We start from the raw sequence: 123,814 nt of genomic DNA, 5'->3' as shown, positions 1-123,814 counted from the left end.
ACGTCCACCTGCGGGGAGGGCAGAGCCGGCGGTAATTAGCGTTAGTTCATTAGTGCGAACGAGCGTTAATGATAGCAACGCGTTGGGGAGCGGGTAATTGGGGGTGAGAGCGGTTCTGACAGTGTGGGGTGGGGACGTGGAGATGATGGATAAATGGGGGGGGGGGGGATAGAGATGTGGGGGGGATAGAGATGTGGGGGGGGATAGAGATATGGGGAGATAAGAGATATGGGGGGGAGATAAAGATATGGGGGGGAGATAAAGATATGGGGGGAGATAAAGATGTGGGGGGATAGAGATGTGGGGGGGAGATAAAGATATGGGGGGGATAGAGATGTGGGGGGGATAGAGATATGGGGAGATAGAGATATGGGGAGATAGAGATATGGGGGGGATAAAGATGTGGGGGGGATAGAGATGTGGGGAGATAAAGATATGGGGGATAGAGATATGGGGGGGATAGAGATATGGGGGGGATAGAGATGTGGGGAGATAGAGATGTGGGGGGGATGGAGATGTGGGGGGATAGAGATATAGGGGAGAGAGATATGGGGGGATAGAGATATGGGGAGATAGAGATATGGGGGGGGATAGAGATATGGGGGGGATAGAGATATGGGGGAGATAGAGATATGGGGGGGATAGAGATGTGGGGAGATAGAGATATGGGGGAGATAAGATATGGGGGGGATAAAGATATGGGGGGGATAAAGATATGGGGGGGATAGAGATGTGGGGGGGATAGAGATATGGGGGGATAGAGATATGGGGGGATAGAGATGTGGGGGGATAGAGATATGGGGGGGATAGAGATGTGGGGGGGATAGAGATATGGGGGGGATAGAGATGTGGGGGGGATAGAGATATGGGGGAGATAGAGATATGGGGGGGATAGAAATGTGGGGGAGATAGAGATATGGGGGGGATAGAGATGTGGGGGGGATAGAGATATGGGGGGGATAGAGATGTGGGGGGATAGAGATATGGGGGGGATAGAGATGTGGGGGGGATAGAGATATGGGGGGATAGAGATGTGGGGGGAGATAGAGATATGGGGGGGATAGAGATATGGGGGGGATAGAGATGTGGGGAGATAAGATGTGGGGGGGATAGAGATATGGGGGGGATAGAGATGTGGGGGGGATAGAGATATGGGGGGATAGAGATGTGGGGGGATAGAGATATGGGGGGGAGAGATGTGGGGGAGATTGAGATATGGGGGGATAGAGATTTGGGGGGATAGAGATATGGGGGGGATAAGATTTGGGGGGGTAGATATGGGGGATAGAGATGTGGGGGGATAGAGATGTGGGGGGGATAGAGATGTGGGGGGGATTGGAGTGTGTGTGGGGGATAGGATGTGGGGGGGATAGAGATATGGGGGGATAGAGTTTAGGGGGAGAGAGTATGGGGGGATAGAGATATGGGGGGATAGAGATGTGGGGGGGATAGAGATATGTGGGGGGGGATTGTGATTGGGGTTTGGTGGGGTGATTGGAGATATGGGGGGATAGAGATGTGGGGGGGATAGTGATGTGGGGGTGATAGGTGTGGGTGTGTGTGTTGGGGAGTTGTTGGGGGTGAGTGTGGGGGGGATAGTGATTTGGGGGGGATAGTGATTGTGGGGGGATAGAGTTGTGGGGGGTTGGGTGTGTGGGGATGAGTTATGGGGGGGATTGAGATGTGGGGGGGATTGAGTTTGGGGGAGTATTGATATGGGGGGGATAGAGATTTGGGGGGGATAGATATGGGGGGGATAGTGTTTGGGGGGGATAGGTGTTGGGGGGTTGTGTGTATGGGGGGGATAGAGTTGTGGGGGGATAGATGTGGGGGGGGATTGTGATGTGGGGGGATAGTGATGTGGGGGGGGATTGTGTTATGGGGGGTGTAGTGATGTGGGGGGGATAGTGTTGGGGGGTGGTTGTGTGGGGGGTAGTGTTTGGGGGGTTTGTGTTTGGGGGGTGTTTGGGGTGTGTGTGGGGTGTGTGTGGGGTTGGTGTGGGGGTGTTTGTGTGTGTGTTGTGGGGGGATTGAGATGTGGGGGGTGTAGAGATGTGGGGGGGATGTGATGTGGGGGTGTGTTTGGGGAGTTATGGGGGTGGTGTGGTGGGGTGAGTTGGGTGTGTTGGGGGGTGTTGTGGGGGTGTGTGTGGGGTGTTGTGGGTTGTTGTGGGGGTGATGTGTTGTGGGGGGTGTGAGTTTGTGGGGGTGTGTGTGTGGGGTTGTGTGTTGGGGGGTGTGTGTGGGGGGTGTTGTGGGGTGTGTGTGGGGGGGTGTTGTTTGGGGGGGATTGTGATGTGGGGGGTTGTGTGTTGTGGTGTGGTTGTTTGTGGGGGTGTTGTGTGGTGTGTTGGGGGGTGTTGGGGTGTGGTTGTGGGTTGTTTGTGTGGTTGTTTTGTGGGGGGTTTGGTGGTGTTTGGGTGGGTGTTGTGTGTGTGGGGGTGTGTTTGTGGGGGGTGTTTGTGTGTTTGGGGGTGTTATGTGTTTTGGGGGTGGATTGTGTTTTGGGGGGGTGTGTTGGGGGGTGTTGGGTGTGGGGTTGTGTTTGTGTGGGGGGGTTGTGTGTGGGGGTGGTTTGGTGTGTGGTTTGTGTGTTGTGGGTGGTTGGGGTGTTTGGGGGGTGTGGGGGTGTTTGTGGTGTGGGTTGTGGTGTGTTTGGGGGGTGGTTGTGGGGGGTTGTGTGTTGGGTGTGGGTTGTGTTTGTGGGGGTGTGTTTGTGGGGGGTTGTTTGTGGGGGGTGTGTTGTGGGGTGTGTTGTGGGTGTGTGTGGGGTGTTTTGGGGTGTTGTGGTGTTGTTTGGGGTGGTGTTGTGTGTGTGTGTGTGTGGGGTTGTTTTGTGTTGGGTTTAAGAGATGGGGTATTTGAATGAAGGGGTTGTTAAGATAGGTGGGTGAGAGTGATTTGAAGAAGGTGAGGGAGAATGGTTGGTGGGGGGGAGAAAGATGTGGGTGGTAGGATGTGATGGGGTGATAGAGATTGGTGGTGGATAGATGTGGGGGGAGAAAGGATGTTGGGGGGTGGTGTTGGGTGAGAAAGTATGGTTGGTGGGGTAGTGGTGGGGAAGATAGGGTGATAGTGTGTGGGAGATAATGTGGTTGTAGGATATGGGGGTGATAAAGATGGTTGTGGGATAGATGTGGGTGAGATAAGATATGGTTGTGGATAGATATGGGGAGATAAAGTATAGTGGTGGGATTGTTACTGAGCTACATTAATTATTTTATTAATTCTGTTATCTTGCTATTATTATGTATTATTGACCTCGCCACTATTAATATTAGTGCATCATGATGTTATCTCCCTGCATTAATTATTGCATCACGATGTTATCTCCCTACATTAATTATTTTATGATTGTTATCTCGCTACATTAATTATTTTATTATTCTGTTATCTCGCTTTATTATTATTATTACCTCGCCACATTAATTAGTGCATCATGATGTTATCTCCCTGCATTAATTAGTGCATCATGTTATCTCCCTACATTAATTATTTTATGATTATGTTATCTCGCTACATTAATTATTTTATTATTCTGTTATCTCGCTTTATTATTATTATTACCTCACCATATTAATTAGTGCATCATGATGTTATCTCCCTGCATTAATTATTGCATCACGATGTTATCTCCCTACATTAATTATTTTATGATTGTTATCTCGCTACATTAATTATTTTATTATTCTGTTATCTCGCTCTATTATTATTATTATTATTATCTCCGCATATTAATTAGTGCATTATCATGTTATCTCGCTTGATTAACTAGTGCATCATGATGTTATCTCCCTGCATTAATTAGTGCATCATGATGTTATCTCCCTGCATTAATTATTGCATCATGGTGTTATCTCCCTACATTAATTATTTTATGACTATGTTATCTCGCTACATTAATTATTTTATGATTATGTTATCTCACTTTATTATTATTATTTCGCCATATTAATTATTGCATCATGGTGTTATCTCCCTGCATTAATTATTGCATCATTAAATTATCTCCCTGCATTAATTAGTGCATCATGATGTTATCTCCCTACATTCATTATTTTATGATTACGTTATCTCTACATTAATTATTTTATGATTATGTTATCTCACTTTATTATTATTATTTCGCCATATTAATTATTGCATCATGGTATTATCTCCCTGCATTAATTATTGCATCACGATGTTATCTCCCTACATTAATTATTTTATTATTCTGTTATCTTGCTTTATTATTATTATTATCTCCCCATATTAATTATTGCATTATTATGTTATCTCGCTTGATTAACTATTGCATCAAGATGTTATCTCCCTGCATTAATTCCAGCCCCTTTTTCCCGCCAATTCCATTCCCTTTTCCCGCCAATTCCAGCCCCTTTTTCCAGCCAATTCCATTCCCCCTTTTCCGGCCAATTCCATTCCCTTTTCCCACCAATTCCAGCCCTTTTTCCCGTTTCCTGCCAATTCCATTCCCTTTTCCCGCCAATTCCATTCCCCCTTTTTCCCGCCAATTCCATTCCCTTTTCCCGGGATTTCCAGCCCTTTTTCCCGCCAATTCCATTATCTTTTCCCACCAATTCCAGCCCCTTTTCCCACCCATTCCCCCCCTTTTCCCGCCCATCCCACACCCGCTTTTCCCGCTGATTCCAGCCCCTTCTCTCGCCAATTCCAGCCCCTTTTCCAGCTGATTCCACCCCCTTTTCCTGTCCATCCCACCCCCTTCTCCCACCCATCCCCCCCTTTTCCCACCCCTTTCCCCCCTTCTCCCACCCATCCCACCCCCTTCTCCCACCCATTCCCCCCCTTTCCCCACCCATTCCATCCCTTTTTCCTGCCCACTCCATCCCTTTTTCCTGCCCCTTCCATCCCCTTTTCCCACTGATTCCATCCCTTTTTCCTGCCCATCCCACCCCCTTCTCCCACCCATCCCCCCCTTTTCCCACCAATTCCACCCCCTTTTCCTGCCCATTCCATCCCCTTCTCCCACCCATCCCACCCCCTTTTCCCACCCCTTTCCCCCCTTCTCCCGCCCATCCCACCCCCTTTTCCCACCCCTTTCCCCCCTTCTCCCGCCCATTCCATCCCCTTTTCCCACCCCTTCCCCCCCTTCTCCCACCCATCCCACCCCCTTTTCCCACCCCTTCCCCCCCCTTCTCCCACCCATCCCACCCCCTTTTCCCACCCCTTCCCCCCCTTCTCCCACCCATCCCACCCCCTTCTCCCACCCATTCCCCCCCTTTCCCCACCCATTCCATCCCTTTTTCCTGCCCACTCCACCCCTTTTTCCTGCCCCTTCCATCCCCTTTTCCCACCGATTCCATCCCTTTTTCCTGTCCATCCCACCCCCTTCTCCCACCCATCCCCCCCTTTTCCCATCAATTCCATCCCCTTTTTCCCACCCATTCCCCCCCTTTTCCCACCAATTCCACCCCCTTTTCCTGCCCATTCCATCCCCTTCTCCCACCCATCCCACCCCCTTTTCCCACCCCTTTCCCCCCTTCTCCCGCCCATTCCATCCCCTTTTCCCACTGATTCCATCCCCTTCTCCCACCCATCCCACCCCCTTCTCCCACCCCTTTCCCCCCCTTCTCCCACCCATCCCACCCCCTTTTCCCACCCCTTTCCCCCACTCACCCTCACCACCTCCCTGCCGCCGCCGCTCCACGCGTAGCCCTTCACCGTCAGCTCCCCCTCGGGCACGGCCGCCCCGGGCCGCGGCTCGGTGATCGCCGACTGCACCGGCAGCTCCTGGATGGCGGGGGCGGCTCGGAAATCCACCGAGTCCCAGTCCACGGACGGGCAGAACCCTTTGTAGTCGTTCTGCTGCCAATGGCTCGGGCTCTCGGCCGGCGACACGGCCACGCGGCGCAGCCACTTGACGCTCCGCGCTCCCACCACGCCGGGCACCAGGACGCGCACCGGGAAGCCGTGATCCCGCGGCAGCTCCTGCCCGTTCATCTCGTAGGCCAGCAGCACCTCGGCCTCGGCGCTGACGGCTCGGTGGAACGGGATGGACGCTCCGTAAGGCGTCCCCGAAGCGTCCACGTCCAGCCCCTCGAAGCACACGTGCCACTCGCCCTCAGAGGGGGGCTGGTCGCCGAAACCGGCGTGCAGCAGCACATCCCGGAGCCGCGCCCCGCCCCAGCGCGCCGTGCTGATGGCCCCGATGTCCCACGCCAGCCCCTTGACCGGCCGGACGCGGCTCATCTCGGACCTCCGGTTGCCGGCGCATTGCAGCGTGGCCGTCACCTCGTGCTTGGGGAAGCGGCCGCGCAGCTCCTCCAGCGACAGCGACAACGAGCGGCCACCGGGACCCTCCACGCGCAGCCGGTACGAGCCCGGCTCCACGGCGGGCACCGGGAGGTGGTTACGGGTGAAGAAGAGCTCGTTGGGCGTCAGGAAACTCTGCGTCAGCAGCTCCGGCGGCGGCTCGGCGTTGAAAGGCTTCAGGCTGTTCACCCGCAGCGCCGGGTGCCGCGGGGGGTCACCGGCGAACGGGTCCTGGGTGTCCGCCGGGGGCGGCGAGGCCTCCTCGGGGCTCAGCTCGCCCACTTTGTAGTCGCGCAGCAGCTCCAGCACGTGCGGCTGGCTGTGCACGGCGTAGAGAGCCCAAAAGGGCTCCAGGGGTCCCCCGGCCGCCAGCAGCAGCTTGTCCGGTCCCCCCGGGTGCAGCTCCACGAAATCGGTGACGTCGAAGACCTCGGTGCCGTGCGTGACCCACACGCGCTCCGCCGGCGTGCGGTGCCGGGCCACCTCGGCCCGGGTGTACCGTGGGTACTGCGGGGCTGGAGTGGCCTGGGCGGCCTGGGCGCTCTGCCGACACCGGACGGGTCAGAGGGAACCCGCCCGGGATCCCCCCACCTCCCCCCGGGTCTGGCAGGACCCCCCCGAAAGCGGCTGGGGGGTGACACAGGCTCAGGGGTGGTGGCACCTCTGTCCCCGGCCTGGGCAAGGAGGGGGGTGTGGGGGGTTCTGGAGGGTCCGGGCGTGGCCTCCCCTCCTCTCCCGGTGCTGCATCTCCGGGTCCCCCTGTCCCGGTGCCATCCCCTCCCTGGCATCTCCTGTCCCGGTGCCATCCCCTCCCCGGGTCCCCCTGTCCCGGTGCCACCCCCTCCCCGTGATCTCCTGTCCTGGTGCCACCCCCTCCCCGTGATCCCCTGTCCTGGTGCCACCCCCTCCCCGTGATCCCCTGTCCCGGTGCCACCCCCTCCCCGGGTCCCCCTGTCCCGGTGCCACTCCCTCCCCGTGATCTCCTGTCCTGGTGCCACCCCCTCCCCGTGATCTCCTGTCCCAGTGCCACTCCCTCCCCGTGATCTCCTGTCCCGGTGCCATCCCCTCTCCGTGATCTCCTGTCCCAGTGCCATCCCCTCTCGCTGGTCCCCCTATCCCGGTGCCATCCCCTCTCCCTGATCTCCTATCCCGGTGCCACCCCCTCCCGGGTTCCCCCTATCCCGGTGCCACCCCGTCCCCATGATCCCCTCTCCCGGTGCCACCCCTCTCCCGTGATCCCCTCTCCCGGTGCCACTCCTTCCCAGGTCCCCCTATCCCGGTACCACCCCCTCCTGTGATCCCCCTATCCCGGTGCCACCCCTTCCCAGGTCCCCCTATCCCGGTACCACCCCCTCCTGTGATCCCCCTATCCCGGTGCCACCCCTTCCCAGGTCCCCCTATCCCGGTACCACCCCGTCCCCGGTGCCACCCTCCTCCCTCAGGATCCACCCCCCGGTGCCACCCCCTCCTGTGATCCCCCTATCCCGGTGCCACTCCTTCCCAGGTCCCCCTATCCCGGTGCCACCCCCTCCTGGGTTCCCCCTATCCCGGTGCCACCCCCTCCTGTGATCCCCTCTCCCGGTACCACTCCTTCCCAGGTCCCCCTATCCCGGTACCACCCCCTCCTGTGATCCCCTATCCCGGTGCCACCCCTTCCCAGGTCCCCGTATCCCGGTACCACCCCGTCCCCGGTGCCACCCTCCTCCCTCGGGATCCACCCCCCGGTGCCACCCCCTCCCGCGTTCCCGCTGTCCCGGTGTCACCTCTCCCCGGGATCCGCCCCGTCGGGCTCCAACCCCACCCCCGGTGTCATCGACCCGGGGAAGGTCCCGGAGGTGTCACCCCGCCCCCGCCCGGTGCCATCCCGGCGCCACCGCCCCGCTGTCCCCGCGCTGTCGCTCACCCTCCGCCGCCGCTCTCCGTAGGCCAGGACGGCCCCGAGCCCCAGCAGCGCCGCCAGCACCGGGGCCGCCCCCCGGTGTCCCCCCGGGACCGCGCTACCGGCGGCCCAGCGGGAGCAGCCGCGGTGCAGCTGCGTCAGCGGCGGGAGCCTGCGGGGACAGCGGGGTCACGGCGACACCGGGGGGACACCGGGGGGGGACACCGGGGGGGACACCGGGGGGGACACCGGGGGGACACCGGGGGGGACACCGGAGGGACACCGGGGGGGACACGGGGGGGACACCGGGGGGGACACCGGGGGGGACACCGGGGGGACATCGGGGGGGACACCGGAGGGACACCGGGGGGGACACCGGGGGGACACCGGGGGGGACACCGGGGGGGGACACCGGGAGGGACACCGGGAGGGACACCGGGGGGGACACCGGAGGGACACCGGGGGGGACACGGGGGGGACACGGGGGGGACACCGGGGGGACACCGGGGGGACACCGGAGGGGACACCGGGGGGACACCGGGGGGGCACCGGGGGGGCCGCTCTTACCTGCGCCCGGCCATGGCCCGGAGCAGCAGCATCGCGGCGGCGGCGGCGGAACGGGAGAGCGGGGCTGCGGCGGGCACGGGGCGCCGGTACCGGGAAACGGCCCCGGTGACGCTGCCGGGGAAAGCGGCGATCAGGGACCTCTGCTGCGACACGACCGCGCCCGGTTCGCCTCCCCGCCCGCTCCGGTTTTGCCCCCGCTGCCCCAGCCCGGTCCCGGTTCTGCCCCCCAGCCCGGTCGGTCCCGGTTGTCCAGCCCAGCCCGGTCCCGGTTGTTCCCCCCCAGCCCCATCCCAGTCCCGGTTCTGCCCCGCTGCCCCAGCCCGGTCCCGGTTGTTCCCCCCCCCCACCCCAGCCCCATCCCGGTCCCGGTTCTGCCCCGCTGCCCCAGCCCGGTCGGTCCCGGTTGTCCCCAGCCCGATCCCCGTTGTTCCCCCCCCCCAGCCCCATCCCGGTCTCGATTCTGCCCCCCCAGCCCCAGCCCGATCCCGGTTCTGCGCCCCAGCCCGGTCGGTCCCGGTTGCCCCCAGCCCCAGCCTGGTCGGTCCCGGTTGTCCCCATCCCGATCCCCGTTGTCCCCCGCCAGCCCCAGCCCGCTCCCGGTTGTTTTTCCCCCATCCCGGTCCCGGTTCTTCCTTCCCCCATCCCGATCCCGGTTGTTTTTCCCCCATCCCGGTCCCGGTTCTTCCTTCCCCCATCCCGATCCCGGTTGTTTTTCCCCCAGCCCGGTCCCGGTTCTTCCTTCCCCCATCCCGATCCCGGTTGTTTTTCCCCCAACCCGGTCCCGGTTCTTCCTTCCCCCATCCCGATCCCGGTTGTCCTCAGCGCCATCCCGGTCCCGGTTCTTCCCTCCCCATCCCGGTCCCGGTTCTTCCTTCCCCCATCCCGGTCCCGGCTGTCCCCGCCGTAGGCCCAGCCCGCTCCCGGTTGTCCCCAAACCCCCCCCCCCCCGGTCCCGGTTTTTTCCCCCCCACCCCCATCCCGGTCCCGGTTCTCCCACCCCTCAGCCTCACCCCGGTGTCGGCTCAGGGCTTTCCGCCCCAGCCCCACCCCGGTCCCGGTTGTCCCCAGCCCCTCCGCGGTCCCGCTCGTCCCCGCCGCGCACCTGCGTAACGGTTCCGGTCCCGCGATGTCCGTGCGGGCACGGCCGCTTTAAGAGGGGCGCGGTGGGCGTGGCCTCGCGGAGGGCGCGACCTCTCTGACCACGCCCCCTCCGTTTGCTTTAACGGGGCCCACGTGGGCGTGGCCTCGCTCCGGGTGGGCCCCACCAGCACCGCCTTAAAGGGGCAACACCAGCACAGGCAGCGGGGGTCTTCGCAGAGCGGCAACGCGGATTTAAAGGGGCAGCGCCGCTCCCCGAATTTCCCGGTGGGAATTTGGGTAAAAAACCGGCAAAAAACGGCAAAAAAAAAAAAAAATAGAGCCGTCACGCAGCTGCGAGCTCTGATAAGCGTTATCAGGGCAGGGCCGGCAGCTGGCACCGCATGGCTCCGCGGTGGCCGCGTTGTCGCCGCGTCCCCTCCCTGAGCACACAAAAAGTTGGGAATTTTTTGGTTTTGGGATTTTTTTTTCCCCCTTTTTTTTGATTTTTTTTTTGGTTTTTTTGGTGTTTTTTTTTTTTTTTATCGTTGTTCCGTTTTACTTTACATTAAATACATCGGTAAATCAGCGACCGAGTTGTGTGGTTACCACGATTGTTATTTCACCGCGAGGGAGGAGCTTCCCCAAAGCAAGAGAAAAACAAACAGAAAAAAGGGAAAAAAACCCCAAAATAAACAAAAAAAAAAAGAAGAGAAAAAAAAACGAGAATGAAGAGGGGAAAAAAAGAGGGGAAAAAAGAGGAAAGAAAGAGGAAAGAAAGAGGAAAAGAGGAAAAAAGGGGGATATAAAGGGGGAAAAAAGAGAAAAAAGAGGAAATAGAGGAAAAAAGGAAAAAAAGAAAGAAAAAAGAGGGAAAAAGAAAAAAAGAGGAAAGAAAGAGGAAAGAAAGAGGGAAAAAGAGGGAAAAAGAGGGAAAAAGAGGGAAAAAGAGGGAAAAAGAGGGAAAAAGGGGGAAAGAAAGAAAAAAACAGGAAAAAAAGAGGGGAAGAAAAAAAAAGGAGGAAAAAGAGGAAAGAAAGAGGAGAAAGAGATGGAAAAAAGAGGAAAAAAGAGAGAGGAAAGAAAGAGGAAAAAAAAGGAAAAAAAGAGGAAAAAAAAGGAAAATAGAGGGGGAAAAAGAGGAAAAAAAAGAGGAAAAAAAAGAGGAAAAAAAAGAGAAATAAAAGGGGAAAAAAATTAAGAAAAAGAGAAAGAAAACACACAAAAAAAAAAAGATAGAAAGGAGCTGCAGTGTCCCCGTTTGGTCCAGGGCTGGGACATGGGGGGGTCCTGGGGGGTCCCCACCTTTGGGGACAATTCCAGAGGCCCCGGGGTGTCCCCAGGGTGTCCCCGGGAATGTCCCTGAGGGTCCCCGGGGTGTCCCCGAGGGTCCCCAGGGTGTCCCCAGGGTGGCCCCGAGGTGTCCCCGAGGGTCCCCGGGGTGTCCCCGCGGTGTCCCCAGGGTGTCCCCGAGGGTCCCCGGGGTGTCCCCGCGGTGTCCCCAGGGTGTCCCCGAGGGTCCCTGGGGTGTCCCCGCGGTGTCCCCGAGGATCCCCGAGGGTCCCCAGGGTGTCCCCGAGGGTCCCTGAGGGTCCCCGGGGGGTCCCGAGGGTGTCCCCGAGGTGTCCCCGGGGTGGCCCCAGGGTGTCCCCGAGGGTCCCCAGGGTGTCCCCGAGGGTCCCTGAGGGTCCCCAGGGTGTCCCCAGGGTGTCCCCAGGGTGGCCCTGAGGGTCCCCAGGGTGTCCCCAGGGTGTCCCCGAGGTGTCCCCGAGGGTCCCCGGGGTGTCCCCGGGGTGTCCCCGAGGTGTCCCCGAGGGTCCCCAGGGTGTCCCCGGGGTGTCCCCGAGGTGTCCCCGGGGCCGGGACCCTGCCCTGGGGGCTTCATACGGGACCGGGTCCCTCCACCCCACAGCGCAACTCGGGGTGACCCCGCTTTTGCGGTGGCCCAAATTTGGGGGTGGCCTCAGTCTCCAATTTGGGGTGGCCCCACCTTGGGGTGTCTCCAATTCGGGGTATCCCAAATTTGGGGTGTCCCCATTTTGGGGTGTCTCCAAATCTGAGGTATCCCAAATTCGGGGTGTCCCCCTTTTGGGGTGTCTCCAAATCTGAGGTATCCCAAATTTCGGGGGTGTCCCCACCTTGGGGTGTCCCAAATTCGAGGTATCCCAATCTTGGGGGTGTCCTCATTTTCGGGTGTCCCAAATTCGAGCTATCCCAATTTTGGGGGCATCCCCAGTTTTCAGGTGTCCCAATTTTGGGGGTGTCCCCACCTTGGAGTGTCCCAAATTTGGGGGTGTCCCTCCCTGGCCTGGCAGCACCCCTGGGACAGGGTGGGGGACACCGAGGGGGCCTCCAGCTCCAGAAGGGACAAGGACCCCGTGGGCAGGGTGGGGGTGGCACCGCTGCCCCCTCGATGCCCCCTCGTTCTCCCCTCGTTGCCCCCTCACTCCCCCCTCGATGCCCCCTTGTTCTCCCCTCACTGCCCCCTCGTTGCCCCCTCACTGTCCCCTCGTTGCCCCCTCGATGCCCCCTCACTCCCCCCTCGATGCCCCCTCACTCCCCCCTCGATGCCCCCTCGTTGTCCCCATGATGCCCCCTCGATGCCCCCTCGTTGTCCCCATGATGCCCCCTCGTTGTCCCCATGATGCCCCCCCGTTGCCCCCTCACTCCCCCTCGTTGCCCCCTCACTCCCCCTCGTTGCCCCCTCACTCCCCCCTCGTTGCCCCCTCGCTGTCCCCCCGTTGCCCCCTCACTCCCCCCTCGATGCCCCCTCGTTGTCCCCATGTTGCCCCCTCGTTGTCCCCATGATGCCCCCCGTTGCCCCCTCACTCCCCCTCGTTGCCCCCTCACTCCCCCCTCGATGCCCCCTCGTTGTCCCCATGATGCCCCCTCGATGCCCCCTTGTTCTCCCCTCGTTGCCCCCTCACTCCCCCCTCGTTGCCCCCTTGTTCTCCCCTCACTGCCCCCTCGTTGCCCCCTCACTGTCCCCTCGTTGCTCCCTCGATGCCCCCTCACTGCCCCCTCACTCCCCCCTCGTTGTCCCCATGATGCCCCCTCGTTGCCCCCTCACTGCCCCCTCGTTGCCCCCACGATGCCCCCTCGTTCTCCCCTCACTCCCCCTTGTTGTCCCCATGATGCCCCCTCGTTCTCCCCTCGTTGCCCCCTCACTCCCCCCTCGTTGCCCCCTCATTGCCCCCTCGTTGCCCCCTCGCTGCCACCCCCCGGGGACACCACCCAAGGGTGGCCGGAGGGGACACCTGACCATAAAGTGCAAACCGGGACGGCCCCGGGATGGGGACAGGGACAAACCGGGGGGTGGCACCTGGGGGGGTGGCCATGGCTGGGATCGGCACGGAGGGACAGCGTGGCCACCACTGGGACCAGCTGGGCATGTCACCTGGGGGGCCACCACTGGGACCAGCTGGGCATGTCACCTGGGGGGCCACCAGGGCCGGGATCACCTGGGGGGCCACCAGGGCCAGGATCAACTGGGGATGTCACCTGTGGGCCACCATGGCCAGGATCACCTGGGGATGCCACCTGTGGGCCACCACGGCTGGGATCACCTGGGGATGCCACCTATGGGCCACCATGGCCAGGATCACCTGGGGATGTCACCTGAGGGCCACCATGGCCAGGATCACCTGGGGATGCCACCTGTGGGCCACCACGGCTGGGATCACCTGGGGATGCCACCTGAGGGCCACCAGGGCTGGGATCACCTGGGGATGCCACCTGTGGGCCACCATGGCCAGGATCACCTGGGGATGCCACCTGAGGGCCACCAGGGCTGGGATCACCTGGGGATGCCACCTGAGGGCCACCAGGGCTGGGATCACCTGGGGATGCCACCTGAGGGCCACCAGGGCTGGGATCACCTGGGGATGCCACCTGTGGGCCACCATGGCCAGGATCACCTGGGGATGCCACCTGAGGGCCACCAGGGCTGGGATCACCTGGGGATGCCACCTGAGGGCCACCATGGCCAGGATCACCTGGGGATGCCACCTGTGGGCCACCACGGCTGGGATCACCTCGGGGATGTCACCTGAGGGCCACCACGGCTGGGATCACCTCGGGGATGCCACCTATGGGCCACCATGGATGGGATCACCTCGGGGATGTCACCTGGGGGGCCACCATGGCCAGGATCACCTGGGGATGTCACCTGAGGGCCACCAGGGCTGGGATCACCTGGGGGACACAGTGGCCACGGCTGGGATGTCACCCAGGGGGCCACCATGACCAGGATCACCTGGGGGACATCACTGGGGACAGCACCCAAGGGACAGCCACAGTCGGGGTCACCCAGGGGACCTGGGGTCACCCAGGGGACATTGTCCAGAGGGCCACCATGGCCAGGACCACTGGGGGGGAGGGAGGGTGTCCCCATGGTGCCACCAAGGCCAGAACCATCGGGGGGATGCCACAGCCATGGCCAGGACAGGAGGGGACATCGCTGTGGGGTGGCCATGGGGACATCGCTGTGGGGTGGCCACAGCCAGGGTGACCACGGGGACATCGCTGTGGGGTGGCCACGGCCGGGGTGACCATGGGGACATCGCTGTGGGGTGACCACGGGGACATCGCTGTGGGGTGGCCACAGCCATGGGGACATCGCTGTGGGGTGGCCACGGCCGGGGTGACCACGGGGACATCGCTGTGGGGTGGCCATGGGGACATCGCTGTGGGGTGGCCACGGCCGGGGTGACCACGGGGACATCACTGTGGGGTGGCCACAGCCACGGCCGGGACAGGAGGGGACATCGCTGTGGGGTGGCCACGGCCACGGGGACATCGCTGTGGGGTGACCATGGGGACATCGCTGTGGGGTGGCCACAGCCATGGGGACATTGCTGTGGGGTGGCCACGGGCGGGGTGACCACGGGGACATCGCTGTGGGGTGGCCACGGCCGGGACAGGAGGGGACATCGCTGTGGGGTGGCCACGGCCACGGGGACATCACTGTGGGGTGACCATGGGGACATCGCTGTGGGGTGGCCACCGCCAGGGTGACCACGGGGACATTGCTGTGGGGTGGCCACGGCCACGGGGACATCGCTGTGGGGTGACCATGGGGACATCGCTGTGGGGTGGCCATGGCCAGGGTCACTGAGGGGACATCGCTGTGGGGTGGCCACAGCCATGGGGACATCGCTGTGGGGTGACCACGGCCGGGGTGACCACAGGGACATCATTGTGGGGTGACCACAACCATGGGGACATCACTGTGGGGTGGCCACAGCCAGGGTGACCACCAGGACATCGCTGTGGGGTGACCACAACCATGGGGACATCGCTGTGGGGTGACAACGGGGACATTGCTGTGGGGTGACCATGGCCCAGATGACCACCAGGACATCGCTGTGGGGTGACCACGGGGACATCGCTGTGGGGTGGCCACGGCCCAGATGACCCCCAGGACATCGCTGTGGGGTGACCACAGCCCAGATGACCACCAGGACATCGCTGTGGGGTGGCCACCGCCTGGATGACCACAGGGACATCGCTGTGGGGTGACCACGGGGACATCGCTGTGGGGTGGCCACCGCCCGGATGACCACCGGGACATCGCTGTGGGATGGCCACGGCGCAGATGACCCCAGGACATCGCTGTGGGGTGACCACGGGGACATCGCTGTGGGGTGACCACGGCCCAGATGACCCCAGGACATCGCTGTGGGGTGACCACGACCATGGGGACATCGCTGTGGGGTGGCCACCACCCAGATGACCCCCAGGACATCGCTGTGGGGTGACCACAACCATGGGGACATCGCTGTGGGGTGGCCACAGCCAGGGTGACCACGGGGACATCGCTGTGGGGTGACCACGGCCCAGATGACCCCCAGGACATCGCTGTGAGGTGGCCACGACCACGGGGCCGTTGGCCACGGGGCCACCCGCGGCGCTCAGGGTCCCCTCAGTGTCCCCAGACGTCCCCAGGCACTTGGGGGTCCTCGGGCCGAGGCCGGCGGGGACGGAGGCGGCGACGCCGCAGCTCCGGGAACGGGGAATCCTCAAAATCCCAAAGCAATCGGTGCCGGCCCCTTGGAAAATCCATCCCGGGGGTCTCTGGGTGCCAGCGGCCCCCCAGATCCCGGGGGGGGGGGGGGGGGGGATCCCAGCGTCCTCGGGCCCGGGGATCCGGCGGGGACGGACGGAGAGTCCGGGGATCCTCGGGAATCCAGTCCCAGGCGAGCGGCCTCGGGAACGGGAGCAGGATCGGGGAGCAGCCGGGTGGGGTCGGGTGGAGCCAGGTGGGATCTGGTGGGTCCAGGTGGGATCTGGTGGATCCAGGAGGGATCTGGAGGAGCCAGGTGGGATCTGGTGGATCCAGGTGGAGTCTGGTGGAGTGGGATGGGATCTGGTGGAGCCAGGTAGGATCTGGAGGAGCCAGGTGGCATCTAGTGGGTCCAGATGGGATCTGGAGGAGTTGGATGGGATCTGGTGGATCCAGGAGGGATCTGGTGGATCCAGGTGGAGTCTGGTGGAGCCAGGAGGGATCTGGAGAATCCAGGAGGGATTTGGTGGAGTTGGATGGGATCTGGTGGAGCCAGGAGGGATCTGGTGGAGCCAGGTGGAGTTGGATGGGATCTGGAGAATCCAGGAGAGATCTGGTGGAGCCTGGTGGAGTTGGATGGGATCTGGTGGAGCCAGGAAGGGTCTGGAGAATCCCAGTGGGATTTGGAAAATCCAGGAGGGATTTGGTGGAGCCAGAAGAGATCTGGAGGATCCAGGTGGGATCTGGAGGAGCCAGGTGGGGTCTGCAGGATCCAGGTGGGATCTGGAGGAGCCAGGTGGGGTCTGCAGGATCCAGGTGGGATCTGGAGGATCCAGGAGGGATCTGGTGCCAAGGGGGAGCCTTGGAAGCTTCAGGAAGAGGAGCTCGGGGAGAGCCCCAGGGTGGGGCCTCGGTGCCGGGCCGGAGGAGCAGCGGGATCCTGGCTGGGATCCCGGTGGGATCTGTGCTGGGTCCTGGTGGGATCCTGGCTGAGATCTGGCTGGAATCTGATGGAGATCTGGCTGAGATCTGGCTGGAATCAGGCTGGAATCCTGGTGGGATCTGTGCTGGGTCCTGGTGAGATCCTGGCTGAGATCTGGCTGGGATCTGATGGAGATCTGGCTGGGATCTGGCTGGGATCAGGCTGGAATCCTTGGTGGGATCCTGGCTGGGATCTGATGGAGATCTGGCTGGGATCAGGCTGGAATCCTTGGTGGGATCCTGGCTGGGATCTGGCTGGGATCCTGACTGGGATCAGGCTGGAATCCTTGGTGTGATCCTGGCTGGGATCTGATGGAGATCTGGCTGGGATCTGGCTGGGATCCTGACTGGGATCAGGCTGGAATCCTTGGTGGGATCCTGGCTGGGATCTGATGGAGATCTGGCTGGGATCAGGCTGGGATCCTGGCTGGGATCAGGCTGGAATCCTTGGTGGGATCCTGGCTGGGATCTGAGTTAGACCTGGGCCGGATCCAGGCCGGGCTCTGGGCCGGATCCCATCTGGATCCCAGCAGATCCCCTCAGGCACTGCCGCTCTGGCTCTGCTGGCCGGGATCTGGGCTGGGATCTGGCCTCGAGCCCGGCTGGAGCGGGGCTGGATCGGGGCTGGAATGCCGGCCGGATCCCAGTGGATCCCGGGGGCGGATCCCTCAGTTGCTGCAGCACTGGCCCCGGCCCTGCGGGCTCTGCTCGTGCAGATCCACGCCCCGGCCCCGGCCGCCGGCGCCGCTCGCGCTCTGGGGCTCGTTCTTTGGCAGCTTCTTGGCTGGAGCGAGAGGGGCCGCGGTCAGCTGGGGTCAGCCGGGGTCACTCGGGATCGTTTGGGATCATTCGGGATCATTTGGGGTCATTTGGGATGATCTGGGACCATTTGGAATCATTTGGGATGACTCAGGGAAGATTTGGGATCATTTGGGATCATTTGGGATGATTCAGGGATGACTTGGGATGATTTGAGATCATTTGGGATGGTTCAGGGATGATTTGGGATCATTTGGGATCATTTGGGATGATTCAGGGATGATTTGGGATCATTTGGGACCATTTGGGATCATTTGGGATGGTTCAGGGGTGATTTGAGATCATTTGCGATGATTTGGGATCATTTGGGATCATTTAGGATGATTCAGGGATGATTTAGGATCATTTGGGGTCATTTGGGGTCATTTGGGATGATTCAGGGATGATTTGGGATCATTTGGGATCATTCAGGGATGATTTGAGATCATTTGGGGTCATTTGGGGTCATTTGGGATGATTCAGGGATGACTTGGGATCATTTGGGGTCCTTTGGGGTCATTTGGGATGATCTGGGACCGTTCCGAATGATTTGGGATGATTCAGGGATGATTGGGATCACTTGGGGTCATTTAGGATGATTCAGGGATGATTTGGGATCATTTGAGATTATTTGAGCTCATTTGGGATGATTTGAGGTCATTGGGGTGATTTGGGATCATTCAGAGATGGCTTGAGATCATTTGGGATTCTTGGGATCATTTGGGATTCTTGGGATCATTTGGGGTTATTCGGGATGATTTGGGGTTATTTGGGATGATTTGGGATTTGGGAATGAGGCCCCAGCCCTGAATCCCTGGATGGGGCTGGAACAGACCCTGCTGAGACCCCTGAGACCACCCCAGACCCCTCAGAACCCCCCTGAGACCCCCCAAATCCCCCTCAGAACCCCCCCAGATCCCCCTCACACCCCCCTGAGCCCCAAACCCCTCTGCCCCTCCCACCCAACCCCCGCGTCACCCTCCCAAAATTCCCATTGGGAACAGGGAAAACACCCCCAAAACCCCTCAGAACACCCCAAAAATCCCTCCTGGGACCCCCCAAATCCCCCTCAAATCCCCCGGGGACCCTCCCAGACCCCCCAAACCCCCTCAGAACCCCCCCAGATCCCCCCCAGCCCCCCCTGAGCCCCCTTCCCCTCCGCCGATCCCACCCAACCCCAGCATCACCCTCCCAAAATTCCCTTTGGGAATGGGGAAAACACCCCCAAAACCCCTCAGAACACCCCAAAAATCCCTCCTGGGACCCCCCAAACCTCTCTCAGACCCCTCAAAACCCCCCCAGGCCCCTCAAATCCCCCCTGGGACCCCCCCAAACCCCCCTGAGACCCCTCAGCCCCCTCTGAGCCCCAAACCCCTCCACTGCTCCCACCCAACCCCAGCGTCACCCTCCCAAAATTCCCTCTGGGAACGGGGAAAACACCCCCAAAACCCCTCAGGACCCCCCAAAAATCCCCCCTGGGACCCCCCAAATCCCCCTCAAACCCCTCAGAGCCCCCCCAGGCCCCTCAAATCCCCCCCTGAGACCCCTCAGCCCTCCCTGAGCCCCCTTCCCCTCCGCCGATCCCACCCAACCCCAGCGTCACCCTCCCAAAATTCCCGCTGGGAATGGGGAAAACACCCCCAAAACCCCTCAGAATCCCCCAAAAATCCCCCTCCAGACCCCCCAAATCCCCCTCAAATCCCCCTGGGACCCTCCCAGACCCCCCAAACCCCCTCAGAACCCCCCCAGATCCCCTCAGCACCCCCTGAGCCCCCTTCCCCTCCACCGCTCCCACCCAACCCCAGCATCACCCTCCCAAAATTCCCGCTGGGAACGGGGAAAACACCCCCAAAACCCCTCAGAACACCCCAAAATTCCCTCCTGGGACCCCCCAAATCCCCCTCAAATCCCCCTAGGACCCTCCCAGACCCCCCCAAACCCCCTCAGAACCCCCCAAACCCCCCTGAGACCTCCCTGAGCCCCCTTCCCCTCCGCCGATCCCACCCAACCCCAGCATCACCCTCCCAAAATTCCCTCTGGGAACGGGGAAAACACCCCCAAAACCCCTCAGAACACCCCAAAAATCCCTCCTGGGACCCCCCAAACCTCCCTCAGACCCCTCAGAACCCCCCCAGGCCCACTAAACCCCCTCAGAACCCCCCCAGATCCCCCCAAACCCCCCTGAGCCCCCTTCCCCTCCACTGCTCCCACCCAACCCCAGCATCACCCTCCCAAAATTCCCTCTGGGAACGGGGAAAACACCCCCAAAACCCCTCAGAACACCCCAAAAATCCCTCCTGGGACCCCCCAAACCTCCCTCAGACCCCTCAGAACCCCCCCAGGCCCACTAAACCCCCTCAGAACCCCCCCAGATCCCCCCAAACCCCCCTGAGCCCCCTTCCCCTCCACTGCTCCCACCCAACCCCAGCATCACCCTCCCAAAATTCCCTCTGGGAACGGGGAAAACACCCCCAAAACCCCTCAGAACACCCCAAAAATCCCTCCTGGGACCCCCCAAACCTCCCTCAGACCCCTCAGAACCCCCCCAGGCCCACTAAACCCCCTCAGAACCCCCCCAGATCCCCCCAAACCCCCCTGAGCCCCCTTCCCCTCCACTGCTCCCACCCAACCCCAGCATCACCCTCCCAAAATTCCCTCTGGGAACGGGGAAAACACCCCCAAAACCCCTCAGAACACCCCAAAAATCCCCCCTGGAACCCCCCAAATCCCCCTCAAACCCCCCGGGGACCCTCCCAAACCCACCAAACCCCCCTCAAATCCCCCCTGGGACCCCTCAGCCCTCCCTGAGCCCCCTTCCCCTCCACCGCTCCCACCCAACCCCAGCATCACCCTCCCAAAATTCACGCTGGGAACGGGGAAAACACCCCCAAAACCCCTCAGAACCCCCCAAAAATCCCCGCTGGGACCCCCTGAGAAGCCCCCAGCCCCCCTGGAGCCCTCACCGATGGCCAGGAAGAGGTCGTTGACATTCATGGCTGTCTTGGCCGACGTCTCCATGAACAGCAGGCTGTTGTCGTCGGCGTAGGCCTGGGCTTCCTGCGGGAACAGGGCCTTTGGGGGGGCTGGGGGGGTCTCAGAGGGGTTTGGGGGGGTCTGGGAGGGTCCCAGGGGGGATTTGAGGGGGGTTCTGAGGGGTTTTGGGGGTGTTTTCCCTGTTCCCAACAGGAATTTTGGGAGGGTGATGCTGGGGTTGGGTGGGAGCGGCGGAGGGGAAGGGGGGGGGCTGAGGGGTTTCAGAGGGGTTCTGAGGGGGGTTTGGGGGGTCTGGGAGGGTCCCCGGGGGATTTGAGGGGGATTTGGGAGGTCTGGAGGGGGATTTTTGGGGGATTCTGAGGGGTTTTGGGGGTGTTTTCCCCGTTCCCAATGGGAATTTTGGGAAGGTGAGGCTGCGGTTGGGTGGGAGCGGCGGAGGGGAAGGGGGCTCAGGGAGGGGCTGAGGGGTCTCAGGGGGGTGTGAGGGGGATTTGGGGGGTCCCAGGGGGGTTTGGGGGGGTCTGGGAGGGTCCCAGGGGGGACTTGAGGGGGGTTCTGAGGGGTTTTGGGGGTGTTTTCCCCGTTCCCAGAGGGAATTTTGGGAGGGTGATGCTGGGGTTGGGTGGGAGCGGCGGAGGGGAAGGGGGCTCAGGGAGGGGCTGAGGGGTCTCAGGGGGGTGTGAGGGGGATTTGGGGGGTCTCAGGGGGGTTTGGGGGGGTCTGGGAGGGTCCCAGAGGGGATTTGAGGGGGGTTCTGAGGGGTTTTGGGGGTGTTTTCCCCGTTCCCAGCGTGAATTTTGGGAGGGTGATGCTGGGGTTGGGTGGGAGCGGCGGAGGGGTTTGGGGCTCAGGGGGGTTTGGGGGGGTCCCAGGGGGGTTCTGAGGGGTTTCTGGGGGGTCTCAGGGGGGTTTGGGGTGTCTGGGGGGGGTCTCAGGAGGTTCTGAGAGGTCTCTGAGGAGTTTTAGGGAGGGTTTTGGGGGTCTCAGGGGGGTTCTGAGGGGAGTTTGGGGCATCTGGGGGGGTCTCAGGGGTCTCTGAGGAGTTTTAGGGGGGTGTCAGGGGGGTTCTGAGGAGTTTTAGGGGGGTCTCAGGAGGTTCTAAGGAGTTTTAGGGGGGCCTCAGGGGTCTCTGGGGAGTTTTAGGGGGGTCTCAGGGGGGTTCTGAGGAGCTTTAGGGGGGTCTCAGGAGGTTCTGAGGAGTTTTAGGGGGGTCTCAGGGGGGTTCTGAGGAGTTTTAGGGGGGTCTCAGGGGTCTCTGAGGAGTTTTAGGGGAGTCTTGGGGGTCTCAGGGGGGTTCTGAGGGAGATCTGAGAGGGTCTCACCTCCTGCAGGGATTATCAGGCACACCCCAACCCCCAAAAATTCCCAAAAATCCCCCCAAAAAACTCATCCAGCAATCAAAAAACTTAAGAAACTTAAAAAAAAAAAAATTAAAAAATTAAAAAAAAACCCTAAAACCCAATCCAGAAATCAAAAAAAAAACCCCAAAATCCTCCAAAATCCTTCAAAAAAACCAAAATAAAACCTGTAAAAATCGGCAAAAAACACCCAAAAATTCCCAAAAATCCCTTGGAATTCCCTCAGCTGCCCCTCCCTCCTCACCTCGTACTCCACCATCCTCTTGCTGGCCAGGTCGGCCTTGTTGCCGGCCAGGGCGATGACGATGCTGGGGCTGGCCTGGCGCTGCAGCTCCTTCACCCAGCTCCGGGCACGGGCAAAGGTCTCCTGGCGAGGGGCAGGGAGCTGAGACCCCTCCTCAAATCCCTGAGACCCCTGAGACCCCCTACTCAAATCCCCTGACACCCCTGAGACCCCCCTGAGCCCCCTGCAGCTCCTTCACCCAGCTCCGGGCACGGGCAAAGGTCTCCTGGCAAGGGGCAGGGAGCTGAGACCCCTCCTCAAATCCCCCTGAGAGACCCCTGAGACCCCCCTGAGACCCCTCCTCAAATCCCCCTGAGAGACCCCTCCTCAAATCCCTGAGCCCCCCTACTCAAATCACCTGAGCCCCCCCTGAGCCCCCTGCAGCTCCTTCACCCAGCTCCGGGCACGGGCAAAGGTCTCCTGGCGAGGGGAATGGAGCTGAGACCCCTCCTCAAATCCCCCTGAGAGACCCCTCCTCAAATCCCTGAGACCCCCTCCTCAAATCCCTGAGACCCCTCCTCAAATCCCTGAGACCCCCTACTCAAATCCCCTGAGACCCCCCTGAGACCCCCCTGAGCCCCCTGCAGCTCCTTCACCCAGCTCCGGGCACGGGCAAAGGTCTCCTGGCGAGGGGCAGGGAGCTGAGACCCCTCCTCAAATCCCCCTGAGAGACCCCTCCTCAAATCCCTGAGACCCCCTACTCAAATCACCTGAGACCCCTGAGACCCCTCCTCAAATCCCTGAGACCCCCCTGAGCCCCCTGCAGCTCCTTCACCCAGCTCCGGGCACGGGCAAAGGTCTCCTGGCGAGGGGCAGGGAGCTGAGACCCCTCCTCAAATCCCCCTGAGAGACCCCTGAGACCCCCCTGAGACCCCTCCTCAAATCCCCCTGAGAGACCCCTCCTCAAATCCCCCTGAGAGACCCCTGAGACCCCCTACTCAAATCCCCTGACACCCCTGAGACCCCCCTGAGCCCCCTGCAGCTCCTTCACCCAGCTCCGGGCACGGGCAAAGGTCTCCTGGCAAGGGGCAGGGAGCTGAGACCCCTCCTCAAATCCCCCTGAGAGACCCCTGAGACCCCCCTGAGACCCCTCTTCAAATCCCCCTGAGAGACCCCTCCTCAAATCCCCCTGAGAGACCCCTCCTCAAATCCCTGAGACCCCCCTGAGCCCCCTGCAGCTCCTTCACCCAGCTCCGGGCACGGGCAAAGGTCTCCTGGCGAGGGGCAGGGAGCTGAGACCCCTCCTCAAATCCCCCTGAGACCCCTGAGACCCCCCTGAGACCCCTCCTCAAATCCCCCTGAGAGACCCCTCCTCAAATCCCTGAGACCCCTGAGACCCCCCTGAGCCCCCTGCAGTTCCTTCACCCAGCTCCGGGCACGGGCAAAGGTCTCCTGGCGAGGGGCAGGGAGCTGAGACCCCTCCTCAAATCCCCCTGAGAGACCCCTGAGACCCCCCTGAGACCCCTCCTCAAATCCCCCTGAGAGACCCCTCCTCAAATCCCCCTGAGAGACCCCTGAGACCCCCTACTCAAATCCCCTGACACCCCTGAGACCCCCCTGAGCCCCCTGCAGCTCCTTCACCCAGCTCCGGGCACGGGCAAAGGTCTCCTGGCAAGGGGCAGGGAGCTGAGACCCCTCCTCAAATCCCCCTGAGAGACCCCTGAGACCCCCCTGAGACCCCTCCTCAAATCCCCCTGAGAGACCCCTCCTCAAATCCCTGAGCCCCCCTACTCAAATCACCTGAGCCCCCCCTGAGCCCCCTGCAGCTCCTTCACCCAGCTCCGGGCACGGGCAAAGGTCTCCTGGCGAGGGGAATGGAGCTGAGACCCCTCCTCAAATCCCCCTGAGAGACCCCTCCTCAAATCCCTGAGACCCCCTCCTCAAATCCCTGAGACCCCTCCTCAAATCCCTGAGACCCCCTACTCAAATCCCCTGAGACCCCCCTGAGCCCCCTGAGCCCCCCGCAGCTCCTTCACCCAGCTCCGGGCACGGGCAAAGGTCTCCTGGGAAGGGGCAGGGAGCTGAGACCCCTCCTCAAATCCCCCTGAGAGACCCCTCCTCAAATCCCTGAGACCCCCTACTCAAATCACCTGAGACCCCTGAGACCCGTCCTCAAATCCCCTGAGACCCCCCTGAGCCCCCTGCAGCTCCTTCACCCAGCTCCGGGCACGGGCAAAGGTCTCCTGGGAAGGGGAATGGAGCTGAGACCCCTCCTCAAATCCCCCTGAGAGACCCCTCCTCAAATCCCTGAGACCCCTCAGAAACCTCTGAGACCCCTCAGAACCCCCCTGAGGACCCCCCAAATCCCCCCAAAACCTGGTTGGTGATGTCAGAGACCATGCTGGCAGCCTGAGCCCCCCAGTAGTACCCCCTGAGACCCCTCAGAACCCCTCTGAGACCCCTCAGAACCTCCTCAAAACCCCTCAGAACCCATCTGAGACCCCCCAAATCCCCCCCATACCTGGTTGGTGATGTCATAGACCACGATGGCAGCCTGAGCCCCCCCGTAGTACCCCCCAAAACCACTCAAAACCCCCCTGAGACCCCTCAGAACCTCCTCAAAACCACTCAAAACCCCTCAGAACCCCCCTGAGACCCCTCAGAACCTCCTCAAAACCCCTCAGAACCCCCTTGAAACCCCCCTGAGACCCCTCAGAACCCCTCTGAGACCCCTCAGAAACCCCCCAAAACCACTCAAAACCCCTCAGAACCCCCCTGAGACCCCCCAAATCCCCCCCATACCTGGTTGGTGATGTCATAGACCACGATGGCAGCCTGAGCCCCCCCGTAGTACCCCCTGAGACCCCTCAGAACCTCCTCAAAACCACTCAAAACCCCTCAGAACCCCCCTGAGACCCCCCAAATCCCCCCCAATACCTGGTTGGTGATGTCATAGACCACGATGGCAGCCTGAGCCCCCCGGTAGTACCCCCTGAGACCCCTCAGAACCCCCCCAAAACCACTCAGAACCCCTCAGAACCCCCCTGAGACCCCTCAGAGCCCCCCTGAGACCCCCCAAATCCCCCCCATACCTGGCTGGTGATGTCATAGACCACGATGGCAGCCTGAGCCCCACGGTAGTACCCCCTGAGACCCCTCAGAACCCCCCTGAGACCCCTCAGAACCTCCTCAAAACCCCTCAGAACCCCCTTGAAACCCCCCTGAGACCCCTCAGAACCCCCCTAAGACCCCTCAAAACCCCTCAGAACCCCCCTGAGACCCCTCAGAACCCCCCCAAAACCACTCAAAACCCCCGAGACCCCTCAGAACCTCCTCAAAACCCCTCAGAATCCCCCTGAGACCCCCCAAATCCCCCCCAATACCTGGTTGGTGATGTCATAGACCACGATGGCAGCCTGAGCCCCCCGGTAGTACCCCCTGAGACCCCTCAGAACCCCCCCAAAACCACTCAAAACCCCTCAGAACCCCCCTGAGACCCCCCAAATCCCCCCCATACCTGGTTGGTGATGTCATAGACCACGATGGCAGCCTGAGCCCCCCGGTAGTACCCCCTGAGACCCCTCAGAACCCCCCCAAAACCACTCAGAACCCCCCTGAGACCCCTCAGAACCCCCCCAAAACCACTCAAAACCCCTCAGAACCCCCCTGAGACCCCCCAAATCCCCCCCAATACCTGGTTGGTGATGTCATAGACCACGATGGCAGCCTGAGCCCCCCGGTAGTACCCCCTGAGACCCCTCAGAACCCCCCCAAAACCACTCAAAACCCCTCAGAACCCCCCTGAGACCCCCCAAATCCCCCCCATACCTGGTTGGTGATGTCATAGACCACGATGGCAGCCTGAGCCCCCCGGTAGTACCCCCTGAGACCCCTCAGAACCCCCCCAAAACCACTCAGAACCCCCCTGAGACCCCTCAGAACCCCCCCAAAACCACTCAAAACCCCTCAGAACCCCCCTGAGACCCCCCAAATCCCCCCCATACCTGGTTGGTGATGTCATAGACCACGATGGCAGCCTGAGCCCCCCGGTAGTACATGGGGGCCAGGCTGTGGTAGCGCTCCTGCCCCGCCGTGTCCCAGATCTCGAACTTCACCGTGGTGTCATCGAGGCACACGGACTGCGTCAGGAAGGCGGCTGGGGGGGATGGGCACGGGGGGCACGGGGTCACCAACCCACCCAGGGACAGCCCAGGGTGTCACCAGCACAGCCAGGGACAGCCCAGGGTGTCACCAGCACAGCCAGGGACACCCCAAAGTGTCACCAAACCCACCAAGGGACAGCCCAGGGTGTCACCAAACCCACCCAGGGACAGCCCAGGGTGTCACCAGCACAGCCAGGGACAGCCCAGGGTGTCACCAGCACAGCCAGGGACAGCCCAGGGTGGCACCAAACCCACCCAGGCACAGCCCAGGGTGTCACCAACCCCCCCAGGGACAGCCCAGGGTGTCACCAGCACAGCCAGGGACAGCCCAGGGTGTCACCAACCCACCCAGGGACAGCCCAGGGTGTCACCAGCACAGCCAGGGACAGCCCAGGGTGTCACCAGCACAGCCAGGGACACCCCAAAGTGTCACCAAACCCACCCAGGGACAGCCCAGGGTGTCACCAGCACAGCCAGGGACACCCCAAAGTGGCACCAATGCACCCAGGGACAGCCCAGGGTGTCACCAACCCACCCAGGGACACCCCAAAGTGGCACCAACCCCACCCAGGGACAGCCCAGGGTGTCACCAACCCCACCCAGGGACAGCCCAGGGTGTCACCAACCCCACCCAGGGACAGCCCAGGGTGGCACCAAACCCCCCCAGGGACAGCCCAGGGTGTCACCAAACACACCCAGGGACAGCCCAGGGTGTCACCAACCCACCCAAGGACAGCCCAGGGTGTCACCAGCACAGCCAGGGACAGCCCAGGGTGTCACCAAACACACCCAGGGACAGCCCAGGGTGTCACCAACCCCACCCAGGGACAGCCCAGGGTGTCACCAAGGCACCCAGGGACAGCCCAGGGTGTCACCAGCACAGCCAGGGACAGCCCAGGGTGTCACCAGTGCACCCAGGGACACCCCAGGGTGTCACCAGCACTATCATGGACAGCCCAGGGTGTCACCAACCCCACCCAGGGACAGCCCAGGGTGTCACCAGCACAGCCAGGGACAGCCCAGGGTGTCACCAACCCCACCCAGGGACAGCCCAGGGTGTCACCAGCACAGCCAGGGACAGCCCAGGGTGTCACCAACCCACCCAAGGACAGCCCAGGGTGTCACCAAACCCACCCAGGCACAGCCCAGGGTGTCACCAAACCCACCCAGGGACAGCCCAGGGTGTCACCAGCACAGCCAGGGACACCCCAAAGTGTCACCAAACCCCCCCAGGGACAGCCCAGGGTGTCACCAGCACAGCCAGGGACAGCCCAGGGTGTCACCAATGCACCCAGGGACAGCCCAGGGTGGCACCAAACCCACCCAGGCACAGCCCAGGGTGTCACCAACCCCACCCAGGCACAGCCCAGGGTGGCACCAAACCCACCCAGGCACAGCCCAGGGTGTCACCAACCCCCCCAGGGACAGCCCAGGGTGTCACCAACCCACCCAGGGACAGCCCAGGTTGTCACCAGCACACCCAGGGACAGCCCAAAGTGGCACCAAGGCACCCAGGGACAGCCCAGGGTGTCACCAGCACACCCAGGCACAGCCCAGGGTGTCACCAGCACAGCCAGGGACACCCCAAAGTGGCACCAATGCACCCAGGGACACCCCAAAGTGTCACCAAACCCACCCAGGGACAGCCCAGGGTGTCACCAGCACCCAGGGACAGCCCAGGGTGTCACCAACCCATCCAGGGACAGCCCAGGGTGTCACCAGCACAGCCAGGGACAGCCCAGGGTGTCACCAAGGCACCCAGGGACAGCCCAGGGTGTCACCAACAAACCCAGGGACAGCCCAGGGTGTCACCAACCCATCCAGGGACAGCCCAGGGTGTCACCAGCACAGCCAGGGACAGCCCAGGGTGTCACCAAACCCCCCCAGGGACAGCCCAGGGTGTCACCAACCCCACCCAGGGACAGCCCAGGGTGTCACCAGCACAGCCAGGGACAGCCCAGGGTGTCACCAAACCCCCCCAGGGACAGCCCAGGGTGTCACCAACCCATCCAGGGACAGCCCAGGGTGTCACCAGCACAGCCAGGGACAGCCCAGGGTGTCACCAACCCATCCAGGGACAGCCCAGGGTGTCACCAGCACAGCCAGGGACAGCCCAGGGTGTCACCAAGGCACCCAGGGACAGCCCAGGGTGTCACCAATGCACCCAGGGACAGCCCAGGGTGTCACCAACAAACCCAGGGACAGCCCAGGGTGTCACCAACCCATCCAGGGACAGCCCAGGGTGTCACCAGCACAGCCAGGGACAGCCCAGGGTGTCACCAACCCCACCCAGGGACAGCCCAGGGTGTCACCAGTGCACCCAGGGACAGCCCAGGGTGTCACCAACCCTCTCAGCACTCCAAATCCCACCCAGAACAGCCCCAGATCCCCCTGGGATCCCTCCCAGCACCCCCAGATCCCGCTGGGATCCCTCGCAGCCCCCCCAAATCCCACTGGGACAGCCCCAGATCCTGCTGGGATCCCTCTCAGCACCCTAAATCCCACTAGGACACCCCCAAATCCCACTGGAATCCCTCTCAGCACCCCCAGATCCCACTGGGACAGCCCCAGATCCTGCTGGGATCCCTCTCAGCACCCCCAGATCCCACTGGGACAGCCCCAGATCCCACTGGGATCCCTCTCAGCACCCCAAATCCCCCTCAGGACAGCCCCAGATCCCACTGGGATCCCTCTCAGCACCCCCAGATCCCACTGGGATCCCTCTCAGCACCCCCAGATCCCACTGGGACAGCCCCAGATCCCGCTGGGATCCCTCCCAGCACCCCCAGATCCCACTGGGATCCCTCTCAGCACCCCCAGATCCCGCTGGGACAGCCTCAAATCCCACTGGGAACCCTCTCAGCACCCCCAGATCCCACTGGGATCCCCCTCAGCACCCCCAGATCCCACTGGGACAGCCCCAGATCCCGCTGGGATCCCTCCCAGCACCCCCAGATCCCGCTGGGATCCCTCTCAGCACCCCAAATCCCACTGGGATCCCTCTCAGCACCCCCAGATCCTGCTGGGATCCCTCTCAGCCCCCCCAAATCCCACTGGGATCCCTCTCAGCCCCCCCAAATCCCACTGGGATCCCTCTCAGCACCCCCAGATCCCACTGGGACAGCCCCAGATCCCACTGGGATCCCTCCCAGCACCCCAAATCCCACTGGGATCCCTCTCAGCACCCCCAGATCCCGCTGGGATCCCCGGATCCCGGCTCACCGCCGATGGTGCTCTCCTGGTACTCGTGGAACTGGCCCTTGACGAAGCGCAGCACCAGGCTGGACTTGCCCACGGCCGACTCTCCCAGCAGCACCAGTTTGAACTGGCAGATCTTACTGGGCTGCGAGTGCCCGTTGGGCCGCTGGGCCCCGCGGCCGGACATGGCCCCGGAGGCGCCGCACAGCTGGGACGGGCTGGCCGCGCTCCCGCCGCGATCCTGCGGGGAAACACCGGGATCTGCTGGGATGGGATCGGCCAGCTGGGATGGGATCAGCACACTGGGATGGGATCAGCACACTGGGATGGGATCAGCCCCTCAGGACGGGCTGGCCGCGCTCCCGCCGCGATCCTGCGGGGAAACACCGGGATCTGCTGGGATGGGATCGGCCAGCTGGGATGGGATCGGCACACTGGGGTGGGATCAACACACTGGGATGGGATCAGCCCCTCAGGACGGGCTGGCCGCGCTCCCGCCGCGATCCTGCGGGGAAACACCGGGATCTGCTGGGATGGGATCACACAGCTGGGATGGGATCACACAGCTGGGATGGGATCAGCACACTGGGGTGGGATCGGCACACTGGGGTGGGATCAGCCCCTCAGGGATGGGATCAGCACACTGGGATCAGCCCACTGGGATGGGATCAGCCTGCTGGGGTGGGATCAACACACTGGGATGGGATCAACACACTGGGGTGGGATCAGCACACTGGGGTGGGATCAGCACACTGGGATGGGATCACACAGCTGGGGTGGGATCAGCACACTGGGGTGGGATCAGCACACTGGGATGGGATCACCCAGCTGGGATGGGATCAGCCCCTCAGGACGGGCTGGCCGCGCTCCCGCCGCGATCCTGCGGGGAAACACCGGGATCTGCTGGGATGGGATCACACAGCTGGGATGGGATCACCCAGCTGGGATGGGATCACACAGCTGGGATGGGATCAGCCCTCAGGGATGGGATCAGCCCCTCAGGACAGGCTGGCCGCGCTCCCGCCGCGATCCTGCGGGGAAACACCGGGATCTGCTGGGATGGGATCACACAGCTGGGGTGGGATCAGCACACTGGGATGGGATCACACAGCTGGGATGGGATCAGCACACTGGGGTGGGATCAGCCCCTCAGGGATGGGATCAGCACACTGGGATCAGCCCACTGGGATGGGATCAGCCTGCTGGGGTGGGATCAACACACTGGGGTGGGATCGGCACACTGGGATGGGATCGGCCTGCTGGGATGGGATCACACAGCTGGGATGGGATCAACACACTGGGATGGGATCGGCACACTGGGATGGGATCACACAGCTGGGATGGGATCAACACACTGGGATGGGATCAGCCCCTCAGGACGGGCTGGCCGTGCTCCCGCCACGATCCTGCAGGGAAACACCGGGATCTGCTGGGATGGGATCACACAGCTGGGATGGGATCACACAGCTGGGATGGGATCAGCCCCTCAGGGATGGGATCAGCCCCTCAGGACGGGCTGGCCGTGCTCCCGCCACGATCCTGCAGGGAAACACCGGGATCTGCTGGGATGGGATCGGCACACTGAGGTGGGATCGGCACACTGGGGTGGGATCGGCACACTGGGGTGGGATCACCCCTCAGGGATGGGATCAGCCCCTCAGGACGGGCTGGCCGCGCTCCCGCCGCGATCCTGCAGGGAAACACCGGGATCTGCTGGGATGGGATCACCCAGCTGGGGTGGGATCAACACACTGGGATGGGATCGGCACACTGGGGTGGGATCGGCACACTGGGGTGGGATCCGCACACTGGGGTGGGATCGGCACACTGGGATGGGATCACACAGCTGGGATGGGATCAGCCCCTCAGGGATGGGATCAGCACACTGGGATCAGCCCACTGGGATGGGATCAGCCTGCTGGGATGGGATCACCCAGCTGGGATGGGATCAGCCCACTGGGATGGGATCAGCCCGCTGGGATGGGATCAGCCCCTCAGGACGGGCTGGCCGCGCTCCCGCCGCGATCCTGCGGGGAAACACCGGGATCTGCTGGGATGGGATCACACAGCTGGGGTGGGATCAGCACACTGGGATGGGATCGGCACACTGGGGTGGGATCAATCCCACTGGGGTGGGATCAGCACACTGGGATGGGATCACACAGCTGGGATGGGATCGGCCCTCAGGGATGGGATCAGCCCCTCAGGACGGGCTGGCTGCGCTCCTGCCGCGATCCTGCGGGGAAACACCGGGATCTGCTGGGATGGGATCACACAGCTGGGATGGGATCAGCACACTGGGATGGGATCAGCTCCTCAGGGATGGGATCAGCACACTGGGATCAGCCCACTGGGATGGGATCAGCCCACTGGGATGGGATCAGCACACTGGGATGGGATCAGCCCCTCAGGACGGGCTGGCCGCGCTCCCGCCGCGATCCTGCGGGGAAACACCGGGATCTGCTGGGATGGGATCACACAGCTGGGATGGGATCAACACACTGGGATGGGATCAACCCACTGGGACGGGATCAGCCCCTCAAGGATGGGATCAGCCCCACTGGGATGGGATCAGCACACTGGGATGGGATCACCCCACTGGGATGGGATCGGCACACTGGGATGGGATCGGCACACTGGGATGGGATCGTCCCACTGGGATGGGATCAGCCCCTCAGGGATGGGATCACCCCTTTTGGGATGGGCTGATCCCATCCCAAGGGGTTGATCCCAACTGGCTGGTCCCATCCCAGAGGGTTGATCCCAATTGGGTGATCCCAAGGGTTTGATCCCATCCCAAGGATCATTTTCCCACAGATTCCCCCCCCCCCCCCCCCCCGTTTTCCCTCGGGAACGTGGCCAGCTCATCCTGAGGGGCTGATCCCATCCCAGCGGGGCGATCCCATCCCAATAGATTGATCCCAGCTGGCCGATCCCATCCCAGCAGATCCCGGTGTTTCCCCGCAGGGTCGTGGCGGGAGCACGGCCAGCCCGTCCTGAGGGGCTGATCCCATCCCTGAGGGCTGATCCCATCCCAGCTGTGTGATCCCATCCCAGTGGGATTGATCCCATCCCAGCTGTGTGATCCCATCCCAGCTGTGTGATCCCATCCCAGTGGGATTGATCCCATCCCAGCTGTGTGATCCCATCCCAGCTGTGTGATCCCATCCCCGAGGGGCTGATCCCATCCCTGAGGGCTGATCCCATCCCAGTGGGCTGATCCCACCCGAGGGGCTGATCCCATCCCCGAGGGGCTGATCCCATCCCTGAGGGCTGATCCCATCCCGGAGGGGCTGATCCCATCCCTGAGGGGCTGATCCTATCCCTGAGGGCTGATCCCATCCCTGAGGGGCTGATCCCATCCCAGCTGTGTGATCCCATCCCTGAGGGGCTGATCCCATCCCTGAGGGCTGATCCCATCCCTGAGGGGCTGATCCCATCCCTGAGGGCTGATCCCATCCCTGAGGGCTGATCCCATCCCTGAGGGCTGATCCCATCCCTGAGGGCTGATCCCATCCCAGTGTGCTGATCCCATCCCTGAGGGGTGATCCCATCCCTGAGGGGCTGATCCCATCCCCGAGGGCTGATCCCATCCCAGTGTGCTGATCCCATCCCTGAGGGGCTGATCCCATCCCTGAGGGCTGATCCCATCCCTGAGGGGCTGATCCCATCCCAGCTGTGTGATCCCATCCCCGAGGGCTGATCCCATCCCAGTGTGCTGATCCCATCCCCGAGGGCTGATCCCATCCCTGAGGGCTGATCCCATCCCCGAGGGCTGATCCCATCCCTGAGGGGCTGATTCTGGGGGAGCTTCAATTCTGAGAAATCCCAAATTTTGGGGGATCCCAAATTCTGGAAGAGCCTCAATTCCAAAGAATCCCAAATTTTGGGGGAGCCTCAATTCCGAGGAATCCCAAATTCTGGGGGATCCCAAATTCTGGGGGAGCCTCAGTTCTGAGGGATCCCAAACTCCAGGGAATCCCAACTTCTTTGGGGGGGGGGAGCCTCAATTTCAAGGAATCCCAAATTTTGGGGAAGGCTCAGTTCTGTGGGATCCCAAATCCCAGGGAATCCCAAATTTCGGGGGAAACCCCAAACTCGAGGAATCCCAAATTTGGAGGGGGAACCCCAAACCTGGGGAATCCCAAATTTTGGGGGAAACCCCAAACCTGAGGAATCCCAAATTTAAGGGGGGCAACCCCAAACCTGAGGAATCCCAAATTTTAGGGGGGAAACCTCAAACCTGAAGAATCCCAAATTCCGGGGGAAGCCGCAGCTCCGGGCAGGGATCAGAACCCCCCCCCCCCATAACGAGGAAAGACCCCCCCCAAACCACAGCGGAGCCCCCCAATAATGGGGAGGGGGCCACCAAAACACCCCCACACCGAGGGGGTCCCCCCATAACGAACCAACGCCGCCCCCCTCGAGCAGAACCCGGCCAGGCCCCGGCCCCTCCGGGAGCTCCCGGCCCTTCCAGCTCCGACCCCACCGGGACGAAGCGACCCCGGCCCACGCCAGGCCTCAAAGCCCCCTCCCCAAACCTTCACTGAGGGGAGGCGTTGGGGGGGGGGTCCCGCCCTCACCCTCAGCGCTTCGGGCCCGGCCCGGCGCTGCCCCTCCCGGTTCCCCGCGGTGCTCGGAGCAGCCCCAGCGTCGGTGCCGCCCTCGGAGCGTCCCCGGTGCCCGCCGGGACCTCCGGGACCCCCCCTCCAGCCCCCCTCAGCCCCGGTACCTCCGGGCCCTCCCGGCGCGGCCCCGAGCGCACAAACAGCGGCTCCGCCAAGCCCTCACGGCGGGGGCGGGACTAAGCGGAGCCTCCGCCAATCAGCGCCGAGCCCGCCTCTGAGCTCCACCAATGGGAGGTGAGGAAGGCACCGCCCGACCAATGGGAGGCAGCGAGGGCGGGATGGACAGCGTGAAGGCCAATAGGAGTGAAGGGAGAGGGTGGCCAATGGGGAGGAGGGAACGCGGTGAGGAGGCGGGGTTTGCGGCGAGTGACGGGGTGAGCGACCAATAGAGAGCCGCGGGAGGGCGGGACCGACAACTAATAAGGTGACCTAAGTGGGCGGAGCCCGGCAGCGGCAGCAGCCAATGGGAAGGCGGGTGGGGAAAAGACGAGCATCGCCCAATCAGGAGAGGCGCGCGCTTTGATTGACAGCGGAGGCCGCCGGGAGCGCTCGAGCTCGGGGGCGGGACGTGGACGGACCAATCAGAGAGCGCCAAAGGCGTGATTGGCGTGGCTCGTGAGGGCGGGGGGCGTGGCTTGTGAGGGCAGGGGGCTTGGGGGGGACAAAGGGGACTCGTGGGGGGGGTCTGAGGGGGGCATTTTGGGGTGGGGGAGGGGTGACAATGACACCGTGACCCCCCCCTGACCCCCCACCCCCCAAAGAAAACAACGCGGAAATTTTGCTACGAAATTGGCAGAAATTACCCCAAAAAATCCGCTCCAAAAACCGCGGGGGGGGGAGGGGGGGGGAGGGAGAGGGGGGACCCTGGAAGTGCCAAAAATCGGGGGGGGGGGGCGGGGGTGGCCTTGGGACCCCCCCCGGGGGCGTTTTGGGGGGGATTTGGGGACATTTTGGGGGCATTTGGGGCCATTTGGGGGGGATTTGGGGCCATTTGAGGGGGATTTGGGGACATTTTGGGGCATTTGGGGACTTTGGGGGGGATTTGGGGCCATTTTGGGAACATTTGGGGACATTTTGGGGGCATTGTGGGGGATTTGGGGATGGTTTGGGGCCATTTGGGGCCTTCAGGGGGGGTTTGGGGCCATTTTGGGGGCGATTTGGGGACAGTTTGGGGCCATTTGGGGCCTTTTGGGGGGGATTTGGGGGCATTTGGGGGGCGATTTAGGGACTTTGGGGGGGATTTGGGGGCATTTTTGGACATTTGGGGCAATTTGGGGACTTTGGGGATGGTTTGGGGCCATTTTGGGGACTTTGGGGGGGATTTGGGGCCATTTTGGGACTTTGGGGGGGATTTGGGGCCATTTTGGGGTCATTTGGGGAATTTGGGGCCATTTTGGGAACATTTGGGGGCGATTTGGGGACTTGGGGGGTGTTGGGGGACATTTTGGGGCAATTTGGGGACTTTGGGGATGGTTTGGGGCCATTTTGGGAACATTTGGGGGCGATTTGGGGACTTGGGGGGTGTTGGGGGACATTTTGGGGCAATTTGGGGATTTTGGGGATGGTTTGGGGCCATTTTGGGGACTTTGGGGGGGATTTGGGGCCATTTTGGGACATTTGGGGGGGATTTGGGGCCATTTTGGGGTCATTTGGGGCCATTTTGGGAACATTTGGGGGCGATTTGGGGACTTGGGGGGTGTTGGGGGACATTTTGGGGCCATTCGGAGGGGTTCTGGGGCCATTCCAAGGGGGGGTTGGGGCCATTTTGGGGGATTTTGGGGCCATTTTGGGAGGTTTTGGGGCCATTCTGGGGGGATTTGGGGCCATTCCGGGGGGATTTGGGGCCATTTTGTGGGATTTTGGGCGGTTCCGGGATCTTTTGGGGCCATTCCGGGAGGTTTTGGGGCCATTCTGGGAGGTTTTGGGGCCGTTTGGGGCCCATTCCGGGAGGTTTTGGGGCCATTTGGGGCCATTCTGGGATCTTTTGGGGCCATTCCAGGAGGTTTTGGGGCCATTTGGGGCCATTCTGGGAGGTTTTGGGGCCGTTCTGGTGCCTTTCAGGGCCATTCCAGGGGATTTGGGGCCATTCTGGGGGGTTTTGGGGCCATTTTGGGAGGTTCTGGGGCCATTTTGGGGCCATTCTGGGGGGTTTTGGGGCCATTCCAGGGGGATTTGGGGCCGTTCCGGGGGGATTTGGGGCCGTTTGGGGTGGTTCGGGGGCCGTTTGGGGTAATTTTGGGGGGATTTGGGGCCGTTTGAGGCGGTTTTGGGGCCATTCCGGGGGGTTTTGGGGCCGTTTGGGGTAATTTTGGGGGGTTCTGGGGGGATTTGGGGCGGTTTTGGGGTCGTTTTGGGTAATTTTGGGGGGTTTTGGGGCCATTTGGGGCGGTTTTGGGGCCGTTTGGGGTAATTTTGGGGGGATTTGGGGCCGTTAGGGGCGGTTTTAGGGCCGTTTGGGGTAATTTTGGGGGGATTTGGGGCCGTTTGGGGCGATTGTGGGGGCTTTGGGGGCCGTTTGGGGCAGTTTTGGGGCCATTTTGGGTAATTTTGGGAGGTTTTGGGGCCATTTTGGGTAATTTTGGGGCCGTTTGGGGTAATTTTGGGAGGTTTTGGGGCCATTTGGGGTAATTTTGGGGGGGTTTGGGGCCGTTTGGGGTAATTTTGGGGCCGTTTGGGGTAATTTTGGGGGAGTTTGGGGCCGTTTGGGGTAATTTGGGGTGGTTTTGGGGCCGTTTGGGGGGATTTGAGGCGGCTTTGGGTCCGTTTTGGGTAATTTTGGGGGGATTTGGGGCCGTTTGGGGTAATTTGGGGCGGTTTTGGGGCCGTTTGGGGCGGTTTTGGGGGGATTTGGGGCGGTTTTGGGGCCGTTTGGGGTAATTTTGGGGGAGTTTGGGGCCGTTTGGGGTAATTTTGGGGAGTTCTGGGGGGATTTGGGGCCGTTTGGGTAATTTTGGGCGGTTTTGGGGCCGTTTGGGGCAGTTTTGGGGGGATTTGGGGCGGTTTTGGGGCCGTTTGGGGTAATTTTGGGCGGTTTTGAGGTAATTTTGGGGGCTTTGGGGACCATTTGGGGTAATTTTGGGGGGGTTTGGGGCTGTTTGGGGTAATTTTGGGGCCGTTTGGGGTAATTTTGGGGGGTTCTGGGGGGATTTGGGGCGGTTTTGGGGCCGTTTGGGTAATTTTGGGGCCGTTTGGGGTAATTTTGGGGCCGTTTTGGGTAATTTTGGGGCCGTTTTGGGGCCGTTTGGGGTAATTTTGGGGAGTTCTGGGCGGCTTTGGGTCCGTTTTGGGTAATTTTGGGGGGATTTGGGGCCGTTTGGGGTAATTTGGGAGGTTTTGGGGCCATTTGGGGCGGTTTTGGGGCCGTTTGGGGCGGTTTTGGGGGGATTTGGGGCGGTTTTGGGGCCGTTTGGGGTAATTTTGGGGGGGTTTGGGGCCGTTTGGGGTAATTTTGGGGCCGTTTGGGGTAATTTTGGGGGAGTTTGGGGCCGTTTGGGGCGGTTTTGGGGCCGTTTGGGGCGGTTTTGGGGGGTAATTTTGGGGGGGTTTGGGGCGGTTTGGGGCGGTTTTGGGGCCGTTTGGGGTAATTTTGGGAGGTTTTGGGGCCATTTGGGGGGTTTTGGGGCCGTTTGGGGCGGTTTTGGGGGGATTTGGGGCGGTTTTGGGGCCGTTTGGGGTAATTTTGGGGGAGTTTGGGGCCGTTTGGGGTAATTTTGGGGCCGTTTGGGGTAATTTTGGGGGAGTTTGGGGCCGTTTGGGGCGGTTTTGGGGCCGTTTGGGGCGGTTTTGGGGGGATTTGGGGGAGTTTGGGGCCGTTTGGGGTAATTTTGGGGCCGTTTGGGGTAATTTTGGGAGGTTCTGGGGCCATTTGGGGCGGTTTTGGGGCCGTTTGGGGCGGTTTTGGGGCCGTTCGGGGCGGTTTTGGGGTAATTTTGGGGGATTTGGGGCCGTTTGGGGTAATTTGGGGGTAATTTTGGGGTAATTTGGGGCAGTTTTGGGGTCAGAGGCGCAGGTGGGGCACGGCTCGCGTGACGTCGCGGAAGAAGGGGTGGCCCAGGGCGGCCTTGGCCGAGATTCGCTTGTTGGGGTCGTAGTGCAGCATTTGCTGGGGAGAAAAACGGGGAAATCGGGAAAAAAAGGGGCAAAAAACGGGATTTAGTGAGGGGGGAGGGGAGGGGGAGCAAAACCCAAACCCAGCCCGGGGGGGGGGAAATGGGGGAAAAAGGGGGGGAATTGGGAAAAAAGGGGGAAAATGGGGAAAAAGTGGGCAAAAAACCCCAGTAAAAAGTGGGGGGAAATATGGGAAAAATTGGGGGAAAATTGCAAAAAAAGTGGGAAAAAAAAATCAGGAAAAAGTGGGAAGAATTGGGGTAAAATATGGGGGAAATTGGGGAAAACCGGGGGAAATTGGGAAAAATCAGGAAAAAGTGGGGGGAAATCAGGAAAAATCAGGAAAAAATCAGGAAAATTGGGGGAAAAGCAGGAAAAAGTGGGGGAAAAGCAGGAAAAAGGGGGAAATCAGGAAAAATCAGGAAAAATCAGGAAAAAAATCAGGAAAAATTGGGAAAAAATCATGAAAAATTGGGAAAAAATCAGGAAAAATTGGGAAAAAGTGGGGAAAAATCATGAAAAATCGGGGGGAAATGGGGAAAAATCAGGAAAAACGGGGGGAAAAAATGGGGAAAATTGGGGAAAAATCAGGAAAAAGCGGGGGAAAATCAGGAAAAACTGGGGAAAAAATTGGGGAAAAATCAGGAAAAACTGGGGGAAAATCAGGAAAAATCAGGAATAATCGGGAAAAAAATCAGGAAAATTGGGAAAAAATCAGGAAAAATTAGGAAAAATTGGGAAAAAGCGGGGAAAAATGGGGAAAATCAGGAAAAATTGGGAAAAATCAGGAAAAACTGGGGGAAAAAAATCAGGAAAAAGTGGGAAAAAACCAGGAAAAATTGGGGAAAATTCAGGAAAAAATCAGGAAAAAGCGGGGGAAAATCAGGAAAATTGGGGAAAAATCAGGAAAAGTCGGGAAAAAGTGGGGAAAAATGGGGAAAAATCAGGAAACACTGGGGGAAAAATTGGGAAAAATCAGGAAAAATCAGGAATAATCGGGAAAAAAGTCAGGAAAAGTGGGAAAAAATCAGGAAAAAGTGGGAAAGAAACAGGAAAAATAGGGGAAAATCAGGAAAAATTGGGGAAAAATCAGGAAAAAACCAGGAAAAAGTGGGAAAAAACAGGAAAAAGTGGGAAAAAATTGGGAAAAAATCAGGAAAAATTGGGAGAAAATCAGGAAAAAATGAGGAAAAAATCGGAAAAAATTGGGAAAAAATCAGGAAAAAATCAGGAAAAAATCAGGAAAAAATCAGGAAAAAATTGGGAAAAAAACAGGAAAAATCAGGAAAAAATCAGGAAAAATTGGGAGAAAATTGGGAAAAAAACAGGAAAAATCAGGAAAAAATCAGGAAAAATTCGGAGACAATCAGGAAAAAATCAGGAAAAACTGGGAGAAAATCAGGAAAAAATGAGGAAAAAATCGGAAAAAATTGGGAAAAAATCAGGAAAAAATCAGGAAAAAATCGGGAAAAATCAGGAAAAAATCAGGAAAAATTGGGAGAAAATCAGGAAAAAATCAAGAAAAATTGGGAGAAAATCAGGAAAAAATGAGGAAAAAATCAGGAAAAAATTGGGAAAAAATCGGGAAAAATCAGGAAAAAATCAGGAAAAATTGGGAGAAAATCAGGAAAAAATGAGGAAAAAATCAGGAAAAAATTGGGAAAAAATTGGGAAAAAATTGGGAGAAAAATCGGGAAAAAATGGGAAAAAATTGGGAAAAAGCCAGGAAAAAATTAGGAAAAAATCAGGAAAAAATCAGGAAAAAATGGGAAAAAATGGGGAAAAAGTGGGAAAAAGTGGGAAAAAGTGGGGAAAAATCAGGAAAAATTGGGGGAAAATCAGGAAAAATCGGGAAAAAGCGAGGAAAAATGGGAAAAAGAGGGGAAAAATCGGGGAAAATCGGGGAAAAAATAGGGGAAAAATCAGGAAAAATTGGGGGAAAATCAGGAAAAATCGGGGAAAATCGGGGAAAAATAGGGGAAAAATCAGGAAACACTGGGGCTAAAAATTGGGAAAAATAGGGAAAAAATCAGGAAAAAATCGGAAAAAATTGGGAAAAAATCGGGAAAAAATCAGGAAAAAATTAGGAAAAAATCAGGAAAAAATTGGGAAAAATTGGGAAAAAATCAGGAAAAAGTGGGAAAAAATTGGGAAAAAGTGGGAAAAAGTGGGGAAAAATCAGGAAAAATTGGGGGAAAATCAGGAAAAATCGGGGAAAATCGGGGAAAAATAGGGGAAAAATCAGGAAAAATTGGGGGAAAATCAGGAAAAATCAGGGAAAATCGGGGAAAAATAGGGGAAAAATCAGGAAACACTGGGGTTAAAAATTAGGAAAAATAGGGAAAAAATCAGGAAAAAATCGGAAAAAATTGGAAAAAAATCGGGAAAAAATCGGGAAAAATCAGGAAAAAATCAGGAAAAAATCGGAAAAAATTGGGAAAAATTGGGAAAAAATCAGGAAAAAGTGGGAAAAATTGGGAAAAAGTGGGAAAAACTGGGAAAAAGTGGGGAAAAATCAGGAAAAATTGGGGGAAAATCAGGAAAAATCGGGAAAAAGCGGGGAAAAATGGGAAAAAGCGGGGAAAAATCAGGAAAAATCGGGGAAAATCGGGGAAAAATGAGGAAAAAGCGGGGATAAATCAGGAAAAATCGGGGAAAATCGGGGAAAAATCAGGAAACACTGGGGTTAAAAATTGGGAAAAATGGGGAAAAAATCAGGAAAAAATCGGAAAAAATTGGGAAAAAATCGGGAAAAAATCGGGAAAAAATCAGGAAAAAATGGGAAAAAATGGGAAAAAATTGGGAAAAAATTGGGAAAAAGTGGGAAAAAATGGGGAAAAATTGGGAAAAAGTGGGAAAAAGTGGGAAAAAGCGGGGAAAAATCAGGAAAAATCGGGGAAAATTGGGGAAAAATAGGGGAAAAATCAGGAAAAATTGGGGGGAAATCAGGAAAAATCGGGAAAAAGCGGGGAAAAATGGGAAAAAGCGGGGAAAAATCAGGAAAAATCGGGGAAAAATAGGGGAAAAATCAGGAAAAATTGGGGGAAAATCAGGAAAAATCGGGAAAAAGCGGGGAAAAATGGGGAAAAATCAGGAAACACTGGGGTTAAAAATTAGGAAAAATAGGGAAAAAATCAGGAAAAAATCGGAAAAAATTGGGAAAAAATCGGGAAAAAATCGGGAAAAAATCAGGAAAAAATCGGGAAAAAATCAGGAAAAAATGGGAAAAAATGGGAAAAAATTGGGAAAAAATTGGGAAAAAGTGGGAAAAATGGGGAAAAAGTGGGAAAAAGTGGGAAAAAGCGGGGAAAAATCAGGAAAAATCGGGGAAAATTGGGGAAAAATAGGGGAAAAATCAGGAAAAATTGGGGGGAAATCAGGAAAAATCGGGAAAAAGCGGGGAAAAATGGGAAAAAGCGGGGAAAAATCAGGAAAAATCGGGGAAAAATAGGGGAAAAATCAGGAAAAATTGGGGGAAAATCAGGAAAAATCGGGAAAAAGCGGGGAAAAATGGGGAAAAATCAGGAAACACTGGGGTTAAAAATTAGGAAAAATAGGGAAAAAATCAGGAAAAAATCGGAAAAAATTGGGAAAAAATCGGGAAAAAATCAGGAAAAAATCAGGAAAAAATCGGGAAAAAATCAGGAAAAAATGGGAAAAAATGGGAAAAAATTGGGAAAAAATTGGGAAAAAGTGGGAAAAAATGGGGGAAAATGGGGAAAAAGTGGGAAAAAGTGGGAAAAAGCGGGGAAAAATCAGGAAAAATCGGGGAAAATTGGGGAAAAATAGGGGAAAAATCAGGAAAAATTGGGGGAAAATCAGGAAAAATCGGGAAAAAGCGGGGAAAAATGGGGAAAAATCAGGAAACACTGGGGTTAAAAATTAGGAAAAATCGGGAAAAAATCAGGAAAAAATGGGAAAAAATGGGAAAAAATTGGGAAAAAATTGGGAAAAAGTGGGAAAAAATGGGGAAAAATGGGGAAAAAGTGGGAAAAAGTGGGAAAAAGCGGGGAAAAATCAGGAAAAATCGGGGAAAATTGGGGAAAAATAGGGGAAAAATCAGGAAAAATTGGGGGGAAATCAGGAAAAATCGGGAAAAAGCGGGGAAAAATGGGAAAAAGCGGGGAAAAATCAGGAAAAATCGGGGAAAAATAGGGGAAAAATCAGGAAAAATTGGGGGAAAATCAGGAAAAATCGGGAAAAAGCGGGGAAAAATGGGGAAAAATCAGGAAACACTGGGGTTAAAAATTAGGAAAAATAGGGAAAAAATCAGGAAAAAATCGGAAAAAATTGGGAAAAAATCGGGAAAAAATCGGGAAAAAATCAGGAAAAAATCGGGAAAAAATCAGGAAAAAATGGGAAAAAATGGGAAAAAATTGGGAAAAAATTGGGAAAAAGTGGGAAAAATGGGGAAAAAGTGGGAAAAAGTGGGAAAAAGCGGGGAAAAATCAGGAAAAAATCAGGAAAAATTGGGAAAAAATCAGGAAAAAATGGGAAAAAATGGGAAAAAATCAGGAAAAAATCAGGAAAAAATCGGAAAAAATTGGGAAAAAATCAGGAAAAAATCAGGAAAAAATGGGAAAAAATGGGGAAAAAGCCAGGAAAAAGTGGGAAAAAATGGGGAAAAATGGGGGCAACTGAGGCAAAGCCCCCCCAGCCCCGTTACCGCCAGCAGCTTGCGGCCCTCGTCGTCCAGCGGCGGCAGCACCTTGGCCAGGTCCTGGCGTGCCCAGCGGGGGAAGGTGGCTTTGTAGTCGGGCAGCGCCGACACCCCCGGCCAGGCGGCCTCGTCCGGGGTGCCCAGCGTGCGGAAAATGCGGAAGAGCTGATCGATCTCCGAGTCACCCGGGAACAGCGCCCGGCGGGTCAGCTGGGGGGGGGGGGCACGGGGGTCAGGGGGCACCCCCAGGGGTCAGGGGGCACCCAGGGGGTCAGGGGGGACCCATGGGATCGATCTCCGAGTCACCCGGGAACAGCGCCCGGCGGGTCAGCTGGGGGGGGGCACGGGGGTCAGGGGGCACCCCCAGGGGCACCCAGGGGTCAGGGGGCACCCAGGGGCACCCAGGGGTCAGGGGGCACCCATGGGATCGATCTCTGAGTCACCCGGGAACAGCGCCCGGCGGGTCAGCTGGGGGGGGGCACGGGGGTCAGGGGGCACCCCCAGGGGTCAGGGGGCACCCCCAGGGGTCAGGGGGCACCCATGGGATCGATCTCTGAGTCACCCGGGAACAGCGCCCGGCGGGTCAGCTGGGGGGGGGGCACGGGGGTCAGGGGGCACCCAGGGGGTCACCAAGGGGTCAGGGGGCACCCCCAGGGGTCAGGGGGTACCCAGGGGTCAGGGGGCACCCATGGGATCGATCTCCGAGTCACCCGGGAATAGCACCCGGCGGGTCAGCTGGGGGGGGGGGCACGGGGGTCAGGGGGCACCCCCAGGGGTCAGGGGGCACCCAGGGGCACCCAGGGGCACCCAGGGGTCAGGGGGCACCCCCAGGGGTCAGGGGGCACCCCCAGGGGTCAGGGGGCACCCCCAGGGGGTCACCAAGGGGTCAGGGGGCACCCAGGGGCACCCAGGGGTCAGGGGGCACCCCCAGGGGTCAGGGGGCACCCATGGGATCGATCTCCGAGTCACCCAGGAACAGCGCCCGGCGGGTCAGCTGGGGGGGCACCCAGGGGGTCACCGAGGGGTCAGGGGGCACCCCCAGGGGTCAGGGGGCACCCAGGGACACCCAGGGGTCAGGGGGCACTCCCAGGGGTCAGGGGGCACCCCCAGGGGTCAGGGGGCGCCCATGGGGTCAGGGGGCACCCCCAGGGGTCAGGGGGCGCCCATGGGGTCAGGGGGCACCCAGGGACACCCAGGGGTCAGGGGGCACCCCCAGGGCGGTCTGTGATTGGGAAATGGGGTCAGGGGGCACCCAGGGGTCCCGAAATCCACCCTGGGGGGGTCTGGGGTCACTCTGGGAGGGGTCAGGGGTCACCCAGGGACCCCAAATCCACCCTGGGGGGGCTCAGGGGTCACCCTGGGGGGGTCAGGGGTCACTCTGGGAGGGGTCAGGGGTCACCCAGGGACCCCAAATCCACCTTGGGGGGGTCTGGGGTCACTCTGGGGGGGCTCAGGGGTCACCCAGGGACCCCAAATCCACCCTGGGGGGGTCAGGGGTCACTCTGGGAGGGGTCGGGGTCACCCAAGGACCCCAAATCCACCCTGGGGGGGTCAGGGGTCACTCTGGGGGGGCTCAGGGGTCACCCAGGGACCCCAAATCCACCCTGGGGTCCCCAAATCCACCCTGGGGGGGCTCAGGGGTCACTCTGGGGGGCTCAGGGGTCACCCTGGGGGGGTCAGGGGTCACCCAAGGACCCCAAATCCACCCTGGGGGGCTCAGGGGTCACTCTGGGGGGGCTCAGGGGTCACCCAGGGACCCCAAATCCACCCTGGGGTCCCCAAATCCACCCTGGGGGGGCTCAGGGGTCACTCTGGGGGGCTCAGGGGTCACCCCGGCTCCCCAGTCCCATCCTGTCCCCTCCCCCCGGGGCCTTTCCCAGGCTCCGTCCCCCCCTCCCCCGCCCCGTGAGCCCCTCGTGACCCCCCCCGGGCGCTGCGGTCACCCCGGGTGACGTGGGGGGTGGGGGAGGGGCGGTCACATGATGGCCCCACCCCACCCCCCCACAAGGTCCCTTTGTTCCCCTCCCCCACCCCCCCCCCGGTGTCACCCCATGGCCGCTGACGTCACCGCAGGGGCACCCTGGGGGGGGGGGGGGGACACCCAGGGGGGGTTTGGGGACACCCAGGACACCCCGAGGGACCCCGGTGTCACCCTGGTATCCCCCAGTATCCCCCCAGTGCCCCCAGTATCCCCAGTCCTCCCAGTACCCTCCCAGTGCCCCCCCAGTCCCTCCCAGTACCCTCCCAGTGCCCCCAGTCCCCTCCCAGTACCCCCAGTGCCTCCAGTCCCTCCCAGTCCCTCCCAGTGCCCCCAGTCCCTCCCAGTGCCCCCAGTCCCCTCCCAGTCCCCTCCCAGTACTCCCATAGCCCCCACTCCCCTCCCAGTATCCCCAGTCCCCCCCCCAGTCTCCCCAGTGTGCCCCCACTCCCCTCCCAGTATCCCCAGTCCCCCCCCAGTCTCCCCAGTGTGCCCCCACTCCCCTCCCAGTATCCCCAGTCCTCCCAGTACCCTCCCAGTGCCCCCAGTCCCCTCCCAGTACCCCCAGTGCCTCCAGTCCCTCCCAGTCCCTCCCAGTGCTCCCAGTCCCTCCCAGTGCCCCCAGTCCCCTCCCAGTACTCCCATAGCCCCCACTCCCCTCCCAGTATCCCCAGTCCCCCCCCAGTCTCCCCAGTGTGCCCCCACTCCCCTCCCAGTATCCCCAGTCCCCTCCCAGTGCCCCCAGTGCCCCCAGTCCCTCCCAGTGCCCCCAGTCCCCTCCCAGTGCCCTCCCAGTACTCCCATAGCCCCCGCTCCCCTCCCAGTGCCCCCAGTCCCTCCCAGTGCCCCCAGTCCCCTCCCAGTCCCCTCCCAGTACTCCCATAGCCCCCGCTCCCCTCCCAGTGCCCCCAGTCCCCCCCCCCAGTCTCCCCAGTGTGCCCCCACTCCCCTCCCAGTATCCCCAGTCCCCTCCCAGTGCCCCCAGTGCCTCCAGTCCCTCCCAGTGCCCCCAGTCCTCCCAGTATTCCTCCAGTATCCCCCCAGTCTCCCCAGTCCCCCCAGTACCTTCCCAGTGCCCCCCAGTCCCCTCCCAGTGCCCCCAGTATCCGTGTGCTGTCCCCCCAGCCCCTCCCAGTGCCCCCATTCCCCCCAGTCTCCCCAGTATCCCCGTGCTGTCCCCCCAGTGCCCCTATTCCCCCCAGTCCCCCCAGTACCCTCCCAGTGCCCCCAGTCCCCTCCCAGTCCCCTCCCAGTACCCCCAGTCCCTCCCAGTCCCCCCAGTGCCTCCAGTCCCTCCCAGTCCCTTCCCAGTCCCCCCATTCCCCCTAGTCCTCGCATTACCCCCCTTCCCCAGTCTCTCCCAGTGCCCCCAGTCCCCTCCCAGTCCCCTCCCAGTCCCCCCAGTATCCCCGTGCTGTCCCCCTCAGCCCCTCCCAGTACCCTCAGTGTCCCCAGTCCCCCCAGTCCCTCCCAGTCCCCCCGATGTCCCCAGTACCCTCCCAGTCTCCTCCCAGTATCCCCAGTCCCCTCCCAGTCCCTCCCAGTCCCCCCAATGTCCCCAGTACCCTCCCAGTCCCCTCCCAGTATCCCCAGTCCCCTCCCAGTGTCCCCATTCCCCCCAGTCCCCCCAGTGCCCCCAGTCCCTCCCAGTATCCCCATTCCCCTCCCAGTCCCTCCCAGTCCCCCCGATGTCCCCAGTGCCCTCCCAGTCCCCTCCCAGTATCCCCAGTCCCCTCCCAGTGTCCCCATTCCCCCCAGTCCCCCCAGTGCCCCCAGTCCCTCCCAGTATCCCCATTCCCCTCCCAGTCCCTCCCAGTCCCCCCAATGTCCCCAGTGCCCTCCCAGTTCCCTCCCAGTATCCCCAGTCCCCTCCCAGTCCCCCCAATGTCCCCAGTACCCTCCCAGTCCCCTCCCAGTATCCCCAGTCCCCTCCCAGTGCCCCCAGTGGCCCCAATGCCCCCATTCCCCCCCTTCCCCCCAGTCCCTCCCAGTCCCTCCCAGTATCCCCAGTCCCTCCCAGTCCCTCCCAGTGCCCCCAGTGCCCCCGCACCATCTCGGCGAAGATGCAGCCCAGGCTCCAGATGTCCACGGCGGTGCTGTAGAACTTAGAGCCCAGCAGGATCTCGGGGGCACGGTACCAGAGGGTCACCACCTGGCACCAGAGGGGCACAGAGGGACCAGAGAGTGACCACAGGGTCACCACCTGGCACCAGAGGGGCACAGAGTGACCAGAGAGTGACCACAGGGTCACCACCTGGCACCTGAGGGGCACAGGGTGACCAGAGAGTGACCACAGGGTCACCACCTGGCACCAGAGGTACCACAGGGTCACCACCTGGCACCAGAGGGGCACAGAGTGACCAGAGAGTGACCAGAGGTACCACAGGGTCACCACCTGGCACCAGAGGGGCACAGAGTGACCAGAGAGTGACCACAGGGTCACCACCTGGCACCAGAGGGGCACAGAGAGTGACCAGAGAGTGACCACAGGGTCACCACCTGGCACCAGAGGGGCACAGAGAGTGACCACAGGGTCACCACCTGGCACCAGAGGTACCACAGGGTCACCACCTGGCACCAGAGGGGCACAGAGGGACAAGAGAGTGACCACAGGGTCACCACCTGGCACCAAAGGGGCACAGAGAGTGACCACAGGGTCACCACCTGGCACCAGAGGGGCACAGAGAGTGACCACAGGGTCACCACAGGGTCACCACCTGGCACCAAAGGGGCACAGAGAGTGACCAGAGAGTGACCACCGGGCACCAGAGGGGCACAGAGAGTGACCAGAGGTACCACAGGGTCACCACCTGGCACCAGAGGGGCACAGAGGGACCAGAGAGTGACCGCCTGGCACCAGAGGGGCACAGGGTGACCACAGGGTCACCCCCTGGCACCGGGGGGGGACATTTGGGGACACCATCAGCGACAGGACCCCCAAGGACACCCCCAAGGGACCCCGGTGCCAGCCTGGGGAAGGGCTGAGCCCCCCAAATCCCCCTCAAACCCCCCCCAAACCCCCCAATTCCCCCCCGGACCCCACCTCGTGGGTGTAGCTCCTCACGGGCACCCCAAATCTCCCCCAAATCCCCCTCAAACCCCCCCAAATCCCCCTCAAACTCCACCAAATCCCCCTCAAATCCCCCCAAACCCCCTCAAACTCCCCCCAGACCCCACCTCGTGGGTGTAGGTCCTGACGGGCACCCCAAATCCCCCTCAAATTCCCCGAAACCACCCCAAATTCCCCCAACCCCCCCCAAATCCCCCTCAAACTCCCCCAAATCCCCCCCAAACCCCCTCAAATCCCCCTCAAACTCCCCCAAACCCCCCTCAAACGCCCCCCCAGACCCCACCTCGTGGGTGTAGCTCCACATGGGCACCCCAAATCTCCCCCAAACCCCCCCAAACCCCCCCAAATCCCCCTCAAACTCCACCAAATCCCCCTCAAACCCCCCCCAAACCCCACCTCGTGGGTGTAGCTCCTCACGGGCACCCCAAATGCCCCTCAAACTCCCTCAAATCCCCCTCAAACCCCCCGAATTCCCCTCAAACTCCCCCAAATCCCCCTCAAACTCCCCCAAATCCCCCCCAAACCCCCTCAAATCCCCCTCAAACCCCCCCCAGACCCCACCTCGTGGGTGTAGCTCCTCATGGGCACCCCAAATGCCCCTCAAACTCCCTCAAATCCCCCTCAAACCCCCCGAATTCCCCCTCAAACTCCACCAAATCCCCCCAAACCCCCTCAAATCCCCCCCAAACCTCCCCAAACCCCCCTCAAACCTCCCCAAACCCCCCTCAAACCCCCCCCAGACCCCACCTCGTGGGTGTAGGTCCTGACGGGCACCCCAAATCCCCCTCAAACCCCCTCAAATCCCTCTCAAACCCCCTCAAACCTCCCCAAACCCCCCTCAAACGCCCCCCCAGACCCCACCTCGTGGGTGTAGCTCCTCATGGGCACCCCAAATCTCCCCCAAACCCCCCCAAATCCCCCCAAACCCCCTCAAATCCCCCCAAACCCCCTCAAATCCCCCCCAAACCCCCCTCAACCCCCTCCCAACCCCCCCCCCAGACCCCACCTCGTGGGTGTAGGTCCTGACAGGCACCCCAAATCCCCCTCAAACCCCCTCAAATCCCCCTCAAACCCCCTCAAATCCCCCTCAAACCCCCCCAAGCCCCCCTCAAACCCCCCCCCCAGACCCCACCTCGTGGGTGTAGCTCCACATGGGCACCCCAAATCTCCCCCAAACCCCCCCAAACCCCCCTCAAACCCCCTCCCAGACCCCACCTCGTGGGTGAAGGTCCTGACGGGCACCCCAAATGCCCCTCAAACCCCCCCAAATCCCCCCAAACCCCCCCAAACCCCCCTCAAACCCCCTCCCAGACCCCACCTCGTGGGTGTAGCTCCTCACGGGCACCCCAAATCTCCCCCAAACCCCCCCAAACCCCCCTCAAACCCCCTCCCAGACCCCACCTCGTGGGTGTAGGTCCTGACGGGCACCCCGAAGGCGCGGGCCAGCCCGAAGTCGGCCAGTTTGATGGAGCCCTCGGCGTTGATGAGCAGGTTCTGGGGCTTGAGGTCGCGGTGCAGCACCCGGTGAGCGTGGCAGAACGCCAGCCCCTGCAGCAGCTGGAACAGGTAACTCTGGGCACAGCGGGGACACCCCGTCAGCGGCCCCCCGAGGGGGTCCCGACCCCCAGCACAACCCCAAAGTGGCGCTGGAGACCCCCAGGGTGGGCCCAGAGGGAGCCCAGACACGCCCAGGGGGACATTGGGGTCTTTGGGGTGTGCTCAGGGTGTCCCTAAACCCCCCCAGGGTGACATTGGGGTCTTTGGGGTGTGCTCAGGGTGTCCCTAAACCCCCCTAGGGTGGCATTGGGGTCATTGGGGTGTGCTCAGAGTGTCCCTAAACCCCCCCTAGGGTGACATTGGGGTCCCCTGTGGGAGTCCAGGGTGTCCCTAAACCCTCCCAGGTGATGTTGGAGTCCCTATTGGGGTGCCCAGGGTGTCCCTAAACACCCCTAGGGTGACATTGGGGTCTTTGGGGTGTGCTCAGGGTGTCCCTAAACCCCCCTAAGGTGACATTGGGGTCTTTGGGGTGTGCCCAGAGTGTCCCTAAACCCCCCTAAGGTGACATTGGGGTCTTTGGGGTGTGCTCAGGGTGTCCCTAAACCCCCCTAGGGTGACACTGGGGGCTTTGGGGTGTGCTCAGGGTGTCCCTAAACCCCCCCAGGGTGACATTGGGGTCTTTGGGGTGTGCTCAGGGTGTCCCTAAACCCCCCTAGGGTGGCATTGGGGTCATTGGGGTGTGCTCAGAGTGTCCCTAAACCCCCCTAAGGTGACATTGGGGTCTTTGGGGTGTGCTCAGGGTGTCCCTAAACACCCCCAGGGTGACATTGGGGTCTTTGGGGTGTGCTCAGGGTGTCCCTAAACCCCCCTAGGGTGACATTGGGGTCTTTGGGGTGTGCTCAGGGTGTCCCTAAACCCCCCTAGGGTGACATTGGGGTCCCCTGTGGGAGTCCAGGGTGTCCCTAAACCCTCCCAGGTGATGTTGGGGTCCCTATTGGGGTGCCCAGGGTGTCCCTAAACCCCCCTAGGGTGACATTGGGGTCTCTGGGGTGTGCTCAGGGTGTCCCTAAACCCCCCTAAGGTGACACTGGGGTCTTGGGAGGTGCTCAGTGTGTCCCTAAACCCCCCTAGGGTGACATTGGGGTCCCCTGTGGAAGTCCAGGGGTGTCCTTAAACCCCCCTAGGGTGACATTGGGGTCTTTGGGGTGTGCTCAGGGTGTCCCTAAACCCCCCTAGGGTGACATTGGGGTCTTTGGGGTGTGCTCAGGGTGTCCCTAAACCCCCCTAGGGTGACATTGGGGTCTTTGGGGTGTGCTCAGGGTGTCCCTAAAACCCCCTAGGGTGACATTGGGGTCTTTGGGGTGTGCTCAGGGTGTCCCTAAACCCCCCTAAGGTGACATTGGGGTCTTTGGGGTGTGCTCAGGGTGTCCCTAAACCCCCCTAGGGTGACATTGGGGTCTTTGGGGTGTGCTCAGGGTGTCCCTAAACCCCCCTAGGGTGACATTGGGGTCTTTGGGGTGTGCTCAGGGTGTCCCTAACCCCCCCTAGGGTGACATTGGGGTCCCCTGTGGGAGTCCAGGGTGTCCCTAAACCCTCCCAGGTGATGTTGGGGTCCCTATTGGGGTGCCCAGGGTGTCCCTAAACACCCCTAGGGTGACATTGGGGTCTTTGGGGTGTGCTCAGGGTGTCCCTAAACCCCCCTAAGGTGACATTGGGGTCTTTGGGGTGTGCCCAGAGTGTCCCTAAACCCCCCTAAGGTGACATTGGGGTCTTTGGGGTGTGCTCAGGGTGTCCCTAAACCCCCCTAGGGTGACACTGGGGGCTTTGGGGTGTGCTCAGGGTGTCCCTAAACCCCCCCAGGGTGACATTGGGGTCTTTGGGGTGTGCTCAGGGTGTCCCTAAACCCCCCTAGGGTGGCATTGGGGTCATTGGGGTGTGCTCAGGGTGTCCCTAAACCCCCCTAGGGTGACATTGGGGTCTTTGGGGTGTGCTCAGGGTGTCCCTAAACCCCCCTAAGGTGACATTGGGGTCTTTGGGGTGTGCTCAGAGTGTCCCTAAACCCCCCTAGGGGATGTTGGGTACCCTACTGGGGTGCTCAGGGCGTCCCTAAACCCCCCTAGGGTGACATTGGGGTCCCCTGTGGAAGTCCAGGGTGTCCTTAAACCCTCCCAGGTGACGTTGGGCTCCCTATTGGGGTGCCCAGGGTGTCCCTGACCCCTCCTGGGTGACTCTGAGGACCCCCAGGGTGGGTTTGGGGGTCGGGATTTGGGGTTTGGGCTCGGGGGGCAGCACCCGGTGAGCGTGGCAGAACGCCAGCCCCTGCAGCAGCTGGAACAGGTAACTCTGGGCACAGCGGGGACACCCCGTCAGCGGCCCCCCGAGGGGGTCCCGACCCCCAGCACAACCCCAAAGTGGCGCTGGAGACCCCCAGGGTGGGCCCAGAGGGAGCCCAGACACGCCCAGGGGGACATTGGGGTCTTTGGGGTGTGCTCAGGGTGTCCCTAAACCCCCCTAGGGTGACATTGGGGTCTTTGGGGTGTGCTCAGGGTGTCCCTAAACCCCCCTAGGGTGACATTGGGGTCCCCTGTGGGAGTCCAGGGATGTCCTTAAACCCCCCTAAGGTGACATTGGGGTCTTTGGGGTGTGCCCAGGGTGTCCCTAAACCCCCCTAGGGTGACATTGGGGTCTTTGGGGTGTGCTCAGGGTGTCCCTAAACCCCCCTAGGGTGACATTGGGGTCTTTGGGGTGTGCTCAGGGTGTCCCTAAACCCCCCTAGGGTGACATTGGGGTCTTTGGGGTGTGCTCAGGGTGTCCCTAAACCCCCCTAGGGTGACATTGGGGTCTTTGGGGTGTGCTCAGGGTGTCCCTAAACCCCCCTAGGGGATGTTGGGTACCCTACTGGGGTGCTCAGGGTGTCCCTAAACCCCCCTAAGGTGACATTGGGGTCTTTGGGGTGTGCTCAGGGTGTCCCTAAACCCCCCTAGGGTGACATTGGGGTCTTTGGGGTGTGCTCAGGGTGTCCCTAAACCCCCCTAGGGTGACATTGGGGTCTTTGGGGTGTGCTCAGGGTGTCCCTAACCCCCCCTAGGGTGACATTGGGGTCCCCTGTGGGAGTCCAGGGTGTCCCTAAACCCTCCCAGGTGATGTTGGGGTCCCTATTGGGGTGCCCAGGGTGTCCCTAAACACCCCTAGGGTGACATTGGGGTCTTTGGGGTGTGCTCAGGGTGTCCCTAAACCCCCCTAAGGTGACATTGGGGTCTTTGGGGTGTGCTCAGAGTGTCCCTAAACCCCCCTAAGGTGACATTGGGGTCTTTGGGGTGTGCTCAGAGTGTCCCTAAACCCCCCTAGGGTGACATTGGGGTCTTTGGGGTGTGCTCAGAGTGTCCCTAAACCCCCCTAGGGTGGCATTGGGGTCATTGGGGTGTGCTCAGAGTGTCCCTAAACCCCCCTAGGGTGACATTGGGGTCCCCTGTGGGAGTCCAGGGTGTCCCTAAACCCTCCCAGGTGATGTTGGGGTCCCCATTGGGGTGCCCAGGGTGTCCCTAAACCCCCCTGGCACCCCCAGTGTCCCCCCCAGGGGGGTTTAGGGCCCACCTTGATGAGGGGCAGCGCGATCCCGCTGAGGGACGAGGAGTCCATGAACTTCTTGAGGTCCTGGTGCAGGAACTCGAACACCAGGTACAGCTTGTTCTCCGTGTGGATGACATCCAGGAGCCTGTGGGGACACGGGGACAGGGACATGGGGACAGCCCTGGGACACAGGGACAGGGCCATGGGGACAGGGACATGGGGACAGGGACATGGGGACAGCCCTGGGACACGGGGACAGGGACACAGGGACAGCCCTGGGACATGGAGACAGCCCTGGGACATGGGGACAGGGACACGGGGACAGCCCCGGGACATGGGGACAGGGACAGCCCCGGGACACGGGGACAGCCTTGGGACATGGGGACAGGGCCATGGGACACCAGGTACAGCTTGTTCTCCGTGTGGATGACATCCAGGAGCCTGTGGGGACACGGGGACAGGGACATGGGGACAGGGACATGGGGACAGTCCTGGGACATGGGGACAGGGACACAGGGACAGCCCTGGGACACGGGGACAGCCCTGGGACACGGGGACAGGGACATGGGGACAGGGACACGGGGACAGCCCTGGGACACGGGGACAGGGACATGGGGACAGGGCCATGGGGACAGCCCCGGGACACGGGGACAGTCCTGGGACATGGGGACAGGGCCATGGGACACCAGGTACAGCTTGTTCTCCGTGTGGATGACATCCAGGAGCCTGTGGGGACACGGGGACAGGGACATGGGGACAGGGACATGGGGACAGGGACATGGGGACAGCCCTGGGACACAGGGACAGGGACACGGGGGCCCATGGGGACACCACAGACCCGGGGGTCCCACGGCCACGGGGACACCACAGGGACCCCTACGACCGCAGGGCTTGTCACGGCCAGGGGGTGCCACCACCATGGGGGTCCCCATGGCCACGGTGTCCCCGAGTGACCACTGAGCTTGTCACAGGAGGGGTCCCCATGGCCACGGTGTCCCCAAGTGACCACTGGGCTTGTCCCCATGGCCACGGTGTCCCTGAGTGACCACAGGGCTTGTCCCCATGGCCACGGTGTCCCCGAGTGACCACAGGGCTTGTCACAGGGGGGTCCTCATGGCCACGGTGACCCTGAGTGACCACAGGGCTTGTCCCCATGGCCACGGTGTCCCCAATGACCACAGGGCTTGTCACAGGAGGGGTCCCCATGGCCACAGTGTCCCCAAGTGACCACAGGGCTTGTCCCCATGGCCACGGTGTCCCTGAGTGACCACAGGGCTTGTCACAGGGGGGTCCCCATGGCCACGGTGTCCCTCAGTGACCACAGGGCTTGTCCCCATGGCCACGGTGTCCCCAATGACCACAGGGCTTGTCACAGGAGGGGTCCCCATGGCCACAGTGTCCCCAAGTGACCACAGGGCTTGTCCCCATGGCCACGGTGTCCCTGAGTGACCACAGGGCTTGTCACAGGGGGGTCCCCATGGCCACGGTGTCCCTCAGTGACCACAGGGCTTGTCCCCATGGCCACGGTGTCCCCAATGACCACAGGGCTTGTCACAGGGGGGTCCTCATGGCCACGGTGTCCCCAAGTGACCACAGGGCTTGTCCCCATGGCCACGGTGTCCCCAAGTGACCACAGGGCTTGTCACAGGAGGGATCCCCATGGCCACAGTGTCCCCAATGACCACAGGGCTTGTCCCCATGGCCACGGTGTCCCTGAGTGACCACAGGGCTTGTCACTGGGGGGTCCCCATGGCCACGGTGTCCCTGAGTGACCACAGGGCTTGTCACAGGGGGGTCCCCATGGCCACGGTGTCCCTGAGTGACCACAGGGCTTGTCCCCATGGCCACGGTGTCCCCAATGACCACAGGGCTTGTCACAGGAGGGGTCCCCATGGCCACGGTGTCCCCGAGTGACCACAGGGCTTGTCCCCATGGCCACAGTGTCCCCAAGTGACCACAGGGCTTGTCACAGGGGGGTCCTCATGGCCACGGTGTCCCCGAGTGACCACAGGGCTTGTCACAGGGGGGTCCCCATGGCCACGGTGTCCCTGAGTGACCACAGGGCTTGTCCCCATGGCCACGGTGTCCCCAATGACCACAGGGCTTGTCACAGGAGGGGTCCCCATGGCCACGGTGACCCTGAGTGACCACAGGGCTTGTCTGCATGGCCACAGTGTCCCCAATGACCACAGGGCTTGTCACAGGAGGGGTCCCCATGGCCACGGTGTCCCCAAGTGACCACAGGGCTTGTCCCCATGGCCACGGTGTCCCTGAGTGACCACAGGGCTTGTCACAGGAGGGGTCCCCATGGCCACGGTGTCCCTGAGTGACCACAGGGCTTGTCCCCGTGGCCACGGTGTCCCCAATGACCACAGGGCTTGTCACAGGAGGGGTCCCCATGGCCATGGTGTCCCTGAGTGACCACAGCTCATCCTGGGGACATCTCCAGTCACATCTCCTCACAGAAGGCTCCCCACGACCCCCCATCCCCCCCCCCTCAGGACACCTCCCTGGTCCCATCTCCTCACGGGGGGGCTCCCCAAATCCCCCCCCAAACCCCCCCCCAAAGCCCCCCGCACTCACTTGACGATGTTGGGGTGGTTGAGCTCCTTGAGCAGGGAGATCTCCCTGATGGCCGTGCTGGGGACACCCTCGGTCTCCCTGCGGGGACAGCACACGGAGGGGAGGAAGGGGAGCTCGGGGACCCCCCCCAGGACCCCCTCGGGACCCTCCTGGGGACCCCCACTCACGTGTCCAGGCGGATCTTCTTGAGAGCCACCACCTCCCCCGTCACCTTGTTGCGGGCCTTGTACACGACCCCGTAAGTGCCCTCCCCGATCTTCTCCACCTTCTGGAAGTTCTCCATGGGGGGACACGGGGGGGGTCACGACACGGGGGAGACCCCAGGGAGGGGACACGGGGGGGGGGGGGGGGGTCCGGGGGGATTCCCGGACTCAGGGGACACCGGGAATAGGGGCAGGGGGATGGACGGGGTGTTCCCGGTGGTGGCCCCGGGGCTCGGGGGTGTTCCCGGTGGTGGCCCCGGGGTGTCCCGAGGTGGCCCCGGAGGGTCGCGGGTGTCGCCGGGGGTCGCGGGGAGGGATATCCGGGATGGGGGTGGGGCGCTGGGGGATGGGGGGGAGGGGGGTGAAAGCGGCTGTCGCCGGTGGTGGCAGGGGGGGGTGTCCCGGGGCCGGGGGTGTCCCCGGAGGGTCGGGGGTGTCCCCGGGGTGTCCCCGGAGGTGGGGGGTGGTCCCGGGAGGGGGAGGGGGTGGGGGTTTCCGGGGTGGGGGTGGGGAAGCGGGGCCGTGCCCGGCGGGGCAGGGGGGGTGCCCCGGGGCCGGGGGTGTCCCCGGAGGGTCGGGGGTGTCGCTGGGGGAGGGGGGGGGGTCCCTGGTGTCCCCGGGGGTCCCGAGCGCGGCCGCCGCCTCCCCCCCGCGCGCGCGCCAAAGCCGCGGCGGCCCCGCCCGCGCCGCTTCCCGCCTTCCGCCGGCCACGCCCCCCGCGCCGCCGCCCATTGGCTGCGCGCTCCGTGACGTCACGCGCACCGCGGGAGATCCCTTAAAGAGATAGCGGCACTACCGGCACCGGGGACAGGGACCGGGGATTGGAATCGGGACACCGGGGACAGGGACCGGGGACAGGGACAGGGATTGGAATCGGGACACCGGGGACAGGGACCAGGGACAGGGATCGGGACAGCGGGGACAGGGACCGGGACCGGGGACAGGGACCGGGGATTGGAATCGGGACACCGGGGACAGGGACCGGGGATTGGAATCGGGACACTGGGGACAGGGACAGGGACCGAGGACAGGGAGAGGGATTGGAATCGGGACACCGGGGCCAGGGACAGGGACAGGGATCGGGACACCGGGGACAGGGACCGGGATTGGAGTCGGGACACCGGGGCCAGGGCCGGGGACCGGCGGCAGGGACCGGGGATTGGAATCGGGACACCAGGGACAGGGACCGGGGATTGGTGTCGGGACACCGGGGCCAGGGACCAGGGACAGGGATCGGGACACTGGGGACAGGGACAGGGACAGGGATTGGAATCCGGACACCGGGGACCGGGACAGGGATTAGAATCGGGACACCGGGGCCAGGGACCGGGATTGGAGTCGGGACACCGGGGACAGGGACAGGGACCGGGGACCGGGACAGGGATTGGAATCGGGACACCGGGGACAGGGACAGGGACCGGGGGCCGGGACCGGGGATTAGAATCGGGACACCGGGGACAGGGACCAGGGATCGGGACACCGGGGCCAGGGACCGGGATTGGAGTCGGGACACCGGGGACCGGGACCGGGGATTGGAATCGGGACACCGGGGACAGGGACCAGGGATCGGGACACCAGGGCCAGGGACCGGGATTGGAGTCGGGACACCGGGGACAGGGACCGGGATTGGAGTCGGGACAGGAACGTGGACTGGGATAGGGATGGGATCGGGCCCGGGACACCGCCGGCTCCAGCCGGGATGCTCGGCCAGTGGCCGGAGCCGACACCGGCACCGAGGACCGGACGCTGGGACCGAGCCCGTGCAGGCTGCGGCCGGACCCTGAGCCCGCGGCTGGGTCACAACCGGACACACGGGGGGGGCACACGGGGGTCACGGGGAGCAGCCCCGGGGGGGCACACGGGGGTCACGGGGAGCAGCCCCGGGGGGACCCACGGGGGTCACGGGGCTCTCCGGGGGTCACGGGGCTCTCCGCGCACGTGGCCCCACGGGCACGGCCCCGCACGAGCGGCCCCACGGACAGGGACACCCCCCGGGAGAAGAAAATGGCCTGGAAAGGATCGGGGTCCCCCCCGTGTCACCCCCCACCGGGATCGGGGTCCCCCTGTGCCATTTGGGGTCCCCCTGTGCCATTTGGGGTCCCCTCTGTGTCACCCACCGGGATCGGGGTCCCCCTGTGCCATTTGGGGTCCCCCTGTGCCATTTGGGGTTCCCCCGTTTCACCCACCCGGATCGGGGTCCCCCCTGTGCCATTTGGGGTCCCCTCTGTGTCACCCACCGGGATCGGGGTCCCCCTGTGCCATTTGGGGTCCCCCCCGTGTCACCCCCACCCGGATCGGGGTCCCCCTGTGCCATCGGGGTCCCCTCTGTGTCACCCACCCGGATCGGGGTCCCCCTGTGCCATTTGGGGTCCCCCTGTGCCATTGGGGGTCCCCCCGTGTCACCCACCCGGATCGGGGTCTCCCTGTGCCTTTGGGGTCCCCCTGTGCCATTTGGGGTCCCCCCCGTGTCACCCACCGGGATCGGGGTCCCCCTGTGCCATTTGGGGTCCCCCCGTGTCACCCCCACCGGGATCGGGGTCCCCCTGTGCCATTTGGGGTCCCCCTGTGGCATTTGGGGTCCCCTCTGTGTCACCCAGCGGGATCGGGGTCCCCCTGTGCCATTTGGGGTCCCCCCCGTGTCACCCACCGGGATCGGGGTCCCCCTGTGCCATTTGGGGTCCCCTCTGTGTCACCCACCGGGATCGGGGTCCCCCTGTGCCATTTGGGGTCCCCCTGTGCCATTTGGGGTCCCCCCGTGTCACCCAGCGGGATCGGGGTCCCCCTGTGCCCTCGTGGTCCCCCCTGTGCCCTCGGGGTCCCCCCCGTGTCACCCCCCACCCGGATCGGGGTCCCCCCTGTGCCATTTGGGGTCCCCCCCGTGTCACCCACCGGGATCGGGGTCCCCCTGTGCCATTTGGGGGTCCCCTCTGTGTCACCCACCGGGATCGGGGTCCCCCTGTGCCATTTGGGGTTCCCCCGTTTCACCCACCCGGATCGGGGTCCCCCTGTGCTCTCGGGGTCCCCCCCGTGTCACCCCCTCCGGGATCGGGGTCCCCCTGTGCCATTTGGGGTCCCCTCTGTGTCACCCACCGAGATCGGGGTCCCCCTGTGCCATTTGGGGTCCCCCCCGTGTCACCCACCCGGATCGGGGTCCCCCTGTGCCATTTGGGGTCCCCCTGTGGCATTTGGGGTCCCCTCTGTGTCACCCAGCGGGATCGGGGTCCCCCTGTGCCATTTGGGGTCCCCCTGTGCCATTTGGGGTCCCCCCGTGTCACCCAGCGGGATCGGGGTCCCCCTGTGCCCTCGTGGTCCCCCCTGTGCCCTCGGGGTCCCCCCCGTGTCACCCACTGGGATCGGGGTCCCCCTGTGCCATTTGGGGTCCCCTCTGTGTCACCCACCGAGATCGGGGTCCCCCTGTGCCATTTGGGGTCCCCCCAGTGTCACCCAGCGGGATCGGGGTCCCCCTGTGCCAATTGGGGTCCCCCCGTGTCACCCAGCGGGATCGGGGTCCCCCTGTGCCCTCGTGGTCCCCCCTGTGCCATTTGGGGTCCCCCCCGTGTCACCCACCCGGATCGGGGTCCCCCTGTGCTCTCGGGGTCCCCCCCGTGTCACCCACTGGGATCGGGGTCCCCCTGTGCCATTTGGGGTCCCCTCTGTGTCACCCACCGAGATCGGGGTCCCCCTGTGCCATTTGGGGTCCCCCCCGTGTCACCCCCACCGGGATCGGGGTCCCCCTGTGCCATTGGGGGTCCCCCCGTGTCACCCACCGGGATCGGGGTCCCCCTGTGCCATTTGGGGTCCCCCCTGTGCCATTTGGGGTCCCCCCGTGTCACCCAGCGGGATCGGGGTCCCCCTGTGCCCTCGTGGTCCCCCCTGTGCCATTTGGGGTCCCCCCCGTGTCACCCACCGGGATCGGGGTCCCCCTGTGCCATTTGGGGTCCCCCAAGTGTCACCCAGCAGGATCGGGGTCCCCCTGTGCCATTTGGGGTCCCCCCGTGTCACCCACCGGGATCGGGGTCCCCCTGTGCCATTTGGGGTCCCCCTGTGGCATTTGGGCTCCCCCCGTGTCACCCACCGGGATCGGGGTCCCCCTGCGCCCTCGTGGTCCCCCCCGTGTCACCCACTGGGATCGGGGTCCCCCTGTGCCATTTGGGGTCCCCCTGTGCCATTTGGGGTCCCCCCGTGTCACCCACCCGGATCGGGGTCCCCCTGCGCCCTCGTGGTCCCCCCTGTGCCCTCGGAGTCCCCCCCGTGTCACCCACCCGGATCGGGGTCCCCCTGTGCCATTTGGGGTCCCCCCGTGTCACCCAGCGGGATCGGGGTCCCCCTGTGCCTTTGGGGTCCCCCCCGTGTCACCTACCGGGATCGGGGTCCCCCTGTGCCATTTGGGGTCCCCTCTGTGTCACCCACCGGGATCGGGGTCCCCCTGTGCCATTTGGGGCCCCCCCGTGTCACCCACCCGGATCGGGGTCCCCCTGTGCCATTTGGGGTCCCCTCTGTGTCACCCACCGGGATCGGGGTCCCCCTGTGCCTTTGGGGTCCCCTCTGTGCCCTTGGGGTCCCCCTGTGCCATTTGGGGTCCCCTCTGTGTCACCCAGCGGGATCGGGGTCCCCCTGTGCCATCGGGGTCCCCCCTGTGCCATTTGGGGTCCCCCCTGTGCCATTTGGGGTCCCCCCGCACGTGCGGGATCGGGGACCCCTCCCCTGGGTGTCCCATTGGGGGTCCCCCCATGGGTGCCGCACTGGGAGGTCCCCACCCCCCCCCAGGTGTCACACCGGGGGTCCCCCGCTCTCAATGGGCTCGGGGGTCCCCCCACGGGTGTCACCCCCCCCCCCCCACGTGTGCATCATTGGGGACCCCCCCCTTTTTTTTTGAGACCCCGGGGTCCCCCCACGTGTGCATCATTGGGGACCCCCCCGATCCCCACCGTGTGCATCATTGGGGACCCCCCCCTTTTTTTTTGAGACCCCGGGGTCCCCCCACGTGTGCATCATTGGGGACCCCCCCGTCCCCCCCCGTGTGCATCATTGGGGACCCCCCCCTTTTTTTGAGACCCCGGGGTCCCCCCACGTGTGCATCATTGGGGACCCCCCCCTTTTTTTTGAGACCCCGGGGTCCCCCCACGTGTGCATCATTGGGGACCCCCCCCTTTTTTTGAGACCCCGGGGTCCCCCCACGTGTGCATCATTGGGGACCCCTCCCTTTTTTTTGAGACCCCGGGGTCCCCCCACGTCTGCATCATTGGGGACCCCCCCGATCCCCACCGTGTGCATCATTGGGGACCCCCCCCCTTTTTCTGAGACCCCGGGGTCCCCCTTGAAGTGTCAGCCGCCCCCCCCCCACCCACCACGACCCCCCACTCTCTGCGGGTCCCCAAATCCCCACCCTTGGGGTCACCCCGTGCCGGGAACGGGGAGCGACCACCCCCAAATCCCCTCCCCGATTTTGGGGGGGGATGTCCCCCATATCCTTCCCCCTCACCCCTCCCCCCCAGGGCAGCACCGGAGCGTGTGACCGGGGTGGCCCCACGTGGGAGGGGGGTGCGGCCCTCGCGCCCCCCTTTTTTTGGGGTGGGATCATGCAAATGAGAGCCCCTTTTTGTGGCCCCGTCCCCGTCCCCAGCGCCTCTACCCCGGCGGTGCCCGAGCGTGGGGGGGGGGAGACGGCGTGGCGACCATGAGGGGGTTCGGGGCCATCGCGGTTTTGGGGACACTCCTGGTCCTGGCTGCGGCTCAACGGCGTGAGTGGGGTTTTTTTGGGGGGGAGGGGGCGTCCAGAGCGCTGCACGGGACCCTTTGGGGGGGGGGTTGTGGGGTGCAGAGCCCTTCGCTCGCCTGGGAGCCAAATCCTGCACCCCGAGAATTCCCCCTCGGGGGTGGTTGTGGGGTCCCCGTCCTTGGCTGCGGGGTGTGGGGGGGACTGCGGGAGTGGGGAGGGGTGGGGGGGGGGGTCCCCATCGCTCTGGGAATGGGGGACACACGTGGGGGGACCCCGTTTTTCGGAACGGGGGGGGGACGCGGTGGCCCCGTGTGAGGGGGGGGGGGACGGGAGGGACTTGGGAGTGAGGGGACGGAGGGAGCCTTGGGACCCCTGAAAATGGGGGGACGGGGGGGGTCCTGGAAGACCTCTGAAAATGGGGGGACAGGGGGGGTCCTGGCAGCGTCCTGAGAGTGAGGGGGACACGGGGGGGTCCTGGCAGAGCCCTGAAAATGGGGGGACGAGGGGGTCCTGGCAGCGTCCTGAGAGTGAGGGGGACATGGGGGGGGGTCCTGGAAGACCCCTGAAAATGGGGGGACGGGGGGGTCCTGGAAGACCTCTGAAAATGGGGGGACAGGGGGTCCTGGCAGCGTCCTGAGAGTGGGGGAGAGGGGGGACCCTTCGGACCCCTGAAAATGGGGAGACACAGGGGGTCCTGGCAGTGCCCTTGGAGTGACGGGGACACGGGGGGACCTGGAAGAGCCCTGAAAAGGGGGGGACGGGGGGGTCCTGGCAGCGTCCTGAGAGTGGGGGACAGGGGGGGACCCTTGGGACCCCTGAAAATGGGGAGACACGGGGGGTCCTGGCAGTGTCCGGAGAGTGACGGGGACATGGGGGGTCCTGGCAGACCCCTGAAAATGGGGGGACATGGGGGGTCCTGGCAGCGTCCTGAGAGTGGGGGACACGAGGGGGGTCCTGGCAGAGTCCTGAGAGTGTTGGGGACACGGGGGGACCCTTCGGACCCCTGAAAATGGGGGGACGGGGGGGTCCTGGCAGACCCCTGAAAATGGGGAGACACGGGGGGTCCCGGCAGCGTCCTGAGAGTGATGGGGACAGGGGGGGACCCTTGGGACCCCTGAAAATGGGGGGACAGGGGGTCCTGGCAGCGTCCTGAGAGTGGGGGAGAGGGGGGACCCTTCGGACCCCTGAAAATGGGGAGACACGGGGGGTCCTGGCAGTGTCCTAAGAGTGACGGGGACATGGGGGGTCCTGGCAGACCCCTGAAAATGGGGGGACATGGGGGGTCCTGGCAGCGTCCTGAGAGTGACGGGGACACGGGGGGACCCTTCGGACCCCTGAAAATGGGGGGACAGGGGGGATCCTGGCAGTGCCCTTAGAGTGACGGGGGACACGAGGGGACCTGGAAGAGCCCTGAAAAGGGGGGGACGGGGGGGTCCCGGCAGCGTCCTGAGAGTGGGGGACAGGGGGGGACCCTTTGGACCCCTGAAAATGGGGGGACAGGGGGTCCTGGCAGCGTCCTGAGAGTGGGGGACATGGGGGGACCTGGCAGAGCCCTGAAAATGGGGGGGACAGGGGGTCCTGGCAGTGTCCTGAGAGTGACGGGGACACGGGGGGACCCTTCGGACCCCTGAAAATGGGGAGACACGGGGGGTCCTGGCAGTGTCCTGAGAGTGACGGGGACATGGGGGGTCCTGGCAGACCCATGAAAATGGGGGGACACGGGGGGTCCTGGCAGTGTCCTGAGAGTGGGGGACAGGGGGGACCCTTCGGACCCCTGAAAATGGGGGGACAGGGGGGGTCCTGGCAGACCCCTGAAAATGGGGGGACGGGGGGGGACCTGGCAGCATCCTGAGAGTGGGGGACAGGGGGGACCTTACAGAGCCCTAAAAGTGGGGGACACGGGGGGACTTTGCAGCCCCCCGGGAGTGGGGACACTGAGGGGACCTGGCAGCCCCCCGAGAGTGGGGACACTGAGGGGACCTGGCAGCCCCCCGGGAGTGGGGACACTGAGGGGACCTGGCAGCCCCCCGGGAGTGGGGACACGGGGGGACCTGGCAGCCCCCCACACTGAGGGGACCTGGCAGCCCCCCGGGAGTGGGGACAGGGGGGGACTTTGCAGCCCCCCGGGAGTGGGGACACGGGGGGTGCCCGCCCCGTCCCATCCCGGCCCGGCTCAGCTGAGCGTCACATGAAAGGGCTTTGGGGCGCCATGTGATGGCTTTGCCCGCGCGTGGCTTGGCCCGAGCTCCGTCACGAGGCTCCCGGGGGTCCCCCCAGGGTCCCCCCAGGGTCCCCACGCTGGTGGGGGGACGCGGTTGGACAGCCCAGGGGTGGGGGGGCTGGAGGAGGCCTGGAAGAGGGGGACATGGGGGGACACTTCAGTGCCGTGTGAGGGGGGGACATGGGGGGAGGTGACAGATCCTGGAGAGTGGGGGACATGGGGGACATGGGGGGATGTGGCAGACCCCAGAGAGAGGGGGACACGGGGGACATGGGGGGACCTGGCAGACCCCAGAGAGTGGGGGACACGGGGGACATGGGGGGACATGGGGGGACCTGACAGCCCCCAGAGAATGGGGGACACGGGGGACACGGGGGACACGGGGGGATGTGACAGACCCCGGAGTGTGGGGGACATGGGGGACACGGGGGGACCTGGCAGTGTCCTGGAAGTTGGGGACACGGGGGAATGACAGACCCTTGACAGAGGGGGACATGGGGGGACCTGACAGACCGGAGAGTGTGGGGGACATGGGGGACATGGGGGGACTGACAGACCCCAGAGAATGGGGGACACGGGGGACGTGGGGGACACGGTGGACATGGGGGGACATGGGGGGATGTGGCAGACCCCGGAGAGAGGGGACACGGGGGACATGGGGGGACCTGGCAGACCCCAGAGAATGGGGGACACGGGGGACAAGGGGGGACACGGGGGGATGTGACAGACCCCAGAGAGTGTGGGGCACACGGGGGACACAGGGGACATGGGGGGACCTGACAAACCCTGGAGAGTGTGGGGGGCACGGGGGACATGGGGGGACCTGGGGGGACTGACAGACCCCAGAGAGTGAGGGACACGGGGGACATGGGGGGACATGAGGGGACCTGGCAGACCCCTGAGAATGGGGGACACGGGGGACACGGGGGACACGGGGGGATGTGAGAGACCCCAGAGAATGGGGGACACGGGGGACACGGGGGGACCTGACAAACCCTGGAGAGTGTGGGGGACACGGGGGACAAGGGGGGACACGGGGGACATGGGGGGACCTGGCAGCCCCCAGAGAGTGGGGGACATGATGGGACACGGGGGGATATGACAGACCCCAGAGTGTGGGGGGCACGGGGGACACGGGGGGACCTGACAGACCCCAGACAAGGGGGGACATGGGGGACATGGGGGGAGGTGACAGACCCCAGAGAATGGGGGACACAGGGGACACGGGGGACACGGGGGGACCTGACAAACCCTGGAGAGTGTGGGGGGCACGGGGGACATGGGGGGATGTGACAGACCCCAGACAAGGGGGGACACGGGGGACACGGGGGGAATGACAGACCCCAGAGAATGGGGGACACGGGGGGACACGGCGGGACCTGACAGCCCCCAGAGTGTGGGGGGGACACGGGGGACACGGGGGGACCTGACAGCCCCCTGAGAGTGGGGGACACGGGGGACAAGGGGGGACACGGGGGACATGGGGGGATGTGACAGACCCCAGAGAATGGGGGACACGGGGGACACGGGGGGACCTGGCAGCCCCCAGAGAATGGGGGACACGGGGGACAAGGGGGGACACGGGGGGACGTGACAGCCCCCAGAGAATGGGGGACACGGGGGGACACGGCGGGACCTGACAGCCCCCTGAGAGTGGGGGACACGGGGGGACCTGACAGCCCCCAGAGAATGGGGGACACGGGGGGACACGGCGGGACCTGGCAGCCCCCTGAGAGAGCGGCACGTTGGGGACCCTTCACCCCCTGACAGCGGCACACGGGGGGTGGGGGGTCCCTGCTCCTGCAGGAGCCGCTGGCCGGAGCCGTGGCCGGAGCCGGGCGTGGAGCGGGCGGCCGGCGCAGTTCCGCACGTGGGACGCGGGGCTCTACCGGCCCTGGCAGGAGCGGACCAGCGACTGCTGGCGAGGTGGGTGCCAGGCAGGACGGGGAGGGGGGGGGTGGGCATGGTGGGTCACCAGAGGGGTCCGACCGTGTCCCTGAACCCCCCCGACCTTATCCCCGAGCAGGTGGGGACGTCACCTTCGACATCAGCAACGACGCTCCCACCATGGCGGGCGCCCAGGCCACGTTCTCCATCGCCCTGCGCTTCCCGGGCAACCAGACGGTGCTGCCCGATGGCCGCGTGGTCTGGAGCCGGAACTGCACCGTCAATGGTCAGCGCCCCCCCTGAACCCCCCCAAAAAACCCCGCCGGGGACCCCCGGCCGCACCCTTCACCTTCCGTGTCCCCACAGGCACCCGTGTGACGCAAGGGGAGCCGGTGTTCCCGGAGCAGCCCGATGCCACCGGAGCCTTTCCCGACGGGCAGCCGCTGCCCAGGGACAAGCGCGGGAAGTTCGTCTACGTCTGGTGGACGTGGGGTGAGGATGGCAGAGGTTTAACCCAAAACAAGGGTTGGGGGTGTCCCCCCGTGGTGGCAGTGACCCCGCTGTGGTGGTGGCACTGACCCCACTGTGGTGGTGGCACTGGCCCCGCTGTGGTGGCACTGACTCCACCATGGTGGCACTGACCCCCCTGTGGTGGCACTGACCCCGCTGTGGTGGCACTGATCCTGCTGTGGTGGCATTGATGCTGTGGTGGTGGCACTGACCCCGCTGTGGTGGCACTGACTCCACCATGGTGGCACTGGCCCCCCTGTGGTGGCACTGACCCTGCTGTGGTGGTGGCACTGACCTCACTGTGGTGGCACTGACCCTGGCACTGACCCCAGGGCGGTACTGGCAGGTGGTGTCCGGGGTCTCCCCATGGTGGCACTGACCCTGGCACTGACCCTGGCACTGACCCCGGCACTGACCCTGGCACTGACCCCGCTGTCCCCAGGGCGGTACTGGCAGGTGGTGTCCGGGGTGTCCCCATGGTGGCACTGACCATGGCACTGACCCTGGCACTGACCCCAGCACTGACCCTGGCACTGACCCTGGCACTGACCCCGCTGTCCCCAGGGCGGTACTGGCAGGTGGTGTCTGGGGTGTCCCCATGGTGGCACTGACCCTGGCACTGACCCTGGCACTGACCCTGGCACTGACCCTGCTGTCCCCAGGGCGGTACTGGCCGGTGGTGTCCAGGGTGTCCCCATGGTGGCACTGACCGTGGCACTGACCGTGGCACTGACCCCGCTGTCCCCAGGGCGGTACTGGCAGGTGGTGGACGGGGCGGCGTCGCAGCTGACGGTGGGCACGGCCGGGGTGCCCCTCGGCTCCTACACCATGGAGGTGGCCGTGTACCACTACCGGGGCCGCCAGAAGTTCATCCCCATCGGCCACGCCAGCACCCAGTTCAGCATCACCGGTGGGTGCTGGGGGGCACGGGGAACGGGGTGGGGGGTCCTGGGGCGGTGGGTTTTGGGGTGGGGGCTGCTGGGGCTGTAGGTGACAGTGGGGTTTGGGGGCTGCAGGTGACACTGGGTGCAGGTGACACTGGGTGGGCGGTGACAGAGCCGTGGGTGCTGGGGCTGTAGGTGACACTGGGTGCTGGGGGCTGTAGGTGACAGTGGGGTTTGGGGGCTGCAGGTGACACTGGGTGCAGGTGACACTGGGTTTTGGGTGCTGCAGGTGACACTGGGTGCAGGTGACACTGGGTGCTGGGGCTGCAGGTGACAGGGTGGTGGCAGCTGGGACAGTGGGTGCTGGGTCTGTAGGTGACACTGGGTTTTGGGGGCTGTAGGTGACACGGGGTGCAGGTGACACTGGGTGCTGGGGCTGTAGGTGACAGGGTGGGCGGTGACAGAGCCGTGGGTGCTGGGGCTGCAGGTGACACTGGGTGGGCGGTGACAGAACGGTGGGTGCTGGGGCTGTAGTTGACACTGGGTGCAGGTGACACTGGGTGCAGGTGACCCTGGGGGCTGCAGGTGACACTGGGTGCAGGTGACACTGGGTGCAGATGGCACTGGGGGCTGCAGGTGACACTGGGTTTTGGCGGTGACAGAACCGTGGGTGCTGGGGCTGTAGGTGACACTGGGTGCAGGTGACACTGGGTGCAGGTGGCACTGGGGGCTGCAGGTGACCCTGGGTGAGCAGTGACAGAACCGTGGGTGCTGGGGCTGCAGGTGACACTGGGTGCAGGTGACACTGGGTGCAGGTGACACTGGGTGCTGGGGCTGCAGGTGACACGGTTTTGGAGCTGTAGGTGACACTGGGTGCTGGGGGTTGCCGGTGACACTGGGTGCAGGTGACACTGGGTGCTGGGGCTGTAGGTGACACTGGGTGCAGGTGACACTGGGTGCAGGTGACCCTGTGGGCTGCAGGTGACACTGGGTGGGCGGTGACAGAGCCGTGGGTGCTGGGGCTGCAGGTGACACTGGGTACAGCTGACACTGGGTGCTGGGGGCTGCAGGTGACCCTGGGTGCAGGTGACACTGGGGGCTGTAGGTGACAGGGTGGGCGGTGACAGAACGGTGGGTGCTGGGGCTGTAGGTGACACTGGGTGCAGGTGACACTGGGTGCAGGTGACACTGGGTGCAGGTGACCCTGGGGGCTGCAGGTAACAGGGTGGGAGGTGACAGACCCGTGGGTGCTGGGGCTGCAGGTGACACTGGGTGCAGGTGGCACTGGGTGCAGCTGACAGGGTGGGCGGTGACAGAACGGTGGGTGCTGGGGGCTGCAGGTGACAGGGTGGGTGGTGACAGAACGGTGAGTGCTGGGGCTGCAGGTGACACTGGGTGCTGGGGGCTGCAGGTGACACTGGGTGCTGGGGGCTGTAGGTGACCCTGGGTTTTGGAGCTGCAGGTGACACTGGGTGCAGGTGACACTGGGTGCAGCTGACAGGGTGGGCGGTGACAGACCCGTGGGTGCTGGGGCTGTAGGTGACACTGGGTGCAGGTGACCCTGGGTTTTGGAGCTGTAGGTGACACTGGGTGCAGGTGACACTGGGTGCAGCTGACAGGGTGGGCGGTGACAGACCCGTGGGTGCTGTGGGCTGCAGCTGACAGGGTGGGCGGTGACAGACCCGTGTGGGTGCCACCCCGTCCCCTCCGCGTCCCCGCAGACCAGGTGCCGTTCGCCGTGGACGTGTCGCAGCTGCCGGACGCGGGGCCGGGCGGCGGCCGCTTCGTGCGGAACCGCGCCGTGGCCTTCAGGGTGCGGCTGCACGACCCCAGCCGCTACCTGCGCCACGCCGACGTGTCCTACTCGTGGGACTTCGGCGACCAGAGTGGCACCCTCATCACGCGCAGCGCCACCGTCACCCACACCTACCTGGACACCGGCTCCTTCTCGGCGCGCCTGGTGCTCCAGGCCTCCATCCCCCTCAGCCCCTGCGGCCCCAGCACGGCCCCGCCGCCCTCCGAGGGTCCCACGGCCACCCGGCCCGCGGCCACCACCGCCACCGGGGCGCAGAGCACGGTGGCGGTGACCAGCACGGGTAAGGGAGGGCGGGGATGGCCCCAGCATCGCCTCGTGGGGGTGGCCGCGGTGTCCCCCCCACGCCGAGGGGGGTGTGGCTGGTGTTCCCTACACCCCACAGAGCCACTTGCCCCATGGGGTGCGTCCTCAGTGTCCCCTGTGCCCCACAGAGCCACTCGCCCCATGGGGTGCGTCCTCAGTGTCCCCTTCACCCCATGGGGTGTGTCCTCAGCGTCCCCTTCACCCCACAGAGCCACTCGCCCTATGGGGTGCGTCCTCAGTGTCCCCTTCACCCCATGGGGTGCGTCCTCAGTGTCCCCTGTGCCCCAGAGTGTCCCCTTCACCCCATGGGGTGTGTCCCCGGTGTCCCCTGTGCCCCAGAGTGTCCCCTCACCCCATGGGGTGTGTCCTCAGTGTCCCCTGTGCCCCAGAGTGTCCCCTCACCCCATGGGGTGTGTCCCCAGTGTCCCCCCGGCCCCAGAGTGTCCCCTCACCCCATGGGGTGCGTCCCCAGTGTCCCCTTCACCCCACAGAGCCACTCGCCCCATGGGGTGTGTCCCCGGTGTCCCCTTCACCCCACAGAGCCACTCGCCCCATGGGGTGTGTCCCCTGTGCCCCAGAGTGTCCCCTCACCCCATGGGGTGCGTCCCCGGTGTCCCCTTCACCCCACAGAGCCACTCGCCCCATGGGGTGTGTCCCCGGTGTCCCCTTCACCCCACAGAGCCACTCGCCCCATGGGGTGTGTCCCCGGTGTCCCCTGTGCCCCAGAGTGTCCCCTCACCCCATAGTGTGTGTCCCGGGGTGTCCCATAGCGGGGGTGACCCCAGCCCGGACCCTGGGGGTGTCCCGGGGTGTCCCATAGCGGGGGTGACCCCAGCCCAGACTCTGGGGTGTCCCGGGGTGTCCCATAGCAGGGGTGACCCCAGCCCGGACCCTGGGGGTGTCCCGGGGTGTCCCATAGCGGGGGTGACCCCAACCCCTCTTTTCCCGCAGCCCCCGGAGAGCCCGCGGAGCCCACGGGGGGGTCGGCGGCGGAACCCTCGGCCCCCGCTGTCACCGACCCCTCTGTCCCCGCTGTCACCGAGCTCTCGGTCCCCTCCGCCACCGCCCCCGCCCTCGCTGCCAGCACCGCGGCGAGTGGCACCGGCGCCGCTGTCGCCTCCTCCGTGTCCCCCGCTGTGGCCACCGCAGCCGGGGGGGACACCTCGGTCACCGCGGAGGGGTCAGCGGCTGCAGGTGGGTGCTGGCCCGGGGCGGGGCAGGGGACACACGGCGGGGGTGTCCCCAAGGGCTCGGTGTCCCCCTTGTCCTCGCCCAGCGTCTTCCGCGTGTGCCCTGCAGATGCGGCGACAGACGGAGGGACGGGTGATGCCACAGCTGGAGCGGCCACAGCTGGAGCGGCCACAGCTGGACCTGCCACTGATGCCACAGCTGGACCTGCCACTGATGCCACAGCTGGAGCGGCCACAGCTGGACCTGCCACTGATGCCACAGCTGCAGCCATGCTTGGCATCACGGCGGGTGCCACCGTAGAAGCCACGGCGGGAGCCACGGCGGGAGCCACGGCTGCGTCCCTGGCCGCTGCCACAGCTGGAAACACCCCCGGCGCCACAGCTGCAGCCGCCACAGCTGGATCAGCCACAGCTGCATCAGCCACAGCTGCATCAGCCGCAGCTGGAACCACGGCCCAGCCGCTGGCACTGGTCAAGCGCCAAGCCCCGGCCGAGAACTTCCCCGGCTGCGTCCTGTACCGCTACGGCACCTTCGCCACCCAGCTGGACATCGTCCGTGAGTCCCGGGGGGGTCCGGCCTGGGCGGGGGTCCGGCCGGGGGGGGGGGTGTCCGAGCCCGCTGACCCCTTCCGTGCCACCCCGCAGAGGGCATCGAGAGCGTGGCCATCGTGCAGGTGGCGCCGCGGGGCAGCGGCAGCAGCGTGGAGCTGACGGTGACGTGCGAGGGCAGGTGAGTGGCGACCGCGGCGGCGACGGGGAGCGGCGACCGCGGCGACGGGGAGCGGCGACAAACCGGGAGGGGTCCCCGGCGCTGACGGCCGTGCCCGCAGCCTGCCCGAGGAGGTGTGCACGGTGGTGGCGGACGCCGAGTGTCGCACGGTGGAGGCGGAGCTGTGCTCGCCGGTGTCGCCGGCGCCCGGCTGCGAGCTCGTGCTGCGCCAGGACTTCAACCGCTCCGGCCTCTTCTGCCTCAACGTGTCCCTGGCCAACGGCAACGGGCTGGCCGTGGCCACCACCCGCGTGGCCGTGGGAGGTGCGACGCGGGGGCGGGGGCTGCGGAGGGTCCCCTGGGTGGGGTTGGGTTGTTCTTGTTTGGGGGAGGTGACGGGGACACGGGGGGACAGGGGTCGGGGAGGGTCTCCTGGGTGGGGCTGAGCTGTCCCTGGCCGTGGCCACCACCCGCGTGGCCGTGGGAGGTGCGACGCGGGGACAGGGGCTGGGGGTGTCCCCAAGGGTCCCCTGGGTGGGGTTGGGTTGTTCTTGTTTGGGGGAGGTGACGGGGACAGGGGGACAGGGGCTGGGGAGGGTCCCCAAGGTCCCCTGGGTGGGGCTGGGCTGTCCCTGTCCCGTCGGAGGTGACCGGGACAAGCTGGGACAGGGTCCGGGGATGTCCCCAAGGTCCCCCGGGTGGGGCTGGGCTGTCCCTGTCCCGTCGGAGGTGACCGGGACAAGCTGGGACAGGGTCCGGGGGATGTCCCCGAGGTCCCCCGGGTGGGGCTGGGCTGTCCCTGTCCCGTCGGAGGTGACCGGGACAAGCTGGGACAGGGTCCGGGGGATGTCCCCGAGGTCCCCCGGGTGGGGCTGGGCTGTCCCTGTCCCGTCGGAGGTCACCGGGACAAGCTGGGACAGGGTCCGGGGATGTCCCTGGGTGACCCCCGGGTGGGGCTGGGCTGTCCCTGTCCTGTCGGAGGTCACCGGGACAAGCTGGGACAGGGTCCGGGGATGTCCCTGGGTGTCCCCCGGGTGGGGCTGAGCTGTCCCTGTCCCCAGGAGCCGCTCCGGCCACCAACTGGACCACGCTGTTCGTGGGGCTCGTGCTGGTGGCGGCCGCCCTGGGCACGGCCGCGTGCACCTACAGGTGAGGGGACAGCGGGGACACCGGGGGGACACGGGGGGGACACCGGGAGGGACACCGGGGGGGGACACCGGGGGACACCGGGGGGACACCGGGGGGACAGCGGGGGGGACAGTGGGGGGATACGGGGGGGACACCGGGGGACACCACGGGGGACATCGGGGGGACACGGGGGGGACACCGGGGGGACAGCGGGGGGGACACGGGGGGGACACGGGGGGGACACGGGGGGGGACACCGGGGGACACCGGGGGGACAGCGGGGGGGACAGTGGGGGGACACGGGGGGGACACCGGGGGACACCACGGGGGACACCGGGGGGACATCGGGGACACACCGGGGGGACACGGGGGGGACACCGGGGGGACACCGGGGGGGGACACGGGGGGTGGGGTTGGGGGGACTCTGTGTGCTGGGGGGACACGGGGGGGGACACGTTAAGGGGTGGGAGGACACTGCGGGGAAGGAGGGGGACATCAGGGACACTCGCTATGGGGTGGGGGCTCTATGGGATGGGGGAACACTCGTTATGGGGTGGGGTCTCTGTGGGGTGGGGGAACGCTCGCTATGGGGTGGGGGAACGCTCGCTATGGGCTGGGGTCTCTATGGGGTGGGAGAACGCTCGCTATGGGGTGGGGGAACACTCACTATGGGGTGGGGTCTCTATGGGGTGGGGGAACACTCGCTATGGGCTGGGGTCTCTATGGGGTGGGGGAACACTCGCTATGGGGTGGGGGGCTCTATGGGGTGGGGGAACGCTCGCTATGGGGTGGGGGAACGCTCGCTATGGGGTGGGGTCTCTATGGGGTGGGGGAACACTCGCTATGGGCTGGGGTCTCTATGGGGTGGGGGAACACTCGCTATGGGGTGGGGGAACACTCGCTATGGGGTGGGGGGCTCTATGGGGTGGGGGAACGCTCGCTATGGGGTGGGGGAACGCTCGCTATGGGGTGGGGGGCTCTATGGGGTGGGGGAACACTCGCTATGGGGTGGGGTCTCTATGGGGTGGGGGAACACTCCCTACGGGGTGGGGGTCTCTATGGGGTGGGGGAACACTCGCTATGGGGTGGGGGAACGCTCGCTATGGGCTGGGGTCTCTATGGGGTGGGGTCTCTATGGGGTGGGGGAACACTCGCTATGGGGTGGGGGACATCAGGAACACTCGCTATGGGGTGGGGTCTCTATGGGGTGGGGGAACGCTCGCTATGGGCTGGGGTCTCTATGGGGTGGGGGAACGCTCGCTATGGGGTGGGGGGCTCTATGGGGTGGGGGAACACTCGCTATGGGCTGGGGGGCTCTATGGGGTGGGGGAACGCTCGCTATGGGGTGGGGGGCTCTATGGGGTGGGGGAACGCTCGCTATGGGGTGGGGGAACGCTCGCTATGGGGTGGCTGTGCCACCCTCCCAGTGCCCCCCACCCCTTTTTGCCCCCCCAGACGGGTCAAGTACTCGGCGCTGCCCCCCGCGCCCCCCCGGGCCCGGCCCTGGCTGGCCCCAAATGTCGCCGTGGGGCGGCTCCTGCAGCGGGCCCTGGGGGGGGCCCCGAGCGCCGAGAGCCGCCCCCTCCTCCGCGGCCACTCCGTGTAGGGACCCCCGCCCCAAAAAACAGCCCCCGACCCCTCCCCCAGGCCTGGCCCGAGCCCCCAGGACCCCTCCCCCCGGGATGGGGGGAGGGGGGAGGGCGGGGGGGGGTCTCGGGGTCACCGCGGTGAATTAAAGAGGCTGAGAAACGGCCCAGGCTCCGTGTGTGTGGGGGATGGGGGGAATGGGGGGGAAATGGGGGGGAATGGGGGGAATGGGGGGGAATTGGGGGGAAAAGCGGGGGAGAAATGGGGGGAATGGGGGAGAAATGGGGGGAAAATGGGGGAAATGGGGGGGAAAGGGGGGGAATTGGGGGGAATGGGGGGAATGGGGAAAAATGGGGGGGAATGGGGGGAAAATGGGGGGGAATGGGGGGGAAATGGGAAAAAAAAGGGGGGAAATGGGGGGGATGGGGAAATGGGGGGGAATGGGGGGAAATGGGGAGGAATGGGGGGAATGGGGGGGAAATGGGGGAAATGGGGGGAAAAAGGGGGGAATGGGGAGGAATGGGGGGAAAAGGGGGGAAAAGGGGGGGGAATGGGGGGGAATGGGGAGAAAAGGGGGGAAAAAGGGGGGAATGGGGAGGAATGGGGGGAAAAGGGGGGAAAAGGGGGGGGAATGGGGGGGAATGGGGAGAAAAGGGGGGGAAATGGGGGGGGAATGGGGGAATGGGGAAAAATGGGGGGGAAATGGGGGGAAAAATGGGGGGAATGGGAAAAAAAAAGGGGGGAAAAATGGGGGGAAATGGGGGGGAAATGGGGGGGAATGGGGGGGAAAGGGGGGGAATTGGGGGGAATGGGGAAAAATGGGGGGGAAAGGGGGGAATGGGGAAAAAGGGGGGGAAAGGGGGGAGAAATGGGGAAGAAAGGGGGAAAAAGAGGGAAAAATGGGGTGGAATGGGGGAATATGGGGGAAAGTGGGGGGAAAGGGGGAAAAAAGGGGGGAAATGGGGGAAAAATAGGGGGGAAATGGGGGGGAAAGGGGGAATATGGGGGAAAATGGGGAAAATGGGGAAAATGGGGGGAAATGGGGGGAAAAGGGGGAAAAATGGGGGAAAGGGGGGAGAAATGGGGGGAAATGGGGGAAAGGGGGAAAAATGGGAGGAAAAGGGGGGGCAATGGGGGGAAAATGGGGGGAAATGGGGAAGAAAGGGGGGAAAAATGGGGGGGAAATGGGGGAAAAAGGGGGAAAAATGGGGGGGAATGGGGAAAAAAGTGGAGAAAAGGGGGAAAAATAGGGGGGAAATGGGAGGGAAATGGGGGAAAATGGGGGAAAAAGAGGGGAAATGGGGGAAAATGGAGGGAAAGGGGGGAGAAATGGGGGAAAAATAGGGGGGGAATGGGGGGGAAAGGGGAAAAAAGGGGGGGAATGGGGGGAAAATGGGGGAAAAATGGGGGAAATGGGGGGGAAGGGGGGGAAAGGGGGGAAAAGCAGGGGAGAAATGGGGGGAATGGGGGGGAAATGGGGGGGAATGGGGGGAAATGGGGGAAAAAGGGGGAAAAGGGGAAAAATGGGAAAAAAAGGGGGAAAAAGGGGGAAAAATGGGGGAAAAAAGGGGGGGGAATGGGGGAATGGGGAAAAATGGGGGAGAAGGGGGGAATGGGGGAAATGGGGGGAAAAAGGGGAAAAAAGGGGGGAAAATGGGGGGGAAAATGGGGGGAGAAATGGGGGGAAAAGGGGGGAAAAAGGGGGGAAATGGGGGAAAATGGGGGGAAATGGGAATGGGGGGAAAAAAAGGGGAAAGGGGGGAAAAAGGGGAGGAAATGGGGAAAATGGGGAAGAAAGGGGGAAAATGGGGAAGAAAGGGGGAAAATGGGGGAAAAAAGGGGGAAATGGGGGAAATGGGGGGAAAGAGGGAGAAAAATGGGGGGGAATGGGGGAAAAGGGGAAAAAAGGGCAGGAATTGGGGTCGTTTGGGGGTCTGGGAGTGGCTGGGGGGGTCCCAAGAGGGGATTGGGGGTGTCTGGGAGGGTTTGGGGGGGCCTGGGGAGGTTTTGGGGGGTCTTGGGGTGTCCAGGGGGAGCTTAGGGGGGTGTGAGGGGGCCCTGGGGGGGGTTTGGGGGATCTGGAAGGATCCGGGGGGGTTTTGGGGTTTTTTTTTGGGGGGGGGGAGGGAAGGGGTTGGGGGTGTCCGAGGGAATTTGGGGGGGATTTGGGGGGATTTTCGGGGGTCGTGGTGGGGTTTGGGGGTCTGGGGGAGATCCTGGAGGGATCCCGGGAGTGTTTGGGGTTTTTTTGGGGGGGGGTTTGGGGTTTTTTAGGGGTTTTTTTGGGGTCACAACCCGCGCCTGTTTCCCACATTTATTCCCATGAAAGGCACTTCAAATTTGGGGGGTGGGGGGGGGAATAAATAGAAGTGGGGGGGGAGGGGGGCTTCTCACACCCCACCCCACCCCCAGCTCGGGCATCCAGAGGGAGAAATGAGGAAAAAACGGAGAAAAATGGGAAAAAAGGGGAAAAATGAGGGGGGAAAAGGGAAAAAAATGGGGGAAAAAAGGGAAAAAAATGGGGGGAAAAAGGGAAAAAAGGGGGAAAAAAGGGGAAATTGGGGTCGGTTTGTGCCCCCCCCGGCCGGGCTCGGCTCAGGGGGGCCCCCCCGACCCCCTCAGAGATCGGGGGGGCTCTTCTTGATCCCAAAAAAGCCCCCGGAGCGGGAGGGGGGGGCCATGAGCATCGGGACGCGGTTCCAGTGCGTGATCCGGATCTGAAATGGGGAGGGGGCTCGGAGGGGGGGGCCTGGGGGGGGTTTGGAGGGGTCTGAGGGGGTCCTGGAGGGGATTTGGGGGGACCTGGAGGGGATTTGGGGATCCTGGGGAGGGGTTTGGGGGGGTTTGGGGGGGTTTTGGGGAGGTTTTGGGGGTCTGGGGGTCTTGGGGGGGGTCTCGGAGGGGTCCTGGGGGGGGGGTTTGGGGAGCTTTTGGGGGCCTGGGGGTCTCGGGGGGGTCCCGGGGGTTTTGGGGAGGTTTTGGGGAGGTTTTGGGGGTCTGGGGATCTTGGGGGGGGATCTCGGAGGGGTCCTGGGGGGGGTTTTGGGGAGGTTTTGGGGTTCTGGGGGGGTCTCGGGGGGATCCCGGGGGTTTTGGGGAGGTTTTGGGGGTCTGGGGGTGTCCGAGGGGGGGATTTAGGGGGGTCCTTGGACGGTTTTGGAGGGTCTGGGGGGAGTTTGGGGAGGTTTTGGGGGTCCTGGGGGTTTTGGGGGGGGTCCCGAGGGTTTTGGGGGGGGGTTTTGGGGAGGTTTTGGGGGTCTGGGGGTCTTGGGGGGGTTTGGGGGTCTCGGGGGAGTCCCGGGGATTTTGGGGGGGTCCCGGGGTCCTGGGGGTGTCCGAGGGGGGGATTTAGGGGGGTCCTTGGAAGGTTTTGGAGGGTCTGGGGGGGGGCTGGGGAGGTTTTGGGGGTCCTGGGGGTTTTGGGGGGGTCCCGGGGTCCTGGGGGTGTCCGAGGGGGGATTTAGGGGGGTCCTTGGAAGGTTTTTGAGGGTCTGGGGGGGTTTTGGGGGGGCTTTGGGGGTCTGGGGGGGTTTCGGGGGGGTCCCGGGGTTTTTGGGGAGGTTTTGGGGGGGTCTCGGGGGGTTCCCGGGGGTTTTGGGGAGGTTTTGGGCGTCTGGGGGTGTCCGAGGGGGGGGGATTTAGGGGGGTCCTTGGAAGGTTTTGGAGGGTCTGGGGGGGTTTTGAGGGTCTGGTGGGGTCTCGGGGGGGTTCCGGGGTTTCGGGGGGTCTCGGGGGGGTCTCGGGAGGGTCCCTGGGGGGTCTCAGGGGGTCCCGTACCGTGCAGGGCGGCTGCATCCAGGGCTCGCCGTCCACCTGCATCGGGAGGGGCTTCGAGGTCCTGCGAAGACCCCCGGGCTCAGCGGCCGTGGGGACCCCCCCTCATCCAGGAACCCCCCCCCCGAGACCCCCTGGGAACCCCCCCAAACCCCCCTGGGATCTTCGGGACCCCCCCAGGACCCCCCCAGGACCCCCCCAGGACCCGGTGTCACCTCAGGGTGACGTCACTGGTGGCCACCAGCCGTGGCCTGGGGACCCCCCAGGACCCCCCCCCCAGACCCCCAGATCCCTCTGGGACCCCCCAGACCCCCCCCGGACCCTCCAGATCCCTCTGGGACCCCCTTGGGACCCCCCAGGACTCCCCAGATCCCTCTGGGACCCCCTTAGGACACCCCAGGACCGCCCAGATCCCCTCTGGGACCCCCTTGGGACCCCCTAAGACCCTCCCAGGGATCCCCCAGATCCCCCCGGACCCTCCCAGGACCCCCCAGATCCCTCTGGGGCCCCCTTGGGACCCTTCAGATCCCCCCAGGGACCTCCCAGATCCCTCTGGGACCCCTTCAGGACCCGCCAGGACTGCCCGGATCCCTCTGGGACCCCCTTGGGAACCTCTGGGACCCCTTGGGACCCCCTAAGACCCTCCCAGGGACCCCCCAGACCCCCCCGGACCCTCCCAGGACCCCCCAGATCCCTCTGGGGCCCCCTTAGGACACCCCAGGACCCCCCAGATGCCCTCTGGGACCCCCTTGGGACCCACCAGGACCACCCAGATCCCTCTGGGACCCCCTTGGGGCCCTCCAGTCCCCCCCAGGGACCCCCCGGACCCTCCCAGGGACCTCCCAGACCCCCCCGGACCCTCCCAGGACCCCCCAGATCCCTCTGGGGCCCCCTTGGGACCCCCCAGACCTCCCCAGGGACCTCCCAGATCCCACTGGGACCCCCTTGGGAGCCCCTAAGACCCCCCCAGGGACCCCCCAGACCTCCCCAGGGACCTCCCAGACCCCACTGGGACCCCCTTGGGAACACCCAGATCCCTCTGGGACCCCCTGGGACCCTCCAGACCCCCCCAGGGACCCCCCAGATCCCACTGGGACCCCCTTGGGAAGGCCCAGATCCCCTCTGGGACCCCCTGGGGCCCTCCAGACCCCACCAGGGACCCCCCAGACCCTCCCAGGATCCCCCAGATCCCTCTGGGACCCCCTTGGGACCCTCCAGACCCCCCCAGGACACTCCCAGATCCCTCTGGGACCCCCTTGGGACCCTCCAGACCCCCCCAGGACACTCCCAGATCCCCTCTGGGACCCCCTTGGGACCCTCCAGACCCTCCCAGGATCCCCCAGATCCCTCTGGGACCCCCTTGGGACCCTCCAGACCCCCCCAGGACACTCCCAGATCCCCTCTGGGACCCCCTTGGGACCCTCCAGACCCCCCCAGGGACCCCCCAGACCCCCCCGGACCCTCCCAGGATCCACCAGATCCCTCTGGGACCCCCTTGGGACTCTCCAGACCCCCTTGGGACCTCCCAGATCCCCTCTGGGACCCCCTTGGGACCCTCCAGGACTGCCCAGATCCCTCTGGGACCCCCTTGGGAACCTCTGGGACCCCATTGGGACCCCCTAAGACCCCCCCGGACCCTTCCAGGACCCCCCAGATCCCTCTGGGGCCCCCTTAGGACACCCCAGGACCGCCCAGATCCCCTCTGGGACCCCCTTGGGACCCCCTAAGACCCTCCCAGGGATCCCCCAGATCCCCCCGGACCCTCCCAGGACCCCCCAGATCCCTCTGGGGCCCCCTTGGGACCCTTCAGACCCCCCAGGGACCCCCCAGATCCCTCTGGGACCCCTTCAGGACCCGCCAGGACTGCCCGGATCCCTCTGGGACCCCCTTGGGAACCTCTGGGACCCCCTTGGGACCCCCTAAGACCCTCCCAGGGACCCCCCAGACCCCCCCGGACCCTCCCAGGACCCCCCAGATCCCTCTGGGGCCCCCTTAGGACACCCCAGGACCCCCCAGATGCCCTCTGGGACCCCCTTGGGACCCACCAGGACCACCCAGATCCCTCTGGGACCCCCTTGGGACCCTCCAGTCCCCCCCAGGGACCCCCCGGACCCTCCCAGGGACCTCCCAGACCCCCCCGGACCCTCCCAGGACCCCCCAGATCCCTCTGGGGCCCCCTTGGGACCCCCCAGACCTCCCCAGGGACCTCCCAGATCCCGCTGGGACCCCCTTGGGAGCCCCTAAGACCCCCCCAGGGACCCCCCAGACCTCCCCAGGGACCTCCCAGACCCCCCTGGGACCCCCTTGGGAACACCCAGATCCCTCTGGGACCCCCTGGGACCCTCCAGACCCCCCCAGGGACCCCCCAGATCCCACTGGGACCCCCTTGGGAAGGCCCAGATCCCCTCTGGGACCCCCTGGGGCCCTCCAGACCCCACCAGGGACCCCCCAGACCCTCCCAGGATCCCCCAGATCCCTCTGGGACCCCCTTGGGACCCTCCAGACCCCCCCAGGACACTCCCAGATCCCTCTGGGGCCCCCTTAGGACACCCCAGGACCGCCCAGATCCCCTCTGGGACCCCCTTGGGACCCCCTAAGACCCTCCCAGGGATCCCCCAGATCCCCCCGGACCCTCCCAGGACCCCCCAGATCCCTCTGGGGCCCCCTTGGGACCCTTCAGACCCCCCAGGGACCCCCCAGATCCCTCTGGGACCCCTTCAGGACCCGCCAGGACTGCCCGGATCCCTCTGGGACCCCCTTGGGAACCTCTGGGACCCCTTGGGACCCCCTAAGACCCTCCCAGGGACCCCCCAGACCCCCCCGGACCCTCCCAGGACCCCCCAGATCCCTCTGGGGCCACCTTAGGACACCCCAGGACCCCCCAGATGCCCTCTGGGACCCCCTTGGGACCCTCCAGGACTGCCCAGATCCCTCTGGGACTCCCTTGGGACCCTCCAGACCCCCTTGGGACCCCCCAGACCTCCCCAGGACACTCCCAGATCCCACTGGGACCCCCTTGGGAACACCCAGATCCCTCTGGGACCCCCTTGGGAACCTCTGGGACCCCATTGGGACCCCCTAAGACCCCCCCGGACCCTTCCAGGACCCCCCAGATCCCTCTGGGACCCCCTTGGGACCCTCCAGACCCCCCCAGACCTCCCCAGGGACCCCCCAGATCCCTCTGGGACCCCCTTGGGACCCTCCAGACCCCCCCAGGACCCCCCCAGGACCCCCCAGGACCCTGGTGTCACCTGATGGTGACATCGGCGCCCGCTGCCAGCCGTGTGCCCGCGCTCTTGAGCCCGGTGTAGATCTGTCCCAGCTCCAGGACCCCCTCCAGCCCCACCAGCTCCAGGCGCCCGTCCCCCAAATCTGGGGGGGGGTACCGGCGTCACCGCGCTGGCACTGCCCCCACGGCATCCCCAGCCCCTCAGTGTCCCCGTCCCTGTCCCCAAATCCTTGTGGTGTCCCCGTCCCTGTTCCTGTCCCCAAATCCTTGTGGTGTCCCCATCCCTGTCCCTATCCCTGTCCCCAATCCCTGTGGTGTCCCTGTCCCTGTCCCCGTCCCTGTCCCCATCCCTGTCCCCAATCCCTGTCCCCAATCCCTGTGGTGTCCCTGTCCCTGTCCCCGTCCCTGTCCCCAATCCCTGTCCCCAATCCCTGTGGTGTCCCTGTCCCTGTCCCCGTCCCTGTCCCCATCCCTGTCCCCATTCCCATGGTGTCCCCTGTCCTCATCCCTGTGGTGTCCCTGTCCCCAATCCCTGTCCCCAATTCCTGTGGTGTCCCCATCTCTGTCCCCATCCCTGTCCCCATCCCTGTCCCCAATCCCTGTGGTGTCCCCGTCCCTGTCCCCATCCCTGTCCCCATCCCTGTCCCCATCCCTGTCCCCGTTCCCATGGTGTCCCCTGTCCTCATCCCTGTGGTGTCCCTGTCCCTAATCCCTGTCCCCATCCCCATGGAGACCCCTCAGTGTCCCCATCCCTGTCCCCATCCCCATGGTGCCCCCTGTCCCTGTCCCCATCCCTGTGGTGTCCCTGTCCCCATCCCTGTCCCCCTTCTTGTCCCCATTCCTGTGCTCTCCCTGTCCCTATGGTATCCCTGTCCCCATGGTGTCCCGGTCCCCCTCCCTGTCCCTGTCCCGCTCCCTGTCCCCATCCCCGTCCCCATCCCTGTCCCCATCCCCGTGCTCTCCCTGTCCCCATGGTGTCCCTGTCCCCGTCCCTGTCCCCGTCCCTGTCCCTGTCCCCATCCCTGTCCCCATTCCAGTGCTTTCCCCGTCCCCATGGTGTCCCTGTCCCCATCCCTGTCCCCCTCCTTGTCCCCATTCCCCTCCCTGTCCCCCTCCCTGTCCCCATCCCCGTGTCCCCATCCCTGTGGTGTCCCTGTCCCCATCCCTGTCCCCCTCCTTGTCCCCATTCCCCTCCCTGTCCCCATCCCCGTGTCCCCATCCCTGTCCCCATCCCTGTCCCCATGGTGTCCCTGTCCCTGTCCCCATCCCTGTCCCCATCCTTGTCCCCATTCCCGTGCTCTCCCTGTCCCCCTCCCTGTCCCCATCCCCGTGTCCCCATCCCTGTGGTGTCCCTGTCCCCATCCCTGTCCCCCTCCTTGTCCCCATTCCCCTCCCTGTCCCCATCCCTGTCCCCATGGTGTCCCCGTCCCTGTCCCCATCCCTGTCCCCATCCTTGTCCCCATTCCCGTGCTCTCCCTGTCCCCATTCCCGTGTCCCCATCCCCATCCCCATCCCCATCCCCATGGTGTCCCCGTCCCCATGGTGTCCCTGTCCCCTCCCCGTGTCCCCATCCCCCTGTCCCCATCCCTGTCCCCCCCTCCCTGTCCCCTCCCCGTGTCCCCATCCCCCTGTCCCCATCCCCATCCCCGTGGTGTCCCTGTCCCAATCCCTGTCCCCATCCCCATCCCCGTGGTGTCCCTGTCCCCATCCCTGTCCCCCTCCTTGTCCCCATCCCCGTGTCCCTCTCCCTGTCCCCCCCTCCCTGTCCCCTCCCCGTGTCCCCATCCCGGTCCCCGCTGTCACCCACCCTGCACGCAGCTCTTGAGGCTCTCGGGGTCGGTGACGCTGGGTGCCACCCCCTCCCCTGGCACTGTCGCTGGCGCTGCCGCCTGTCCCCGCCGCGTGTCCCCCCACAGGTTGGAGCCCCCGTGGGCGCTGGGGATGTTCAGCACCGCCAGCCCCTCCAGGGACCCCCGCAGCTCCAGGGGGGTCCCGCCCACCTAGGGGGGAGCAGGGCACTTGGGGACACCCCCAGGGCTTGGGGACATCCCCGGGGGTGGGGACATCTGGGGGGTGGGGACATCCCGGGGTTGGGGACACCCTGGGGTTGGGGACATCCCTGGAGTTGGGGACATCCCTGGAGTTGGGGACACCCTTGGGTTGGGGACACCCCCGGGGCTGATGCCCCTGAATTGGGGACACCCCCAGGGTTGGGGACACCCCCCCGGGGTTGGGGACACCCGTGGGTTGGGGACATCCCGGGGTTGGGGACACTCCTGGGGTTGGGGACACCCCCCGGGGCTGGGGACACCCCCAGGGGTTGGGGACACCCGTGGGTTGGGGACATCTCTGGGCTGGGGACACCCCCAGGGTTGGGGACACCCCCGGGGCTTGGGGACACCCTTGGGTTGGGGACACCCCCTGGGTTGGGGACACCCCTGGGTTGGGGACATCCTTGGGTTGGGGACACCCGTGGGTTGGGGACACCCCCGGGGCTTGGGGACACCAGTGGGTTGGGGACACCCGTGGGTTGGGGACATCCCGGGGTTGGGGACACCCCCCGGGGGTGGGGACACCCCTGGAATTGGGGACACCCCTGGGTTGGGGACATCCTTGGGTTGGGGACACCCGTGGGTTGGGGACACCCCCAGGGTTGGGGACACCCCCGGGGCTTGGGGACACCCTTGGGTTGGGGACACCCCCAGGGTTGGGGACACCCGTGGGTTGGGGACACCCCCAGGGTTGGGGACACCCCCAGGGCTTGGGGACATCCCTGGAGTTGGGGACACCCCTGGAGTTGGGGACACCCGTGGGTTGGGAACACCCCCAGGGGTTGGGGACACCCGTGGGTTGGGGACACCCGTGGGTTGGGAACACCCCCAGGGGTTGGGGACACCCGTGGGTTGGGGACACCCTTGGGTTGGGGACACCTCTGGGCTGGGGACACCCCCAGGGTTGGGGACACCCCCAGGGCTTGGGGACACCCGTGGGTTGGGGACACCCCTGGAGTTGGGGACACCCGTGGGTTGGGAACACCCCCAGGGGTTGGGGACACCCGTGGGTTGGGGACACCCCTGGAGTTGGGGACACCCCCCTGGGGTTGGGGACATCCTTGGGTTGGGGACACCTGTGGGTTGGGGACACCCCCCGGGGCTTGGGGACACCCCCGGCGTTGGAGACACCCCCGGGGCTTGGGCGCACCCCTGGGTTAGGGACACCCCTGGAGTTGGGGACACCCCCAGGGTTGGGGACACCCCCAGGGCTTGGGGACACCCGTGGGTTGGGGACACCCCTGGAGTTGGGGACACCCCTGGAGTTGGGGACACCCCCAGGGCTGGGGACACCCGTGAGTTGGGGACACCCGTGGAGTTGGGGACATCCCTGGAGTTGGGGACATCCCGGGGTTGGGGACACCCCCAGGGCTGGGGACACCCGTGAGTTGGGGACACCCCTGGAGTTGGGGACACCCCTGGAGTTGGGGACATCCCGGGGTTGGGGACACCCCCCGGGGGTGGGGACACCCCCGCACCTCCACGCTGAGGTTGTCCCCGAGCCTGCGGCAGGTGGCGAAAAGGGACTCGGAGGTGGCGAATTCCAGGTACCAGAGCTTGTTCTTCATCCTGGGGACACCGGGGATGGGGACAGGGATGGGGATGGGGACGGGGATGGGGATGGGGACGGGGATGGGGACAGGGGGACAGGGATGGGGACAGGGACATGGGGACACGGGGACAGGGATGGGGACAGGGACATGGGGACAGGGATGGGGACAGGGACACGGGGACAGGGATGGGGACACGGGGACAGGGATGGGGACAGGGATGGGGACAGGGATGGGGACAGGGGGACAGGGATGGGGACGGGGACACAGGGACAGGGATGGGGACAGGGATGGGGACAGGGATGGGGACACCACAGGGATGGGGACAGGGATGGGGACAGGGATGGGGACAGGGATGGGGACACCACAGGGATGGGGACAGGGATGGGGATGGGGATGGGGACAGGGGGACAGGGATGGGGACAGGGATGGGGACACCACAGGGATGGGGACAGGGATGGGGATGGGGACAGGGGGACAGGGATGGGGACAGGGACACGGGGACAGGGATGGGGACAGGGATGGGGACAGGGACACGGGGACAGGGGGACAGGGATGGGGACACGGGGACAGGGATGGGGACACGGGGACAGGGACAGGGACAGGGACAGGGACAGGGATGGGGACAGGGATGGGGATGGGGACAGGGGGACAGGGACACCACAGGGATGGGAACACCATGGAGTGGGAATGGGGACAGGGATGGGGACAGGGACACCACAGGGATGGGGCCAACATGGGGACAGGAATGGGGCCACCACCGTGCCAGTGCCACCCCGTCCCCATCGCCATCCCTGTCCCCATTCATCCCTGCCCCATCCCATCCCATCCCATCCCATCCCATCCCATCCCATTCCCATCCCCACCTGCTGTTGAACTTCCCCGGGTGCTTCTCCCTCATGACATGGAACCGGTGGGCGATGGAGGCGTCCTGGGGGGACATCGGGGACATCGGGGACATCGGGGACACGTTGGGGACACATTGGGGACATATGGGGGACATATGGGGGACATTGGGGACATTGGGGACATTGGGGACATTGGGAACATTAGGGACACATGGGGGACACATGGGGGACATTGGGGACATCGGGGACACATGGGGGACATTGGGGACACATGGGGGACATTGGGGACATTGGGGACACATTGGGGACACATTGGGGACATTGGGAACATTGGGGACACATGGGGGACATTGGGGACATTGGGGACACGTTGGGGACATTGGGGACACATTGGGGACACGTTGGGGACATTGGGGACATTGGGGACATCAGGGACACATTGGGGACACATTGGGGACATCAGGGACACATTGGGGACATTGGGGACATTGGGGACACATTGGGGACACGTTGGGGACATTGGGGACACATCAGGGACACGTTGGGGACATTGGGGACACATGGGGGACACATGGGGGACACATGGGGGACATTGGGGACATTGGGGACACATCGGGGACACGTTGGGGACATTGGGAACATTAGGGACACATTGGGGACACATTGGGGACACGTTGGGGACATGGGGGACACGTTGGGGACATTGGGAACATTAGGGACACATTGGGGACACATTGGGGACACGTTGGGGACATGGGGGACACGTTGGGGACATTGGGGACACATCAGGGACACGTTGGGGACATTGGGGACATTGGGGACACATGGGGGACACATTGGGGACACATTGGGGACACATTGGGGACATCGGGGACATTGGGGACATCGGGGACACATGGGGGACACATTGGGGACATTGGGGACACATCGGGGACACGTTGGGGACATTGGGGACATTGGGGACATTGGGGACACATCGGGGACACGTTGGGGACATTGGGGACACATTGGGGACATTGGGGACACTTCGGGGACAGTGACACTCAAGGGGTCCCTGGGGGATTTTTGGGATTTTATTTTTAGGGGAAATTTTCGGGGGGATTTTTCAGCAGAATTTGGGGAGATTTTTTGGGGTTTTTTTTTGTTGTTTTTTTTTTTTTTTTAAAGGAATTTTTGGAGAGATTTGGGGGATTTTTGGGGGATTTTTGGGGATTTTATAGGGGATTTTTTGGGGATTTTGGGGGGATTTTTTGGGGGATTTTATAGGGGATTTTTCAGAGATTTTTGGGGGATTTTTCGGGGATTTTTTTTTGATTTTTGGGGATTTTATAAGGGATTTTTTGGGGGTTTTGGGGGATTTTATAAGGGATTTTTGGGGATTTTATAAGGGATTTTTGGGGGATTTTGGGGGATTTTTTTGATTTTTGGGGATTTTATAAGGGATTTTTTGGGGACTTTGGGGGATTTTTTTTTGGATTTTTGGGGATTTTTCGGGGATTTTTTTGGGGATTTTGGGGGATTTTTTTGGATTTTTGGGGATTTTTCGGGGATTTTTTTGGGGATTTTTAGGGGGATTTTAGGGGGATTTTTTGGAGATTTTGGGGGATTTTTGGGGAATTTTTAGGGGATTTTTGGAGGGGATTTGGGGGATTGGGGGATGTTTATTGAGGGATTTTTGGGGGAATTTGGGGATTTTCGGGAGGATTTTTTCTGGGAATTTGGGGATTTTGGGGGTGGATTTTTTTGGGGAATTTGGGGATTTTCAGGGCGGATTTTTCTGGGAATTTGGGGATTTTCAGGGCAGATTTTTTCAAGGAATTTTGGGGATTTTCACGGCAGATTTTTTCTGGGAATTTGGGGATTTTTTGGGGGGAATTTGGGGATTTTTCAGAGCAGATTTTTTCTCAGAATTTGTGATTTTTTTCAGGGGGAATTTGGGGATTTTCAGGGCAGATTTTTTGTGAGAATTTGCACATTTTCAGGATGGATTTTTCTGGGAATTTGTGGATTATCAGGGCGGATTTTTTCAAGGAATTCGCAGATTTTCAGGGCAGATTTTTCAGAGAATTTGCAGATTTTCAGGGCGGATTTTTTGGGGGAATTTGCGGATTTTCATGGCAGATTTTTCTGGGAATTTGGGGATTTTTGGGGGCAGATTTATTCGAGGAATTTGCAGATTTTCACAGCAGATTTTTCTGAGAATTTGGGGATTTTCAGGGCAGATTTTTCTGGGAATTTGGGGATTTTTGGGGGCAGATTTATTCGAGGAATTCGCAGACTTTCAGGGCAGATTTTTCTGAGAATTTGCAGATTTTTGGGGGCAGATTTTTCTGGGAATTTGGGGATTTTCAGGGCAGATTTTTCGGGGAATTTGGGGATTTTTGGGGGCAGATTTTTTCAGAGAATTTGCAGATTTTCAGGGCGGATTTTTTGGGGGAATTTGGGGATTTTCAGGGCGGATTTTTCAGAGAATTTGCAGATTTTCAGGGCGGATGTTTCTGGGAATTTGCAGATTTTCAGGGCAGATTTTTCTGGGAATTTGCAGATTTTCAAGGCAGATTTATTCGAGGAATTCGCAGATTTTCAGGGCAGATTTTTCTGAGAATTTGCAGATTTTTGGGGGCAGATTTTTCTGGGAATTTGGGGATTTTCAGGGCAGATTTTTCGGGGAATTGGGGGATTTTTGGGGGCAGATTTTTTCAGAGAATTTGCAGATTTTCAGGGCGGATTTTTTGGGGGAATTTGGGGATTTTCAGGGCGGATTTTTTCAGAGAATTTGCAGATTTTCAGGGCAGATTTTTCAGAGAATTTGCAGATTTTCAAGGCAGATTTTTCTGGGAATTTGGGGATTTTTGGGGGCAGATTTATTCGAGGAATTCGCGGATTTTCAGGGCAGATTTTTCAGAGAATTTGCAGATTTTCAGGGCGGATTTTTTGGGGGAATTTGCAGATTTTCACGGCAGATTTTTCAGAGAATTTGCAGATTTTCAGGGCAGATTTTTCTGGGAATTTGGGGATTTTCAGGGCAGATTTTTTGGGGGAATTTGCCGATTTTTCTGAGAATTCACAGATTTTCACAGCGGATTTTTTTCTCCGAATTCACGGATTTCCAGAGCAGATTTTTTTTCCCCAGAATCTCTCATTTTTTTCCCCGAGGGAATTTGGGGGAGATTTTTTTTTTTTTTTTAAATTTTTTCTTTGAACACTCACCACCCCGACCGAGAAATAATTATTGATGATCCCGTAGGGCACCGGGTCGCCCGCGGCCGCCGGGTCCTGCGGGGTCACCTGCAGCGCCCACCTGTCCATGCTGACCACGGTGCCACCCTCCAGCGCCCGCAGCACCTTCCCCAGCTCCTCCCCGCCGTAGCCTGGAGCCCAAAAATCCCCAAATTGACCCCAAAAATCCCCAAATTGACCCCAAAAATCCCCAAATTGACCCCAAAAATCCCCAAATTGACCCCAAAAGTCCCCAAATTGACCCCAAAAAGCCCCCAAATTGACCCCAAAAAGTCCCCAAACTGACCCCAGAAAGTCCCCAAATTGACCCCAAAATCCTCCCTGGTGTAGCCTGGACCCCCAAAAGTCCCCAAATTGACCCCAAAATCCTCCCTGGTGTGGCCTGGACCCCGAAAATCCCCAAATTGACCCCAAAATCCTCCCTGCCGTAGCCTGGACCCCCAAAAGTCCCCAAATTGACCCCAAAATCCTCCCTGGTGTGGCCTGGAGCCCAAAAATCCCCAAATTGACCCCAAAAATCCCCAAATTGACCCCAAAATCCTCCCCGGTGTGGCCTGGAGCCCAAAAATCCCCAAATTGACCCCAAAAAATCCCCAAATTGACCCCAAAAATCCCCAAATTGACCCCAAAAGTCCCCAAATTGACCCCAAAAAGCCCCCAAATTGACCCCAAAAAGTCCCCAAATTGACCCCAAAATCCTCCCCGCTGTAGCCTGGAGCCCAAAAATCCCCAAATTGACCCCAAAAATCCCCAAATTGACCCCAAAATCCTCCCCGGTGTGGCCTGGACCCCAAAAATCCCCAAATTGACCCCAAAAAGTCCCCAAATTGACCCCAAAAAGTCCCCAAATTGACCCCAAAAAATCCCCAAATTGACCCCAAAAAGTCTCCAAATTGACCTCACAGCTCCTCCCCGGCGTAGCCTGGACCGCAAAAATCCCCAAATTGACCCCAAAATCCTCCCCGCCGTAGCCTGGAGCCCAAAAAGTCCCCAAATTGACCCCAAAAATCCCCAAATTGACCCCAAAAATCCCCAAATTGACCCCACAGCTCCTCCCTGGCATAGCCTGGACCCCAAAAAGTCCTCAAATTGACCCCAAAATCCTCCCCGGTGTGGCCTGGACCCCAAAAATCCCCAAATTGACCCCAAAATCCTCCCCGCTGTAGCCTGGAGCCCAAAAATCCCCAAATTGACCCCAAAAATCCCCAAATTGACCCCAAAATCCACCCCGGTGTAGCCTGGACCCCAAAAATCCCCAAATTGACCCCAAAAATCCCCAAATTGACCCCAAAAAGCCCCCAAATTGACCCCAAAAAGTCCCCAAATTGACCCCAAAATCCTCCCCGCTGTAGCCTGGAGCCCAAAAAGTCCCCAAATTGACCCCAAAAATCCCCAAATTGACCCCAAAAAGTCCCCAAATTGACCCCAAAATCCACCCCGGTGTAGCCTGGACCCCAAAAATCCCCAAATTGACCCCAAAAATCCCCAAATTGACCCCAAAATCCTCCCCGCTGTAGCCTGGACCCCAAAAATCCCCAAATTGACCCCAAAAATCCCCAAATTGACCCCAAAAAATCCCCAAATTGACCCCAAAAAGTCTCCAAATTGACCTCACAGCTCCTCCCCGGCGTAGCCTGGACCGCAAAAATCCCCAAATTGACCCTAAAAAGTCCCCAAATTGACCCCAAAATCCTCCCCGCCGTAGCCTGGAGCCCAAAAAGTCCCCAAATTGACCCCAAAAATCCCCAAATTGACCCCAAAAAGTCCCCAAATTGACCCCAAAAAGCCCCCAAATTGACCCCAAAAAGTCCCCAAATTGACCCCAAAAATCCCCAAATTGACCCCAAAAGTCCCCAAATTGACCCCAAAAATCCCCAAATTGACCCCAAAAAGTCCCCAAATTGACCCCAAAAATCCCCAAATTGACCCAAAAAGCCCCCAAATTGACCCCAAAAAGCCCCCAAATTGACCCCAAAATCCTCCCCGCTGGAGCCTGGACCCCAAAAAGTCCCCAAATTGACCCCAAAATCCTCCCCGCCGTAGCCTGGAGCCCAAAAATCCCCAAATTGACCCCAAAAATCCCCAAATTGACCCCAAAAAATCCCCAAATTGACCCCAAAAATCCCCAAATTGACTCCAAAAAGTCCCCAAATTGACCCCAAAATCCTCCCCGCTGTAGCCTGGACCCCAAAAATCCCCAAATTGACCCCAAAAAGCCCCAAATTGACCCCAAAAATCCCCAAATTGACCCCAAAAAGTCCCCAAATTGACCCCAAAATCCTCCCCGCTGTAGCCTGGACCCCAAAAATCCCCAAATTGACCCCAAAATCCTCCCCGGTGTGGCCTGGACCCCAAAAATCCCCAAATTGACCCCAAAATCCTCCCCGCTGTAGCCTGGAGCCCAAAAAGTCCCCAAATTGACCCCAAAAGTCCCCAAATTGACCCCAAAAAGTCCCCAAATTGACCCCAAAAAGTCCCCAAATTGACCCCAAAAATCCCCAAATTGACCCCAAAAAGCCCCCAAATTGACCCCAAAAAGCCCCCAAATTGACCCCAAAAAGTCCCCAAATTGACCCCAAAATCCTCCCTGGTGTAGCCTGGAGCCCAAAAAGTCCCCAAACTGACCCCAAAAAGTCCCCAAATTGACCCCAAAAAGTCCCCAAATTGACCCAAAAAGTCCCCAAATTGACCCCAAAAAGTCCCCAAATTGACCCCAAAAAATCCCCAAATTGACCCCAAAATCCTCCCCGCTGTAGCCTGGAGCCCAAAAAGTCCCCAAATTGACCCCAAAAATCCCCAAATTGACCCCAAAAAGTCCCCAAATTGACCCCAAAATCCACCCCGGTGTAGCCTGGACCCCAAAAATCCCCAAATTGACCCCAAAATCCTCCCTGGTGTGGCCTGGACCCCAAAAATCCCCAAATTGACCCCAAAATCCTCCCCGCTGTAGCCTGGAGCCCAAAAAGTCCCCAAATTGACCCCAAAAGTCCCCAAATTGACCTCAAAAAGTCCCCAAATTGACCCCAAAAAGTCCCCAAATTGACCCCAAAATCCTCCCCGCTGTAGCCTGGACCCCAAAAATCCCCAAATTGACCCCAAAATCCTCCCTGGTGTGGCCTGGAGCCCAAAAAGTCCCCAAACTGACCCCAAAAAGTCCCCAAATTGACCCCAAAAAGTCCCCAAATTGACCCCAAAAGTCCCCAAATTGACCCCAAAAAATCCCCAAATTGACCCCCAAAAGTCCCCAAATTGACCCCAAAAATCCCCAAATTGACCCCAAAAGTCCCCAAATTGACCCCAAAAAGTCCCCAAATTGACCCCAAAAAATCCCCAAATTGACCCCCAAAAGTCCCCAAATTGACCCCAAAAAGCCCCCAAATTGACCCCAAAAAGTCCCCAAATTGACCCCAAAAAATCCCCAAATTGACCCCAAAAAGTCCCCAAATTGACCCCAAAAAGTCCCCAAATTGACCCCAAAATCCTCCCCGCTGTAGCCTGGAGCCCAAAAAGTCCCCAAATTGACCCCAAAAATCCCCAAATTGACCCCAAAAATCCCCAAATTGACCCCAAAATCCTCCCCGCTGTAGCCTGGACCCCAAAAAGTCCCCAAATTGACCCCAAAAAATCCCCAAATTGACCCCAAAATCCTCCCCGCTGTAGCCTGGACCCCAAAAAGTCCCCAAATTGACCCCAAAAATCCCCAAATTGACCCCAAAAAGTCCCCAAATTGACCCCACAGCTCCTCCCTGGCATAGCCTGGACCCCAAAAATCCCCAAATTGACCCCAAAATCTTCCCTGGTGTGGCCTGGATCCCAAAAATCCCCAAATTGACCCCAAAATCCTTCCCGCTGTAGCCTGGACCCCAAAAATCCCCAAATTGACCCCAAAAAGTCCCCAAATTGACCCCAAAAATCCCCAAATTGACCCCAAAAATCCCCAAATTGACCCCACAGCTCCTCCCCGCCGTAGTTCATCCCCACTTTATCCCCAGTCTCTCCCCAGTCTGTCCCCAGTTTATCCCCAGTCCGTCCCCAGTCTGTCCCCAGTTTGTCCCCAGTTTATCCCCAGTCTATCCCCAGTTTATCCCCAGTCTGTCCCCAATTTCTCCCCAGTCTGTTCCCAGTCTGTCCCCAGTTTATCCCCAGTTTATGCCCAGTCTATCCCCAGTTTATGCCCAGTCTGTCCCCAGTTTGTCCCCAGTCTGTCCCCAGTCTGTCCCCAGTTTATCCCCACTTTATCCCCAGTTTGTCCCCAGTCTATCCCCAGTTCATCCCCAGTCTATCCCCAGTCTGTCCCCAGTTTATCCCCAGTCTATCCCCAGTTCATCCCCAGTCTATCCCCAGTTTATGCCCAGTCTATCCCCAGTTTATGCCCAGTCTGTCCCCAGTCTGTCCCCAGTCTGTCCCCAGTTTATCCCCACTTTATCCCCAGTTTATCCCCAGTCTGTCCCCCGTTTATCCCCAGTCTGTCCCCAGTCCGTCCCCAGTTTATCCCCAGTCTGTCCCCCGTTTATCCCCAGTTTACCCTCAGTCTGTCCCCAGTTTGTCCCCAGTCTGTCCCCAGTCTGTCCCCAGTTTATCCCCACTTTATCCCCAGTTTGTCCCCAGTCTATCCCCAGTTTATCCCCAGTCTGTCCCCCGTTTATCCCCAGTTTATCCCCAGTCTGTCCCCCGTTTATCCCCAGTCTGTCCCCAGTTTATCCCCACTTTATCCCCAGTTTGTCCCCAGTCTATCCCCAGTTTATCCCCAGTCTGTCCCCCGTTTATCCCCAGTTTGTCCCCAGTCTATCCCCAGTTTATCCCCAGTCCGTCCCCAGTTTATCCCTAGTCTGTCCCCCGTTTATCCCCAGTTTGTCCCCAGTTTGTCCCAGTCTGTCCCCCGTTTATCCCCAGTTTGTCCCCAGTCTGTCCCCCGTTTATCCCCAGTCTGTCCCCAGTCTGTCCCCAATTTCTCCCCAGTCTGTCCCCAGTTTGTCCCCAGTTTATCCTCAGTCTGTTCCCAGTCTGTCCCCAGTTTATGCCGTCTGTCCCCAGTTTGTCCCCAGTTTATCCCCACTTTATCCCCAGTCCGTCCCCAGTCTGTCCCCAGTTTATCCCCAGTTTATCCCCAGTCTATCCCCAGTCTGTCCCCAGTTTGTCCCCAGTTTATCCCCAGTCTGTCCCCAGTTTCTCCCCAGTCTGTCCCCAGTTTATCCCCAGTTTATCCCCAGTCCGTCCCCAGTCTGTCCCCAGTTTGTCCCCAGTTTATCCCCAGTCTATCCCCAGTTTATCCCCAGTCTGTCCCCAATTTCTCCCCAGTCTGTTCCCAGTCTGTCCCCAGTTTATCCCCAGTTTATGCCCAGTCTATCCCCAGTTTATGCCCAGTCTGTCCCCAGTTTGTCCCCAGTCTGTCCCCAGTCTGTCCCCAGTTTATCCCCACTTTATCCCCAGTTTGTCCCCAGTCTATCCCCAGTTCATCCCCAGTCTATCCCCAGTCTGTCCCCAGTTTATCCCCAGTCTATCCCCAGTTCATCCCCAGTTTATCCCCAGTTTATGCCCAGTCTATCCCCAGTTTATGCCCAGTCTGTCCCCAGTCTGTCCCCAGTCTGTCCCCAGTTTATCCCCACTTTATCCCCAGTTTATCCCCAGTCTGTCCCCCGTTTATCCCCAGTCTGTCCCCAGTCCGTCCCCAGTTTATCCCCAGTCTGTCCCCCGTTTATCCCCAGTTTACCCTCAGTCTGTCCCCAGTTTGTCCCCAGTCTGTCCCCAGTCTGTCCCCAGTTTATCCCCACTTTATCCCCAGTTTGTCCCCAGTCTATCCCCAGTTTATCCCCAGTCTGTCCCCCGTTTATCCCCAGTTTATCCCCAGTCTGTCCCCCGTTTATCCCCAGTCTGTCCCCAGTTTATCCCCACTTTATCCCCAGTTTGTCCCCAGTCTATCCCCAGTTTATCCCCAGTCTGTCCCCCGTTTATCCCCAGTTTGTCCCCAGTCTATCCCCAGTTTATCCCCAGTCCGTCCCCAGTTTATCCCCAGTCTGTCCCCCGTTTATCCCCAGTTTGTCCCCAGTTTGTCCCAGTCTGTCCCCCGTTTATCCCCAGTTTGTCCCCAGTCTGTCCCCCGTTTATCCCCAGTCTGTCCCCAGTCTGTCCCCAATTTCTCCCCAGTCTGTCCCCAGTTTGTCCCCAGTTTATCCTCAGTCTGTTCCCAGTCTGTCCCCAGTTTATGCCGTCTGTCCCCAGTTTGTCCCCAGTTTATCCCCACTTTATCCCCAGTCCGTCCCCAGTCTGTCCCCAGTTTATCCCCAGTTTATCCCCAGTCTATCCCCAGTCTGTCCCCAGTTTGTCCCCAGTTTATCCCCAGTCTGTCCCCAGTTTCTCCCCAGTCTGTCCCCAGTTTATCCCCAGTTTATCCCCAGTCCGTCCCCAGTCTGTCCCCAGTTTGTCCCCAGTTTATCCCCAGTCTATCCCCAGTTTATCCCCAGTCTGTCCCCAATTTCTCCCCAGTCTGTTCCCAGTCTGTCCCCAGTTTATCCCCAGTTTATGCCCAGTCTATCCCCAGTTTATGCCCAGTCTGTCCCCAGTTTGTCCCCAGTCTGTCCCCAGTCTGTCCCCAGTTTATCCCCACTTTATCCCCAGTTTGTCCCCAGTCTATCCCCAGTTCATCCCCAGTCTATCCCCAGTCTGTCCCCAGTTTATCCCCAGTCTATCCCCAGTTCATCCCCAGTCTATCCCCAGTCTGTCCCCAGTTTATCCCCGGTCTATCCCCAGTTCATCCCCAGTTTATCCCCAGTTTATGCCCAGTCTATCCCCAGTTTATGCCCAGTCTGTCCCCAGTCTGTCCCCAGTCTGTCCCCAGTTTATCCCCACTTTATCCCCAGTTTATCCCCAGTCTGTCCCCCGTTTATCCCCAGTCTGTCCCCAGTCCGTCCCCAGTTTATCCCCAGTCTGTCCCCCGTTTATCCCCAGTTTACCCTCAGTCTGTCCCCAGTTTGTCCCCAGTCTGTCCCCAGTCTGTCCCCAGTTTATCCCCACTTTATCCCCAGTTTGTCCCCAGTCTATCCCCAGTTTATCCCCAGTCTGTCCCCCGTTTATCCCCAGTCTATCCCCAGTTTATCCCCAGTCTGTCCCCCGTTTATCCCCAGTTTATCCCCAGTCTGTCCCCCGTTTATCCCCAGTTTGTCCCCAGTCTATCCCCAGTTTATCCCCAGTCCGTCCCCAGTTTATCCCCAGTCTGTCCCCCGTTTATCCCCACTTTATCCCCAGTCTGTCCCCAGTCTATCCCCAGTTTATGCCCAGTCTGTCCCCAGTTTATCCCCACTTTATCCCCACTTTATCCCCAGTTTATCCCCAGTTTATGCCCAGTTTCTCCCCAGTTTGTCCCAGTCTGTCCCCGCTCACCGCCCCCCCAGCGCAGGCTCCGGGCCAGGTCGTTGCCGGTGCCCAGCGGCAGCACGGCCACGGGGGGGCGCTGCGGGAGCTTGGATTTATCTGTGGAAAAACGGGAATTTGGGGGATTTTGGGGGATTTTGGGGGGGTCTGGGGGTCGGGGGGGGTAAAGGGGAAGTGAAGGACTGTCCGGGGGGGGTTTTGATGGGGTTTGGGGGATTTTGGGGGGTCCTGGGGTGTCCTGAAGGGCGCTGGGGAAGGTTGGATTTATCTGTGGAAAAATGGGAATTTTGGGGATTTTTGGGTGGGATTTTTCTGGAAATTTGGGGGATTTTGGGGGGGGGATTTGAGGGATTTTTAAAATATTTTTTCAGGGTTTTTTTTCGGGAAATTTGAGGGATTTTGGGGGGAAATTTTGGAGGGGAATTGGGGGGATTTTTGGGGGGTTTCACTGAGGGATTTTTAGGGGGGGACTTGGGATTTTTTGGGTAATTTGGGGGCTTTTTAGGGGGCATTTTTTGAGGGAAATTTGAGGGATTTGGGCGATTTTTTGGGAGGATTTTTGGGGGGGAATTTGGGAGATTTTTTGGGGAGGATTTTTTGCGGATTTTTGGGGGGATTTTGGAGGGAATTTGGGGTTTTTTGGGGGCGGATTTTGGGGTTGGATTAAGGGGGATTTTTTGGGGGGCCAGCACCCACCGATGGCATCCAGCACCCAGCCCACGGTGCCGTCCCCGCCGCACACCAGGACCCGAAAATTGGGAACTTCCCGGAAAAAATTGAGGCTGGGGGAGGGGGGGGGAAAAAAAAAGGGGTTGGGGGTCACCTCGGGAATATCAGGGACCCCCCCCGGGAATATCGGGGACCCCCCCTCACCCCCGCATGGGACCCCCCTCCTGCAGGTTGTAAACCTGGCGGGGGTTCAGCAGGAACTGGAACTTGCGGAGAACCCTGGGAAAAATGGGGGGAAATGGGGGGAAAATGGGGGAAAAACGGGGGGAAAAAAAGGGATTTGGGATCTGGGGGTTTGGGGGGGTCAGTGGCCGCCCCCTCCCCACCACAAGGAAATGGGGTGTGGCCGTGTCCTGGTCACCACCGTGTCCCTGTTCCCGTCCCATTCCAACCCCAATCCCATCCTGTCGCTGTCCCTGTTCCCAGTCCCGACCCCGATCCTGATCCCATCCCATCGGTCCCATCCCATCCCTGTTTCCATCCCAATCCCCTCCCACCCCATCTTTGTCCCATCCCATCCCAATTCCGATCCCAATCCCGTCCCTGATCCCGCTCCCAATTCCAATCCTGATCCCGATCACGATCCTTGTCCCCATTCAATCCCACCCCATCCCGTCCCTGTCCCTGCTCCCGATCCTGATCCCAATCCCAATCCTCGTTCCCGTTCAATCCCACCCCATCCTGTCCCCGTCCCCATCCCGTCCCTGTCTCCATCCCCATCCCCATCCCGATCCTTGTTCCCATTCAATCCCACCCCATCCCGTCCCTGTCCCAACCCCAATCCCTGTCCCCACCCCATCCCAGCCCCATCTCCATTCCTGTCCCAATCCTGACCCCGATCCCAATCCCAATCCCTGTGCCCATCCCAATCCTGATCCCGATCCCAATCCTTGTTCCCATTCAATCCCACCCCATCCTGTCCCCATCCCCATCCCATCCCTGTCCCTGTCCTGATCCTGATCCCGACCCCAATCCTTGTTCCCATTCAATCCCACCCCATCCTGTCCCCGTCCCCATCCCGTCCCCATCCCCATCCCCATCCCCATCCCGATCCTTGTTCCCATTCAATCCCACCCCATCCCGTCCCTGTCCCAACCCCAATCCCTGTCCCCACCCCATCCCAGCCCTGTCTCCGTTCCTGTCCCAATCCTGACCCTGATCCCAATCCCTGTGCCCATCCCGATCCCGATCCCAATCCTTGTCTCCATTCAATCCCACCCCATCCCGTCCCTGTCCCTGTTCCTGATCCCAATCCAATCTCCATCCCCATCCCATCCCGTCCCTGTCCCTGTCCCCATCCCGTCCCCATCCCAATCCCAATCCCAATCCCGATCCCGATCTCGATCCCCATCCCCATCCCATCCCTGTCCCCGTCCCCGTCCCCATCCCAATCCCCGATCCCAATCCTGATCCCCATCCCAATCCCGATCCCGATCCTGTCCTTGTCCCATCCCTACCCCGATCCCAATCCTTGTCCCCATTCAATCCCACCCCATCCCATCTCTGTCCCAACCCCGATGCCAACCCCGATCCCCATCCTCATCCCATTCCCGATCCCCATCCCGTTCCCGACCCCGACCCCGATCCCCATCCCCATACCGATCCCGATCCCAATCCCGATTCCCATCCCCACCCCCATCCCATTCCCGACCCTGACCCCGACCCCCATCCCGACCCCGATTCCGATCCCCATCCCGATCCCCATCCCCATCCCGATCCCGACCCCGATCCCCATCCCCATCCCAATCCCGACCCCGATCCTGTTCCTGACCCCGACCCTGACCCCGATCCCCATCCCGACCCCGATCCCCATCCCCATCCCCATCCCGTTCCTGACCCTGATCCTGATCCCAACCCCAACCCTGACCCTGATCCCCACCCCGATCCTGATCCCGACCCCCATCCCCATCCCAATCCCGACCCCAATCCCCATCCCAATCCCAATCCTGATCCCAATCCCCATCCCCATCCCAACCCCAATCCCCACCCCGATTCCCATCCCGACTCCCATCCCGATCCCGACCCCGATCCCGACCCCGATCCCGACCCCGATCCCGACCCCCATCATCCCAAACCTCTCTCCCTGTTTCCCGCCGCTCTTGGGGTTGACGAACACGAGCAGGGGGTGGGTGTTGGGCAGCGGGGTCACCTGGGGGGGACACGGGGGGGACACGGGGTGAGGGGACACTGGGGGGACACCGGGGGACATCGGGGGGACACGGGGGGGACACGGGGTGAGGGGACACTGGGGGGACACCGGGGGACATCGGGGGGACATGGGGGGGACATGAGGTGAGGGGACACGGGGGGACATGGGGGGACACGGGGGGGACACGGGGTGAGGGGACACGGGGGGACATGGGGGGCGACACGGGGGGGACATGGGGTGAGGGGACACTGGGGGGACACCGGGGGACATCGGGGGGACATGGGGGGACACAGGGAGACATCTGGGGGTGACACGGGGGGGACACGGGGGGGACACGGGGGGGACATGGGGGGGACAGCGGAGGGACATCTGGGGGTGACACGGGGGGGACACGGGGTGAGGGGACACGGGGGGACGTGAGGGGACACCGGGGGACATGGGGGGTGACACGGGGGGGACACGGGGGGAGATGGGGTGAGGGGACACTGGGGGGACGTGAGGGGACACGGGGGGGACACGGGGGGGACACGGGGTGAGGGGACAAGTGGGGACATGGGGGGACACCGGGGGACATCGGGGGGCGACACGAGGGGGACATGGGGGGAGACGGGGTGAGGGGGCATGGGGGGGACATGGGGGGACACCGGGGGACGTGAGGGGGGCAACACGGGGGGGACACGGGGGGTACATGGGGCGAGGGGACACGCGGGGGACATGGGGGGACATGAGGGGACACGGGGTGAGGGGACACGGGGGGGACGTGAGGGGACACGGGGGGACATCGGGGGGTGACACGGGTGGGACACGGGGGGGACACGGGGCGAGGGGACACCGGGGGGACACCGGGGGGACACGGGGGGGCATGAGGGGACACGGGGGGACACCAGGGGGGACACAGGGTGAGGGGACACGGGGGGGACGTGAGGGGACACGGGGGGACATCGGGGACAGGGAGGGGACACGGGGGGACACCGGGGGACACGGGGGGGTCATGGGGGGACACAGGGGGACATCGGGGGGTGACACGGGGGGGACATGGGGGGGACAGCGGGGGGACATCTGGGGGTGACACGGGGGGGACACGGGGTGAGGGGACACGGGGGGACGTGAGGGGACACCGGGGGACATGGGGGGTGACACGGGGGGGACACGGGGGGAGATGGGGTGAGGGGACACCGGGGGGACGTGAGGGGACACGGGGGGGACACGGGGTGAGGGGACACGGGGGGGACATGGGGGGACACCGGGGGACATCGGGGGGCGACACGGGGGGGAGACGGGGTGAGGGGACACCGGGGGAGGACACCGGGGGACACCGGGGGACGTGAGGGGGGCAACACGGGGGGGACACGGGGGGTACACGGGGTGAGGGGACACGCGGGGGACGTGAGGGGACACCGGGGGACACCGGGAGGGACACGGGGTGAGGGGACATGGGGGGGACACGGGGGGGACACGGGGGGGACGCAGGGCGAGGGGACACCGGGGGGGACAAGTGGGGACATGGGGGGACATGAGGGGACATGGGAGGACATGGGGGGACATGGGGGGACATGGGGGGACATGGGGGGACATGGGGGGACATGGGGACAGGGAGGACACGGGGGGGACACGGAGGGGACACGGGGTGAGGGGACATGGGGGGGACATGGGGGGACACCGGGGGATGTGAGGGGGGCGACACGGGGGGTACACGGGGGGGACACGGGGGGGACACGGGGCGAGGGGACACGCGGGGGACATGGGGGGACATGAGGGGACACGGGGTGAGGGGACACCGGGGGGGACGTGAGGGGACACCGGGGGACATCGGGGGGTGACACGGGTGGGACACGGGGGGGACACGGGGCGAGGGGACACCGGGGGGACACCGGGGGGACACGGGGGGGCATGAGGGGACACGGGGGGACACCAGGGGGGACACGGGGCGAGGGGACACGGGGGGGCATGAGGGGACACGGGGGGATGTGGGGGGACATGGGGGGACATGGGAGGGGACACGGGGACAGGGAGGACACGGCGGGGACACGGAGGGGACACGGGGTGAGGGGACACGGGGGGACACGGGGGTGACACCGGGGGACACCGAGGGGACAAGGGGGGACAGTGAGGTGACACCGGGGGACACCGGGGGGACACGGGGACAGGGAGGTGACACCGGGGGGACAAGGGGGGACAGGGAGGTGACACCGGGGGACACCGGGGGACACCGGGGGGACAGGGAGGGGACACCGGGGGACACGGGGGGACACGGGGGGACAGGGAGGTGACACCGGGGGACACACGGGGACAGTGAGGTGACACCGGGGGACACCGGGGGGACAGGGAGGTGACACCGGGGGACACCGGGGGGACAGGGAGGTGACACCGGGGGACACACGGGGACAGTGAGGTGACACCGGGGGACACCGGGGGGACAGGGAGGTGACACCGGGGGACACGGGGGGGGCCACGGGGCCACGGGGTGACACCGGGGGACACGGAGGGGCCCGTTTCGGGGGGGGGGGGGGCGCTGACCCGCAGCGCCTGTCCCTCGGGGGTGGCGAAGGCCGGGGGTGTCTCCGGTGTCCCCTCGCTGTCCCTCGGGCTGTCCTGGCGCTCCTGCCACCCCCGGGACCCCCCCTCGGGTCAGCGGGGACTGGGGGACACCTCCGGGGACACCCGGGATCCCCCAGGACACCCCCGGGACCCCCGAGAACCGCCAGGACCCTCCTGGGAGCCCCCCCAAGATTCTCCCTTTAACCCTTCCAGGACGCCCCGGAGCCCCCCAAGAACCCCTTAGGACCCCTCAGAACCTCCCCAAGACCCCTCAGGACCTCCTGAGACCCCCCCCGGGACTCTCTAAGAACCCCCAAGACCCCGAGAACCCCTTAGGACCCCCCAGAACCGCCCCAGGACCTCCCAAGAACCCCCAGGACACCCCCGGGACCCTCTAAGAACCCCCAAGACCCCCAAGAACCCCCCCTTTCACCTCTCCAAGGCCCCCCAAGATTCCCCAGGACCTCCTGGAACCCCCCAGAACTCCCCCCCCCCCCCAGGACCCCCCCGGGAATCCCACAGAACCCCTTAGGACCACCCAGGACCCCCTGAGACCCCTCCAGACCCCCCAGAACACCCCCAAGAACCCCTTGAGACCCCCAAGAACCCCCTGGGACTCTCCCAGAGCCTCCCAGAACCCCCCCAAGAACCCCTTAGGACCCCCCAGCACCCCCCAGGATCCCCAGGACCCACCCAGGACCCCTCAGAAGAGCCCCAGGACCCCCCTCGGGACCCCCCGAGACCCCTCCAGGACCCCCCCGGCTCCCCTGACCAGCAGCACGGGGCAGATGCAGGCCGGGGGCAGGACATGGTCCCGCAGGTCCCCGCAGTCACAGCCGGGGGACAGCAGGGGCTGGCACTCGTCATGGACCTGGGGGCACCAGGGGGACCGGGATTGGGATTGGGATTGGGATTGGGATTGGGATTGGGATTGGGGACAGGGACAGCAGGGGCTGGCACTCGTCATGGACCTGGGGGCACCAGGGGGACCGGGATTGGGATTGGGATTGGGATTGGGATTGGGATTGGGGATGGGGACAGGGACAGCAGGGGCTGGCACTCGTCATGGACCTGGGGGCACCACGGGGACAGGGATTGGGATTGGGATTGGGATTGGGATTGGGGACAGGGATTGGGGACAGGGACAGCAGGGGCTGGCACTCGTCATGGACCTGGGGGCACCAGGGGGACAGGGATTGGGATTGGGATTGGGATTGGGATTGGGGACAGGGATTGGGGACAGGGACAGCAGGGGCTGGCACTCGTCATGGACCTGGGGGCACCAGGGGGACAGGGATTGGGATTGGGATTGGGGACAGGGACAGGGATGGGGACAGGGATGAGGTCAGGGACAGGGATGGGGACAGGGAATGGGAATGGGAACAGGGACAGGGATTGGGATTGGGGACAGGGATTGGGACAGCAGGGGCTGGCACTCGTCATGGACCTGGAGACACCGTGAGGACAGGGATGGGGACAGGGATGGGGACAGGGATTGGGGACGGGGACAGGGATGGGGACAGGGATGGGGACAGGGATTGGGGACGGGGACAGGGATGGGGACAGGGATGGGGACAGGGATTGGGGACGGGGACAGGGATGGGGACAGGGATGAGGTCAGGGACAGGGATGGGGACAGGGAATGGGAATGGGAACAGAGACAGGGATTGGGATTGGGGACAGGGATTGGGACAGCAGGGGCTGGCACTCGTCATGGACCTGGGGACACCATGGGGACAGGGATTGGGGACAGGGATGGGGACAGGGATTGGGGACAGGGATTGGGGACAGGGATTGGGATTGGGGACAGGGATGGGGACAGGGACAGGGATTGGGAACAGGGACAGGGATTGGGGACAGGGATTGGGGACAGGGACAGGGATTGGGGACAGGGATTGAGGACAGGGATTGGGATTGGGATTGGGGACAGGGGCACCAGGGGCTGGCACTAGTCATGGACCTGGGGACACCACAGGGACAGGGATTGGGAACAGGGATTGGGGACACCCTGGCTATTGGGGACACCACAGGGACGGGGACAGGGACAGGGGTTGGGGACACTCTGGCTATTGGGGACACCACAGGGATGGGGACAGGGACAGGGATTGGGGACACCCTGGCTATTGGGGACACCACAAGGACAGGGCCACCCTGGGGCTGGGGCCGTCCCCCCTTGTGGCTCTGTGGCCAGCGGTGGGAGGTGTCAGTGTCCCCTGGTGTCCCCTGGTGTCCCCTGGCGTCCCCAGAGGTGTCCCCAGAGGTGTCCCCAGAGGTGTCCCCACCGTGCGGTGGCACCAGACGCAGCTGAGCCCGGCCAGGCTCTGGAAGCTCCGGACGCGGCGCTGGCAGTGCCAGCAGCGGGCACCGTCACGGCCACCGCGCACCCAGACGTGGCACTGCTCCTGCGGGGACATGGGGACACCTCTGGGTCACCTCTGGGTCACCCCTGGGTCACCCCTGGGTCACCTCTGGGTCACCTCTGTCACCCCTGGGTCACCCCTGGGTCACCCCTGGGTCACCCCTGGCACCCCCTGGCACCGTCACGGCCACCGCGCACCCAGACGTGGCACTGCTCCTGCGGGGACATGGGGACACCTCTGTCACCCCTGGGTCACCCCTGGGCCACCCCTGGGTCACCTCTGCCACCCCTGGGTCACCCCTGGGCCACCCCTGGGTCACCTCTGCCACCCCTGGGTCACCCCTGGGTCACCTCTGGGCCACCCCTGGGTCACCCCTGGGTCACCTCTGCCACCCCTGGGTCACCCCTGGGCCACCCCTGGGTCACCTCTGTCACCCCTGGGTCACCCCTGGGCCACCCCTGGGTCACCTCTGCCACCCCTGGGTCACCCCTGGGTCACCTCTGGGCCACCCCTGGGTCACCCCTGGGTCACCTCTGTCACCCCTGGGTCACCTCTGGGTCACCTCTGCCACCCCTGGGTCACCCCTGGGTCACCTCTGGGCCACCCCTGGGTCACCCCTGGGTCACCCCTGGGTCACCTCTGCCACCCCTGGGTCACCCCTGGGTCACCCCTGGGCCACCTCTGCCACCCCTGGGTCACCCCTGGGTCACCCCTGGGTCACCTCTGTCACCTCTGGGCCACCCCTGGCACCCCCCATGTGGGACAGACAGGTGGACGGATGGACAGATGGATGGACGGATGGACAGACAGGTGGACACAGGTGGACACAGATGGACGGACGGATGGATGGACGGATGGACAGACGGACGGACAGATGGACAGATGGATGGACACACAGATGGGCACTCAGATGGACAGATGGACACAGATGGACACTCGGATGGATACTCGGATGGACAGATGGGCACTCGGATGGACACTTGGATGGACACTGGGATGGACACTGGGATGGACACTCAGATGGACACTCAGGTGGACACTGGGATGGACACTGGGATGGACACTGGGATGGACACTGGGATGGACACTCGGACACTGGGATGGACACTGGGACGGACACTCGGACACTGGGACGGACACTGGGACGGACGCTCGGACACTGGGACGGACACTCGGACACTGGGACGGACGCTCGGACACCGGGATGGACACTGGGATGGACACTGGGACGGACGCTTGGACACTGGGACGGACACTCGGACACTGGGACAGACACTGGGACGGACGCTTGGACACTGGGACGGACACTCGGACACTGGGATGGACACTGGGACGGACACTGGGATGGACACTGGGACGGACACTCGGACACTGGGACGGACGCTGGGACGGATGCTCGGACACTGGGACGGACGCTCGGACACTGGGACAGACACTCGGACGGACACTTGGACACTGGGATGGACACTGGGACGGACGCTCGGACACCGGGATGGACACTGGGACGGACACTGGGACGGACACTCGGACACTGGAACGGACACTGGGACGGACGCTCGGACACTGGGACGGACACTGGGATGGACACTGGGATGGACACTCGGACACTGGGACGGACACTCGGACAATGGAATGGACACTGGGATGGACACTGGGACGGACACTGGGACGGACACTCGGACACTGGGATGGACACTGGGATGGACACTGGGACGGACACTGGGACGGACACTCGGACACTGGGATGGACACTGGGATGGACACTCGGACACTGGGACGGACGCTGGGACGGATGCTCGGACACTGGGACGGACGCTCGGACACTGGGACGGACGCTCAGATGGACGCTCGGACACTGGGACGGACACTCGGACACTGGGACGGACGCTCGGACACTGGGACGGACGCTCGGACACTGGGATGGACACTCAGATGGACGCTCGGACACTGGGACGGACACTCGGACACTGGGACGGACGCTCGGACACTGGGACGGACGCTCGGACACTGGGATGGACACTCAGATGGACGCTCGGACACTGGGACGGACACTCGGACACTGGGACGGACGCTCGGACACTGGGACGGACACTCGGACACTGGGACGGACGCTGGGACGGACGCTGGGATGGACACTGGGACGGACACTGGGACACTGGGACGGACACTCGGACACTGGGACGGACGCTCAGACGCTCGGACACTGGGACGGACGCTGGGACGGACGCTCGGACACTCACGGCCGCCTCCCGGCGGTTCTTGGCGTAGGTGCTGATGCAGGCGGGGGGGGCCCGGCCGGAGCAGCGCTCGTGGACGGTGACCCTGCACACTGAGAGGGTGGCACTGTCACTGAGAGGGTGGCACTGCCACTGTGGCACTGTCACTGTGTCACCCTGCACACTGAGAGGGTGGCACTGCCACTGTGGCACTGTCCCTGTGGCACTGGCACTGTCACTGTCACTGTGTCACCCTGCACACTGAGAGGGTGGCACTGCCACTGTCACTGACAGGGTGGCACTGGCACTGCCACTGTCACCCTGCACACTGAGAGGGTGGCACTGCCACTGTCACTGTGGCACTGAGAGGGTGGCACTGTCACTGTCACTGTCACTGTCACTGTGTCACCCTGCACACTGAGAGGGTGGCACTGGCACTGTGGCACTGTTCCCACAGCCATTCCCGACCCCAATCCCAATCCCGATCCCGACCCCGACCCCACACTCACGGGAACACCTCAGGCCCTGTTCCCGCAGCCATTCCCGACCCCAATCCCAATCCCGATCCCGACCCCGACCCCACACTCACGGGAACACCTCAGGCCCTGTTCCCACAGCCATTCCCGATCCCAATCCCAATCCCGACCCCGATCCCGACCCCACACTCATGGGAACACCTCAGGCCCTGTTCCCGCAGCCATTCCCGATCCCAATCCCAATCCCGATCCCAATCCCAATCCCGACCCCACACTCACAGGAACACCTCAGGCCCTGTTCCCGCAGCCATTCCTGATCCCAATCCCAATCCCGACCCCGACCCCGACCCCACACTCACGGGAACACCTCAGGCCCTGTTCCCGATCCCAATCCCGATCCCAATCCCAATCCCAATCCCGATCCCGACCCCGACCCCGACCCCACACTCACGGGAACACCTCAGGCCCTGTTCCCGATCCCAATCCCGATCCCAATCCCAATCCCAATCCCAATCCCAATCCCGATCCCGATCCCGACCCCGACCCCACACTCACGGGAACACCTCAGGCCCTGTTCCCACAGCCATTCCCGATCCCAATCCCAATCCCGATCCCGATCCCGACCCCGACCCCACACTCACGGGAACACCTCAGGCCCTGTTCCCACAGCCATTCCCGACCCCAATCCCAATCCCGATCCCGACCCCGACCCCACACTCACGGGAACACCTCAGGCCCTGTTCCCGCAGCCATTCCCAATCCCAATCCCAATCCCAATCCCAATCCCAATCCCAATCCCGACCCCGACCCCACACTCACGGGAACACCTCAGGCCCTGTTCCCGCAGCCATTCCCGATCCCAATCCCAATCCCAATCCTGACCCCGACCCCACACTCACGGGAACACCTCAGGCCCTGTTCCCGCAGCCATTCCCAATCCCAATCCCAATCCCAATCCCAATCCCAATCCCAATCCCGATCCCGACCCCGACCCCACACTCACGGGAACACCTCAGGCCCTGTTCCCGCAGCCATTCCCGATCCCGATCCCAATCCCGATCCCGACCCCACACTCACGGGAACACCTCAGGCCCTGTTCCCGCAGCCATTCCCAATCCCAATCCCAATCCCAATCCCGACCCCGATCCCGACCCCACACTCACGGGAACACCTCAGGCCCTGTTCCCGCAGCCATTCCCGATCCCGACCCCGATCCCGACCCCATGGAATTCCCGACCCCACACTCACGGGAACACCTCAGGCCCTGTTCCCGCAGCCATTCCCGATCCCGATCCCAATCCCGACCCCGATCCCGACCCCACACTCACAGGAACACCTCAGGCCCTGTTTCCGCAGCCCCACCAGGAGCCCCTCGCAGACCCCACAGAACGCGGGGCGCGAGAACTGCGCCAGCGCCCAGCGGTGCCGCCCGTCCTCCTCCAGATCCTACAGGGAACAGCGGCACCTCGGCACCAAAACCACCCCAAACCACCCCAAACCGCCCCAAACTGACCCCAAATCACCCCAAACTGACCCCAAACTGACCCAAACTGACCGCCCGTCCTCCTCCAGATCCTACAGGGAACAGCGGCACCTCGGCACCAAAACCACCCCAAAACCACCCCAAACTGACCCAAACTGACCCCAAACTGACCCAAACTGACCCAAACTGACCCAAACTGACCCCAAACCACCCCAAACCGACCGTCCGTCCTCCTCCAGATCCTACAGGGAACAGCGGCACCTCGGCACCAAAACCACCCCAAAACCACCCCAAACTGACCCAAACTGACCCCAAACTGACCCAAACTGACCCAAACTGACCCAAACTGACCCCAAACCACCCCAAACCGACCGTCCGTCCTCCTCCAGATCCTACAGGGAACAGCGGCACCTCGGCACCAAAACCACCCCAAAACCACCCCAAACCACCCCAAACTGACCCCAAACTGACCCAAACTGACCCAAACTGACCCAAACTGACTCAAACTGACCCCAAACTGACCCCAAATCACCCCAAACCGACCACCCGTCCTCCTCCAGATCCTACAGGGAACAGCGGCACCTCGGCACCAAAACCACCCCAAAACCACCCCAAACTGACCCAAACTGACCCCAAACTGACCCAAACTGACCCCAAACTGACCCAAACTGACCCAAACTGACCCCAAACTGACCCCAAACTGACCCCAAATCACCCCAAACTGACCCAAACCACCCCAAACCGACCGTCCGTCCTCCTCCAGATCCTACAGGGAACAGCAGCACCTCAGCACCAAAACCACCCCAAAACCACCCCAAACTGACCCAAACTGACCCCAAACTGACCCAAACTGACCCAAACTGACCCAAACTGACCCAAACTGACCCCCGGGGACACTCCTGACCCCAAACCGACCCCCGAGTGACCCCAAAAGTGCTCCCGACCCCAAACCGACCCCAAAAGTGCCCCCGACCCCAAACCGACCCCAAACCGACCCCAAAAGTGCCCCCGACCCCAAACCGACCCCAAAAGTGCTCCCGACCCCAAAGCGACCCCAAAAGTGCTCCCGACCCCAAACCGACCCGCGAGCGACCCCAAAGCGACCCCCGAGCGACCCCAAAAGTGCTCCCGACCCCAAACCGACCCCAAAAGTGCCCCCGACCCCAAACCGACCCCAAACCGACCCCAAAAGTGCTCCCGACCCCAAAGCGACCCCAAAAGTGCTCCCGACCCCAAACCGACCCCAAAGCGACCCCAAAGCGACCCCAAAAGTGCCCCGAGCCCACACGGACCCCGTCGAGCCCCAGCAGGGCGAGCAGGGCCGCGCTGGTGCCGCCGCCCCGCAGCCACTCCCGCAGCGTCACCGTCCCGCTGCCGTCCCGGTCCATGTCCCGCATCATCTCCTGTAGGATCTGCGGGAAAAACGGGCGTTTCGGGCAACCTCCCAGCTCCAGGGACCCCCCCTGACCCCAAAATCCAGCCCCCGGCCCTAAAAACGTCCCCCTGGCTCTAAAAACGTCCCCCTGACCCCAAAATCCAGCCCCCGGCCCCAAAATCCAGCCCTCGGCCCCAAAATCCAGCCCTCGGCCCTAAAAACGTCCCCCTAACCCCAAAATCCAGCCCCCAGCCCTAAAAACGTCCCCCGGCCCTAAAAACGTCCCCCGGTCCCAAAATCCAGCCCCCGGCCCCAAAATCCAGCCCCCGGCCACAAAAATGTCCCCCTGGCTCTAAAAACGTCCCCCTGACCCCAAAATCCAGCCCCCGGCCACAAAATCCAGCCCTCGGCCCTAAAAACGTCCCCCGGCCCTAAAAACAACCCCCTGACCCCAAAATCCAGCCCCCGGCCCTAAAAAGTCCCCCTGGCTCTAAAAACGTCCCCCTGACCCCAAAATCCAGCCCCCGGCCCCAAAATCCAGCCCTCGGCCCCAAAATCCAGCCCTCGGCCCTAAAAACGTCCCCCTAACCCCAAAATCCAGCCCCCGGCCCTAAAAATGTCCCCCTGGCTCTAAAAACGTCCCCCTGACCCCAAAATCCAGCCCCCGGCCCCAAAATCCAGCCCCCCGGCCCCAAAATCCAGCCCTCGGCCCCAAAATCCAGCCCTCGGCCCTAAAAACGTCCCCCTGGCTCTAAAAACGTCCCACGGTCCCAAAATCCAGCCCCCGGCCACAAAAATGTCCCCCGGCCCTAAAAACGTCCCCCCGGCCCTAAAAACAACCCCCTGACCCCAAAATCCAGCCCCCGGCCCTAAAAACGTCCCCTGGCCCTAAAAACGTCCCCCTGGCCCCAAAATCCAGCCCCCGGCCCCAAAATCCAGCCCTCGGCCCTAAAAACGTCCCCCTGGCTCTAAAAACATCCCCCGGCCCCAAAATCCCCAAACCGACCCTAAAATCCACCCCCCAGCCACAAAAACATCCCCCGCACCCCAAAAACATCCCCCGACCCCAAAATCCACCCCCCGGCCCTAAAATCCACCCCAAAATCCACCCCTCGGCCCTAAAAACATCCCCCGTACCCCAAAATCCACCCCCCGACCCCAAACTCCACCCCCGCACCCCAAAATCCACCCCAAAATCCACCCCAAAATCCACCCCCGACCCCAAAATCCACCACCCCGACCCCAAAATCCACCCCCGACCCCAAAACCTTCCCGCCCCGTTACCGGTCTGAGCTCGGTGACGTCCCAGTCCCGGTACTGGGCCACCCTCATCATCTGCGCCACGATGCGGTCGAGCTCCTGTGGGGTCAGGGGGCAGTGAGACCCCCCCGACCCTATAGAGACCCCCCCGACCCTATAGAGACTCCTGAGAGTCCCCCCGATCTTATAGAAACCCCCCGACCCTATAGAGACACCCCCGATCCTATAGAGACCCCCCGATCCTACAGAGACACCCCCGATCCTATAGAGACCCCCCCGATCCTATAGAGAGCCCCCGACCCTATAGAGACCCCCCGATCCTACAGAGACACCCCCGATCCTATAGAGAGCCCCCCGATCCTACAGAGACACCCCCGATCCTATAGAGACCCCCCGATCCTACAGAGACCCCCCGATCCTATAGAAACCCCCCGATCCGATAGAGACACCCCCGAACCTATAGAGAGCCCCCGATCCGATAGAAACCACCCCCGATCCTATAGAGACCCTCTGACCCTATAGAGACCCCCCCGACCCTACAGAGACACCCCCCGATCCTATAGAGACTCCTGAGAGTCCCCCCGATCTTATAGAAACCCCCCGATCCTATAGAGACACCCCCGATCCTATAGAGACACCCCCGATCCTATAGAGACCCCCCCCGATCCTATAGAGAGCCCCCGATCCTATAGAGACACCCCCGACCCTATAGAGACACCCCCGATCCTATAGAGAGCCCCCCGATCCTATAGAGACCCCCCCGATCCTACAGAGACACCCCGATCCTATAGAGACTCCTGAGAGTCCCCCCGATCTTATAGAAACCCCCCGACCCTATAGAGACACCCCCGATCCTATAGAGACACCCCCGATCCTATAGAGACCCCCCCCGATCCTATAGAGAGCCCCCGATCCTATAGAGACACCCCCGACCCTATAGAGACACCCCCGATCCTATAGAGAGCCCCCCGATCCTATAGAGACCCCCCCGATCCTACAGAGACACCCCGATCCTATAGAGACTCCTGAGAGTCCCCCCGATCTTATAGAAACCCCCCGACCCTATAGAGACACCCCCGATCCTATAGAGAGCCCCCCGATCCTATAGAGACACCCCCGATCCTATAGAGACACCCCCGATCCTATAGAGACCCCCCCCGATCCTATAGAGAGCCCCCGATCCTATAGAGACACCCCCGACCCTATAGAGACACCCCCGATCCTATAGAGAGCCCCCCGATCCTATAGAGACCCCCCCGATCCTACAGAGACACCCCGATCCTATAGAGACTCCTGAGAGTCCCCCCGATCTTATAGAAACCCCCCGACCCTATAGAGACACCCCCGATCCTATAGAGACACCCCCGATCCTATAGAGACCCCCCCCGATCCTATAGAGAGCCCCCGATCCTATAGAGACACCCCCGACCCTATAGAGACACCCCCGAACCTATAGAGAGCCCCCGATCCTATAGAAACCACCCCCGATCCTATAGAGACCCCCTGACCCTATAGAGACCCCCCCGATCCTATAGAGACCCCCCCGATCCTACAGAGACACCCCGACCCTATAGAGACACCCCCGATCCTATAGAGACACCCCCGATCCTATAGAGACCCCCCGATCCTACAGAGACCCCCCGATCCTATAGAGACACCCCCGATCCTATAGAGACCCCCCGATCCTATAGAGACACCCTGATCCTATAGAGACGCCCCCAATCCTATAGAGACACCCCGATCCTATAGAGACACCCCCGATCCTATAGAGACCCCCCGATCCTACAGAGACCCCCCGATCCTATAGAGACACCCCCGATCCTATAGAGACCCCCCCGATCCTATAGAGACCCCCGCGACCCTACAGAGACACCCCCGATCCTATAGAGACCCCCCCGATCCTACAGAGACACCCCCGATCCTATAGAGACCCCTGAGAGTCCCCCCGATCCCACAGACCCCCTAAACACCCCCAAATCCACCCCAAACGGCCCCAAACCCCTCCCGACCCCCCAAAATCCCCTCTAAACCTCCCCAAATCCACCCCAAACCCCTCCCAACCCCCCCAAAATCGCCCCTAAACCTCCCCAAACCCCCTCCAAATCCTCTCTAAACTCCCCCAAATCCCCCCACGCCTCCAGCCCCCCGAACCCACCCCAAACTCCCCAAAATCCCCCCAAACCCACCCCAAACCTCCCGAAATCCCCCCCAAACCCCCAAATCTCCCCCAAATCCCCCAAAATCCCCCAAAAATCCCCCAAAATCCCCCAAAATCCCCCCAAATCCCCCCTCACCGCGCTGTCCAGGGCCCCGTTCCCGTCCTTGTCGTAGAGTCTGAAGGCGACTTTTGGGGGGGCAGGGGGGGGACACAGAGGGTCGGGACCCCCCCCAAAACCCCCTCGGGACCCCCAAAAACCCCTCGGGATCACCCCAAAAACCCCTCGGGACCCCAAAAAACTCCGCCGGGACCCCCAAAATCACCCCTGAGATGCCCAAAAACTTCCCCGGAATCCCCCGAAAAAAAAGCCCCGGGAACCTCCTCGGGACCCCCAAAAACCCCTCGGGATCACCCCCAAGACCCCCAAAAATCCCTCGGGACCCCCCCAAAAACCCCCCGAGACCCCCGAAAACCCCGCGAGACCCCCCTAATTCCCCCTGAGACGCCCAAAACTCTCCCGGGGACCCCCAAAAAAACCCCAAATTCCCCCCAGGATCCCCCCAAAATCACCCCAAAACCCCAGAAAAAAAAAAAACAAATTCCCCCCGAGACCCCTCAAAATCACCCCAAGACCCCCGAAAAAAAACCCAATTCCCCCCGAGACCCCCAAAACTCCCCCGGGACCCCCCAAAAAACCCCAAATTCCCCCCGAGACCCCTCAAAATCACCCCAAAACCCCCGAAAAAAACCCAAATTTCCCCCGGGATCCCCCCAAACCCCCCAAAAAAGAACCAAATTCCCCCCGAGACCCCTCAAAATCACCCCAAGACCCCCGAAAAAAAAACCCAAATTCTCCCCGGGATCCCCCCAAAACCCCCCCAAAAACCCCCAAATTCCCCCCGAGACCCCCTGAAAAACCCCAAATTCTCCCCGAGACCCCTCAAAATCACCCCAAGACCACCGAAAAAAACCCCAATTCCCCCCGAGACCCCTCAAAATCACCCCAAAACCCCCGAAAAAAAAAACCAAATTCCCCCCGGGATCCCCCCAAAACCCCCCCAAAAACCCCCAAATTCCCCCCGAGATCCCCCCAAAACCCCCCCCAAAAACCCCAAATTCCCCCCGAGACCCCTCAAAATCACCCCAAGACCCCCGAAAAAAAAAACCAATTCCCCCCGAGACCCCCAAAACTCTCCCGGGACCCCCCAAAACCCCCCCCAAAACCCCCAAATTCCCCCCCGAGACCCCTCAAAATCACCCCAAGACCCCCGAAAAAAACCCCAATTCCCCCCGAGACCCCCAAAACTCTCCCGGGACCCCCCAAAAAACCCCAAATTCCCCCCGAGACCCCTCAAAATCACCCCAAAACCCCCGAAAAAAACCCAAATTTCCCCCGGGATCCCCCAAAACCCCCCAAAAAAGAACCAAATTCCCCCCGAGACCCCTCAAAATCACCCCAAGACCCCCGAAAAAAACCCCAAATTCTCCCCGGGATCCCCCCAAATTCCCCCCAAAAACCCCCAAATTCCCCCCGAGACCCCCTGAAAAACCCCAAATTCTCCCCGAGACCCCTCAAAATCACCCCAAGACCCCCGAAAAAAAACCCAAATTCTCCCCGGGATCCCCCCAAAACCCCCTGAAAAAACCCCCAAATTTCCCCCGAGACCCCTCAAAATCACCCCAAGAGCCCCGAAAAAAACCCCAATTCCCCCCGAGACCCCTCAAAATCACCCCAAGACCCTCTGAAAAACCCCAAATTCTCCCCGAGATCCCCCCAAAACCCCCGAAAAAAACCCCAAATTCCCCCCGGGATCCCCCAAAATCACCCCAAAACCCCCGAAAAAAACCCCAATTCCCCCCGAGACCCCCAAAACTCCCCCAGGACCCCCCAAAAAACCCCAAATTCCCCCCGAGACCCCTCAAAATCACCCCTAGACCCCCTGAAAAACCCCAAATTCTCCCCGGGACCCCACAAAACTCCCCCGGGACCCCCCAAAAAACCCCCAAAATCACCCCAAGACCCTCTGAAAAACCCCAAATTCTCCCCGAGATCCCCCCAAAACCCCCCCAAATTCCCCCCGAGACCCCTCAAAATCACCCCAAGACCCCCTGAAAAACCCCAAATTCCCCCCGAGACCCCCAGAACTCCCCCGGGACCCCCCAAAAAACCCCAAATCCCCCCCTCACACTCGAGTTTGTCCTCGGGCCGGCCCCGCTCCAGCAGCACCAGGGCACAGGAGACGTCGCTGAGGCTGACGCGGCCACTGCCTGGGGAGGGGGGACACCGTGAGACCCCCCCCCCCAAAAAAAAACCCCAAACGCACCCCAAAACCAATCCCGGTATCCTCCAAAAAAACCCCACCCGGCACCTCAAAAAATACACCCCAAAAAAAACCCCCCAAAACAACACAGGGGTGTCGGGAAAAGAGAAATAAATGTGCGACCCACCCCCCCAAAAAATAGCCGGGACCCCCCCAAAAATAGCCGCGATCCTAAAAATATAGCCGGGATCCAAAAAAAAAACCCCAAAACCGGTCCCGGGACCCCAAAAAACCCATCCGGGACCCCCCAAAAAACCCCAAAACAACACAGGGATGTCCTGAAAACACAAATATATGTGGGACCCACCCCAAAAAATAGCCGGGACCCCCCCAAAATAGCCGGGATCCTAAAAATATAGCCGGGATCCCCCCAAAAAACCCCAAAACCAGTCCCGGGACCCCAAAAAAAACCCAAATGCCAATGGCGGGACCCCAAAAATACACTCGGGACCCCAAAAAACCCCAAATCCCAACGGCGGGACCCCAAAAATGCACTCGGGACCCCCCCAAAAAAACCCAATACCAGTCCCGGGACCCCCAAAAACCTCAAAAATACACTCGGGACCCCAAAAAAACCCCAAATCCCAACGGCAGGACCCCAAAAATACACTCGGGACCCCCCCAAAAAACCCCCAAAACCAGTCCCGGGACCCAAAAAAAACCCCAAATCCCAACGGCGGGACCCCAAAAATACACTCGGGACCCCAAAAAAAACCCAAAATCCCCCAAAACAACCCCAAAAGCCCCCCCGAGCCCCCTCCTCACCATTTTGCCCCTGGAAGGAGCCGAAGAGGCGGCGCTGGAGCCCCCCCGGACCCCAAAAACACCCCCGGGACCCCCAAAAACCCCCCCAAAAAACCCGAAAAAACCCAAAAAAACTCGGAAAACACCCGGAAAAATCCCCAAAAACCCCCAAATCCCCCAAAATCCCCCAAAAATCCCCCCCGAGCCCCCTCCTCACCATTTTGCCCCTGGAAGGAGCCGAAGAGGCGGCGCTGGAGCCCCCCGGGACCCCCAAAAAACTCCCCAAAAACCCGAAAAAACTCGGAAAAAAAACCCAAAAAAACCCCCAAAAAATCCCAAAAAAACCCAAAAAAAACCAAAATCCCCCAAAACAACCCCAAAAAGCCCCCCCGAGCCCCCTCCTCACCATTTTGCCCCTGGAAGGAGCCGAAGAGGCGGCGCTGGAGCCCCCCGGGACCCCCAAAAAACCCCCCAAAAACCCGAAAAAACTCGGTAAAAAACCCCCAAAAAACCCCCAAAAAATCCCAAAAAAATCCCCAAAAAACCCAAAATCCCCCAAAATCCCCCCAAAATCCCCCCCCGAGCCCCCTCCTCACCATTTTGCCCCTGGAAGGAGCCGAAGAGGCGGCACTGGAGCCCCCCGGGACCCCAAAAACACCCCCGGGACCCCCAAAAACCCCCCCAAAAAACCCGAAAAACCCAAAAAAACTCGGAAAACACCCGGAAAAATCCCAAAAAAACCCCAAATCCCCCAAAACAACCCCAAAAAGCCCCCCCAGAGCCCCCTCCTCACCATTTTGCCCCTGGAAGGAGCCGAAGAGGCGGCGCTGGAGCCCCCCGGGACCCCCAAAAAACCCCCCAAAAACCCGAAAAAACTCGGAAAAAAAACCCAAAAAAACCCCCAAAAAATCCCAAAAAAACCCCAAAAACCCCAAAATCCCCCAAAAATCCCCCCGAGCCCCCTCCTCACCATTTTGCCCCTGGAAGGAGCCGAAGAGGCGGCGCTGGAGCCCCCCCGGGACCCCCAAAAAACTCCCCAAAAACCCGAAAAAACTCGGAAAAAAAACCCAAAAAAACCCCCAAAAAATCCCAAAAAAATCCCCCAAAAAACCAAAATCCCCCAAAACAACCCCAAAAATCCCCCCCGAGCCCCCTCCTCACCATTTTGCCCCTGGAAGGAGCCGAAGAGGCGGCGCTGGAGCCCCCCGGGACCCCCAAAAAACCCCCCAAAAACCCGAAAAAACTCGGAAAAAAAACCCCAAAAAAACCCCAAAAAATCCAAAAAAAACCCCAAAAAACCCAAAATCCCCCAAAAATCCCCCCCGAGCCCCCTCCTCACCATTTTGCCCCTGGAAGGCGCCGAAGAGGCGGCGCTGGAGCCCCCCCGGGACCCCCAAAAAACCCCCCAAAAACACGAAAAAACTCGGTAAAAAACCCCCAAAAAACCCCCAAAAAATCCCCAAAAAACCCAAAATCCCCCAAAAAGCCCCCTGAGACCCCTCCTCACCATTTTGCCCCTGGAAGGAGCCGAAGAGGCGGCGCTGGAGCCCCCCCGGGACCCCCTCGGCCCCCAGGAAGCGGCGCAGGAACAGCGAGAAGCCCTCGAAGTCCAGGCTCTGCGGGGGAATTTGGGGAGGGGTCGCAGCTGGAGAAGCCCCCTCCCCAAATTGGAGGGGTCCCCGAAAGGTCCCGGAGGAGTTTGGGGGGGATTTGGGGAGGGGTCGCAACTGGAGCAGCCCCCTCCCCAAATTGGAGGGGTCCCCGAGGGGTCCCCAGAGGAGTTTGGGGGGGATTTGGGGAGGGGTCGCAGCTGGAGAAGACCCCTCCCCAAATTGGAGGGGTCCCGGAGGACTTTGGGGGAATTTGGGGAGGGGTCGCAGCTGGAGAAGCCCCCTCCCCAAATTGGAGGGGTCCCCGAGGAGTTTGGGGGAATTTGGGGAGGGGTCGCAGCTGGAGAAGCCCCCTCCCCAAATTGGAGGGGTCCCCGAGGGGTCCCGGAGGAGTTTGGGGGGAATTTGGGGAGGGGTCGCAGGTGGAGAAGCCCCCTCCCCAAATTGGAGGGGTCCCGGAGGAGTTTGGGGGGGATTTGGGGAGGGGTCGCAGGTGGAGAAGCCCCCTCCCCAAATTGGAGGAGTCCCGGAGGAGTTTGGGGGGGATTTGGGGAGGGGTCGCAGGTGGAGCAGCCCCCTCCCCAAATTGGAGGGGTCCCCGAGGGGTCCCGGAGGAGTTGGGGGGAATTTGGGGAGGGGTCTCACCTCGGGGAGGTCGGAGAAATCCTGAAGGACGTCCTGGACACGGCGGGGGCTGTCTGGGGGGGGGAATTTGGGGAGGGGGCTTCGGTGAGACCCCTCCTCAATATCTGAGACCCCTCCCCAATATCTGAGACCCCTCCCCAGGTGTGCAGAGACCCCTCCTCAATATCTGAGACCCCTCCTCAATATCTGAGACCCCTCCCCAGGTGTGCCCAGACCCCTCCCAAAATGTGAGACCCCCCCCCAGGTGTGCAGAGACCCCTCCTCAATATCTGAGACCCCTCCCCAACATCTGAGACCCCTCCCCAGGTGTGAGACCTCTCCTCAATATCTGAGACCCCTCCTCAAATGTGAGACCCCTCCTCAATATCTAAGACCCCTCCCCAGGTGTGAGGCCCCTCCCCAGCTGTGCCCAGACCCCTCCCCAACATCTGAGACCCCTCCCCAGGTGTGCCCAGACCCCTCCTCAATATCTGAGACCCCTCCCCAGGTGTGCCCAGACCCCTCCCCCGGTGTGAGACCCCTCCCCAATATCTGAGACCCCTCCCCAGGTGTGCCCAGACCCCTCCCCCGGTGTGAGACCCCTCCCCAGGTGTGAGACCCCTCCCCACTCACAGTCCAGGTATTTTTGCAGCTCCACGAAGTCCGAGGGGCTCAGGGGGGCCCAGGGCTGGGGGGGCTCCATGGCTGGGGGGACACGGGATGGACAGATGGACATGGGGATGGACAGATGGACACGGGATGGACACGGGATGGACAGATGGACACGGGATGGACACGGGATGGACACGGGATGGACAGATGGACATGGGATGGACACGGGATGGACACGGGATGGACACGGGATGGACTCGGGATGGACAGATGGACACGGGATGGACACGGGATGGACAGATGGACATGGGGATGGACACAGAGATGGACACGGGATGGACACAGGATGGACACAGGATGGACACGGGATGGACACGGGATGGACAGATGGACACGGGATGGACACGGGATGGACAGATGGACATGGGGATGGACACAGAGATGGACACGGGATGGACACAGGATGGACACAGGATGGACACGGGATGGACACGGGATGGACAGATGGACACGGGATGGACACGGGATGGACAGACGGACATGGGGATGGACAGATGGACACGGGATGGACACGGGATGGACAGATGGACATGGGGATGGACACAGAGATGGACACGGGATGGACACAGGATGGACACAGGATGGACACGGGATGGACACGGGATGGACAGATGGACACGGGATGGACACGGGATGGACAGACGGACATGGGGATGGACAGATGGACACGGGATGGACACGGGATGGACACAGGATGGACACGGGATGGACACAGGATGGACAGATGGACACGGGATGGACACGGGATGGACAGATGGACATGGGGATGGACACAGAGATGGACACGGGATGGACACAGGATGGACAGACGGACATGGGGATGGACAGATGGACACGGGATGGACACGGGATGGACACGGGATGGACAGATGGACACGGGATGGACACGGGATGGACAGACGGACATGGGGATGGACAGATGGACACGGGATGGACACGGGATGGACACAGGATGGACACAGGATGGACACAGGATGGACAGATGGACATGGGGATGGACAGATGGACACGGGATGGACACGGGATGGACACGGGATGGACACGGGATGGACAGATGGACACGGGATGGATTCGGGATGGACACGGGATGGACACGGGATGGACAGACGGACACGGGATGGACAGATGGACACGGGATGGACATGGGGATGGACACGGGATGGACACGGGGATGGACACGGGATGAACAGACGGACATGGGGATGGACAGATGGACATGGGATGGACACGGGATGGACACAGGATGAACACAGGATGAACAGACGGACATGGGGATGGACAGATGGACATGGGATAGACAGATGGACACAGGATGGAAACGGGATGGATACAGGATGGACACGGGAAGGACAGATGGACACGGGATGGACAGATGGACATGGGATGGACAGATGGACACAAGGATGGACACAGGAAGGACAGATGGACACGGGATGGACGCAGGAATGGACTCAGGATGGACAAACGGACTCGAGATGGACACAGGATGGACAGATGGACATGGGGATGGACACAAGGATGGACATGAGGATGGACACGGGATGGACAGGTGGACACAGGGATGGACACGGGATGGACAGATGGACAGAGGATGGACATGGGATGGACATGGGATGGACACGGGATGGACAGATGGACACAGGGATGGACACAGAAATGGACAGATAGACATGGGATAGACATAGGGATGGACACTGGACATGGACGTGGGATGGACGCAGGAATGGACTCAGGATGGACAAACGGACTCGGGATGGACACGGGATGGACAGATGGACAGAGGATGGACACGGGATGGACACGGGATGGACTCAGGATGGACACGGGATGGACAGATGGACACAGGGTGGACAGATGGACATGGGATGGACAGATGGACACAGGGATGGACAGATGGGACATGGGATGGACAGACGGACACAGCATGGACAGATGGACAGATGGACACAGGATGGACAGACGGACATGGGGATGGACAGATGGACACGGGATGGACACGGGATGGACACGGGATGGACACGGGATGGACACAGCCCCACACGCCCTGATAGCCCCGAACACACCTGAACTCACCTGTGCAGCCTCACCTGGACACCCCCAAACCCACCCAGAAACCCCTGGGACACCCCAAACCCTCCTGGACACCCCCGGACACCCCCGGACAGCCCCAAACTCCCCTGGACACCCCTAAACACCCCCAAACCCACCCGCCCCTCCCCCGATCTCACCTGTGCAGCCTCACCTGGACACCCCCAAACCCACCTGGAAACTCCCGGACACCCCCAAACCCTCCTGGACACCCCCGGACACCCCTGGACACCCCCAAACCCTCCTGGACACACCGGGACTCACCTGGACACCCCCGGAAACCCCCGGACACCCCCAAACCCTCCCGGACACCCCCAAACCCACCTGGACACCCCCAAACTCCCCCGCCCCCCCCCCCTCCGATCTCACCTGTGCAGCCTCACCTGGACACCCCCAAACCCACCTGGACAACCCCAAACCCATCTGGACACCCCTAAACACCCCCAAACCCTCCTGGACACCCCCGGACACCCCCAAACCCACCCCGACACCCCCGGACACCCCCAAACCCTCCCGGACACCCCCAAACCCACCCCGACACCCCCAAACTCCCCCCCCCCCCCCCCGATCTCACCTGTGCAGCCTCACCTGGACACCCCCAAACCCCGCGGGACCCGGGGCAGCGGGGAGAGGAACGGGGCGGCACCGGCCCGTCCCGAACCCCCCGGGACCCCCCGGGACCACCCCGGTACCACCCCGGGACCCACCGGGACCACCCCGGGACCCGCCGGTACCATCCCGGGACCCACCGGGACCGCCCCGGGACCCCCCGGTACCACCCCGGGACCCCCCGGGACCCGCCGGTACCATCCCGGGACCCACCGGGACCGCCCCGGGACCCCCCGGTACCACCCCGGGACCCCCCGGGACCCCCCGGGACCACCCCGGGACCACCCCGGGACCCACCGGAACCGCCCCGGGACGCATCGGTACCATCCCGGGACCCACCGGGACCACCCCGGGACCCCCCGGTACCACCCCGGGACCCACCGGGACCCGCCGGTACCATCCCGGGACACCCCGGGACCACCCCGGGACCCCCCGGTACCGCCCCGGGACCCACCGGGACCACCCCGGGACCCCCCGGTACCACCCCGGGACCCACCGGGACCCGCCGGTACCATCCCGGGACACCCCGGGACCACCCCGGGACCCCCCGGTACCGCCCCGGGACCCACCGGGACCACCCCGGGACCCCCCGGTACCACCCCGGGAGCCGCCGGTACCATCCCGGGACCCCCCGGTACCACCCCGGGACCCCCCGGTACCACCCCGGGACACCCCGGTAGCGCCCCAAACAGCCCCGGGACACCCCGGTAGTGCCCGGAACACGCCGGTACTGCCCGGTCCGGCCCGATTTCACCCGGTGCACTCCCGGTACCACCTCAGGAACGCCCCAAACAGCCCCGGTCCGGCCCGGTTTGGTCCCGGTAACTCCCGGTAGTGCTCAGGGACACCCCGGTAGTGCCCGGGACACCCCGGTAGCGCCCCAAACAGCCCCGGGACACCCCGGTAGTGCCCGGGACACGCCGGTACTGCCCGGTCCGGCCCGGTTTCACCCGGTCCCGTCCCGATCCCCCCTCCCGGTTCCCTCCCGGTCCCCCCCGGTTCCCCCCCGGTCCCATCCGGACCTGGCGGGTCCCGCAGCGGCCGCTCCCGGGGTGGCCCCGCCCGTGACGTCACCGACCGGGCCGGCGGGGGGGGGGGGTGGGGGGGGCACCGGGCACGTGCGGCCCGGTCCAAACCGGGGGGGGAGGGGGAGGGGCGGGGCCCGATCCTGGGGGGGATCCCGGGAATTGGGGGGGGGGTGAAGGGGGGGGGGGGTCTCATCCCGGAGGGGAATCCCGGGAAAAAGAGAGGGGGGGGGGTCTCCATCCCGGGGGTCTCATCACGGGAATTCCCGGGAAAACGGGTGGGGGGGGCTCGAACAATCCCGGAATTACCGGAAAAAGGGGGGGAAGGGGGGGGGTCTTCATCCGTGGGGGGGTCCCGGGAAAAAGATGGGGGGGTCTCCATCCCGGGGGTCTCATCCCGGGGGTCTCATCACGGGAATTCCCGGGAAAACGGGGGGGGGGGGGGCTCGAACAATCCCGGAATTCCCGGAAAAGGGGGGGGGAGGGGGGGGGGGGTCTTCATCCCTGGGGGGGTCCCGGGAAAAAGATGGGGGGGGTCTCCATCCCGGGGGTCCCATCCCGGGGGTCTCCAACCCGGGAATTCCCGGTGGGGGGGGTCCCCACCCTGGGGGTTTCCCCATTTCTGGGGGGGCCGGGGAACCTCCGGTGACGAGGGGAGGGGTCCCAGAGGGGTCCCCCGGGGGGGTCCCCAACTCGGGGTCCCCCAGGATAACGGAGCCCCCCGGAGGGTGGGGGCGCGGCCCCTTTAAATACAAGATGGCCGCCACAGCCGCGCGCGCTTGCCGGGGCCACGCCCCCTCCGTTCTGACCACGCCCCCTCCACAGACCACGCCCCCTCCGTTCTGACCACGCCCCCTCCACAGACCACGCCCACAAATAGACACGCCCCTTTATTGGCCACGCCCCCCACATCGAGTGTAGCCTCATTATCCTTCAATGGCCACGCCCCTTAATTAATCCTTAATTTCCATACCTCTCCTTTGGCCACGCCCTCAAAGGCCCATGTCCCAACCTGGGTGGCCACGCCCCCTAATTTCCATTTATCAACAGATGGCCGCGTCCCTAATTTGCATGTCCCCTAATTGGTCCCGATCTCAGGGTGGCCACGCCCCCTAATTTCCATACCGCCAATAGCCGTGCGACGATGACCACGCCCCCAATTTCCATATCATCAATGGCCACGCCCATCGCATCCATATTTAAATGACCCCGCCCTTCAGCGGCCACACCCCTAATTTTCATATTAATGAATAATCACGTTTTGACCACACCCCCTAATTTCCATATCACTGGCCACGCCCCTCTGTGACCATGCCCTGTAATTTGCATATAAAGCAATGGCTAGGCGCCCTAATTATCCTAATTAAAGGTCACGCCTTCTGACCACACCCTCTAATTTCCATATCCATCAATGGCCACGCCCCCTCAACTCCCATGCTCCTCAATGACCACGCCCCTAATTTCCATATTAATCAAAACTTCCTTGAGGCATTCTGACCACGCCCCCTAATTACCATACTAATAAAATACATCCGTGCAGTTTGGCCACGCCC

The 123,814-nt window shown here is 62.4% G+C and overlaps 6 protein-coding genes and 1 pseudogene across 12 annotated transcripts; 1 reads left to right on the top strand and 6 right to left on the bottom strand.

The window, feature by feature from the left end:
• Window positions 1-3,539: 3,539 nt before the first annotated feature.
• On the bottom strand, window positions 3,540-9,813 carry SUOX (sulfite oxidase). Of its 2 annotated transcripts, none has more exons than XM_068998819.1 (5): window positions 9,730-9,813; window positions 8,720-8,830; window positions 8,177-8,324; window positions 5,638-6,816; window positions 3,540-3,637 (listed from the first exon to the last, which is right to left on the bottom strand). In XM_068998819.1, exons 2-5 carry the CDS (start codon window positions 8,749-8,751, stop codon window positions 3,614-3,616), a joined length of 1,383 nt encoding a protein of 460 aa, XP_068854920.1. In that variant the 5' UTR covers window positions 8,752-8,830; window positions 9,730-9,813; the 3' UTR covers window positions 3,540-3,613. The 2 variants fall into 2 exon arrangements, with proteins under 2 accessions (XP_068854920.1, XP_068854919.1); XM_068998818.1 differs by lacking the exon at window positions 3,540-3,637 and adding an exon at window positions 4,116-4,194.
• A 7,223-nt stretch (window positions 9,814-17,036) lies between these two features.
• Window positions 17,037-34,269, bottom strand: RAB5B (RAB5B, member RAS oncogene family). Its single transcript, XM_068998797.1, has 6 exons — window positions 34,248-34,269; window positions 29,540-29,756; window positions 26,159-26,310; window positions 22,176-22,298; window positions 20,543-20,636; window positions 17,037-17,565 (listed from the first exon to the last, which is right to left on the bottom strand). Exons 2-6 carry the CDS (start codon window positions 29,700-29,702, stop codon window positions 17,450-17,452), a joined length of 648 nt encoding a protein of 215 aa, XP_068854898.1. The 5' UTR covers window positions 29,703-29,756; window positions 34,248-34,269; the 3' UTR covers window positions 17,037-17,449.
• Window positions 34,270-38,037: 3,768 nt separating this feature from the next.
• CDK2 (cyclin dependent kinase 2) lies at window positions 38,038-55,891 on the bottom strand. Its single transcript, XM_068998790.1, has 7 exons — window positions 55,776-55,891; window positions 55,609-55,686; window positions 53,050-53,170; window positions 49,360-49,530; window positions 46,939-47,040; window positions 42,917-43,120; window positions 38,038-38,245 (listed from the first exon to the last, which is right to left on the bottom strand). The coding sequence occupies exons 1-7, from the start codon at window positions 55,889-55,891 to the stop codon at window positions 38,141-38,143; spliced, it is 897 nt and encodes a 298-aa protein (XP_068854891.1). The 3' UTR covers window positions 38,038-38,140.
• Window positions 55,892-61,488: 5,597 nt separating this feature from the next.
• On the top strand, window positions 61,489-73,783 carry PMEL (premelanosome protein). The gene is made up of 12 exons (XM_068998808.1): window positions 61,489-61,552; window positions 65,558-65,677; window positions 65,778-65,924; window positions 66,005-66,130; window positions 66,897-67,058; window positions 68,754-69,128; window positions 70,103-70,345; window positions 70,541-70,897; window positions 70,987-71,071; window positions 71,172-71,374; window positions 72,112-72,199; window positions 73,633-73,783. The coding sequence occupies exons 1-12, from the start codon at window positions 61,489-61,491 to the stop codon at window positions 73,781-73,783; spliced, it is 2,121 nt and encodes a 706-aa protein (XP_068854909.1).
• Window positions 73,784-76,126: 2,343 nt separating this feature from the next.
• On the bottom strand, window positions 76,127-116,652 carry DGKA (diacylglycerol kinase alpha). Of its 6 annotated transcripts, none has more exons than XM_068998814.1 (21): window positions 116,604-116,652; window positions 114,756-114,836; window positions 112,705-112,754; window positions 110,435-110,509; window positions 109,068-109,187; window positions 107,621-107,738; window positions 105,841-105,929; window positions 103,523-103,642; window positions 102,013-102,111; window positions 101,220-101,303; window positions 98,629-98,702; window positions 96,698-96,772; window positions 96,521-96,606; window positions 95,834-95,923; window positions 88,427-88,587; window positions 85,235-85,299; window positions 84,297-84,387; window positions 82,575-82,767; window positions 80,790-80,910; window positions 77,542-77,602; window positions 76,127-76,481 (listed from the first exon to the last, which is right to left on the bottom strand). In XM_068998814.1, the coding sequence occupies exons 4-21, from the start codon at window positions 110,483-110,485 to the stop codon at window positions 76,383-76,385; spliced, it is 1,797 nt and encodes a 598-aa protein (XP_068854915.1). In that variant the 5' UTR covers window positions 110,486-110,509; window positions 112,705-112,754; window positions 114,756-114,836; window positions 116,604-116,652; the 3' UTR covers window positions 76,127-76,382. The 6 variants fall into 6 exon arrangements, with proteins under 6 accessions (XP_068854915.1, XP_068854913.1, XP_068854914.1 ...); XM_068998812.1 differs by lacking the exon at window positions 116,604-116,652 and adding an exon at window positions 115,851-115,899; XM_068998813.1 differs by lacking the exon at window positions 116,604-116,652 and adding an exon at window positions 115,655-115,702.
• LOC138100962 (DNA-directed RNA polymerase II subunit RPB1-like) lies at window positions 85,438-86,213 on the bottom strand (annotated as a pseudogene).
• On the bottom strand, window positions 111,821-120,636 carry LOC138100968 (keratin-associated protein 16-1-like). The gene is made up of 5 exons (XM_068998805.1): window positions 118,501-120,636; window positions 117,889-117,941; window positions 117,141-117,249; window positions 114,756-114,836; window positions 111,821-111,840 (listed from the first exon to the last, which is right to left on the bottom strand). Exons 1-5 carry the CDS (start codon window positions 120,239-120,241, stop codon window positions 111,821-111,823), a joined length of 2,004 nt encoding a protein of 667 aa, XP_068854906.1. The 5' UTR covers window positions 120,242-120,636.
• Window positions 120,637-123,814: the final 3,178 nt, after the last annotated feature.

Source organism: Aphelocoma coerulescens, unplaced genomic scaffold (genome assembly GCF_041296385.1).
Source record: "Aphelocoma coerulescens isolate FSJ_1873_10779 unplaced genomic scaffold, UR_Acoe_1.0 HiC_scaffold_175, whole genome shotgun sequence".
NCBI classification, from domain to species: domain Eukaryota; kingdom Metazoa; phylum Chordata; class Aves; order Passeriformes; family Corvidae; genus Aphelocoma; species Aphelocoma coerulescens.
Note: the sequence above shows the minus strand (reverse complement) of the source record. Positions and strands in the feature narration are given on the sequence as shown.

What these genes read in the sequence shown, in the direction of transcription:
- SUOX (XM_068998819.1), bottom strand. Translation starts at nt 8,751, where the DNA reads ATGCTGCTGCTCCGGGCCATGGCCGGGCGCAG. An exon ending in ACGGAGAGCGGCGGCGGAGG is followed by an intron (nt 6,817 to 8,176) that starts GTGAGCGACAGC and finishes CGGTGTCGGCAG; the next exon opens with AGCGCCCAGGCCGCCCAGGC. An exon ending in GCGGCAGGGAGGTGGTGAGG is followed by an intron (nt 3,638 to 5,637) that starts GTGAGTGGGGGA and finishes TAATTAATGTAG; the next exon opens with GGAGATAACATCGTGATGCA.
- RAB5B (XM_068998797.1), bottom strand. Translation starts at nt 29,702, where the DNA reads ATGTCCGGCCGCGGGGCCCAGCGGCCCAACGGGCACTCGCAGCCCAGT. An exon ending in CCAGGAGAGCACCATCGGCG is followed by an intron (nt 26,311 to 29,539) that starts GTGAGCCGGGAT and finishes CATCCCCCCCAG; the next exon opens with CCGCCTTCCTGACGCAGTCC. An exon ending in AGAGGATGGTGGAGTACGAG is followed by an intron (nt 20,637 to 22,175) that starts GTGAGGAGGGAG and finishes CTGTTCCCGCAG; the next exon opens with GAAGCCCAGGCCTACGCCGA.
- CDK2 (XM_068998790.1), bottom strand. Translation starts at nt 55,891, where the DNA reads ATGGAGAACTTCCAGAAGGTGGAGAAGATCGGGGAGGGCACTTACGGG. An exon ending in AACCACCCCAACATCGTCAA is followed by an intron (nt 53,171 to 55,608) that starts GTGAGTGCGGGG and finishes GTGTCCCCACAG; the next exon opens with GCTCCTGGATGTCATCCACA. An exon ending in TCAGGACCTACACCCACGAG is followed by an intron (nt 47,041 to 49,359) that starts GTGGGGTCTGGG and finishes CTCTGGTGCCAG; the next exon opens with GTGGTGACCCTCTGGTACCG.
- PMEL (XM_068998808.1), top strand. Translation starts at nt 61,489, where the DNA reads ATGAGGGGGTTCGGGGCCATCGCGGTTTTGGGGACACTCCTGGTCCTG. An exon ending in CCTGGCTGCGGCTCAACGGC is followed by an intron (nt 61,553 to 65,557) that starts GTGAGTGGGGTT and finishes CTGCTCCTGCAG; the next exon opens with GAGCCGCTGGCCGGAGCCGT. An exon ending in CACCCAGCTGGACATCGTCC is followed by an intron (nt 70,898 to 70,986) that starts GTGAGTCCCGGG and finishes GCCACCCCGCAG; the next exon opens with AGGGCATCGAGAGCGTGGCC.
- DGKA (XM_068998814.1), bottom strand. Translation starts at nt 110,485, where the DNA reads ATGATGAGGGTGGCCCAGTACCGGGACTGGGACGTCACCGAGCTCAGA. An exon ending in CCGGGGAAGTTCAACAGCAG is followed by an intron (nt 84,388 to 85,234) that starts GTGGGGATGGGA and finishes CGGTGTCCCCAG; the next exon opens with GATGAAGAACAAGCTCTGGT. An exon ending in GGGACAACCTCAGCGTGGAG is followed by an intron (nt 82,768 to 84,296) that starts GTGCGGGGGTGT and finishes GCTCCCCCCTAG; the next exon opens with GTGGGCGGGACCCCCCTGGA.
- LOC138100968 (XM_068998805.1), bottom strand. Translation starts at nt 120,241, where the DNA reads ATGTCCAGTGTCCATCCCTATGTCTATCCCATGTCTATCTGTCCATTT. An exon ending in CTCCTTCCAGGGGCAAAATG is followed by an intron (nt 114,837 to 117,140) that starts GTGAGGAGGGGT and finishes CCCCCTCCCCAG; the next exon opens with GCAGTGGCCGCGTCAGCCTC. An exon ending in GCCCGAGGACAAACTCGAGT is followed by an intron (nt 111,841 to 114,755) that starts GTGAGGGGGGGA and finishes GTGTCTCTATAG; the next exon opens with GGTCGGGGGTGTCTCTATAG.